The sequence below is a fragment of the Mangifera indica genome, chromosome 9, assembly GCF_011075055.1.
Source record: "Mangifera indica cultivar Alphonso chromosome 9, CATAS_Mindica_2.1, whole genome shotgun sequence".
NCBI classification, from domain to species: Eukaryota; Viridiplantae; Streptophyta; class Magnoliopsida; order Sapindales; family Anacardiaceae; genus Mangifera; species Mangifera indica.
This window is the reverse complement of record NC_058145.1, coordinates 9,335,692-9,445,173: the sequence shown is the minus strand read 5'-3', so window position 1 is coordinate 9,445,173 and position 109,482 is coordinate 9,335,692. Positions and strand designations below refer to the sequence as shown.

General features: G+C 32.3%; 8 protein-coding genes, 2 long non-coding RNA genes and 2 pseudogenes across 11 annotated transcripts in view; 6 read left to right on the top strand and 6 right to left on the bottom strand.

Moving 5' to 3' along the window:
- Positions 1-2,131, top strand: part of LOC123225199 (G-type lectin S-receptor-like serine/threonine-protein kinase SD3-1) — a 2,864-nt gene extending 733 nt beyond the window's left edge. The window contains exon 1 of the mRNA XM_044649101.1: positions 1-2,131. This exon is cut by the window's left edge and continues 733 nt beyond it. Coding sequence (XP_044505036.1) covers positions 1-1,902 — 1,902 coding nt within the window. The 3' untranslated portion in view covers positions 1,903-2,131.
- Positions 2,132-4,628: 2,497 nt separating this feature from the next.
- On the top strand, positions 4,629-13,972 carry LOC123225756 (annotated as a pseudogene).
- Positions 13,973-14,329: 357 nt separating this feature from the next.
- LOC123225755 (protochlorophyllide-dependent translocon component 52, chloroplastic-like) lies at positions 14,330-17,753 on the top strand. Its single transcript, XM_044649972.1, has 7 exons — positions 14,330-14,914; positions 15,957-16,144; positions 16,235-16,324; positions 16,449-16,653; positions 16,732-16,920; positions 17,086-17,276; positions 17,358-17,753. Exons 1-7 carry the CDS (start codon positions 14,420-14,422, stop codon positions 17,608-17,610), a joined length of 1,611 nt encoding a protein of 536 aa, XP_044505907.1. The 5' UTR covers positions 14,330-14,419; the 3' UTR covers positions 17,611-17,753.
- Positions 17,754-18,985: 1,232 nt separating this feature from the next.
- LOC123224911 lies at positions 18,986-21,393 on the top strand. The gene has a single exon (XM_044648679.1). It carries the CDS (start codon positions 19,503-19,505, stop codon positions 21,162-21,164), a length of 1,662 nt encoding a protein of 553 aa, XP_044504614.1. The 5' UTR covers positions 18,986-19,502; the 3' UTR covers positions 21,165-21,393.
- Positions 21,394-31,145: 9,752 nt separating this feature from the next.
- Positions 31,146-31,951, bottom strand: LOC123225104. The gene is made up of 2 exons (XM_044648969.1): positions 31,601-31,951; positions 31,146-31,424 (listed from the first exon to the last, which is right to left on the bottom strand). Exons 1-2 carry the CDS (start codon positions 31,790-31,792, stop codon positions 31,299-31,301), a joined length of 318 nt encoding a protein of 105 aa, XP_044504904.1. The 5' UTR covers positions 31,793-31,951; the 3' UTR covers positions 31,146-31,298.
- Positions 31,952-32,252: 301 nt separating this feature from the next.
- On the bottom strand, positions 32,253-33,420 carry LOC123226230 (B3 domain-containing protein At3g25182-like). Its single transcript, XM_044650764.1, has 2 exons — positions 33,417-33,420; positions 32,253-33,289 (listed from the first exon to the last, which is right to left on the bottom strand). The coding sequence occupies exons 1-2, from the start codon at positions 33,418-33,420 to the stop codon at positions 32,427-32,429; spliced, it is 867 nt and encodes a 288-aa protein (XP_044506699.1). The 3' UTR covers positions 32,253-32,426.
- A 330-nt stretch (positions 33,421-33,750) lies between these two features.
- On the bottom strand, positions 33,751-34,574 carry LOC123225105. The gene is made up of 2 exons (XR_006504102.1): positions 34,425-34,574; positions 33,751-34,297 (listed from the first exon to the last, which is right to left on the bottom strand). It is a non-coding gene; the product is annotated as an uncharacterized LOC123225105 (long non-coding RNA).
- A 7,299-nt stretch (positions 34,575-41,873) lies between these two features.
- Positions 41,874-43,543, bottom strand: LOC123226548 (alcohol acyl transferase 1 allele RGb-like). Its single transcript, XM_044651079.1, is given in 3 exon segments — positions 41,874-42,719; positions 42,722-42,974; positions 43,063-43,543. Coding segments are annotated over 3 exon segments (1,332 nt in total). The 5' UTR covers positions 43,513-43,543; the 3' UTR covers positions 41,874-42,090.
- An 8,881-nt stretch (positions 43,544-52,424) lies between these two features.
- On the top strand, positions 52,425-58,329 carry LOC123225526. Of its 2 annotated transcripts, none has more exons than XR_006504148.1 (4): positions 52,425-52,732; positions 54,796-54,937; positions 55,329-55,473; positions 58,042-58,329. It is a non-coding gene; the product is annotated as an uncharacterized LOC123225526 (long non-coding RNA). The 2 variants fall into 2 exon arrangements; XR_006504147.1 differs by lacking the exon at positions 58,042-58,329 and adding an exon at positions 57,422-57,666.
- On the bottom strand, positions 57,781-59,345 carry LOC123225525 (transcription repressor MYB5-like). Its single transcript, XM_044649522.1, has 2 exons — positions 58,856-59,345; positions 57,781-58,752 (listed from the first exon to the last, which is right to left on the bottom strand). Exons 1-2 carry the CDS (start codon positions 59,161-59,163, stop codon positions 58,068-58,070), a joined length of 993 nt encoding a protein of 330 aa, XP_044505457.1. The 5' UTR covers positions 59,164-59,345; the 3' UTR covers positions 57,781-58,067.
- A 23,926-nt stretch (positions 59,346-83,271) lies between these two features.
- On the top strand, positions 83,272-93,430 carry LOC123225583 (importin-5-like). The gene is made up of 20 exons (XM_044649671.1): positions 83,272-84,649; positions 85,489-85,692; positions 87,644-87,748; positions 87,856-87,921; positions 87,997-88,161; positions 88,466-88,540; positions 88,626-88,780; positions 89,142-89,277; positions 89,361-89,430; positions 89,548-89,675; positions 89,798-89,854; positions 89,956-90,141; positions 90,303-90,395; positions 91,227-91,312; positions 91,398-91,464; positions 91,544-91,610; positions 91,689-91,825; positions 92,097-92,188; positions 92,307-92,373; positions 92,745-93,430. The coding sequence occupies exons 1-20, from the start codon at positions 83,420-83,422 to the stop codon at positions 92,901-92,903; spliced, it is 3,345 nt and encodes a 1,114-aa protein (XP_044505606.1). The 5' UTR covers positions 83,272-83,419; the 3' UTR covers positions 92,904-93,430.
- Positions 93,431-96,994: 3,564 nt separating this feature from the next.
- LOC123226229 lies at positions 96,995-103,995 on the bottom strand (annotated as a pseudogene).
- Between the last annotated feature and the right edge of the window lie 5,487 nt (positions 103,996-109,482).

The window sequence follows — 109,482 nt, the reverse complement described above, 5'->3', positions numbered from 1 at the left end:
GGTAATGTGGTTTGGGAGAGCTTTAATAGTCCTACAAGCACTCTCCTTCCTGGTCAGTCTTTCCATTTCCCTCAAACCCTTCGAGCTCCTTCAACAAAATCCATAACTAGTTATTATAATTTTGTGATACGCCGCTCTGGTGAGCTCGCCCTTGTGTGGGAAAGCAATGTGACATACTGGAGGGCTCATTTGACATCCTATGGTGGGTTTATCAAGGAAGCAAGATTTGATTCTACTGGTGTTTTGGGACTACTTGATGATAGTAGTAAAATTGTTTGGTCCATATCGAGTAAGGATATTGGAGATCCTTCTGTGGTTTTGAGGCATCTTAGGATTGATTCAGATGGGAATTTGAGGATTTACTCATGGGACAATGCTGCTCTTAAATGGAAGATAGGGTGGCAAGCAGTCGAGAATCAGTGTGATGTGTTTGGTTCCTGTGGTTTGTATAGCCTGTGTGGATACAATTCTAGGGGACCAATTTGTGATTGTCTGTATGAGAATCCTTTCAGTTGGGAAAAGGATTTTCCTGATGTGGATATGCCTAGTTCTGGGTGCCGAAAAATGGTGGACTTGGGGAACTGCAAGACAAATACCAGCATGATGGTTCTGAGGCATACTGTTCTTTATGGTCTTTATCCTCCTCTAGATGTTGATATGATGCTCAGTGAGCAAGCTTGTAAAGAGTACTGCTCCAATGACTCCACTTGCATTGCAGTAACTTTGAGGAATGATGGTTCGGGAGTTTGCACAGTGAAACGAACCAGCTTTATTAGTGGATATAGGAACCCCTCTACCCCTGCAACTTCATTCTTGAAGGTGTGTTTTGTCCCTGAGGCAGTTTCTGCTCAAGGAGTTCATCCGCATCATACAGCCAAGGCGATTCCTCTTTCACCCATAGAATTCACCGAACATGGGGTTGACAGTAAAAGTTTTCTAGGAGCTATTGCATTGATAGTCTTTGTGACAGGTTCGGTTTTTGTTAGCATTGAGATTCTTGTGGTTTTGTTCATTTATCGGAGAAGGCAAATTAAGGCTCAAACAAGAATCCCTTTTGGAAAGGATGCTCAGATGAACCCACATTACAGTGTTCTTATCAGATTGTCCTATGAAGAGGTAGTCGAGCTGACTGCCAACTTCGGGAATCAACTTGGCCCCTCTATTTACGAAGGTATACTACCCAACAAAATGCCAGTCATCGCTAAGGTGCTCAATTATGTAGCAACTGAAAAGGATTTCAAAATGGCAGTTTCTACCTTGGGTGCAATGCACCACCGGAATCTTGTGTCTGTCAAAGGCTTCTGCTTCGAGCTTAAGCACACATTTATACTATATGAGTATGTTCCAAATGGCTCTCTTGATAATTGGTTATTCAAAATGGAGCAGGTTCAGAAAGAGCAGAATTGGCGGCAGAGGCTTGACATAGCTTTTGGAGTTGCACGAGCCCTTGCCTATCTGCACTTAGAGTGTCAGCAATGTATTGCACATGGCAACCTGAAGCTTGAAAATGTCTTGCTAGATGAAAGTTTAGTTCCTAAATTGACAGATTTCGGGCTTAAAAGCTTACTTGGAAAAGAGGCAGCTTCATCTTCAGAGTCTCTATCCGAGAGAGATATCTACATGTTTGGAGAATTGCTCCTACAAATAGTGACAGGCAAGAGAGACATCAAGGACATCAATGTGCAGGATTTAACTAACAATATGAATAAAGAACTGAAACTAGAGGAGTCAGAAGGAGTAGAAAGAGCTGTGAGAATTGCCTTATGGTGTATGCAAAACCAACCATTTTTACGACCTTCCATTGGCGAAGTGGTTAAGGTATTAGAAGGTACATTTTCAGTAGACAGGCCCCCGTCAACATTTACTTTTACACAAGATCAGGTTGAAGAGTCTCAATCTTAATGGAGATTTGGAATTAGATTGTTAGATTAAAGTGACTTTGATCTTCTAATGGCAACAATGATTTGCTAACCATGTAATTTTCTTTACACCTTGAGTTTGCCTTGTAGGAGTCTAGAAATCTTCCAAGGTTCAATGTTTTTGCAGGATTGAGCCCTGGAATGGAATGCAAGAAACTTTGACATTGTAGGAACTCTTAAAATCTGAATCCAAAGCTTGTTTTTCATATCAATTGACTTCTTGTGTCTATAAAATGTTTTGAATACCACACAAAATAGCCATCCTTTTTTACTCTATTCTTTAACTGCTTGTGCATTGGGATGCTGCTTTACTATGAAACATGAATATGCAAGTGAAGCTTAAGATTGGCCTATAGGAATGCAAGTGGCCTAGGCGGATATTACGTTTTTTGATTGCTTTATTTCTGTGCTTCATTTATGAACTTTTTGAATATAGTTAATAATGACATAGTTAGGACAGATTCATTATATTTTTCTTCAAGTTATTGTCGGTAAAAACTGACAAAATATGATAAAAATTGACCATATTAAGAATCATCAGAAAATATTTTTCAATGCAAGTGTATGTGAAATTTATGGGTACAAAATTTGTGATAAATTTGACGGTACTCACCCTTAATCGGGTTCAATTCACTCTTAAGTATAACCGGCTTAGGAGAAACATGCAAAACGAGGAGAAATATTAATCAGCTGATCTTTCTCATCATTTTAATGCTAATTTGGTTATGAAATCATTTCGGCCACATAAAACAACCAAGAACCCGAAGCAAACTTGTGTCTCTTTCATCGTTTCATGCCATGTTGGCCAATTCACAACCTCAACCTAATTTAACTCTTTTCATCTCTTTTTAATTCATCACTTCAAATTATTCACAGTGCATGGGATCAAACTCAACCCATGGAAGCTCTCAAAGTACTTTCATTTTCTTCCTTTTACACACCCAAAGCAAAAACCTTTCACAAGCCCCGCAACATTTTCCTCCCCACTTCACATTTTTTGTCATCCAACAAAACCAACTCACCAAAAACCAGCAAACTCTTCACCAAATTATCAGAAACTGTGCAGCACCATGAGCCACAGCTGGAGGTTGGAGCTGCAGCTGAAGGAGAAGAGAAGTTTGCGTGGTTTGAAGAGTGGTACCCTGTGATGCCAGTGTGTGACTTGGACAATGGGGTGCCACATGCAAAGAAGATTTGGGGCTTGAGTGCACAAGCGTACACACCTGAACATGCATTGCTTTCTCATATACAAGTTCCTTTGGCTGTGCCTATATGTAAAAGCGTGCATAGGACATGCACGGGCATACACCTTTTGTTATGAACGATCATCAATTGCACCATCATGGTTGCACTTGAACTCTAAGAGTGTAATAATCTTTTTACATTGTGAAAGATCGTACACCTATTCTGTACGATCATCCATTGTGACAATGTATCATAGACGGTTGTGTGTGTCCTTCACACGAGCATCTGTTAGTCATTAGAAAAATTTAGGCTAACGGGCATATGAATCAGTCATCACTGTTCTACACTTATATATAATCATATTTTTGGATTAATAATTAACAGCCAAAGAGAATGACTCAAATGCATATGCCAAACATACATTGCAGAATGGTCAACTGAGACCATAGGGCAAATTAGTAGTAAGGTAGGATAATCAATTGCAAGAGCAGCCTATTGCCTTGTTCCCTGACTCATTCTTTAGGGGACATTTAGGCCATTGCAAAGAAATTAACTGTTGTAGTATATTGGAGAGGTATGGGGAGAAGTAAGGAATTACATAATAGGCTACTCAATCTGCCAAACAAATAAACCAAAGTGCCTGTCTACCTCTTCAGGAATTTTTTCAGACCTTACTATGAATTTTATATAAGTTCTACAAAAATCCCAAGGGAAATCAGTGATTTTTGTAGAGGTTGACATGTTAACTAATATGCTCATAATGGGCCTTACTCACCCTTTTTCAGTTTAAACAATAGCTCAGAGATTGCTTGACAATATGTGCTAACTTCATGGGCTGCCAAACACCATAAATAAAGGTAGAGGAATTGTATTGTTAGCAGATTTTGGCAGGAATTATTCCAATTGCAAGGAGTTTGGTTGCAATACTCCACTGTTTGCCATCCACAAACGGATGCTCAGACTAAAGTTGCTAACAAATGTTTGGAGAGGTACTTGAGGTGTATGGCAGGTGATCTTACCTACTCTTGATTTCACTGGCTTTCTTTAACCGAATTATAGTATAATACCAACTATCATACTAGTATAGCTATGTCCCCTTTTGAAGCCATGTATGGCTACCCCCACCATTAACATACCCTACTTTCCTAATGATTCTAAAGTGAAGGTTGTGGACACAATGTTATGACGGAGAGAAGCAGCAATGCAAATACTCAAGCATAATCTGCAGAGAGCATAGAACAGGATGAAAACCATGGCTGATAGAAACAAAATTGATAGGCTATTCCAGGTGAGGGACTGGACTAATGTAAAGTTGCAACCCTACAGACAAGTCACAATGCATCAGGGTAACACAAAAAATTGCAGTAAAGATATTTTGGACCTTTTCAAACTCAGGATGTAATTGGGAAAGCGACCTACAGACTCAGACTGCTGGAGGAAGCTTAAATTCATGATGTGTTCCCTGTATCCCTTCTTAAACCTGTCCATGCCCGTATTTTAGCTTCACCCTCACAACATCAATAGTATCACACTCCCCAACTCATGCTATATGCCATCTTGGACAAAAAACTGGTGAAAAGAGGAAATGCTCTAGCCTGTAAACTCCTTATACAGTGGCAAGGAGAACCAATAGAGACGACTATATGGGAATTTGCATATGAGATTCACTAGAAATTTTTGCTATTCTCCCTTGAAGACAAGGAAGCTGGGGAGGGGAGAAATTGATACAGACTTGAGCGAATAAGAGTGTAGAGGATGACGAAGAGATTCATAGAAAATTCGAATTCAAAGAAATAGGAAAAACGCAACTTTTCATTTATAGTGCAAAATGTAAACACCTACTGTAGCGGATTGTATAACAAAATCTCAAAAATGCAATGTGAAAAGTTAGTTTACACATTTCATCATTTTTGTGTGAATAGTTTCTCTCTCTCACAACTCTCAAATTCTTTCCATCTGTCTTCTTACTTAGCCTCTCACTTCACCAAATTATTCCTAAATCGATTTCCGATTGCATAGGAAGTGAGAATTTCGGCTTCAGTCATTTAACCATTGGTACCTCGAAAACTCAAAGGGTTTTTTCTGCGAGTTTAGTCTGTTAATAGTGATTCAGAATCTAAGATAAAGTCTAAAGGTCTAGTTGATGAAAACTAGGTGAATCTTTCTGTATTACAGGCTAGGTTAATCAAAAGATGATTATTTCCCTTGATTGGTTAAGTAAGCATACAAAGCAAGAAGAAACGTTTACTTGAGTAATTTATCAGCTGATCTTTCTCATCATGTTGACCTTAATTTAGTATGCAATTATTTCAGCCACATAAAAACACCTACCAAGAACCCAAAGCAAACTTGTGTCTCTCTCATGCCATGCTGGCCAATTCATAGCCTCTGCTTGATTTAACTCTTTTCGTCTTTTTTTTATTTAGTACTTAAAATTGTTTACAGTGCATGAGCTCAAGCTCATCCCATGGAAGCTTTCAAACTACTTTCATTTTCTTCCTTTTACACCCCCAAAGCCAATACCTTTCACAAACCCCCCAACATTTTCCTCCCCACTTCACATTTTTCGTCATCCAACAAAACCAACTCCCCCAAAACATGCAAACTCTTCACAACCTTATCAAAAGCTGCGCAACCCCATGAGACACAGCTGGAGGCTGAAGCTCTAGCAGAAGGGGAAGAGAAGAAGTTTGAGTGGTTTGCAGAATGGTACCCTGTGATGCCAGTGTGTGACTTGGACAAGAGAGTGCCACATGCTAAGAGGGTTTTGGGGCTTGATGTGGTGGTGTGGTGGGATAAAAATGAGAATGCATGGAGAGTTTTTGATGACTCTTGTCCCCACAGATTGGCTCCTTTGTCTGAAGGGAGAATTGACTAGTGGGGGAGGCTGCAGTGTGTGTACCATGGTTGGTGTTTCAACGGCTCTGGTGATTGTAAGTTTATCCCTCAAGCTCCTCCTGATGGACCTCTTGTAAGTTATCTTGATTTTAAAGATATATTCAATTTTAAGTGGAAGATTAACAGCTTAATTATTATATGTGATATCTATTTGCTTTAGTGTTGGTTTGTTTGATTCATTTTTTAGGCATATCTAGTTTTCTTGCGAATGCGTATCATGTTTATCTATATGCTTGTCCAATAACATCTAATCTAATGAATGACTAAAATGATTTGCGATTTTAGAAATGAACAACTATGCATCAAGATTCAACTTTTGGAGTAAATTTCCTTAATTTTAAGTGGAAGAATTCTTGTGTGCTATTTCAATGCTTTAGTTTTAGTTTTGTTTTGTTGGAATCTATGTTTAGGCTTAACTAAGTTTGATTTGGATTGTGTATCATGTTATCTATATGTCTAATTAATAATATCTATGTATTTTCCTTTTCTTTCACCTTATGAACTACCATTATGATTGATATGTTTTCAATCAAATGAATTTCTGTCAAGAATTTGTTAAATAGGTGCTCTGATGTCATATAAATGAATTCAAACCGTCAGTTTCTCCAATTAATTAATAGATTTTCTAACACTTAAAAGGTTTCTTTCCATTTAAAGCCACTTATATTCCATTTCTCAGCCACACTACTGCTTTTTTGCATTAGAAGGAAAATGAATGGCAATGTTCTATTCTCATATATCTATTCAACAGACCAGGAAGAATTTGGCTGTAAAATGTAATGGTGCAGTTGTTGAACTTAAAAGATCTCTATAACCAATAAATAATAAAGAAAAAAAAGAGTAAATCTGAAAAGCAAGCTTAAAGAAACGCTTGGCTAGAGTGAATTTTTGAGATTTTGTGTCATATGAAATAGATATTGCTACTTTATTAATCACTTAACATAATTTGATTTATAAATGGCTTGAATATCTTATATGATTATATATATCGTGTCCCAAATTGTGAGAGCTTTAGGGCAATGTAATTAGGTTGGAATAACCTTCCATTATAAAATTCTGGAAAAAAGACGACTTTAACTGATGTTTTCATCAGTCAAATTATGCAGGTCAACACATTCAAGAAAGCATGTGCAGCAGTCTATCCAAGTACTGTGCACCATGACACTGTGTGGTTTTGGCCTAACATTGATCCTCAGTACAAAGACATTGTTTGACTGATTAAGAAATCACCTTACATCCCAGAACTTGATGACCCTTCACATATAAAGCTGATGGGAAATCGAGAAATTCCTTATGGGTATGCCAAAACCTGGTCTTTCATTTTTCACTTGCATAAACTTGTACTTGAAATTTATGAAGTGCTTTGTTTTAGACTGTGGCACCCTTATTGTTGTTGCTCATTCTTCTTTCTTTAAAAAGAATAGCTTTACCGTGAACTTATGTATGACTAGTTAAATGTAAGTTAACGAACTTATTTTTAAGATCAAAGTAAATTGCATTTTCAGGTATGAGGTCTTAATTGAAAATCTTATGGACCCATCTCATGTTCCATATGCACATTATGGAATAATGCAAACTCGGCAACCCAAAGGTAGATAAGAATTTTTAAATAAGACTTGTTTGAACTCATTTCTGTTCTGTGTACATGAAAGTCTAATGCTAAATGTGCTTTGCAGAGGAGGACAGAGAAGGGGGCAGACTGATAGTTTTTTGAGAAGAAAATCAGAGAAAACGAAGGATAGAAATTTGAATTGAATGAAAGAATAAAAGCAAGAAATGAGAAAAGCTGATATGATGCAGCAAAAAGTAATATTATTTTATTCATTCTGGTGCACTACATTTATATTAAAAATATCTGAACTGAAAAGATAATGCTTAAAAAAAAAATTACAGTAACAACCAAGATTTCTGATAACATTAACAATATCCTAAAGAATAGGACTTATTGACTGGAAAAACAAATTTGACTGAAACTAATCAAAGAAAAGTTCAACGTGGCAGTCCTGAAGCAAATTATTAACACTCCTCCTTGCTTTAGGCACTGCAAATTCCAATCATCTTCCTTAGTAACTCGAACTTGCCAACTGGAAGTGGCTTTGTGAACAAATCTGCCAGCTGATCTTCAGACTTGCAGTAAGCAAGTTTCACTTTTCCAGTTTGTTGCACTTCCCTCAAGAAGTAGAGCTTGATGTTGAAGTGTTTTGTTTTTCCGTGAAATACTGGATTTCGTGAAATTGCAATTGCTGCTTGATTATCAACAAAAATCTCAGTACCTTCATTTTGCACCATGTGTAAATCAGATAGGACTTTCCTTAGCCATAGAGTTTGGTTTGCTGCTGCAGTTGCTGCAATAAACTCTGCTTCTGCAGTGGATTGTGCTACAATCTTTTGTTTCTTTGAACACCATGAAAAAATACCTGAGCCTAGGTTGAAACAGTATCCTGAGGTACTTTTCATGTCATCAATAGAACCACCCCAATCACTATCTGAAAAACCACTCAACTTGAAGTTCTGACTCTTCTCAAACTTGACACCACAATCAAGACTGCCCTTAATAAACCTTAAGATTCTTTTTGCTGCTCTTAAATGCACTTCACTAGCACAATGCATAAAACGAGATAAGAGACTTACAACAAATAGAATATCAGGTCTTGTTGCTGTAAGATACATCAAGCAACCAATCAAACTTCTGTAATGGCCTTCATCAACTTTACTAGCACCATCTTCTTTGCTCAGCTTCTCTTTTTGACCCATTGGTGTGTTTATTGCTTTGCACTCTTCCATCTGAAATTTCTTCAAAATTTCCTTTGCATACTTCTTCTGACAGATGAAAACTTCATTTTGGCTTTGCTGGACCTCCAAGCCAAGAAAGTAAGTCATAAGACCAAGATCTGTCATCTCAAAGACCTGCATCATCTCTTGTTTAAACTCCTCAATCATCTGTGCATTATCTCCTGTTACCAAAAGGTCATCAACATAAAGAGATACAATAAGAACATAACTACCCTTTTGTTTAACATAAAGAGTAGCTTCAGATAAGCTTTTTGTGAAGCCTAAGCTTAGCAAATATTCATCAATCCTGCTGTACCAAGCTTTTGGAGCTTGCTTTAGGCCGTAAAGAGCCTTTTTGAGCAAATAGACCTTATCCTCTTCACCTTGCACAACAAATCCTTCTGGTTGTTCCACATAAATTTCTTCTTGTAGAACACCATTTAGAAAAGCTGATTTGACATCTAACTGAAACACTTTCCAGCCTTTTTGTGCTGATATGGCTAACAACAACCTGATTGTATCTAGTCTAGCAACAGGAGCAAACGTTTCAGAATAATCAACACCAAAAATTTGAGCATACCCCTTGACGACGAGCCTAGCTTTGTACTTGTTGATGGAGTTATCAGCATTTAGCTTCGTTCAGTACACCCATTTTACTCCAATGATTTTTCTGCCTTCTGGTTTGTTGACTAATTCCCAAGTTTTGTTCTTGTGAATCATTGACATCTCCTCCTCCATTGCTTTCTTCCACTTAGGGTCTTTAAGAGCTTCTTCATGATCAGCAGGTTCACATAATGCTACATTACATCTTTGATAGATGTTTGAAAGTGATCTTGTTCCTCTAATTGGTGGATCATCTATCAATTCATTTTCCCATTGGTCTGTTGTCTCCTCCTCAAAAAAATCGCTTCTAAATTCTTCTGAAGGTCTGTTAGTTCCTTGTGAATTTTCCCAGTCCCATTGCTCATCCTCATTGAAGTGAACATCTCTAGTTATCGCCATTTTTCTTGTTTGAGGATGATATACTTTGTAGGCTTTAGAAATTGTGCTATAGCCAACAAAGATACCTGGAATTGCTTTTTTATCAAGCTTGTCTCTCTTTACCTGTGGAACATGGACAAAACACAAACAACCAAATACTTTAAGAAAACTTAGTGAAGGTATATACCCATACCAAGCTTCAAATGGAGTTTTGTCTTCAACGGCTACACTTGGAAGCCGATTTTGCAGAAATATTGCTGTATTGGCTGCCTCTGCCCAGAAACTTTTTGGCAACCCCTTCTCATGCAACATGCATCTAGCCATCTCCATGACATATCTGTTCTTCCTTTCACTCACTCCATTTTGCTGTGGAGTGTAAGGGGCAGTGAGCTGATGTTCTATGCCAGCTTCATCACAAAACAAGTTAAATTCTGCAGAAGTGTACTCTTTTCCATTATCAGATCTTAAGATTTGAATTTTGCAGCCGCTTAAATTTTCCACCATCTTTTTAAACTTTCAGAATACTCCAGCAACTTCAGACTTGAACTTTAGGAAATAAATCCAACACATTCTTGTAAAATCATCAATGAAAAGAATGTAATACCGACTACCTTGAAATGATGGTGTTCTTTGAGGTCCACCCACATCTGTATGAACTAGTTGCAGTTTCTGTGTTGCTCTCCAGGATGATTTAGGAAATGGTTTCCTACTTTGTTTACCAAATTGACAAGCATGACAGTTTGGCAGGTGATCAACCAGAACTGGTAAACCTTTTGTCACTTCATCTTTCTTCATCTTGAGCATTCGTTGAAGATGACAATGCCCAAGCCTTTTATGCCAGACTTCTGTGATGTTGACATTGGTGGAATAAGCTGTGTGTTCCTCCTCCGTAGGATCAAATAAGAAGCTTTTCCCTTTCATTTTGACACGTAAAATCTCCTTTCCAGCGGCGTCGTAGATGTGACAATACAAGTCTTCAAAGGACACCTTAAATCCTTTTTCAATTAACTGGCCAACACTCAGCAGATTTTGATCAATATCAGGTACATAAAGAACATCTGAAATAGTTTTTGTACCTGAACTAGTTGTCATTGCAATGGTTCCTTTTCCTTTTGCAGTAATATAACCACCATTCCCTATCCTGACTTTAGTCATTGCAGTAGCCTTTAACTCCTTAAAAAGAGTTTTGTCAAAGGTCATATGGTTTGTACAACCACTGTCAATGAGCCAACTTTCTGAGGAGACCTTTGTAGAGAAACACGCTGCCACAAACATCTGATCTTCTTCATCTTGATCAGCTACATGGACTTCTTCCTCTGGTTTCTGAGATTTGCTTTTGCAAATCACAGCTTCATGTCCAAGCTGATTGCACTTGCTGCACTTTGCATCAGGCCTCTTCCAACACTTGAATGGAGAATGACCCATTTTGCCACAGTGTTCACAAGGCGGGAAATTTCTCCTTGAGCTTCCACCTTTGTTTTGAGTGCGACTGCTTGAACTACTCCCAAAACTTTCCTGTTGGTGTTTGACTGACAAGGCTCCTTCTACGGTACACTCTTGTCTCATAAGTCTCCTTTGTTCTTGAGCCTGCAAAGCATTCAACAGTTCTGCCAAGGTGATCTTGGACAGATCTTTAGTATTTTCCAAGGTGGTTATTGAGGCTTCATATTTTTCAGGCACCGTAACAAGAATTTTTTCAACAATTCTTGTATCATCAAATTTAGTGCCAAGAAGCCTTACCTTGTTGGCAATGCCAAGCAATCTGTCTGAATATTCTTTGATTGTCTCAGCATTTTTCATCTTTTGCAGCTCAAATTCCCTTGTTAGATTGAGCACTTGCATTCCTCGTATTCTTTCATCTCCTGCGTATTCCGTCTTCAGATGCTCCCAGATTTCTTTTGCTGATTTGAGATTCATGATCTTTGTGAAAATCGTTGTTGAAACACCAGCAAACAACACTGCTTTGGCCTTTGATTTTCTGGTCTTCTTCTCTTTGTGGCTTTTCATCTGAGCTACCGTCGGATTGTTTGGCAGCGGAGCAACTTCATAATCTTCTTCGACGGCTTCCCATAGATCCAAAGCCTCAAGATAAGTTTCCATTCTAATAGCCCAAAGTTGGTAGTTTTCTCCATCAAAAACATGTGGAGCAGCTTGAGAAAATTTGGGGAAATCAGTTTCTGCTTCCATGGATACTCACAGGTTCCGTAAGAATGAAGCTCTGATACCAATTGATAGTTTTTTGAGAAGAAAATCAGAGAAAACGAAGGATAGAAATTTGAATTGAATGAAAGAATAAAAGCAAGAAATGAGAAAAGCTGATATGATGCAGCAAAAAGTAATATTATTTTATTCATTCTGGTGCACTACATTTATATTAAAAATATCTGAACTGAAAAGATAATGCTTAAAAAAAAAAATTACAGTAACAACCAAGATTTCTGATAACATTAACAATATCCTAAAGAATAGGACTTATTGACTGGAAAAACAAATTTGACTGAAACTAATCAAAGAAAAGTTCAACGTGGCAGTCCTGAAGCAAATTATTAACACAGACCTATTGAATTGAGTGTTAAGCATTATGACAAAAATGGTTTTATTGGCAAGCAGGAATGGGGCAGTAGCAAATTTATTGCACCTTGTATCTTCTATGCTTATTCTGATACTGTTGTGGATCAAGTTAATGGATCTGCACAATCATCAGGAGACAAAAAGGTGAAGTCAATAGCTTTCAATATATTGAGCTGATAAATGCTGATTTTCTACTCTTTTTACTTTCTTTTTTTCTAAAATTTTTTAAACCAGTTACATCTTACTTGCTGCAGCAGTCAGCACGGCGAATGGCTTTGATTTTTATTTGTGTTCCAGTTAGTCCAGGTGAAAGCAGATTGATATGGACTTTCCCAAGAAACTATGGAGTTTGGATTGATAAAATCGTACCCTGATGGGTGTTTCATATTGGACAGAACTTGATTCTGGATTCAGATTTATATCTTCTCCATGTTGAGGTAATTCCTATGTTTATTTTTCTGGAAAAATGATTTTCTATTCTTGTAGTGCCACCTATGTTGAAATTGGATTTTTTTTGGAACCTTGTTTTGCAAGAATTATGCACATATCTTTTCCATCTTGATCTATATTCATGTTTAATACCAACTGGACTGCTGCTAAGGCATATTGTTATAAAATTTTGAGACTTCTAAAAAATCTTAGCAGCATTCAAGTGTATGTTTGAAGCTTTTCTCTCCAACTATAAGAGAAAACTGAACTACTTTCCATTGTTTCTTCTAGTTACAATTAACTGTATGGCAGTAGCATCAGCCTCTGGTATCATTGGTATTACCTGACTATTGGATTTGTCATTGCAGGAGTGTAAGATAATGGATATCGGCACTGCCCGTTGGCAAAAGGCATGTTTTGTGCCGACCAAGGCAGATGCCTTTGTCGTCGGTTTCGGGAGATGGTTAAACAAGTATGCAGGTGGTCAAATTGATTGGAAAGGAAAATTCAACGGCACTCTTCCACCAACTCCACCAAGAGAACAGCTGCTGGACAGGTAACAAAAGCACAGATAATAAATGAGGTTTCAGGCATGCTTCAATATTTGAACCTTTTGGTCTCCCAGAATGTACGAAAGCATTTTCCATTGTTCTTCAGTTGGCTTTCTCCTGGCACATTATGAAACTATAGTCCTACCATTAGGACTTCGATTGTATGCTTGTCCTAGGAACAAGTGAAGAGCAACAAAAAAAAGTTTCATTGTTGTGTAGTTTGTCACCTACAGGAACTTTGAGTTGGGGGTAGTTATTCTGATCATAATTGCAGGTACTGGTCCCATGTTGTCAACTGCAGCAGTTGCAATGCTGCGTACAAGGGACTCAATGAACTTGAGGTAATACTGCAAGTCATCTCCGTTGTAACTTGTATCAGTTGGGATTGTTGCTGCCACCAAACAAAATATGATGTCAGCTGCCACAAGAACAACCGTGGTCTCACTGGCAGTAGTTTGCTTTGCAGCTTCAAAATGGTTGGCTCATTTCATCTACAAAAACTTTCGTTATCATGACTATTATCATGCGCTACTCTAAGATTAATGTTTTAGTGTTTAACCATGATGATTAAAGAATGTAAATAACATTTATATCCTGTGTTTAATTGTACTTCTCCAGGTCCATGTAACTCACATATGGTTATATAAAAATATTTGTGTACTTTTATATGAAGTGTCTTACATTTTATCATAACTTTTTATATGACAAATGCGCAAGATTTATATGAGAGATTAATGGATTTTATGACCTTAATGGAAGAGTTGCATTAGTTTGACTATTGGGATTGGTCACATTTTTTTTTAAAATAAAATGATATTTATAATTTTTTTTTGATAACGAGAAAAATCTTATTAAAGTTAGACAATTTGTTTAGAGGTTAATCCAACTGTATTAAATAAATAAAATTTTGATAAAATTTTTAATCTAAGTATCTGAGCCTACGGTGACAGTGACTCTGCAACTAGCAGAGCCAGCCACTCATTTTCATTCACAAAAAGTATATAGACTTCTTCCACATATTTTCCATCCAACTACTAACAAAATATTCATGATAAATAAAGTCTCTCAGACTTCTTCGTTCAACCCTCTTAACGCTTTTCAAGGCAAGCAAAAATGGAAGCTGTAACAGCTTCCTTTTTCCCTGCACTTCACAAGTTGACTACTTCACTCAACAAACTTCAACGACTCACGATACCGCTGTTGCCTACTTCATTTTCAGTAAGTCACAAAAACTTGTCATCAAAGTCAAAACTTTACACGGCCCTTTCATCGCAAGCAGCAGCAACAGTTTCAGCTGAAGATGATGAGGTTGACACTGGAGAGAAGTTTGACTGGTTTGCACAGTGGTATCCAGTGATGCCAGTGTGTGACTTGGATAAGAGAGTACCGCATGCTAAGAGGGTTTTGGGGCTTGATGTGGTGGTGTGGTGGGATAAGAATGAGAGTGCATGGAGAGTTTTTGATGACACGTGTCCTCATAGATTGGCTCCTTTGTCGGAAGGGAGGATTGATCAGTGGGGCAGTCTGCAATGTCTGTACCATGGTTGGTGTTTCAATGGCTCTGGTGACTGTAAATTCATTCCTCAGGCTCCCCCTGATGGCCCTCCGGTAAAAATTGCTTGTGCTTAACTTCTTTCTTGTTCTTGTTCTAGATGTTGGCATGTTGCTTGTGCTCTTATATTGCCAGTGAACTTGTGTTGCATATGTTAGCTTAAGCTTTTGGTTTAGTGGTGTTTTAATGTAGTATAAAGCGATTTAATGTTACAGTTGTTTCTGATTCTGAGGTTAATATTAAATTTGTGTTAGATATTTTTAGTTAGGTTTTTGGTTTAATGGTTTCTTAATGTTGGTTTTTGTTAGGAGATAGCACAATAGGAAAACATCTCGATTGATATGTAGGAATATAAAATCACACCTCAAATTGACACCATAATTAATGTAGTTTGGCATAAATCTCCGATATACTCGGATTTTGATATTTCAGTTTATGCTTTGTTGCTGTTCTATTTCTCAGATCAGATTAACAGTGAACTTGAGTTGATTATTGTCTTTTTATGCTTTTCATTCAGTTATTACTTAACCTGATAGCAGGCCAATTTGATCAAAGAGGTTTTTTGAAGTTATTAGTCTGTGCTTTGTAGTTGTTGCTGTGGTTCTGTACATTCTAAGCTATCAGTGATTTAATGTTGCATATCAGTCAGATAAAGCCAGGTTCTTCTTTCAGAGATTTTACAGGCTCTGTTTGGTCCACAGCCTTAGGCATCAAATACTATAGGACCATATATATTAGCTTATCATTTCGAAATTAGAAGTTGCTCAACATTTTATCAGGCCAATCTGATCCTTAAGTTTTGTGATGTTTTAATTTTTCCTCGTATCTTTATTCATATCTGTGTGTGTCTGCTGCATCACCTACATTTTTGTCAGGTCCAGGAGAGGATGTTTTAAGGCCTAAATGCATTAGCTGGGTGCAAAATAGCTCTAACACATTGCATAAAACTTTATCTCATTGACGATCTTTGCTCATTTTTGGTTACTTGGTTGGGAAAAAATTGAGCTAATTGTATAGATGTTCCTTTCATTTTCAAGATTTATAGTGATGAATATTTTGCAAAATGTGAGTTCAATTGACATTTTCGTCCATTTTCAGGTTCACACATTCAAGAAAGCATGTGCAAATGCTTATCCATGCACTGTGCAGAATGGCATTGTTTGGTTTTGGCCAAAGTCTGAGCCACAATACAGAGATATTCTGCTGAAGAAAAAACCTCCCTACATCCCAGAAATGGATGACCCTTCCTACACCAAATCAATTGGAAATAGAGACATGCCTTATGGGTAAGTGAACATTTATATCCTTTCCAACATATTCAATGTTTCTATTTCGTCTGCCGAAGAAAAGGGATTGAATTCAATGAAATTTTCCAGGTACGAGGTCTTAATTGAAAATCTAATGGACCCAGCTCATGTACCATATGCTCATTATAAGATAATGAGAATTCCGCAAGCCAGAGACAGATAAGAACCACTAATTCAACTTTACTTTGCTATTGTTAAAAGACAAAAATTTAGTCAAATGTGGACATCCACACTTGAGAGTTCTTGTTCAAATGATTGATGCTAAGCTCTTGACTTGTTTCACAGTTAAGGCTGATAGAGAAGGAGGTGCACCTATTGAAATGAGTGCACAAGGCTTAGGAATAAATGGTTTCACTTCAAAGCGTGAATGGGGCGGTAGCAAATTCATCGCTCCTTGTGTTTATTACGCTTTTCCTGAAGTTGTTGCAGATGAAAGTAGTGTACCTGAAGGAAATAATGGCTCAGTGTCACCAGCACTTAACAAAACGGTAAAAGAGCAGCAGGCTTGAATTTGTTCTTCTGCAATGAGGATCTCTTTCTATGCTTATATATTTTGGTTGAACCAGGTGCCTCCATCACAACGAAGGGTTGTTTTAATCTTTATTTGTGTTCCAGTTAGTCCAGGTAAAAGCAGAGTAATATGGTGCTTTCCAAGAAATTTTGCAGTTTGGATCGACCGAATTTTTCCCAGATGGATATTTCATTTGAACCAAAATCTTGTTCTTGATTCAGATTTGTACTTTCTTCATTTGGAGGTAATTTCTACCCTGTTTCATTTTCACCAATTAGAAATCACATATATCTACTGTCTGCTTGATTAGATTTATCTACTAGTTAAAAAGGTAGTTAATTCCTTTTGCAAGAATTTTTGTTCTGTGATGGTTCTGGTTATGGTTCTTGATCTTCTGGCAACCATTCAGGAGCGGAAGATAATGGCCGTAGGTCCTTCAAATTGGCAAAAGGTCTGTTTTGTGCCAACAAAATCAGATGCCAATGTGGTTGCTTTCAGAAAATGGTTGAACAAGTACTCAGGTGGTCAAATTAATTGGGGAGACAAGTTCAAATTCGATCTCGCCCTTCCTCCGATTCCTAAAGAGCAGCTAATGGATAGGTAAGTAACCTCCAAGTTGGCAATTAATTATCCTGGGAATTAGGCTCTAATGTAAGTTGTTCATGTTTTGTTCCATTGCAGGTACTGGTCTCATGTGGTGAATTGCAGCAGCTGTAGCATGGCACATAAAGGTCTCGCTGCACTTGAGGTCGCACTGCAGTTCATGTCTATAATTTCCATAGGGGTTGTCGCTGCAACTAAGCACAAGATGCCAGTAACTGCTAGGATCGCATTGGTTTCCATGGCTATACTTTGCTTTGCTGCTTCTAAATGGTTGTCCCATTTCATTTACAAAAATTTCCATTTCCATGATTACAATCATGCCCTTATTTGAGTGAAGTTAGCCACCCATTAGTAGAACAAACGTATATGTATCCATCCAATCATATTGTAGCTGAGATGATGTGCTCATGTACCCAGAAAAAAGTACTTATATTTAAAGAAATAACAAGTAATATTCAGCAGCCATTACGAAAATTGAAGTTTAAAGATTAGTCCAAGGGCATCTAGCCTTCGATGCCTCTTGCTCGTAAAGACCAACCAGTGGGACATGGGCTTGTGCTAGAAATTATGTTGACATTTGGTTTCATGTACACATTCTGTATATGCAACTGCAATTGATCCCAAGAGGGGAAGCTTAGGGATTTTTGGACCTCTGGCCGGAGTCGGTTCACACTCTTATTCATCCCACGCTTGAGTTGTCTTTCCACATTAATAATCAATTTAATTACGTCATTAAAAAACATGAAAGGTTGTAGTTTTATCGTATAGGCAATTTATCTATTAAACCCTCTTAGCAATCTTACAATCGTTTGTTCTTGAGGTTTTTGCAATTCACATATTATTATTAAAATCTTCATTACTTAACAAAATCTTCATTACACATACCCTTTGTTAAGACTTTGTAATTTAGTATAGAGTAATTAACATTTTTCACCCAAGGTAGGTTTAGTCTAAAAACACTTTTTGACTTTTAATTTATATAAATAATATTTTTTCACCTAACCTTCAATTTTATTAAAAATAAATAATGTAAAGATAAAATAGTAATTTTAGTATTTATTAATTATAAAAATAAAAAATAACAACTGTCTATCATTTCTAAATATGTTAGATATGACAATTTGACTTTTAAAAAATACTGTTACATTTTATTTAATTCTTTGAGGGTTTAATTGTCATTTTTAAAACTATTAGGGGCAAATAGATATTTTTAGGATTTTCAAATGACCCTCAAACTCTTTTTGAATTTTAAATAACCCTTAAAATTTTTTTGAAAACCCTTGATATTTTTAAAAACTATATTTTATCTCTTAATATACAATTATATACCAAAAATACCCTTAATAATAAGAAGAGAGGGAGAAAATGTGAGAATGAAAGAAAAAGAAATTAAGTGATTGTTTATATAATTTAGATATTTAAAAAATTATTTTAATTTTTGTTAATTTAGGTTATATGATAATTTAAAAAATAGTAGTGATAAAATGATAATTATACTCTTTGATACTATTGTTTCATTAATCAAGTTTAATTTTTAATAAAAAATTGTTATTTATGCTTGATTCTTAGACGGAGGAATGTTATTTGTGATAACTAGGGGTGGAAAAGTACTGAGACTAAACCTTGGGTGGGAAAATGTTATTCACTCTAAAAAAATTACTGTCTTTTTAAATTTGTAGTTTAGATGTCAAATCTCTTTTGTCACCTCCGTTGCAGGCTAAAGCGAACTGTCGGCAAGAACTGTACTTCAGCTTCCAAAATTTCTCGGACGAAACCGATCCTATCCCTCCTCCTGCTCTTGTCTGTGATTTTCTCCTCTTTTTCCTACATTTTCTCGCTTGCCAAACACCTCGCCTCGTTCAAGTTCATGTGTTGATTAGTTTTAGCTTATGGGTTTTCTGCAGTGAGCAAAACCCATCAAGGAATTGAAGTGAATGTGAGTTAAACCGACTAGTTTCACTTCAATTTTCCTCCATTTCCCTGCACTTTCTCTCTTCCCAAACACAAGCTTCGTGATTTGGTTTCGAGATCTGATTGCATCTGAAACAGGGGTATTGAAGAGTGAGCGAGGCCCATCAAGATATTCGTGTAAGTAAACTTCAAGCAAAGCCTTTTCACTTGAGATTACATTTTCTCTGTTGCAGAAAAGTGATTTTTCTTTAGTGCGAAATTGGAAGATCTGATTAGTTTAGGGAATCGAGAATTTGAGATTAGGCAAATCCCATGAAGGAATCGAATACAAGTACGCAGCCAATAGGCCAGAATCTGATAAAACTTATAAGTAACCTATGTTTCGCAGTCTTTGTATTCTCAGTTCTCATTTTTACAGTAATTGCTATCACATATCAACCTCCAGATCCGTGGGTTGAATCTGCACCAGCTTTAACAAAGCTATTCACTCTAGCTGAAAATGCTACTTTTAAAGATGACAAATCTATTCTCAAAACTGGTGAAGATTTGCCATTTGTATTGAGCCCTTCTGCTTCACCTGTTAGTTCCATCACTGAAGCAGCGATTGAGAAATCTGAGCAAGAAATAAAGAATTTGTCCGTGATGACTGAACCGGAGTGTGATGACCGGAAGGTAGTAAATTGTTCTGACCCACGATTATTGATTGCGGTTGAGCGGTTTAACTTGAAGTATTTTAAGTCAGTTGTGTTTTTGGAGTACAAAACTCCAGTTAATGGGTCGAAATCAAATGAGTGTGATGTGGCTTGGAGGTTTAGGAACAAGAAAGAGAAGTCTTGGAGGAGGTATAGGGATTTTAGGCGATTTAGATTTGGAATTGGGGAGAATTGTACTTACAAAGTTGTGTATGTAAGTGGTTGGCATTCTGGTGTTAATGCCAGGAGGATGTTTAGAAGTAGATCCAGGAGTTCTGTGAATACCAAAGTTGCACCAAAAATTCGTGATGATGAGATCAATGACACAATCCCGACTTTGGGATCAGAGATGAATTTTCATAAAGGGAGATACTTGTATTATTCGCGCGGAGGGGATTATTGTAAAGGAATGAATCAGTACCTGTGGAGTTTCTTGTGTGGTTTGGGAGAGGCTATGTATTTGAATAGAACATTTGTCATGGATTTGAGTGTTTGCTTGTCAGCAACTTATAACCCAAGCAATAAGGATGAGGAGGGGAAGGATTTTCGATATTATTTTGATTTCGAGCATCTTAAGGAGGTGGCATCGATTGTAGAGGAAGGTGAGTTTTTAAGGGATTGGAAGATATGGGATCAGAGTCATAAGAGGAAAGTGCCTACTAAGAAAGTTGTTACACATAAGGTCACACCAATGCAACTTAGGAAAGTTAAAAGCACAATTATTTGGAGGCAGTTCGATGCTCCAGAGCCACAGAATTATTGGTATAGAGTGTGTGAAGGGGAAGCTGCAAAATACATTCAGAGGCCATGGCATGCTTTGTGGAAATCTAAGAGATTGATGAATATAGTCACAGGGATCAGTGGGAAAATGGATTGGGATTTTGATGCGGTTCATGTGGTTCGAGGCGAAAAAGCACAAAATAAGGAGCTCTGGCCCCATTTGGACTCTGATACATCACCTGACGCCCTTCTTGCAAAGCTACAAGGAATGGTTCAACCTTGGAGACATTTGTATATTGCAACCAATGAACCATTTTATAATTACTTTGACAAATTAAGGTCTCAGTACAAGGTCCATTTGCTTGATGACTACAAGGAACTTTGGAGTAATACAAGTGAGTGGTACAATGAGACTACATCTTTGAACAATGGACGACCTGTTGAGTTTGATGGATACATGAGAGTTGCTGTGGATACTGAAGTCTTTTACAGGGCAAAGACACATGTGGAGACCTTTTGTAATTTGACTAAAGACTGCAAGGATGGAGTTAATACCTGCTGACCAGGTCGGCATCCGCTCCTGTTGCTGTTATCTTAAAGTGATTCACATCTCAGTAGTAAGTTTTATTGTATGTTGATTCGGTCACAGAATGACAGTTTTGAGTTTACTTCAGGCTTCTTATTTCATTTGCAGTTCTTTCATTATATTGATTATTGGTAATTCTTGTCGATCTGAAAAGCCTGTATCTATGACATAAAGTCAACTCAAATTAATTTACATTTTTTTCTTATTTCGATTCCTTCTGAAGTGGTTGAATGATTGATTCTGTTCTTATTTCAATTCTTCTTGTGATATTTACTTGTTAGCAATGATGCAGACAGACAAAATGGCTGATCCAAAGTATAAAAGGAATCTGTTTCAGTGTCCGTGAATGACTAGAAAATTGAATTTTGTGAACTACTTTGGGTAGGTAGTCATGAAACCAGTCCTGGGACCCTTAATTACTGAATCAGAAGTTGATATAGACATTATTGAGTTGTATCAATTATAAATTTATTTAGTAAAATTTCCTAGTTTTGCATGTAAAATATTTATAACCAGGCTGCTTCTGTAACAGCATAAACAAACTTGGTGATGACTTCAAAGCTGCCAAAATCTCATGAATCATGGATTTGATAGCGAAACTTTATGACTATATTTTTACAGATGGAGGAAGCAAATTAAGCATTTTATGATATTATAATGGCAGAATACAATGTTATATTTGTCCCTGATATGTAATTACGACCACAAACACCACTAGTCTTCAGGATGTCTTCTTAACAATGAATAAAAAGAATTCTTCAGAAGCATTTTCTGAAATTCCATGAAGAGGTCAAATTATTCACAGGGTCATCAAGAGAATTCTTGGTGGATTTTAAGCACTCTGTATCAATCGAATTGGCTCGGCTTATACAACAACTAACCAAAATCACTAACCCAATCAAAACCCTCCTAAAAAAAGCCATGTGAATGCTAAAAATATTCCTCAGAATCAACCCCCAAAGACCCAAAACAAGAAAGATGGAGATTTTTACACACAATTGGAGCATAACACACCACAGAAGTTCAGAGCCTTCAAAAATTACAAACAAAAACTCACTTCTCATTTCTACAATCAATAGAAAACTAAATTGAGACATACCTGGCTGAGAAAAAGATTATAAGAAGTCTTGACAAGTATACGGAGGCCCAACTATACCTTAAGGATTTATTTTATCATGATATGAAAACATAAATTTCCCAGGAAATATCTAAAGAAAGAGTGCTTTCTTGTTCATGTCATGTGTTATTCTTTTCTGATTCTTTGTTCACACTTGCATCTACCAACATTCACTCGTTATTTATTAATAAGAGACCACTATAGGAACAGAGAAAAAAAGAAATAAGGAAAATCATTGGAGACTATTCTTGACATTACGGGCTGCTTCCGTAACTGCATAAACAAACTTGGTGATGACTTCAAAGCTGCCAAAATCTCATGAATCTTGGATTTGATAGCAGACTTTACGACTATTTTTACAGATGGAGGAAGCAAATTGAGCATAATTGATATTATAATGGCAGAACACAATATTATATTTGTCCCCGATATGTAATTACAACCACAAACACCAATAATCTTCAGAATGCCTTCTTTTGAGGCCAAAAAAAATATATATCACTTACTATGTATTAAAGAAAAGACCTCTCCAATGTACAACTGCTTTGCATCTGGAGCCACAATAAGCTCATCCTGAAATTCAGCATAATCAGTATTAGACAGCAGTATAATCATATATTTGGGTTCAAACTCGCCATCCAGCAGATTGCAATTAGAGCTTATGTTTCTGGTCAGAATCCGGGCCGCGGCTACGAAGAAACCATGCCAGGCCTCTTGCAGCTGCAATGGCAACAGGCTGCAAATTTTTCATTCCAAGCTTTTGACCGCTGGTTCCACAGGATACAAATTTTTCAGAGAGTCCCATTTTCCAAGTACTAGTACACCTAGAAGGGGAACCAAGTTTCAATCCTGCCAAGTATACTCATCTCAGACGCATTCTTTCTAAAGGTGCCTAGAGAGTACTGCTCCACGCAACAAGTAATACAGAAGGATCCCCACAATAAAAGCTATAAAAGTTACCCCATCAATGGCAGCCTTAACTATACGAGACTTTCTTGGGAGCACCAAGGCAGGGACTCAAAAGTTTTCCACAAAGTCCCTGACTGTTGGCATAGTTGGGAAGGTTATTAATTAATTAATTTTTTTTTCACTTCACTTATACAAACCGTTAATTTTTCACTGAACAATTATAGTTAAATTTCTGCATCATTAACATAGTACTCAACCAATTACTTACAAATATAGAAAATAATGGATTGGCTAGTATAATAAATCAATAAATCAAAATTATCAATCATTCTATTAATTGAGTCAAAGACAAGTTAACACAATCAATCATTCTATCAATTAACTCAAAGGCTCTTTGTGATAAGTGGATATTATCAGTTATTTCATTAATCAAACCAAAAACTCCTTATTGATTTTTATGATAATTCAATACTATCAATCACTCAAATCAAATCATAATTATTTTTTTAATTCATGGTTAAAAACTTATAAATATTGTATAATATTTTTCATTAAATTATGTATATTTAATTTATCCTAAGAGATTAATTTCTATTTCTAGCTTAGCAATACGTTAGTATAAAATATTTGTATTATTAAAATATAAAATGAAGAATCGATTACACTCATTTTACGTAGTTTTTTTATATCTACCCAATCATTTAGAATTGTAAAAACTTGATTATAATTGTATAGTAAAAAAAATAATGTTTTGATTTGTGTAATGGGTAAAATGATCAATTTCCCCACTAAATTTCTTGATAGAATAAAGCAACCCAAATCCCAATGGAATTTTGCCAGTGAACCTATTTTTGTTGAGCTTAAGCACATTCAAGAAAGTACAATTCGCTAAACTGATACGAATTTTATTAGAAAAGTTGTTCGACAGCAGATCAAGGGATGTCACAAATTTGAATATGTTCGAGATTTTGGAAGGAATAGCCCCACTAGATTGTTGGAAATGTCTTAGCCAATCAAGCTTGAACAATTAATGATGCCGCAAGGGAACTGGCCTCTGAGACCAGCCCATATGAGAGAGCCTGAGATTGAGAACCTTGTTCTTATCAGGGTGCCAACACTCAACACCAACAAACATACATATGAAACTTATTATTATTATTATTATTTTTTGTTAATTATACAATACAACCTTCAGAAGCATTGTAAAACTCCATGAAGAGGTCAAATAATTCAAAGGGTCATCGACAGAATTCTTAATGGATTTTAAGCACCCTGTATCAGTCAAATCGGCTTGGCTTACACTACAACTAACCAAAATCACTATCCCAATCAAAACCCTTTTTCAAAAAGCCATGTGAATGCTAAAAATATTCCTCAGAATTAACCCCTAAATACCTAAAACAAGAAAAATGGAGATTTTTACACAGAATTGGAGCATAATACACAATAGAAATTCAGAGTCTTCAAAAATTACAAACAAAAACTCACTCTATCTCATTTCTACAATCAATAGAAAACTGAATTGAGACATACCCAGTTGAGAAAATTGCAAGAAACACACATGATAAAAACATTATAAGAAGTCTTGACGAATATAAGGAGACCCAACTATACCTTATGGATTTAATTTATTATGATATGAAAACATAAATTTTCCAGGAAACATCTAAAGAAAGACTGCTTTCTCGTTCATGTCATGTGTTATTCTTTTCTGATTCTTTGTTCACACTTGCATCCACTAACATTCACTCGTTATTTATTAATAAGAGACCATTATTGAAACAGAGATATAAGAAAAAAAAGAAATAAGAAAAATCATTAGAGACTATTATTGAAGTGATAAAGAAAACCCAAAAACAAACCATCATTGAATTTCATATGATTACAAAATAACATCCAAAAAAATCTCAAAATGATGATCAAAGAGATATGATCCAAAGAAACCCCAAATTTCAAACATTTTCAAAATCAGTAACTCAACAAAGGTCCAACAAAGATGCATATGATTCACATTTTCCTATAATAATTAAAATAATTCTTATTCAAATTTAATTGCGAATTTATATGTAATTTAGTTGATAGAATTTGATAATTGGGTTTTATAAATGGGGTCCCAGTAAAAAATAAAAAAATTATAAAATTAAAATGCATATAATAAATAAAGCATGTTCATTATAAAAGAAATATAGTTATAAGAAATAAAATGACAACAAAAATTTATCAAAATTTTATAATTATATAAGAATTAAAAATATTTTATTGGATAAAATTACATATGCAAACATTTATTATGAGTTATTCAAATAAAATGACATGAGAACATATAATTAAATGGTATAAATATCACATTAATATAATTATAATTTTTATTTTATCATTATTTATTTTGTAAAAATTTACAAAATGTGATATTGAAAAATCATGCATATCTGCAACTCATATGAAATGTTTCACTTATTGGATATAAATAATTGGCATCATAGTTTTCTTCCTTTATTTATTTGTAATTACATACTAATAAATATGTTTAAATTTACCATAAATATTTCTTCTTTGGGATATTGGGGCCAATTAATGGAGTTTCAGAGGGATAAGGTGTCGCTCGATGGTATTAGTACATTATTAAGCTTTCTTCAACAACCATTTAGAAAGAAGGTTATCATTTTTTGTGTCTCGCTTTCAAGCCTTTGAATAGAATTAAATCAAAACTAAGTTAGCTTAATTAAAAAAATTGACTCGACTTGATTCATATTTTTTAATTTTAAATTTGAACCAAGTTTAAATCGAGAAGATATGTTCTTTTTCTTTTTAAATTGAGTTGTACTTTAATTAAAAAGAGTTCGATTCAGTTTGATTCACAAATTGAAAAATAGTTCAATTCAGATCAAAATTGATCATGACTCAATTTGAATTATATCTAGCAAATGTCAAAATAATGACATTTTACCCATTATTAACTAAAATGATATTGTTTTATAAATACTTCGTGAATTCGAATTACAAATTTAAACCATAAACTTAAACTAAATTCAAACCAAACTTTATCCATTTGAATAGATCTTGAACTATGAAAAATATAATTGCAATAATAATGAAAGAAAATTGTTTTTAATTTAACTTTATCAAATTTTATATATATTTTTTAAAATAGGCAAAATGCACCTAAAAAATGTTGTAAATGTATACAATGTTGTCTTCGAATATCATAAAACGAGGTCAAGAGAAAAGAAAAAAAAAAAAAAATCCATTCCTCTATATTTTGGCCTCTTATTTATTATTAAAGGAAATTTTTCAGCCAAAGATGTTTCTAATTTCTTCTCATCCACTACTACAAATAGTGCTAGATTCGATCTCAAATGAGCTCGAACAAATTTTAACTTAAAATTGGTTTAAAATTGACAAATAGAGATTTAAACTCGAATTAAAAATATAATTTTAAATTTAATCTAAATCAACTTAAATTCGATATTCAAATCCTGTTAATTTGATTAAATTATTCAAACAAGCTCAACTAATGATATTATCAAGTCTCACATTAGAACAACTTTAACAATTGAACCTTCGTGGAAGAACAATCGGGTAAGGCATGAAAACTCAAGTGCGATGCCGAAGTATCCAGGTGCACACACTAATATCTTGTATATCTATATAATGAGACATATTTGCCTTAAGTTGCAAACCTTCTGATCTCCTTTATCAAAATTAAAAAGAAAAAATTCTAACCATTGAACATTATATCAATTTTACTGTAATTGAAATTAACTCAACATTTTAATCATAATTCAAAGGTTAAAAAGAAATTAATTAACATTATTCCAATATTATAGCAATATTCATGCCAATTTTCCAAGATTATTTACAACTCATTGTGATAGCTATATAGATGTACGGCAACAAAATAACAATAAAATTATGTGTATTCGATATTGAATGTTTAATTAGATACCTAAATGACATGTGATTAAGAGATTTTTATTAAAGATAAAATAATATCAAATTACATAATAATATATTATTTAAGTATCTAGTTAAATACTTAAAACTGGGTACATATAATATTACTGAAAAATAAAGTTGCAATTGTACAACTCAAAAAGAATAATATATATGGAAGATGACCAAAAGGTTCCTTTCAACTAGTTGATGTAGACAAATTCATGAATCTCTGCTTAAAGATGACAACAAGATCGGGTAAGAATGAATACCCTAACCCTAGTCCCCATTCCTACAAATAAAACATTTTCTCATTCCCACCCCGTCCCCAGTATAAGGATAACGGGGAATTTTTGTCCCCTCCCCACAAAGAAAGTTCTCCTCTCATTCATTTTCCCATTCTCCCTAGAAAAATGTTGAAATATCTATCAAGTTTCAAGGTATATTTGTAATAATTCAAAAATTTAAAGGTAATTTAATTTATAAAGATTTAAGAGATATGTAAAGGAGGGGGTGAATCAAGTAGGGTAGGGGTTAGAAATATATTTATTCATGCTTTTGTTTCATTCCTGATTGTGGGGATTTTGGTCATCCATGTCCTTGTCCTCATCCTTGTTTCTATCAGAAAATCCCCTCTCTATTCGAAAAGAGGTTGGCCGAAGACTTGGTTCAAAGGCCCAAATTTCCATCTTTATCTCCCCTTCACACAAATCTCCTCTAAAATATTCTATTTCATAAATTTTTTTCCAAAAATGATTCATCAAACTTCTATTAGAATAAAAACTATATATAAATTCTTTTGTTGTGAATAGAAATTGTTTGATTTAGGTTAAAACTTCAATAAGTCAAGTGAAAGCTCGAGATGAAACTTCGTTGAATAACTAATTGATCCCCTTTACTTATGTTATCCATCACCCCTTTCCTAGTCTATTAATAACAAAATGGATTCTTCATAATGTTTATAAAATGAAAATTCCAAGAGTGAGGCTATGTGTACAGCACACTTATGATAAGCACTGATTTGGATAATAACCATATAATGTATCAGTTGACCTAACTCCAGAAATGTGAATTTTGCTTTGTGAACCTGAGTGTTAAAAAAGTCATCCAAACATTGAAGTTTATAATTCACGAAAATCATTTGCTCTTTTTTTCGTATTAACAAAACACGCATAATATAAAAAAAATTTAAAAAATAAAACAGATCAAGAAATTGCGAGAGAGAAGAAATATTGACTCAGATCTGGAGCTTCAAACGAGAAAGAGAAAGAAGCTTAACCTGAGAAAACAGACGAGAAGGAGTAAAAGAGTTTTTCGACTGACTGTTTTTCCCAGAGAACGGTCGGCGGAAGAGAGGAGACGAAGGAGGCAAACGGTTATAAGAGAGAGAAGAAGTGGAAGAAGGGAGGAGACGAAGAGGCAAACAGTAACATAAATAAAGTTTAAAATAAAAATCAAATTTATCTAACTAAATACCCCTTGCATGAAATCTTGGGTGGGAGTGTCTTTTGGCCAAAGTATAAAAGATGAAGCTGTCTGTCCTCATTTGACAGCATGTTTCTGGGAAATTATAAAAAGAGCAATATTATGTGTATCCACTTTAGGTACATAAATATATACATATTTATATGTGTCATCATATAATTGGTTATTGTTTTATTCTTAATTCAAAATCATCCAATCACATAATGACACATATAAATGTGTATATATTTATATATTTAAAGTGGATACACATAGTTTTATTGTTATAAAAAATAGACAAAAGTAAGGGGGTTTAAATGAAATTGTCCAAAAAATTCAAATTAAAGCAAAAATGCCCAACTTTTGTAAAATGTTGAAATAAACCCAGCAAATTTCCCCCGTTCCCACTGTGAAATCACTGTTCAAAAATAGGGGAAAATTCGAAATTTTCCCCTGTCCCACTGTCATCGCATTGTCGGCCGGATTTTCGATGATTTTCGTGGTTTCCGGCAACCGAAAATGGCACAACACGTTAGAATATTTTCCGTCATCTTGTTTGAATCAAGTTATTGTTCATATTATTGAGATTTGAGTGAGATTTTGCGGTTTAGGATTTAGGGTTTAGGGTTTCGATTTTGAACAATGCTTGAAATGTTTTGATTTTTGGTTGTTTTCGTTGAATTAGTTGAGGGATTTTGTGTTATAGCCTATGTAGATTTGATTTGTGTTGAAATTTGAGGCAGAAAAAATGAATTTTTGGCCGAAAATTCGTTCCGAAGTGATCGATAGTCGACAGTGGGAATAGTGTTTCCCATTGTCGACAGTGGGTTATGGGGCTTAATAGTATTTTCAAAATATTAGGGAGCTGTTTGAGAGTCCTCAGTCCACTGTAGGCTTTTTTGAAATTTGCCACGTGACAGTGGGCTGTCGCTGTGTATACGGTGGGTTGGGGGGAAATTAACTTTTTTAAAACTATAGGGTTTATATACGGTAAACTTTGAACGACCATAACTTTTGATCCGGGAGGAGTTACGGGCCCTGTAATATATCAACGCGAAGCTCGTTTCGAGCTCTATAACAATAAATAGCTTTTCTGGTTGCATCGAATCTGGAGGCCAAAATAAAACTGTTTCAATGTGTATTATGTAATTTTTTTATTTTGTCAAATTTAGGATTTTCGGTTTTTATGATTTTGAGTTTGTTTGTGATCGGGCTAGACTTTTTTGATATGTAATTTTCAAATTTGATATTTGTAATTATAATGTGCTTTTTTAGACACGTTTTACAATGTAATTATGAAATTTTTGATCGATTTTTTGGTTTTCTTGTTCATAAGCTATTTGAACGTGTGGTTTTCAAAATTTAGATATGTTTTTTTTAGATTTTTGAGTAATTTTTTTATTATTGACATTCTAGGGTATTTCAATATATCTATTTATTTATAACATGTTATTTTTAATATAGTTTTCACGAATTGATTTTTTCGATTCGAATTTAGAAATATGAATTTCTTCTTTCTGAACGAATCCGTAATAATTGATATTAAATAAAAATGAGAATAAAAGTAAGTATTTAAGTGATATAAGAAATATATGTAATGAGAGTGAGAGTGAGAGTGAGAAAGTTTATATAAATGAGATGAAGGAAGAGGTAATTTTGGTATTTTAGAAAAAGCTATAAGCATTTTTACTTATAAATAGTGAATTTAGATATTTTTACTTAATGTAGGGGTATTTTGACCACTTTTTATAATTTCCCTTTTCTTTAGCCAAATCACGCACTGTTGAGTTTACAAATGACAAGTTGGAGTCCCAATGCAAACCCCCGTTCCCAGTGAATTGAAATTTAAAGCACATGTTAGTGCTACGGAAGATCAGATCTGGCTTTTAAAACTACACTTCCTCCCACATGGAAATCATCAATTGATTTTCTAGGAAAAGTTTCAAGATTTTCCAGCACGTAAGTCAGACCATTAAATTCATGTTTTTTTGTTGTATGCTACACAACAAAAATTATACAGCTTATAAGTTTGAAGATTGAAGGCAATAATTCTTCTACAAGAGCTATGCAAGCGTATTTGCAGCTGCATTTCCAGCCCAACCCAGCAAGATTTTGCTATTATATAGAGGCCCTAACACTAGTTTGGACATAATTTTCAATCTACCAAGGTGAAAAAGTTAGTCAGCACACTAGGTTGTCCTCAACAAGGGTTATAGAACAGCTTGACTCACTTGACACCTCTTCAAAGGTAGTCAGCACACTAGTTTGGACATAATTTTCAATCTACCAAGGGGTTAAAATCATCAGTATACAATGTCAATATTCAATCAAGAAAATACTTAAAAGCTATAAACAAATGCAGACATCTTCAAAACCTCCATATTCTTTCTATTACCTATTTGAGTGTGACACATTTATGCAATGACACATGCTTAAATCATTCCAAAACAGTTTATCCAGTGAAAATTTCAAATTTCAGAAAAATAATGTACTGCCTATCAATTGGATCTACCAAAAAATAGAGCTGCTTTCTCTAATCCAACAAAATGCTGAAGAAATAAATGTTAGGTCCAGTTGAACATGTTAAATTTTTAGTTCCATCTAATATCTGGGCATGTTTCTGTGTTTACAGTGACAATGACTTTCAGAAATCTACAAAATACTCGAAAAAAATGAGTTTGTTTTCTTCATTTTCTAGGCTTGACAGCAATTCTGATATTTCCTTTATAATATTTAAGGATATCTGCATTTTCGATTGTTCCACTGCTCATGATGTTCAACAAATCCTTCTCAACACGCTGTGCAAGCTCAGGCTGCAAAAGGAAACCACAGTGATATAAGCTAAAATAATTGGATAGAATAGAACCAAAAGAGAAAAAAAAAAAGAACTTGGACAATATTCAAGCTGAACAAAACATAGCAAGCCTGACAGAAGAGATCAAGTTGAACAAAACACAAAGCAGCTTAATCAGAGACAAAGCTAAGCTACCATTACACCAAGAGACAAAACTGGGAAGCGAATGGAGGGAGAACACAACCAACAAGAGGCTACAGAATTCCAGACTCCAGGCTGGCAGAAAGCACTGCCACAGCAGGAAGAAGAGGACATACACAAGATACTTGGCACATCTCCAAAAGCTGCCAGCCTCACCAGAAAGATCCAGCAGGAAGGGGGAAGCATAAACTACTGGAGGGGAGGCAGCAGATAAACACAGAATGGCTGAAGAAGCAAATAAATACCAACCCAACAGAATGGCTGGCGAAGCAAATAAACTGCAACTGCACAACTGCACAACCGCACTACCACAAACAGCAAATAAACAAAGAATGGCTGAAGAAGCATGTCGCATATTCTGTTGATTACAAGAACATCATATGATCTTTTAACATGGAATAACCATATGATTTATTAACAAATGACATTATTTACTAAATTAAAGAAGGATTGATGGATGCATGCATGCATATATATACATATATAGCAAGGCAGTGTTGTACTGTGGATCCTACAAGAGTCAATAAAAACAAAGGACATGAGGGCAGTTGGCCATTAACACAAAAATAAATAAATGATCTCCTTTCAATATTAACAATATATATGAAAAATAATTGAGAACCACATTCTTACTATAAAAGAATTAGAAAATCTATTAATTTATTAATGAGTGAGATCCCCAAAACTTGACTAGATTTACAACAAGTTAACAACATATCTCAAACTAGTTCTTAAAACAACTACATTGTCGCAAATTAATAAGATATTAAATGACAACAATCACTATGTAAGATTAAGACAACAAAATAATCAAACTAGTTCAACATCCTTCATTATCCAATACGAAGCACAACTTTGAATCTTGTCTAAAAGACCAAAGTCGCACCAATCTTCCGGGTTGCAGTTGATTGGCTTCTTTATCCACCACTTTCTTAATCCAACCCCCAACCAAATTATAAGTGTAGGTTGAACCCATGACCCACTTCTTCAATTCCAACTCCACGATTTCCATAGATGGTGTAACTATATTAACCTTTATTCCTTTCTTCTTATCTAGAATCTTCATCTCCTCTTTGTCAACGAAGTTACAATTCCTCGTTTGCTTCCTCGGTATCGATAAACGATTGTTTACCTTGGCTACATCTGTTCCTGTCAAAATTTTGTTCATGACAAACATAGTTTTCATACCATTCATCTCGTTGATTATCCTTTTGAACTTTTCAGGCATCGTTGGTTCCAAATCTTGTTCTGGCCTTTCAACAATCTTTCTCTTCTTTTTCCTTCTATTTTCCACCTCTTCCTCTTCTTCAGGCTTTCTTTCAGTTAAGCTTCGCCCTAATTGAATTAAAGATTCAGGAACCTTCCCTGCCCGTTTGCGAATCGATCTTTTCTTCTTATGAATACATGCAGCGTTGAAGAACTTAACTCCACCATCATTAACCTTTGACACTTTCTTGCACTCGGCACAACGCTTTATAAAATCTGTAAGAACTCTTTCCGTGAGCAATCTTTCAAATACTGATTCATCATTGGAAATTTTTCGAATTTCATCCAAGATTTTATTGAAAGAATCATCAGCATTGGAAATCTGTTCAGTTAGACTACACAAGTCTGATAAATTGTCTATATAATTTCTGAAACTTAGAAATACGTTAACACAAGAACCCAGATGTGAACTGTTAGCTCACCCAAAGAAAAGTGAAGATGGAACGTTACAATTAGAGAAGAAGAGGAGAGAGAGAAATAGAATTTGCTGAATTCTATAACCAGAAGAAATTAGAAGATCAGAGCACTGTTCACACGCATATACCCATATAATGAAAGTAGGGTTTCAGAGGTGGAAAGAGAGAATTGTCTTCCTAACTCACCTACCTCCCTCCCTCCACCTCAGAAACTAATGCTGAAATAAAAGAAAATCAAAATACAAGATATAAAATCAATGTGTTGATAAGAATAATTAGTTAATAATAAGTAATTATGATAACTGGTGTGTAATAAAGGTTTATTAAATAAAAATGTAAATTGACGTTATACGCGAAATTAATTAGATGGTTATTTTAATGAATTATAGTGTGTATATATGCTACAAAGAAAATATATATTAAAATTAAACAAATTTCTTTCGAGATTCTCTAATGAAACTGGAAAGGGGTTAAATTATTTCTTTGTCATTAGATTATAGTTCTAAATTTTGGTGTTTATGTGTCATTTCTTCAAAAAAAACAATCGGAATTAGAATTACATAGATCAGAGAATTGGAAAACTTAACTTCATATGCCAAGTTTGCTGCAGTTGTCTATGCTGCATCTTCATGATTTTCTCCTGAACCTGCCTCTGGATGATCCCCTTTGGTTGGCGCTTAAAGTTTCTTCCTCACCTTGATGCTGCCTTTGCCAAGTCTCTAGTCTTCTGGACTCTTCAGGCGACAGTCTCTAGTTTTCCCTTTTGCACGTGTGCTTCTGCAGGGTGCTGCATAATTGCCGCAGTTTCCCACTGGAGATTGTCCTTGCGTCTTGTTGTAGTTCTTAGATGGCCCTCAGCCTGGATTATTCCTGTGCAGGATGACTCTCCATCTGTTTGCTTCTGTCTCCAGTCCTCCCTTTTTACTGCAAAATTCTGCGGGTTGATGCAGATTCCTTTCCTGCAGATTGCTCCTGGCTCCAGTTCTCCCATCCAACTATGGATGGATGCCTTCAAATGAAAGATTTCAATGACCAAACAAACTCATGAACAATTGCAGAAACATTTTTTTACCATTTCCAAAACAAGCACGAAATGAAAGAAAGGAGCAAGGCTTTGCAAGGAGTTAACATTATACCTTGCTATGAGGAGTGAATTGGATGATAATGTCAAGAGAATTCCGGTGGAGAGTTTCGCTGATTCTGGTTGATCTTTTTTTTACTATGTGAAGCTAGAATAGAAACTACGAAGAATTTGATAAACATTTTCCAAGGTCATTTATAAACACTTTGTCTTGCCCCTTAAGTCAATAAGATGAAGCCATTTTCCAAGTTCAACTAATGCACGCCGCACAAAGTCAACATTGTCGGCTCTTATTTTCCACAACCCATCCCTTGTTTGGTGGGAAATGTAGGCCAAAAATCCAAGCTGTAATGAAATTCTAAATTCTTGTAGTTAAATTTTAAAAATTTAAAAATTTATTTATAGATAAATTTTTATTAAAAGTCTTAGTTTTAAAAGTAAAATTATTATTTAATATAAAATTTAAGTTTTATTATATTTTTCTCCTCAGATTTAAAAATTTTATAATTTTTTCTCAACCTAAAATTTAAAAAGTGACAAATACCTCCTTAGGGTTTATTTCTCTTCTCTTTAGTGTCAATTGATGGTCTCTGATTGTCAACTATCTTTCACCCCTCCCGCCTTCTCTCTCCCTCTAATCTCTTTTCAAACTATAGGTTAGAGAAAAATTATGAAATTTTTAAATATGAGAAAAAAAATATAATAAAAATCAATTTTTTATATTAAATAACAGTTTTATTTTCAATTTTAATTAATTTTTTAAATATATTTTTATTTATAAACAAATATTTAGATTTTTAAAAATTTAAAAATAAAAATTTGAGATTTTACCACATCTGAAGTGGAAATAAGTCTTTTGGTCGGATATCTATCATCACCTGTGGAAAACCCCCTTGTATCATAATAATTTCAAGCATTTATTGGACTACACTGAGCCTGTTACTGGTGATAGCCCTTTTTTTTTCAAACCAAATACAGGCCAAATGACTATTTCCCACTATTAATGAAACTACAAATTTTTATTCTTTTAAATAAAAAAAAATAATTTTTCATATTACAAGTTAACTTTTACAATCAAACATTATATTTGTCATTTTATCAAAATATTATGTAAGGTTAATACTACTTGTATCTTTAATCGCACAAACAAATTACAATTTAATCTTAAATAATTTATTTTTTGCTTTTTTCTCTAAATTTTTATTTTACTTAGAATTAATTTAAAAATTAATAATCATTGACAAAGTGAAAAATCACTCTGTTTGGTGTGATTTTTATTGAAAGCACACCAAATCAGTGCGATAATCAATGTTGCTAATGGTGCAAATAATTTTAAATTGATTTATTTAATTAATTTTAATTAAAATTAATATAAATTATAGATTAAAAATACATATAATAAAATTTTGAGAATAAAATATTATTTAGCTTGATTATTTTTTGTCTTTTTAAGAATTTTATAAAAAAATTAACAGATTTTTTTTACAAATTTGGCCAAAAAAATATATAGGATACCTCAATAATAAAATAAAATTTAAGAAAATCACGTCAAAAGAAAAGAAAAATACAAGATATAAAATTAAAAATGTGGATAAGATTAATTAGTTAATAAAAATGTAATTATGAATCATAACTGGTCCATAATTAAGCTTTATTAAATAAAAATGTAAAGTCACATTATACACGTAATTAATTAGATGGTTATATTAATTAATTAAAGTATAAATATTCTGATATGAAGAAATTGTATATTAAAATTAAACAATTTTTTGAGATTATCTAATCACTCTTGAGTTAGAAAGGTGTTATTTGATCAGGTGGTCAGGGTATCGTGAAATTATAATAAAACCTAGGCCAAATGATTATTTCCCACCCAAGGGTTTATGTAAACCCAATTTTCTATTTGTTAATTATAAAAAATTTAAATATTTATCTATTTGTTAAATTTTATTGTTATTGTTAGAGGTAAAATTATTATTTAATAAAAATATTTGAAAAAAATATAAATTTATCAAATTTTTTTCCCAGATTTAAAAACTAATAATCCCCCCACCATTCCCTCCCTAGAGTTTAAAAAATTAACATTTCTCTCTAGAGCTTTTTTCTCTTCTCTCTAGCGATGATTGACCGTCGGTCGTTCTCTCCCTCACTATAGGTCGTCCTCTCCTTTACCGGGTGGCATACTATGAAGAGATTGAGATTTCTTTGTTGTATGACACTAAACATTTATATTACAAAGATAGCATAATATCTTAACTATCATTGTCTTCTACCTTATAAACACAAGGGAGAATTGATCTTTGAACACTAAAAAACATATATTTTTTAAAGTTATTGCAGAAAAATCATCATAATCTAGGTCAATGTTGATCCATACTAATTATGTTATGTATTTTTTTTTGTTTAATAATTAAAAACCAAAGAATGTATACTAGATAAAGTAGGTGATTTATGAAAAATTTATTTTAATCTATTGTTCAATATTGTTACATGTAAGTTAAACTCATTGGAATATTGATAGTTCAACTGGGAAAATATACATAACAAAATTTGGTAAAATTTGGTCAAAATCCAATTGAAGAACTAGTTGGCGACCTCGCAAACTATAGGCGAGATCGTTAAGCATAGGCGATCTTGCCAATTTGTTCTTTAAGAGTCGTAAATTCTCAATTAGTTATCTGAGTTTATTTGCTTTGTGTTGCAAGTTTAGTTTAAACAAAATATTAAAAAAACCACATTTAAAATTCATTTTGGAAGGCAATGAATTAAAGGTGATGACATTGTAATGTGATATATCGATGGGGATGAGAGACCAATTTGTATTGATACAAATGTTGATTTCAAAGGATTTGTGACAAAAATATACTATTATCTCATAATCGATTAAAGTCAGTCAGATACCATAAATTTATCCCTAGAGATGTATAGTGGGTGGAAGACCATATGAGATTCGAGATGATAATGATCTTGAGTATATCATGGTGGTAACCAAAAGTTTATGAAGATCCACAAAACTTTATCTTATCGAGAGTCGTATTGAAGGAAAAGACAACCTACAAGAAGAAAAAGTTTATGAGAAAGAAAGGAAGAAATATTTGGCATATGATTGGACATAATCACAAAGTTTCTAGAAGTATGGTGTGAATTATGGGGGTGATGATGATAATGATGACAAAGTAAGGATTACTATGATGATGTTGAGGGTAATGATGATGATGAATCTATGAGGTTTGATGATGGTGATGACATGTACAATGTATCAATCCAAGATGTTAGGAGAAATCAAATCAATGCTTGTAATGAGAGGGTCGATTGTAGTACGAGACATCATGACTTTATATTTAATAAAACATTAACAAGCCATATTCCTAATCCTAATCCATTTCAATGGGTTTTTGAGCTAATTGTGGACACTGAGAGCGCAAGTATTAGTAATTGAGAAACACAGAGAGACAATAGTCTAAAAGTAATGAGCTTTTATAATTCAAAGACAGAATTGAAAACATTATTTCAAAGATATGCTTTAGAGATAGGTAATCAATGGAAAGTTGATTAGTCTGATAGGAAACAATATGAGATTTAGTGTGCACATGAGCAATGCCAATGGTGGGCTCGTATAAGAAAGGAAGGGGATGAAGACTAATAGGTGTTACAAAATATGGATGACATCCACATTTGTCCACGACGTTAAATATTGCCACATCATAGATAGATTGGTGTCAAGTCAATGGAGACCATCCTTAAATCAATGTTTATGATTAATCACATCTATCGACTAAAGAAAATTATTTTCGATATGACAGATAGATACATGATCGACATTTTAGACTCATAAGCGTGGTGTATGAAGACATATATAATAAATGCATTACGAGGATTTTTCAAAGAATCTTTCATGCTCTTACCTAAGTATTGTCATATTTTGGAACTAAAGAACCCAAGAACTGTCACACATATCGATATCGATGCAAAAAATAAGTTTTAATTTTTTTTTTCATGACATTGGGTTGTTCGATAAGGGGGGAGGGGTTCCAACAGTTTTGTGACCTGGTGATTTGCATTAATGTTTCACATTTAAATGGGAAATACATTGGGACTTTTTTCGTTACTATTACGAAAGACGACAATAATTAAATCTATCCATTGGCCTTCAGTGTTGGGCACAAAGAAGGAATTGAGACATGGACATCGTTCTTGAGGTATCTCTGTATGTGCATTGGTAGCATTCTAGACTTGACCATTATTTTTTATCAGTTGCGTCAATGGCAAACGTAATGCCTCATGCCCTGCATGGTTTTTGTAACTACCATATAAAAGGTAACATGTATAGTAGTTAAAAAAAAACATATAGAAGATTATTTTGAAGACTTGCTAAGTCATATCGCATATGTGATTCCTAACATAATGACAAAAGCAATAATTATAAAAGCACCAACCTTAAATCCAAGATCCAATAAAGGTATAAACACAATTATAAGAAGGGTTAATGAGTTGCCTGTTAGGGTAGGTGCCTTAGAGCCAATCGAATTTGATATTTATGGATGTAATTTTATATTAATAATTAATAAAAGGATTGATTGTTATTCAATTTATATATTGACTATTTATATAATTGTATGAATAACATGCCCTTAGAATGGTAGAACTTTGATAAAAGGGATTAGACAACTAATAGTGAAAATCTTATATATGCATTGGGTGACCATTTTAGAAATGTCTGTAATCCCAATATTACAATGAACGAGGCTACATATAATGATAATGAGATTATCATAATGTTGAGTGATCCTACCAAAAGTGGTGACAATTCTTACGTACTGAAGCTATTGTGAACAAGTTGGTGTAACATGAGTGTATGTTGTAAACATGTTCATCAGACTAACCTAACCAAAGGATATCCATATGGATGGTGTTCTAGTGTCTATGAAATAAATCCTCTGAACACTGTATGTATGTGTGATCTTTTAACTTAAGGTTATTAGACTGTTTTGTGTAAGGATTGGTATGGTTTGACGTTATTTAACGTGCCTCCATAATTAGGATAACTGTAAGGGGACGTTTGGTTTGGGTAATGTTTGATTACTAAAATATAAAGATTACCTTGAAGATAGATTACTTAGAAGATTACTAGGTATAAATGATTACTATGTTTGATAAAATTTGGTAGGTATAAATAATTATTGTGTTTGGTTAAAGGTAATAAAAGATTACTAGTAAATTATTTTACTTAAATGTCCTTGAATATAATTATTTTTAAATATTTTTTTATATTATTTGTCATATTAATTAAAAATAAATTTATTTTTATCTCAAAAAAATAATAAATAATAATATAATTATAATAAACTCAAGATTACCTCAGTACTCTTTAAATACCTAAGGTGAAGGTGGTAATCAGATTATCACCTATATTACCTGTCACGTCAGCATTAGTAATAGAAGATTACTGTAATATTTTATTACTGACAAAGCAAACAAGGGAATAAAAGATAGATTACCAAGGTAATCTTAAAATCCCTCAACCAAACGTACCCTAAAGGTAGTAATTGACTATATCATGAGCTATATGGAGATTATGATTGACTGATAAAGGATTCGTCACTTCTGAACATAAGAGAATATATCTCACATGAAAATACTAAAAGAAATCTACTACTACTTGAATCTATGGCCATAATGAGATGAGGTTGTAACCTGATCCATGTTAGTCATTGATATATGTCAGTTCATATCAAGGAATCACTGAGATAAACACATTTCTATGTCTCAACCTTGAGAGATATTGGCTGACGAAATGATTGAATTACATATAACTATGATGTTGTAAAAGCTTAAGAGATGTATGTTGATATTCTGTTGTTCAAATGGCCATGATGCTTTGCTAGAAGCTAATCTTGGTTAATCTTGGTTTGTGTCTAAATTCACTTTGAATTCAAACACTATCGGTTAGATAAAGAGCTTATGAGTCACACGTATCAATGAGTTGAATCGAACTTGGAGGAATAGATTGCTTGACAATAATCTTAGTGTTCAAGACTAATAAAGATAGATCGCGAATGGACTAAGTTTGCCCAATGGGTTGAGAGGACTCATGTTTGATTATGCCTTAACCAAGTGCCACCTGTACAGTTGGTATAATAGTGCTGGCCATGCAAATGCATGATGCCAATCAACACCATAAAATAAAACATGTTGGCTGGCACACTTAAGTATGCTGGTTATGCAAATGTTGAAGCTTGTCAGTTAACACACTTAAGTGTGCCAACTATGCAAGCAATTAAGCTTAACGGTGAGCACACATAAGTGTGCCAACCGTGTAAGCGAAACATGTCGTCTGGGCATTTTACATGTCAACCGTGCATGTGTGTTGAGGTTGTTGTGCACATTTGAAATTCTAACTGTACTTGGACACCTACACATATAAAATAAAAGACATAAGTTTTTTGCTAAATAAACAATATACACAAAGTGAAACCTAGCTACTGTTCCTCTATTTTCTTTCATTCCCATGAACATGAGAGTCCAATTAAGAGCTCTAACAACCTTTTCGTCTGGATTTTCTCTACTTGTGTTTATGCTTTATGTGAATACCAAGACGTCACCTCCCGAGGGTTGGTTAGCATTCGGTCTAAAGCCATGTGAAGATTTAGAGGAGCCATCAATGCAGGTATAAATCTAAAATACCCTATGAGTGTTTTACATATTCATGAATATGTGTTTTAAAATGGGTATCCTAGTACGGCCAAACGAGTGTTGAGATATCTAAAAGGAACTTGTTCCTATGGTCTTTGGTACTTTAATACTAATAATTTTTAGTTACAAATCTAGGGTGTGTATACTAAGCTCATGTTTTTTGGTTGAAACTCTTGGATTCAACTATATTTCAAGTTTAGAGAACACAAGAAATAATATATTTTTTTATTTATAGTTTGCAACATTGTTCTATTCCTAATTAGCTTTATTGAATATGGATTATTGTGTTTGCTATTATTGATTGAGCAATGTAAGGACAATGGCTTTATCTATACAAATTTTTAGATTAGATTTAAATATATGGTTTATATACTCAGTCAATATTTTCTGATAGAAACTCATAGATTCAATTAAATTGTATATTTTGGCCCAAAAAACGCAGGAAATAAGAAGGAAGAAAGTTAGCTGAAAGGTGGTATCGGTCTAATTAGTAGCTTTCAACCATATTCAATCAAATTGACATAATATTATGTTGGTCAAAACTTATTGATTTTGGTTCAACACCTTCTTTTATTTTAACCAAATTTTCAAATTTGTACATAGTTGTATTTTGGTAAAATCTATTCTAAACATAGGGTTTTGGCCACCTGTGTTTAAATAAGTTGGTCAGTAACACATTCGACTATTTATTATTTCAAAAGGAATTAATATGTATGATAGTGTTTGATCCAAAACTTCTTGATTGTTCTATTTTCATATTCGTTGACCAATTATGATTATCAGATAAATTGAATAATGTTTAGGGCATTTTTGTATTTAAGAAAATGTGCATCTCATAGCAATCGCACAATAGAAAATACCATTTATGCAGATTACTTGACGCTCCATCTGCAATGAGACATCAATGTTCCAATCTCTCCAAACTTGATCCCATTTGCACGTTTTTATAACCATGAGTTATTGAGTGAGTGAGACTAGTAACAATAAAAAGACACGCCTATGGGATCAACATGGTTTGGTCATCATTTTCACATAGGTGCTTTGGTCATCTTCTTCATTTCTTCTTGAAACTTCAACATGGTTAACAATGGAAAGCATATTGGTACCATAATTCCAATCTCTTCATCTCTCTTTTGGTACTTCAAATAGAAACTGATGAGTAATAAAGCCCCAGCGATTCCACCAAACACCGGCTTCCCCCACCCTAAATCAACCTCATCGAACCCAGCTCGAGAATTATCAGAGACAATGAAGAGTCCCTCGCTCGTATATTTAGGCCTTCCCCTGATGACCATAAGATCTGCCACAGATCTTATATACTCTTCATTCATATCAGTCTTCATCTTCTTCACTAATTCCACTGCATATTCCAATGGTTTCCTGCACAAATCATCAGCCTTTGAACATATAGCTGGATATGCAAAAGCATTTCCGTAGTATCCTGGAGGTATGAGCTTGTTATAATGCTTGCCGCGAACGGTAGCTGCGAATGAAAGTCGAACAATCTCATCAGGATTTGTTTCAAGTGCAATCGTACGACATCTCCATAAACAAGCTGTTATCAAATCAAACGTCGAACATTTTTCAAGGTGAGAGGGAAGTTGGTGACGAAGTGATGCTATCTCTTCGGGGCCAAAGTAGAATGATTGTGGGCTATTTCATCTGGATTAAAGTTCAGGAAGATATCTCTGGAGTTCTTTACAGGCTGGAATTCATGGTGGCTACATGTTATTCGTGGTGGATTTCTTGCATTTAGAATTTCCCTTTGCCAAACAGGTGTTAATGATGGCGAATTTGCACCTTTTGTCATCTCCTCCACGGCTTTCAGGAATTGTACGAAGCCAAATCCGTCAAAAATTGTGTGGATAAAACGTAGCCTGAGAATGAATACTCCACACAGAAGACGAGTCACCTTTATTTCCAGAAAGAAAACAAATTAACTTTGATGGTAACATGGTCTGAATTACTCAAATATGTAATTGATTCTGAAGATAACTTACTTGAATCAACGAAAGTGGGCAACCAAGAGTGGCATCAGAGCCTGGAACATTATACAGCAGCTGGTCCACATATGGACATGGAACCTGAATTTCATCGCCAAAATGCTCAAGTTTGACATTAGCGTCAGCTTCTGTAAACAAAATTCCTTCGCCATTGCAATCCACCAGAAGCTTGCGATTGTCGCCTTCCACCAGCCTTCCGGTTAAAGGATAATAAAAGACAAGTGCTTTACTTAGAGCTTCCCTGATGACCTTAACTGGATCTTTCCCTTCCATTTCAGGTGAAGGACTGTTCTTGTAAAAGAATAATGATGGAACGTTAAACTTCAGGCTTTCTTGATCGTCTATATCTGAAAGTTTCTTGATTTCTTGTGGCGTTGGTGCTGCCGGAGTGATCAATTCAGGAGCTTTTCGGATCACTGAAATTGCTTGGCGTAATTCTGATGCCATTATTGGATTTAAATTGTTAGAACAACTTAGATGTGAAGACTGAGCAAATTGAGTGGGCTTGCTACTGCATACTAATGGCATACAGAAGATATCTATTTATAAAGGCAGATGATAACTGTAACAGGATTATCTCAAAGACACCTAAAAGAGTTAGAAAATTTAATCACATTATAAAATGTCAATTTAAATACTTGATTAAGTATACAAAATATACGTAACAACAGTTAGAAAAATATATGAAATTTGTCGGTGACACTTTAATGTGCCTATTATGTTTCCAAACAAAATGTTTTCCAGGCAAATGTTTACCAGGCAAAAATGTTAAATGCAACGACAATTTATGTCGTATTGATACTTTGAAATTAATGCTCATTGATGATGGCACATGGCTTCGGATTCCACTCTTTGAAGAAATTTTTAATTCGGGCATTCGTTGCTGCCACTCATCTAACACATTAAGCCTTAAGGTATGTGTTACAAGACATTGGATATCTTGGTATCCTTCTTACTCAAATTTTTTTGAAAAATAAACAATACGGCTATCAGTGATATCCTAAATAGAAAAGTTGTTACATTACCTATTACATCACTATGAGTAATAGAAGATTATCGTAATTTTTTATTACTGACAAACCAAATAAGGTAATGTTAGTAATAAAAGATACATTATTAAAGTAATCTTTGTGTATTGAGAACTAAATTGAAAATTTTAGGTGAAGAAGAAAGATGCAAAGAATGTTATGTATGCAGATAGAACAAGAATCAAAACATGATTAAAACATATAAGAGAATGAGGAAACTTTTACCTACTCTTTTGCCTCCTATAGGGATATAAAATGATGAATTAAGCTCCTCACTTGAAGAACCTCCAAAGGAGTGCAACTTCCACGCCAAATCTTAGAGAGATGGGAGAGTTTTTAGTTTGTTTTGTGAGAGAAAGTAAAGTGCAAGAATACTTATTTTATTTCACAATGAACTAAAATGCACTTTATATGATAGTGACCAATTTTGCAATTTCAAAATTCTTATTTGGCCGAATAAATTCATAATTTGAAGTCTTACCATGCATGTATATGAAATATATACCTTGGCCACCTTAATTTTATCTCACTAAAATCTTAATTTTTAAAATATTATTTTTGCACTCATATAACATTTTATATGATTTTCATTATCCTTCAGAAGGTACTAGCCATCCTTATATAATTAATCCTCCCTTTAGAAAGCTTAGTTTATTGGTTTGACTCTTTAGGTTTATTGTGGTGTAGCCATGAATCTTTTTTCGAACGATCCGAAAGTGTACAAGAAACTCAATGACTATGGTAAATATCTAGCAATGTGTCATAGCCCCTGAACCATGATAAAGAAACACTTCATTGAATCTAATATCTTTTATCGAACATTCTATGTAGGTAATATCCTTCTATTGTCCAGTCTAGATCGATTTTGGACTCATGGATTGTTAACATCTCAATTTCAATTCTTTATGAATTATCGATTTAAATATTTGAAACATGTCATAACGAATATCCTTTATATAACTTACATTATACTTTTACCAGAGATTCGATTTTCAATATTTATCGATGTTTGATTCAGAATTCGAATCTGAGTCGAATTAGCGGATATTCAGAACCCAATACTTTTGAGTCAACAGATCCCGTTTTGACCATCATTCTTCTCCGTATATAAATAACACATAACCAGTATGGTTTGTCTTATGAGATATGGTTAACCCTATATATATACACCACATAAATCACATGTATTTGTATCAGATCTAACCATGACGTGTCAGGCCAAAGAATTACTTCGTATACTAGTATAATCTTACGATAAGTTATTGATTATAATTTAATGACCATGTGACTTATCATTATTTCGTCATGTTCGAAAAATAGTTTTTTAACTGCTAATCCATGCCAATACTATAATGACACGACCATCATCGTCACCCATACTAATGTCATCTTACAACATTTAACAGAGGTATTTGAGACACCTATTATGTGATATAATTGCCCAAGTTATATCACATTTATAGAGAACAATTCGACGACTCAGTTTGTATATTAAGTGAGTCATCTAGATAATTAACATAAATACTTTATATCATCACAAATAAAGAAAACAGTTTATGCGTATAAACAAAAAGACTACTTTTTTTTATTAATATTTCACATAAATATACATACAAGATTAAAATCTCCCCAAAACCGACAACATGAATGGTTTCTAGCGCATACACTAACACAAACACCCTAAATCTTTTTGTCCTTTTGAGCAACTAGGGTATAACAGGGGTCACAATTTGGCACAGTACAGATTCAACCATTCTGGTATCCTTGGAATCTAACTTGAATGGATCGAATTCAAGGCCAAAAACAAATCAAAATTATTAGTAATTAGTAACAATTTTGAGAGAGAAACTCTTTATAATCAAATAATTTTGACTTAAAAAAAGATTCTAAGTTTAAGTCAGTCATATCGATCTGAGGAAATTGAATCAAGAAAAAAGTAAAGCAAAATTTTCTCAACTGCTGATCCAATTGTTAGAAGAATATTTATTTATACATGACCCTCTCTTAGGTTTTTCCTTAATTTTTCGTGAGAGCATAGAAGAATTCAATGAATTTAGAAAGATTACAAAAATCTACAAGTGACATATATAACTATTGGAAATTTACAAACTAATGGCCCCATTGCGTCTAAGGCAACCCTTTCCTTCTCAAAAATTTTATAATTAATTATATTATTTCTTCTCAAAAATATTTTATTATAATAAAGTTTCTCTTCAATATATAAAATTGTTGTAAAAACTGTATTTCAATAAAAGTCACATATTCATGCCCAATATATGCCAATAAGATTATGTTAAAAGAAAATCACATTATACACTATTTCTTTCCAAAGAATTATATAAAACAAAACTATTTTCACTTTAAATCGAAAAATTGCACTTTTGATCACCTCTAAGCTAATATAACTTTTCCAATCTCAACTATTTTGTCCAACAAAAAAGACATTGACTATACCCCATGTTCAATAATCCTTCTCCCATCTTCATTGGATCTCTCCATCATCATTCTATTCCTCCGTCTTCACTCAATCTCTCCAGCCACTTGATCTTTTCATCTGCACTAAGTCTCTCCACATTGATGTGTTTCACAATTTAAAGTTTTTAACATTATTTTACTCCTAATTTGTTTGCCCATCTTTTATAAACTAGGTCTGTATTCACACTAGTGCCTGCTGAAACCACATCAATGTTAAAAACAACCAAATGGGAGTACCCAACCCAATTCCAACAGTTAGGTCAATTTCATTCAAGCAGCCAAAAGCCTAACTTATGTACCAGATTAGCCCATTATGCCAGACCACTTTGTAGGGGACAATAACTTGTACCTACCACCAGCTAGTAGGGCAACCACACAACCTTGTGCACAAAGGACATTTTAGCTAGGCAAACATGTAAATAGTATGTAGGAGAGTTAGAAGTTGGGCAGACATGTAGGCAGTATGCAGGAACACATGCAGGCAGTGTGTAGAACCGATGCAATAGTGGTTTAGAAAAGGCAGGCCATATAGAGCCTTGTGCAGGAAAAGCTGAGCATGTAGCCAGAAGGCAACAATGTTTAGAGAAAGGCAGAAAAGTTGAGTCATATAGGGGTTGCATGGCCACTATGTAGCTGAGTTGTAATTAATGTATATTTGAACTCAAAATATCATTGTATGCCTGTATAAAGACAGCCCATTGTATAAAATTTCTTTTAGAAAGAAAGCAATTGAAGCAATACAAAGAATTCTCCAGCATATTGAACTCTCTCTACTTCTACCTTTCTGTGTTCTTTACTTTGCACAAATTCACTAATTTTGTGCTTCCACTTATTTTCAATAGAGTAGCAACATTGGGAGCATTTAGGCTGACTTAGTGTACATTACTGCTAAGTGTCACATGGGTCAACGATGGGACTACTTCGCCTGTGACAATAGGTGTTACAATGCATTGATGATGAGACACGTTAACATAAGAGGAAGGCATATGTGGCGTGTAGAATTTCTACTATCAACCATACTTGCAAAATCTTTTTATGGAGTATTAGTTAAAAAGTGCGTTTAGTTTATAAATTTCTTATTAAAAAAATAAAAGAGTATCATAAAAATATATTGTCAAAAAAGATTACTAAGTATAATCATTCATATATTCAATAAAATTATTATATATAAATAATGATTAAAAAAAACTGAAATGTTATTTTATTGAAATATTTTTTTTATGTTAAACTAAATTAGAGATAAATTAAAAAAGGAAAAAAATGACGAGGGGAAATAATAGTAAATCAAAATATATAAGTTGATTGAACTATCTAATGCACGCACAACAGTGACAAAAGTTGTTCTCTCACCATAGATTGACATTATGAGAGAATCATTCTAACATAGTGTTAGTTGATCTTTATCCATCTTATGTCAATAAAAAATGTTTAGAGTGATATGGTTTAGTTGTTATTTTAATTAAACATGAGATTTTTCTTCTAAAAATTTAATAAATAAGTTAAAATTATAATAAAATTAAGATGATCTCTTTAATATTTTAATGCATATAATAAAGCCAAAGGACTTGTTCTCACACCAAGTTTTGATATATTTCCAAAGGTATACTTATAGGATTTAAAAAATCCAAAATCTCACTCATGAACTAACTGTTATTAAAATTTTCTATTAAGACTAAAAATAAAATCGTTATTTCATCAATAATTTTAAAAAATATATAATTTTGTTTCATTTTCTTCTCTAAATTTTAAAAACTCGTAATTCACCCCCAACCTCAACTTTAAAAAGTAAATTCCCTTCCCCCCCCCCCCCCCTAAAAAAAATCCGTTGCAAACTTCAGCAATGACAATGGTGGTTGTCACTATCTCCACCTTTAACCTAATAAAGGAGAGAGATGATTGACGATGTCAACGTCGACAAATCTATCTTGTCTCTCTGTCTTTTTATTGATGAAGACAGAAGACAACAGAGATCCGTCCTCTTTTGTCTCCGTCGATGAAAAAACAAAGATGAATCCTTGATGGAAAGACTAGACAAATTCATCTTCATCACTTTTTCATTGACGGAGACGAAATTCTTCGTCTCTATTGATGTCGTTGGTTGTCTCTCTCCTTTGCCAACCTAAAGGTAGAGACGATGATGGCTACCATTGTCGTCATCAAATTTTGCAATAAACCTTATGGATTCTTTTTTGGGGGCAGAAGTCATTTTTCAAAGTTGAGACTGAGGGTAAAATGTAAATTTTTAAAATCTGGGGTGAAAAATGAAATAAAATTATATATTTTTTAATATTATTAATAAAATTACGATTTTACTCTTTGTCATAATAAAAAAATTTAACAGCAGCTAGTCTATAGGTGAGACTTCAAAATTTTCAAACCCTAAAGATATGTATTTATCTTTGTATTAAAACATGGGTTAAAAATAACTTTGACCTATATAATAAATATAGCAATTATATTACTCTTGATATTATTCACAGCTTGAATATTTTTTTGATATTATCCATTATATTAGCTCGAATATTTTATTATAAGATGAACTAAATTAGAAAAACACATTTTAAGTGTTGTTGATGGGAGACAAATTAGAGTTTGAGAGGAGATGATAGGAGATCAAACAAAGCAACAGGCCTTCAGTATAACCAAGAATCTGTATGTTAGCATCTGGCACAGGGTGTCTAGTGAACTTTAGGTGGTTCATGTAACGTAGCTGCTTCAACATTTGGGAAAGTTATTGTAAAGGCTAAAGGACTATTTCTCACCCAAATTTAGGTGCGATTCCAAAGTCACACATATGGGGTTTGAAAAACTTAAAGTCACACTCGTTGACCAACTAGGATTAAAATTTTCTATTAGATGCAGAGGTAAAACCGTTATTTTACTAATAATATTTAAAAAATATAACTTTATTACATTTTTCTCTCCTAAGTTTTAAAAACTAACATTTCACCCCTCCTAAAATTTTTTAACTTTGAAAATTCACATTTTTTCCCCAAAACCTTAGAATTTTTTTCCTTTCAGCCACTTTCTTCAATGAATTGGAAAGGGTGATGACAAAGCCTCTTCGTCAATAAAGGGATCTAGGTGAAGAGATTCCAAATCTCTTCGTCGATAAAGAAATCTGGATCTCTTTGTCAACAAAATCCAGATCTCTTCCCCCAAATCTCGTCGGATCTCTTCGTCTCCAACAAAGAGATCCATTCCAGATATGTCTATATGTGTTGACTAATGGTTTAAGGTGGAGAGTAAAGGTCGTTGACATCAGAGATGATGGTAGAAAAGGTGAAGAAAAAATTTGGGGGAAATGTGACTTTACAAAGTTAGAAAACTTTAGATAGAGATAAAGTTGTTAGTTTTTAAAACTTAAGAAAAAAAATGTAATGAATTTTATATTTTTTTAATATTATTGATAAAATAACAATTTTACTCTTGCTTTTAACTAAGAATTTTAATGTCAATTACGTCATAAGTGAGATTTTAAGTTTTTCAAATTCTATGAGTGTGACTTTGAAAATGCACTTAAACTTGGGTGGGAAATAGTCGTTTGACCATTACTTAAAGGTTCACATTTGCTTTATGTGCATAAAATGTGCCAAACATGATCCAATTTACTTGATGTATAGGATTGTCAATAACACAAAGCAAATTGGGTTGTCAAGAACAAATGCAAGTCTTCGCAAGCGATGCGAATGATTGATGGACCTAATTATGTGTCACTTTGTCCTGCATGTGTTCAGCCAATTTGCTTGAAGTCATCCAAGTGGGTGTACAAACTATTTTTAGACACACTTGGCAAACTTTGATGATTGTTGCTTTCTGTAGGATGTGACCAAAAAGTTTTTATGGCAATAGGGTTTTTCATCTAAATTCTAATCACAAATATATTGTTGTGTTGCTAATTTTTAATTATGATTTAGTATATATTCTTAACTTCTCTTTTTTGTATTTTGCAAGTAATCACACACACACACACACACACACACACACACACACATATATATATATATAAATGGATGGTCTATCAATATTTTTAAAATTGAATTAGACTAATTGATTTAATCAAAAAAACAATTTATAATCTAATTTAATTCTCATAAATATATGGATTTATCTAAAATTCAATCACACCCTAATCAAAATTAATAAACCAGATAAATAAATCAAAACTAATAACATTGAGTTTGACCAAACTTTTATCTAATTTTTTGTTTTTCCCGGAAAAGATAATAAAAACCCATCACCTGATATACGTGTCATCTTTCTCTTTAATTTTGACCCTTTTGGTTTTTAATTTTTTTATAAAATTTTGTCCTTTTTATAATTTTTGTCTTTTCTAATCTTTTGTCTCATATATATATATATATATATATATATATATATATATATATATATATATATATATAAACATTATTGTACCTTAAATGAAAGTTTGAAAAATCAAAATTTACCCTTAAAAATGATGATTTGAATCTAAAACTTAATGTTGTAATCACCTTCACTCCAATTCTATTTCAAAGGGAATCATGAAAGCCAGAACTAAGTATAAATTGTTTAGTTAATATATTTATTTTTTTTTGAGTTATTTTTATTTTCATAAATTGAAATTTATATTTCAAAAAAGCAAGTATATTTAGTTTTTATTGATAATTGTACAAAATTACTACTTTATATAGTTTATGTTTATAAAATATGTTAAATAACTAATATTATTTAAGAAATTTATAATATTTTGATAATAAATTAAATTGAATTGTTAAGCCAGTCAAACTATAAACCAATTTAATCATTAATATAATTTTAAAAACATTATAGAATATATTTCATTATACTATAAGTTATAAAACAAAACATTAGATAATGTCATAGAATGGGCCAAAATTGATCAGCATTCTAATGATAATATATTATTATGTGATTAGATAGTTAAAAATTAAAGATAAAACAACATTCAATCATATAATGACATATCATTATTTGTATATAAAGTTGTGCACAAAAATTTTGCACATAGTATTATTGATTATAATAATTCTTGGAGTTGCTAAAGTTTAATATAGGTGTCCTTTGATCCAATAAAATAAAAAAATAATACCTTGATCCATCCTGTTAGGAAAGGGTTTTGTCCCCTAAAAATGGAAGAATTAAACAAAATGAGGGACCAAATTCTTGGCCTGAACTTTAGGGGTTTCAATTTATCCATTTCTTCCACCCAACTGGGCGCTAGTCCTTGCAACCCAACTATGTTACTTTCTTCGCACCCAAATTTAGGTACAACCAACAATTAGCCCTGTTCCTATCATTTAGTTTGTCTGTGTGTAGGATTGTAGTAGTCAATTCTTCAATCTTCCAGCTTTAGGGGGTAAAATGGGACTTACATAGGCGCATCTTACTATTCTGTTAACTTTGCCTTGAAGGGTATAAGTGTCTACTTGTGCATCTATTGAACTTTGACAAACCTCAAAGACGGGGGGTAGAGCGGTTGGAGGGCGATGTGGGGCAAAGGTAATAAACCCCATTTAGGACCATCAAACTGGAACTCAACTAGAAGAGTCCCAAATGAGGGGACCCTTATAGCTAACAACATAACATTTGACAGTTTGACCCAGCAGTTGCTGATTGGCAGTTGAAGCTGCGTTTTAACAAGCGAAAATTGGATTGCACTGAATTTTGAGGACCTCAAAAGCCTAGAAAGGTTGGTCTGTCTAACATTATTTTCTGACCCTTTTCCTTCCCTTAAGAACGTTTGGTTGCCATTTACCTCCTTACTCGGTTTCCCACTCTCACATTCTCACAAATCCACAAGTCAATCCAATGCAAAATCTCCTCCTTTGTTTTACTATTTATATACCCTTAACCCACACCTGTCCTTCACCTCTTCTTCAACAATTCTAAACTTGTGTGCGAGGTATTAATTTTTTTTTCACTTCTCCATTCTTAGAATTCTTTCTTCTCATCTTTTCATTTCTTTACTCTCTTCTCCCTCTTCTCTTTCTATTTAAAGCCGTTTTTCTCTTTATATAAAGATTACAATGGTTGATTTCCATGACCCCATTTTATTATCGTGTCAAGATACCTCATTACATTTTGTGGAAAGGCTTCCAATAATAATCAAATGATTATGTTTTTCCAAGAACAAGTTTTGCTGCCAAATAGGATACCAAAAGGTTAGTCTTATTCTTGTTTTATATTTTCGAAAGCATTGAAAAAATAATTTGTTTTCTTGATTTCTTTGTTGCCATTTGTTAGAGTAGCGACCGTTGAATTTCGTTTTGTGAAATATTATACCTTATAATAAGATGATTATATTTATAAAACATAAACTTCGTGTTCACTTTAAAGGCAAAAGAAACCAAAAACAAACTGAAAGCCGGCAGGCGAACAAAACTCAGGGAAATTTCAAATTCATCTTCAAAAATCATTTTCTGTGTAAAACTTAATTTGCATTAGGATTTGATAGAAAAAATGAACAGAAAAAGAAAGTTAGGTTTGAAGAGTAAAAGATACGTAACCAAATATTTTTTGCACGTTATTATGCATAGTGCATTAGAATACAAGTATATCCTTTTGTATGCCATAATATAATATATATAGTTTTATCAAATAATAATGGTTAATAAATATATGGTTTAATTCCTTTGTCACTAGTATGCGTATACTCCGTGGGTGACATATTTTTTCATATTTAGTCAAAATAAAGTTTATCGATTTTTTAATGAAGAAAAAATGTAGTCCCTCTTCGATAAACAGAAAATTCTAACTTTCTTTATTAATACTAAAAGAAAAAAGAGAAAATTGATATAAAGGTCAAGTATCCTTTAGTATCAATAATTTGGTTTCCTTTTTTTTTGTTCTGTTTTGGTGTTCTGATATGATGTACTAGAAAGTTGAAAGCAAGAAATCAAAGGTTGCTCTTAATTCACCACAATTCCTTAAAATTCAAACATACCCAAAAAAAATCCAACTACAAAATTATAAAATTTTTTCATAATTACGAAACTAAATGCAATATTATTTTTATTAAATAAATGCGCACACACATATATATATATAAACACACGCACACATCTACCCTGCAAGGTTAGTAGTTTTGATATATAATGTCTATACATAAATGATAAATTATTATATGATCGAATAATTTTAAATTAAAGATAAAATAATTTTTAATTATATAATAATACGTTATCTGAATATTTAAATTATATATCAAAAATATATGTGTATAGCATTACTCAGATACATGAGGTATGGCAACTTGCAATTTTGTTTTATTGTTTTCGTAAAATCTGAGCTCTTGATTTTAAGGTACATGGATTATTATAGAGCTTCATGTGTAATAAGTTACAAAGGAATTGACCGTTAGGATTTGTTTCGATATAATTGAATTAATGGGGCTTGATGGAAATTACTTTACAACAAGTCAACCGTCTACCGATCACAAAGTCAACTGGTTGACTGGTAGTTTAAGATTGAACTGACGGTCAGATATGAGTCTCTGAATGTTTAGGTCAAAGATGATCTACTCATCCTTTATTCTTTCTGAAGTTCAGACCTGATTTGATATTTTTTTGGCTAATAGTATTATATGTTTTGTTTTGAATGTTAGTTTTGAAAGATTAGATGTATTTTACAATTTTTTTTGGATTTATTATTTTTTTAATTTATCGATAAAACTTTTTGCTGAGTTCGAGCATACCATAATATTTGTGATTGCTCAAGAAAATCCCACCTAATTATTGATCAATTTTAAAGGTAGGGTTAAATTTGAAATGAATTGAGTTCGAATTTAAGTTTATCTGAATTTAAATTCAATTTAATTTGTATAAAATTGAGTTTGAATTCAAATTTGAATTTGTTTTAAATAAACTCTTTTCAAAAAAGTCAAGTTTGAGTTTGATTGGAACTTGAGTTTAAATCAAGCTTTTAGTTTAAGTCGTTATTGAAATGACGTTATTTTAATGCATATTAGTTAAAATGACGTTATTTTGTATCAAAATTTTTAGACTTAAATTTGAGTTTGTTTTGAATTTGTTTGAACCGAACTTAAATTTAAACTCAAATAAACTTGATCTGAATCCAGCTCTATCGTCAGGTAACTATTTTTTTTTTAAAGTAAGTAATATTTTTATGGTTTTATAAGTGCAGTAACGATTTGAATCTAGATATTTTCTCTAAAAAATATAACTTTTTATTAATTTTGTTAGCCCTCCCATTTTTTTACTGTTAGGTAACATTGCTATCACTGCATACGCACCATTGAATAAGCCGAAAGACAGACGAGTGGCTAATGAATCTAGTGGTAACAAGAGGCAAGCCGTTGGATCAATGATGAGGCCCACACAAATGGCTAAAGTTATGACAAATGTTAGGTAATGGGTATTTTGAGTAGTGTTAGACATATAATTTTTATATATAATTTTATATATAAATAATAATATATTATTATATAATTAGATAATTAAAAATTAAAAATAAATAATATTTAATCATATTATGATATATTATTATTTATGTAAATAATTTTATTATATTATTTTAGATGTGAGGGTTTCATTTGGGCCAAATCCATGTTACCCAACAAGTGGGCTGGATTAAGGTCCACTTGTTAAAGTTCAAGTCATGTGGATCCGAGCGTTTGGTCAAGATTATTTGAGGATCCATGGGTCTATCTGATTTGCCGACACCCATGTGTGGCATTAATGTCAGTTAAGCTTCTAAGTAATTTGACCAAGCTAGTAATGCTTTATTATGAATGTTCAGGAGATCGATTTAGCTGCCTTATGCAACAACATGATGCTTTTTAAGAAAGTCTTGATACATTAGCGAAGCTTGCTTCCCGAAAAACATCAATGGCAATGCTGTGTTCTGTGGAATAACAGAGTCAGTCTGCTGTTTCACTTATACTGTGAGTTGTTCTATTCTCATCTAAGTTATTAATTTCTCATATGTAAACCATGATGCATGTGAATATAAGTTCATTTCTCTTTATATGCTAGATAGCTACTTACTCAAAACTATTAAATATGCATTGCTACAATCAGGAAGTATTGCATCTCAAATATTGCTTGTGTAAATACGAAAAGAATAGTCTATTTGATAGCGATAACTTTAAACATAGTTGAAAAAAGCAGATTTCATGCATGCAAATGTGTTCTTTGACATCAAATATGCCAATAAATAAGTGCTGATATATGAGTTGAAAAGCCTGTAGTAGAGGACTTGATATTTTAGAAATTTAATTTCCAAGTTAAATAATTAGACCCTTTTGGTAGCCTTTATTTTCTGCTGCAAAATCACAAAGAAGTTAAATTAGAGAAATCAACCACAAAGCAAATTCCCATAAGATATAAACTAAAAGCAAAACAAAATTTAAACCAAAAAGATAATGGCCTCAAACATACATATATGTTTGCTACTCCCAACTCTAAAATCTTAACTATAGCATAGACTTAACATTATTACCATGATATTATTACTCCAAAATAACTTAGGCATAGCGACATCAACCTTATCTTTCTCTTATAGTTTTTAAATCAATTTATTGATGAGTTAGATTGCATTTGTATAATGAATATTACTGCAAATATGAAGAATTTATACAAACCCTTTTTACACAATGTGACAATGACAAAATTTGATGCGTAGTATTATATGTATAAACAATGTATACAACTTTATACACAAATAATGATATGTCACTATGTAATTGGATAATTTTGAATGAGAGTTAAAACAATATCCAATTATATACTGATATTTTATATTTTATTAAAATATGATTTGATGAATTAATATACAAAATTAAGTTTATAAATATGATAATAAATGACAAGTTGATACAAAAATAATACTACATCACTTCATATGCAAATGGTTTAGAATATAGTGTGAAATTCAATTTTTGTCTTTCCTACTAATAATCTTCATCTAATAAATTAACTTAACAATGCTATAGCTGTATGCACGTATAATTAAAACAGCTCATACTAAAATGGATCCAGTTGTTAGATTTTACACTGAACATAGATCAAATGTTATTCATAGAGTCTTTTTTTTTTTTTTTTGGTTATAATAAAACAAGAACAACATTATACGTACAAAGAGCTTATACAAAGTTTAGACTACAAAGTGACATATGTAAACGTCAAAGGACTTTTAGAACTTTACAAAGTTTTGATTTACTTGAGAATCTTAGGCTGTTCAGATTATCAACCTCTGGGAATCTTAGGTGGCTCGGTGCTGCAAATGATCCTATTGTTTGTATTAAGGTGCTAGTGTAACTTTTAAGTTAAGCCCTGCAGAAATTTTGTAGCCCCATCTCTAATATTGCGATATTAGAGCATGTGTTGATTTGTTCTTACAGACTATAAGAAAGTGATAAGATGATAGGGGTGATGTTATCGCCCATAAGTATCATTAGGTTTCTTCAATGGTGAAAAAATCAAAGATCATTTAAGGAATCTATTGGTTCGTAAGAGATGATGATGTTAACCCTAGCATGTATCATAAGTCATAATTAGGCTATAATGTTTGCATGCAAATAGATACCCTCATTCATAGAGCTTTATATCGAATTCCATAAATGTAACTCAAGAACTTATAATCACTAGAGAATGTGTTATAAATAATTAAGCACTTGATTCAACTCAACTCACACATGAAAAACTTACAAAACGTAACAGCAAAACTCACAAGAAATACACTACTCCATTTTTAGGATTCATGGGGTTCAAATTCATGCCATTCGCTTAAACACCTGAAGAGCAATCTTTCTAATAAAATTTATAAGTAATTGCTTCATCTTTTTGTTCATAAACTTATGAGTTATACGAGTTCATTTGTTGTATATTTAGGTGACAATCATTTAGCATGCTCCAAAGATCTGAACAAATGAGTTATTGGCACACCTTCAATCATTCTCTGTTCGAAATTTGCTTTAGATAGATTAAGAACGAGACCTTTTGAAATACTTACTGTCACTGTCAACATGCAATGTAATCTTTATATACATGTATATTATGTCCTTTCATGGAGTTCTGAATAATCTTAAACACGTCAGACTTTCACATATGGAATAATATCTTGTTCTTGTTCTAAATTTTGTCACAATTACAGTCGAACTTCTTCTAGAAACTTTCCATTTTTATATGGTTTATACTGAAATGCAAAAACAAAACATGCGCAAAATTGAAATTGTTGTTGAACTGAGAAATGGAAATGAAACCGATATATATATATTTAGGCTTACAAACATGACAATGTTGGATTGATTATATAATGAAATTACATTCACACACCTCTAGATTGATAAAACATATTGTTCCACTTCTGATTTTTCTACAACACACTTGCACTGCAAATTATGTAATGAATAAGTGGAACAAGAACACAAAATAAACACATACATAATGAACAAAAAAAATTCAAACCCTATCATTCTCATAATCAATCTAAGTGGCGACTCCAATCTCAGTAGATTCAGTGGAAGCAGCGACTCAGCTATTCGACGCTATCATTCATGACACTCTTGTGCTCATTCTGGCTAAATGAAGGCGCCATTATAGGAGATTCCCGGCTGGCTCCCAGCCCAAACGCGGATGCCGAATTCAAAACTAAAGAATCAGGAAGCTGTGCAGTGTTTCCTGTTGACTGATTGTGTTGATGTTGTTGTTGTAATTGTAATGCTTGGTGTTGAGCAGCAAATGCATCTTCATTGATCAATGAATTGAGAAACGAAGACAAAATGTCGTCGCTACAGTAATTGATGTCTTCATCTTCTTCATTGTGATGATGGCCACTGTTTTCATCTTCACCATTAAGCAAACTTATGAAGCCGTGACCGCTCTCGTGATCGAGCTGCAGATGTTGCTGAGAAGTGTTCATCATCATCAGTGTAGTATCATCATGATGATCTTCCAAATGAGAAGAAACAACGGGATTAGGATTAGTATTAGGATTAGTATTAGGGTTTGTTCTGCGCTTCGCTTTGGATGAAGAAGATGCTTTATTAGGGTTTGCCTCAGCCGAAGAGGATTGATTTTGATGATCACTGTTATTTTTCAATGGCTTGTGGGTTCTTGGATCTATCCCTAGACTTATCAGCTTCTTACTCAGGTGAGTGTTCCAATAATTCTTTATCTCATTATCCGTTCTTCCCGGTATTCTCCCCGCTATCAGTGACCACCTTCAAAACAAAACCAAAAATAGTCAATTTGACATCTTAAAAAAAAAAAAAACCCTAAAAATTACCAAGTAAATATTTTAATGGCTTTTATAAGTCTAATTACCGGTTGCCGAGAAGGCGATGGAGGCGAAGGATGAGATCTTCTTCATCGGGAGCGATCTGGCCACGTTTAACAGAGGGGCGGAGGTAATTCATCCAGCGGAGGCGGCAACTCTTGCCACATCGTAGGAGGCCAGCCCGTTTAGGGAGTGTTCGCCAGCGGCCTTCGCCTTCTTTTTTGATGTAGTTGGAAAGAAGTTCGTCTTCTGCAGGCGTCCAGGGGCCTCTCTTTAACCCCACCTTGCTGCAACACGGAGTTTTAGTGGGGGTGGGCGCAGTGGCCGTTGATGCTGACGTGGATGGGTTTCTCATGTTGAGCCTCTTCGAAGATTTTGGATCGGATCGATGGATGGATCCTGAAGGTGTGAATGGCACTGAGTGGTGCCGATTTGAGCCTGTGGGTAAAGGAATTTGATCGGTGGCTTTTTCTTTTTGATAATTTATTTTCTATTTTGTTTTCGGCTCCATGTCTCTTCCTGTACTGAAGTTCATTTGCAGCAGGGTCGATGTGTTTTAAGATGAATAATCTTTTCACGCTATTCAATGAGCGTGGTTTAGACGCGCTCATGACGTGAAAATTACAGTACAAAAAAGACTTAAACAATCTTAAAAAAGATCATTATTCAAATAAATTGCAAGAATTAAAAATAAATAATATTATTATTTTATTAATTTTTATGAATGAGTTTCTTCAATCTTGCAGTAAATTTTTATAATTAGGAGATAGTTTTTTTTTTACGTCAACTCAAATTTTCTTAAATGTTTAAATTATATTTTAACGTTAAGGTATTGAAATAAATTTTGAAAACAGTTTCAGCATGAAATTAGTGTAACATCTTACTAAAATCCAAATTCATGGGCCAATCAATTTCATTTCCTTAATCCAATTGATGAAGGGAAGTGAGCCCACTGGCGTTGAGTGCGAATGGGAGTGTTTTCAACAAAGGAGAACGTAACATGGGTGTCTGAAGTGGGCACCCACAGACACCTGGTAAGAAATAGGAGTAGAATAGCCACGCCAAGAGGATAAAAAACTTATGCGTTAAGGCACGACACCTTGAGATGCTCATTGGTTTGTTTGTAGCGTGGAAAAATGTTTTTACTCGTATGTTTTTTTATTATTTATATTATTTTAATAATTTTGTTGTCCATTATCTATATTATTTTGTATAATTTATTAATAATAAAAAATTAAAATAATTTTATTATTAATGATAATATAATATTTAATATAGATAATAATTTGATTATTATTTTTATATTAAATATTTAAATATTATTAATATAACTTTTATTTTATTATAATTATATTTTTATTTATTAATTTTTTTAACAAAAATAACTTCATCTTTAATTAATATAATAAGTAATATAAAAATATTTTAAATTAATTATACATAAAGGTATTTAAGTAAAAATATTTATTAATATTTTTTATTATCTCTAACTATACATAATAATTATTTATATCTATTAATTTTATTAAATATAGTAATAATTTATACTCAGTAATCTTTTAAGTAATATATCTTTAAGATAATTTTTTAATTTTATAATAAAATATCATCCGAACTAAACATATTATAAGGAAAGTTTATGGCAAAAAATGAAACTTTATGTATAAAAGCATATAATTTAAATCTTTCATTATATATATATAGAGAGAGAGATAGATAAGGTAATGTATCACTCAATATCACTTTCTCGATAAAATTATAATAATGTTTAAAAAAAGTTAATAAAAGTGGTTTGATGTTATTTTAATTTGAATTAAATTTTGTTTAGAAATTAATTGGGTTTAAATTGAATAAAAAATATCATTAAACTAAATTAAATTTTTGATTAACTAAGTTTGAATTGAATCATAAAGCCTTACCCTATTTTACTAGTGTTTTTTTTTTCCTTCAAAACTTTTTTTGTATTTAATTTTTCTTTTTCATATTTTTAAAACTAATCTAATTCGGTTAATCGATTTTAAAAAATAGTCAAACCAATAATCGAACTAAAAATTGATTTTGTTATATTTTTGAACTAGGTATCAAATTAATTTTCTATATAACTTATTTTTTATTTAAATATCGATTCAATTTAATTACCAGATAATTTTGAACACTCATGTGTTTTACGTTTCCAAAAAACTTAGTTTCTTTTTAGAATGGGTTTTACTATACATCTTTTTGCATGCATTTAACTTAAAAATATCATGTTGTATGATAAATTTGTTTTGTTGAGAAAATGTTAAGTCAAAGTTTTTACATCAACAAACCAATTTTGCAAGTCAATGACCTCAAGTACAATTTTTTATATAATATAGTAGATATTACACACTCCTAGGGCTGGATCCAAGCCAAGCTAAGCTCGGCTCGGTCGAGCCTGAAACGAGTTGGCTCGGTCGATTTTTTTTAAAATTTTTTATACAAAACGACGTCGTTTTGATTAATATATATTAAAAACGACGTCATTTTGATAAGAAAAAACGAGCCGAACCGAATCAAACGCGAGCCCGAAACGAGCCAAGCCGAACTCGAGCCGCTCATATATGAACCGAGCCGAGCTCGGCTCGAGCTGGCTGCAAGCCGAGCTCGGCTCGAGCTGGCTGCAAGCCGAGCTCGGCTCGAGCTGGCTGCAAGCCGAGCTCGGCTCGGCTCGACTCGAATCCAGCCCTACACACTCCTACATATATTCTATACCATGCCTCTAATACACCACACATTTTCAAATAAGTAATTAAACCTGCATGGATACAAAAACATAAAATAAATGTGTTGCTACATGATGAAACTAAAATTAAGTCCTTTAAACTCAAAGGAGTTGATCAATCAACTTAGGGATTTTACTATTCAAAATCTTGAGACTTAAAAAATGTTTGGACTTCCTTCACTTCGTTTTCAAGTACATTACAATCTTTAGTTATAATTTTATTACAACAATAATAAAATGTCTATTCTAACTTAATAATAATAAAATGAAAAAACTTTGAGTTACGTTAAAAAGAATAAGGCGAAAAGAAAATATGCATCAAGAAAGGAGAGGAAGGTTGGACATATTGGTCCTATATTAAATTTGACAATATATAGTCCCAAATATATTGAAAAACAAATAAATATCTATAACTCTAAGGCTCATGTACTGAGCAAAATGTATAATAACTAAGAAACATATTGCATATAAACAATTAAAATTTATATTTATTTACAAACTTTTTAAAATTATATTTTGTAATTTTGCATAATTGCAATAAAGCTCAAATAATATGTCAATCAACATATTATTAATCAACAAATCTATATTTGAAATTAGATAACACAATATATACATATTATCAATCAAATCATTCCAAACAACCAATAATATATATATTTATTATACCCAACAAACGGACTATATTATTACTATAAATGATTATGAGATGTAAATATTAATGAACACAATGGAAAGTGAAAAATGTTGGTATTCACCTTGAAAAATCATACCAAGGTAATAATTTTGAGTTTAATATGTATTTCAAAACAAAATAAAGGATGTTTGGATTCACTTACTCATGTGCACAACTCCCTCACTAAAATATATCTATACGTGGCCTTTATCTATCCTTTCAAGCTTTGACCAATGTCTATTGTATCCACACAAGGTAGTAGATATAGCCTAAAAAGCCCTTGGATGTCTGTTAGGATGTCTTAGTGGAGATATATTCATGATTGAAGTGGAAGGTTTGAATATATGCACAAAAACTTATACAACTAGGCAAAATATGTTGTTTATATAAACATGATAGAATGACCATTCCAAAGGGTTGAAATGATGGAATGACCAAATATACATAACCTTTGGTTAAATCAAGTTCAACTCTTAAGAAATGTCACTCAAGTCCCTTTAAAATTAAGTTGTATCAACTTTGCCCCCAAAGTAAGATCAAATCTCATTTAGCTCAAAAATCTCATAGAGCTCAACACCACTATCTTGAAATTGAATGTGGTTCTCACTCTATACAATTCATAACTTCTAAATCCTACATTCAACCGTTATTATATATGACACATAGGTTATTCATCGTGTTGGTAGTGAACATATTTATTAGCGATATATCAATTAATCACTTACTCGAAGACCAAGATTGACCTGTAGCAAGACATCATGGTTATCAATATGACAAAAAGTTAGTGGAAGATAAGAACTGTCGATAATCTAATTACTATGCAATCAAATCATTTCTTAACTTATATTTTATTAAGGAAGAGATATAAAAATAGTGTCTACCTTAGAATATCCTTGATTTACTCTATCCGACTTCTGTAATAATGATCAAATAACATTATATTAAATGACAACTTAATTCTATTATGGTTACAAATTTAAATGATCATTATCATACATTAAATTGTATCGAGATATTTTCTCTTGTATACAATAGTGATGAATCTTATATCAATCAACTATAGTCTTTATAAATTTCTCAACACAACCAATTATCATGTTTTGATAGCCTTAGCTTAAGGACTACATTAATCTAGTATTAAAATCTACACCAATTGATGCACAAGATGTTTAAGTGATCTTAAATTGAATGATCACATACACCACCATCTGTTAAATGATATATATTCCATAGACTTTGGTGTTACCATATATTTGAAATCCTTTGATGGGTTTGTCTAGTGGCTTTATAGTCAATAAGTACTTATGTGTTTTATTAGGTTATCACTAAACAACCTTGATATATGAGACTGATCTTTATCTTTTGGTGGGATTATTTCACACAATGATATCCTTACATATTGTATGTTCTCTTGGTCAAGATAACATTGAAATTACAAATGTTTCTAGAATGATCAAATAATGTAATCATAGGGTTCTTATAATCAAGATATGCATTAATACACTTATAACGATATCACTATTCTAAGGGATTTCATCTTATCTATGGAGCATATGTAAAGGAAATATGAAGAAATGTTATGTATATTGATCCATATATATGATATTAGTTATAATAATGTATACAATGATTATATCAACACATACCCAAAATGATTAGCTTTAAAGCTCTAAAGAACCAACTCTAATCAAGACAACCTTGTTGTTCTTGCTAGCAAGAATGGGTAGTAATCATTTGAGAAGCTTGTGTTTCCATTGTGACTAACTATTTAGGGGGGATCATGGTCTTTGGTAGTGTTACCAAGGTAATATTGTCCATTTGTTGGTCGATATTAATCGAATCACCAATGGTCTCGTTCAATTGATTTGTGATGTTAAATTCTATTGGTTGCATTCCAACCGTTGGATCTAGTTAGTTTTTAGTGACAAAAGCAAGTGGTCTAATGGGAGTGACACTACAATTGGAGTTGGATTGGTCATTTATGGCTCTTCTATTCCATTTTGCACAAGCCATCTAGGAAGGAATGTGTTTGTTGAATAACCGAAAGGAACTTCTCTCAAACCTTTTTTCTAGTACCAAATTATTGATGTGAAAATTTGTACACCAACTAGAAGTACACAAGATTAGGCCTTGCACAAGAAGATAATAGAGATGATTAGAATTAGTAGAATAATTTTGTGTCCACTATACGAGATGATGATTGGAATTAAAGAATTATTGTGACTTTTAAATGTTCTTAATTCTTTTCCTAATTGTTTGCTTTCTTTTTGTCTTTGGTAAGCTAATTTTTCATTTATGCATATTTTCATTCCAACTTTTTGCATAAAACTATGTAATTATCCATAAGTTAAATCATCATAAGGTATAACTTCATTGTATTGTTTTCTAATATTTTTTCTAATCTTTTCTCCTAAGATGTTTGGCAATCCTGCAAAAAATTTGATTACTTGACATCTGCATTACTCTAACAAAAAAGGTTTTTTTTATACCACTTATAATCATGGAGAGTTTTACATTTTAAATTTATTAATGTTGCTTGATTTTTATTTTTAATATTTGCAGAATCTCCTACAAAATGATAAGTGATTATAAATATCAAAGTATTTACTGCATTTTGGATAGTTTTTCCTTCATCATATAAAATTTGATTTCCATTGTCATAAACTTTTATGACATTTAATATCAAATTTTATTGTTCTTCTTTGAGATGACTATCCCACCAAGCTTTTAAGACACCGGTGAAGTCAGCAATTAACAAATAAGCTATTGTTTCATCTAATGAATTAAATTTTGTTCTATAAGTATTGTTTATCAATGTCATTTGTTATAATATTGTAATCAAATATTTCATCTATATTTCACTAGTAAATTGAATTAGCATTGTATTTTTTTTTTATTAATAGTGATTTTTCTAAAACAAGATCTGAGGTTGAAGCTCTTAGGTAATACATTTTTTGAGTTTTTTTTTCAATTCATTTTATTTATTTGTAATGAATTATCTTTAGATGAAGTTGATTGATTATTTGAAATTTCTTCTGACAAATTTGCTTATTCTATAAAGCCAACTATTTTGGATGTGACAGATTGAGGTGTATTAGGGGCAATTAAATTTGACCTTGAAATTCCTAATCCTATTTGGTTAATGTAATACCCTTAGGTATGTTTCAGGGGTATTTATGTCTTTTGACCCTATTTCGAGATATTTTCAGTTTTAAATATATATGTTCACATGCATGTTTGTGTGTGTCTTTATATATATATATACAAAAAAAAGACAAAGAGATAAAAAGAAAAAAAAAAAGAGATAAAGATTTATATAAAGAGAAAAAGAAGACAAAACAAGGAAACTTCAAGATTTTTCATCTTCTCCCGTAAAAACTCCAACAGCCAGCCCTTAAATGCTTGTTTTCTTCATTTTTAGAAGGAAAGTGGATGATTTGAAGAGTTTGAAAGAAGAGTAAGGAAAGAAAAGAAGAAGAAACACTTTTAGAGCTTGGTAACCAAAAGATCTCTTTCTTTTTCCCTCTTCCTATGTTTATATATATTGAATGCATGTTATGTGAATATGTTAGTATGTTTTGGTGTTGATTTAAGGTGATTTTGGTGATAAAGGAAACAAGACAAGAAAGAGGAAGCCAACTTGCAAAGATTGGCTTGAAAAAAGGTAAAGGATATCATTCTTGATATGTTGTATGTTTTAGGATTTTGGTTCATTGGATCTATGTTATAAATGATGATTTTGAAGTTGAGAAAAATTGTTTTGCCATTTGGGATGTCTATGTGTGTGATTTTGTTTATGGCAAAAAGTTACAGAATATTGATAGTTTTGCCATTGATCTCGTCCCTCGTTTTGGCTGTCTTACCTGATGAATTATGAGTGCTATTATATTTTGTTGGAAAGCTCTTTGAATTCTCCTTCCAATGATATATAGCTTGTATGAAGTAGAGATCATTTAGACTGTTAAATATTGTATGAACTAAAAGGGTTGTTTTACCAAATAAACAGAAGAGGCAGTTTTGCCACTGATTTCATCTCACGTTTTGACTGTCTTATCTAAGGATTTATGAGTGCTATTATATCATGTTGGAAGGCTCTTTGAATTCTCTTTTTAGTGATATATATCTTGTATGAATTGGGGGTCCAATTGTATGAATTGGGGATCATTTGGACTATTAAAGATTGTATAAATCATAAGGACTGTTTTACCAAATAAGTAGAGGAGACAATTTTTGTCACTAATTTCATCTCACGTTTTGACTGTCTTATCTAAGGATTTATGAGTGCTATTATATCTTGTTGGAAAGCTCTTTGAATTCTCTTTTCAGTGATATATATCTTGTATGAATTAGGGATCATTTGGACTGTTAAAGATTATATGAACCACAAGGACTACTTTACTAATAAGCAGAAGAGGCAGTTTTTGTCACTGATTTCATCTCACGTTTTGACTGTCTTATCTAATGAATTATGAGTACTATTATAGTTTGTTGGAAAGATCTTTGAATATATTTTTCAATGATATATATCTTGTATGAATTAGAAACCGTTTGGACTGTGAAATTATATGAAAAAGAAGGTTGCCCTGTCAAATGAACATGGTTATGAACAGTATTTCACAGTTTTGGAAAGGAAAAGAAAGGAAAGGAAAGGAAAGGAAAAAAAGGAGAGAAAAAAGAAAAGAAGAAAAAAAAAAGAAGAAAAGAAAGAAAAGCAAGAAAAAGAATTTGAGGCTCAAGATTCAAGGGTTATCCCAAGAGTAATGTTTGGTGAGTTATGAATAAATTTAGATGGAAGCAAAATTAGTAAGATATAAGACCTGCATACATGTTATAAACTATGAGGGGGCACTTTACACTACACCACTTGTAGTAGGGCACGTCTGCAGTAGGGCACGTCTGCAGTAGGACACGTCCGTAGTAGGACATAGACCCCCAGTAGGGTCTGCTCGCAGTAGAGCATACTCTCAGTAGAGTTCAATTCAGATTCAAAAATGGTGTAGTGAAAGAAAGAAAGAGAGCTTGAGCTTAGAAAAGTGTCAAATCCTTATAGTTAGCTTCTAGAAAGTATCAAATAGACACCAGATAGGATAAAATATGACCCAAATAGTAAAAAATGAACTAGATTACCCCCTCAATCTCTTATAGAAGTTATGATGTGAGGTTGAGTCCCGATAGTGAGTTAGAACATGAAAGGAGATAGTTTATTTGATTCTTTCTCCTTACTGAGTGTTCTTATCTCTCATTTCCTTTTCTTTCATGATTGCAGGTACAGGTGATCGAGGTAGCTGCGAGGTAGGGCCAGGTCAGCGTAGGTAGATCCGACTGGAGGTAGCTCTGGTTTATATTACATGCATATAGTCGCATGTTCTTGTTGATTTTTGACTTTTTGAGATGATGATATAGTTGTATATGATTACTCTACGTTTTCAGATGCTTTCAAATGAGTTTTCACATGAGTATATACATCTTTTGGTTTGCTTCCAGATTTTTAGTTTTTGAAAATAATTTTTAAACACTTTTAGTGATGCGTTCATGTTAGAGTATTTTAAAAGAAAAAAAATATATGCTCTGGATATTAATTTGTAACATTTCTCTTTTGGTGGGTAGTACTTCTAGAGGGGGATGTTATAGTTAAGTTTTTTGTTTATTTACTGGACAAATTTATCTTTGTTTGAAAGTTCTTTTGAGAGATTTTTTGAAATCTCATGTGGCTTAAAAAAAGGTTTATGGGTCTTGATTTTTAAAGGTTTTGATTTTTCATTTATAATTTTAGTAACTGGCTGATTGACAACATCTTCAATTCTATTTAATTGGTGTCTTATTGTTTCTAAATATTGGTTTGTATAATTATTTTGTTATATAATATTTTTTATGTCATATCTAGTAATTTTGTCTAAGTCCTCTTTTATTTTGAATGAGGTTGCAGTTAAAATTACTCTTTTATAAGGTATAGAACCATTAGAAAAAAAGTATATGTATACAATTTTCTCCTAAATAATTGTAATAATTTTGTTGAATTTGGTCTCTTTCTTCCTTGGTATATGTTTTGAAAAATTGTTTTGGATTTATTAGTTTCAAAATAAAATTCTTTTCTTAATAATTCTTTATTTATTTCAAATTTCTTTATTACATTTAATTCTAGTATATTTTCAAAAGAGTTAGTAATTTGAGAATGAGTGGAAGACATTCTTTGTGAAACCTCACAATCATCTCTTTATAAAGGTGTTTGGACAAAATAGTAAGGTCTTAGAACATTTGAAAAATTATTTACTCCTTTGATATCTATTTTTATTGAACTAGATCTTGGGATTAAAGAATATGAAATCGTTGTGGTTCATAAGTTTGTTTTATTTTTAATCTTGAGAATAAAGTTTAAGCATCATCAATACTTATTCTTGATAGTCTATTAAACTTAATTGTTACACTTCCAACTAGTTTCTCAGTAATATTATTTATTTCTTTATTTTGGATTGGTTTAGGAGCTTTTTTTATAGTTCTTTGGTTGAATGGTGTAACTACTCTATCTAATCCCTAATCTTCGGGCAAAGTAATTTGATTCCAACTAATGGTTTTTGGTACTTTAATATTTGATCTATTTAGATCTGCTTGAAATAAAATTGTCTTTTTGGATCATGTCGAACGACTCTAGATTCAAAAGTAGATCGCATTACTTTGTATTGAAGTCCATAAACACAAGCTATTGTTATTGATCCTAGTTTAATGTCATACTTGAATGTTTTGATACTTAGGGTTAAAACATGTAATATATTTTGGTCCTCTAAACAAATTGTATAATTTGGATAATAATTAAAATATATTGGTCCATTGGACAGAATAGATTCAATAGTTCATTGTAGTGAATCCTTGAAGTTATTAAATCTAACATCTCTTAAACAAGTTAACATTGTAGTATTTATTTCTTCCATTTGTCTATGCTAAGTTGGAGATTTTCTAGTTTGAGTATTTGCTTATTTTTGTGCAAACTAATGTTTTGATTTGATTGACTATTGAATTCATTTCTATTTATACTTAATTCTTCTTGCTAAATGACTTGTTCATTATTGGTATTAAAATTTGAAATAGACGCTGACCTATCTAGGTGTCTCATATTGATTAATTGATTGTTTTTTCCTTATAGTTGTTGTTTCTTAAGGGACTGACTACAGTTTCCTACCTACTGCCCTAAACAACCCAAATAAATTCAGTACTAAAACAATTAACCAACAATAAAAAAAAAAACACACACACACATACATATATATATATATATATATATATATATATATATATATATATATATATATATATATATAGCTCAAGCTCAAGTTTAAGGGGTGTTTGACTCGCTAAACTCACAAGAAAAGTTTGATAGGAATAAATTAAAACAACATCATTTTTATTAGTACGAATCAAAACAACGTAATTTTTATCATTTTTTGCTTGGTTACAGTCAAGTTGAGCTCAAGCCTTAACTTGGTTCAATTTGAACTTTTTTCCTTTCAAGTGAACTGAACTTGAACAACTTTGAGGGGAGCTCGAACTGAAGTTCAGCTCTCTTTAAATTGAGTCAAACTCAAGTTTAGCTTAACTTGAATTCAACTCCATAAACAAGTAGCAAAGACAGACTATGTGAGAGAGAGTCATTCGTGCTTATTACCTGCTTACTGCTTTCTCCACAAACTATCAACCCTCTTCCACATTCATTTCATATTGTTGTTAGGTTATTCCTTTAGGTATCAAAACATTGTTGACCCTTTCTCTACAACATTTTTTACTTGATGTTTACATTTTGGATATACATTCTAATATCAAATTTAAAGGATTGAATAAGATTGGGTTTTTCTTAGTTTATTTGTTGATAAAATTAGTATTGATTTTACCAATTGTCGCTGCTAGTGTAGATAAAACATTTTTAATACTGAATTTTGTGAAAGATCATTAGTGAAATAGAATGAGTGATCAATAATTGAATGATAATTTAGTTGTGTATATAAAGAAAGATGTATTTGATAGTTTTGAGAATGTAATCATTATACAATATTTTCAAAAGATGAAATCACATTAAAAACAATTATAAATGTATTAGTTAATGAATGTATATTAATATAAATATTTGTGTTTATTTTAATTTAAAATATTTTTGTTATTGTAACTTTGACCCTTTTAAATATCATTTCTAGGTCTGCCACTGACTATGAAGATAAGTTATCTTCCATGAGTGAGCAACACTAATGACTGTTGATTGAGAAACTACAAAACACATAAATAATTATAAAACATAAATAGTCACGATTACTCATGTGATTCAACTTGGCCATTGTTATGTTTTGGGGTAACTCCAAAATCAACTAAAAGAGCCTCAAGCTCTACAAGTTTCTCTTTCTTCCTTCCCTTTTTTGGATGTTGCTTCTCTACCTCTTTATTAGATATCACTGAAGCTTTAGAAGTTAACAACAGTATCAAATGCAAAATTGTATAGGCAAATTTGCATGGTTTAAGAGTGCAAGGCCAGTGTCAACAATGTGATGATGCATTCTCTTAATATAACCATTTTGTTCTAGTGTGTGTGGGCACAAGCATCGTTGGGAAATGCTATGGTTAACAAGATAACATTGCATGGCCTAAAATTCACTACCCCAGTCAAACTGAAAACTTTTAATAGGGGCAACCAAAATGTTTTTTCAACAATGCAACCAAATTTAATGAAACAATTGAGGACCTCATATTTGTATTTAATAAAAAATAATCATGAATATTTGTTGAAATGTAATAAAAAAGAACATAATAATAGGCACCATTTATTGAGGAAATAGGGGCAAGGCCCTAAAATTAATATTATAGCATTGCAAGGCGTGCTTAACACTGGGGATGGAAACATGTCCAAGATATGTGTGCCAAATAGACAAGGCAAAAGAAGGCATTGTAACCACTATAAGAGATTGAGATGGTTCAAAAAAAAAAAAGAATACAACCCCTTGGTACTCGGGCCTTTATATAGGATTGATTGAGATGTCAAATCCTTAATAAAAAAATGGTCAGGAAAAAATTCTAATTGACACAAGTAAATGCATTAACATAAAGTAAATTTTGACAGGTAGTTGAAACTTAGAGAATATTTTGAAAAGAATGGTTAGGTTTCCCATGTCATTGGTCAAGTGATAAGTGGCATCAGAATCAACAACCTATGATTTGGAAGTATCTAAGGATATGGAAAGAATGTTGCAAGGTCGAGCTATCGGTTGATTTGAAGCACAAGTATCTTGAATTTGTGGGGAAGGGCATTACTTTGGCACATGTCCCAAACCATGACAATTATAGCATATGAGCAGGGAATCATGAGAGATATTGCCATGCAAAAATTGATTTGAAAACTAGTTGGGTGAACCACCCAAAGGATAAGTAAAAGGAATAAAATTTGGAAGAAGGCTAGATGAAAGACGACCCCTATAATTTTGTCCAACCAAGGTTTGCCTACCACGACCACAACCTTCGCCTTTATTGTTGGATTGACTAGAAGTGTATTGTACTAAAGAAACAATGATATCTAATTGCATAAAGTCCTTTGTCAATTGTGATTCTTCACTTATTAATAGTCTATAAAGATCATCAAAGGACACAAAAATAAGATGTGATTTAATATTACAAACAAATGAATGATATGCTGATCCAACACCAGAGAGTATAACATTAACAAAGTCTTTTTCATCTACTGGATGATTAAGAGCATACAGTTGATCAAAAATAGTTTAGGCCTACTACATGTATTTCGGAATGAAATCATTGTCTCAATGGAGATTGTTCAATTAGGCCTTCAATTGTTGCATTTGTGTTATGGAGCCAGACACATATTCCTATGCAAGTTTTTGCCAAACTTCTCTTGTGGAAATGACCCCAACAACCTAAGGTAAGACTGTTTTAGAAAGAGAATAATTATCCAACTCAAAACAAGTTGATCTTGGCTAAACTAGGTAATGTAAGCAAGATTAATTTCTATCTTGTTAATAAATTTTGGTGGTAAAGCTTGAGTGCCTTCAATATGGTGTGCTAAGTTATAACCATGTAATAGGGGTAGGATTTGAGTCTGCAATAACAAGTAATTAGAGGGTGTGAGTTTCAAGGGTAAGAGGTGTACTACATTTAGAAGAGGAGCAACATAATTTGGGTGGATGAATTGGTTATATTCATGACTACTTTGTCGTTAGCCATGAAGATTAAAAAAAGGAAGAGGAGTTGTGAAGCCTAGGAAGGCTTTGATACCATGTAAAACTTTGTTGGCACTTCAAGACTTATCATTTACATTAATCTCACAATATATATATTACACATATGGGTTATATAGGGTTGGATGAGATACACCATAAACTATATATGGTTGGATGAGATACAATATAATATATGACCAAGATATGACCTATACAATATTCAATAGAATATATGATGTTAAATATGTCTATGTGAGTTGACATGAGGTGTTCCTATCAGTCTTCACCACTGATTTATGGTGTATTAGAACCTTATCTTCAAGGTCATACTTTTCCTCAAAATCATCATCACCTTCATCTAGAATATCTTCTTCACTCTTACTATCTTGAAATCCTAGATTGTAAATTATCAAGTGATTGAGATAATTTATTGGTCAAAAAGCATCATTTAATAATTTCTTAAACAATTGAAACCGTTGTAACATGTTATCACGTTAAAATCTTTGAAAAACTTAAAGGAATGTAACCTCAAAGACACATTTTTTAGACTCATCCCATCTTGCCCCATGCCAAATAGCTTGAAAAATGTAATAATAATAAAAGCACAAAATCCACATCCACATATATGTTTAGCATTAACCAAAAACTCTAACATTACAAGTCCATGTTACTTTGAATAATCAAAACCCACTTTATGCTAAAGTGATAGAAAGAGCTCACAAACCTCAGTTAAGCGATTTAGCGGTCATTGAACATGATAGCTAACAATGGTAGTAGAAGATAGCAAGGCTGGTGGGTGAGAGACAGGTTGTTAGAGTTAGTGGTAGAAGACAACTGACAGTAGTAATGAAAGATGAAGGGCAAACCATTAAGATTTTCTTTAAAAAATGCGGTGGAAGAGGAAGACATAAAAGTCTTACAATTTCAATTGATTAAATACAATTTTATGGAAAAAAAAAACAAATTAACACATGGAGGTGGCAAATGAGATGGCATCAGCCATGTCATCTGCTATGTCAATCTATGTAAAAAAATTGGTACATTCGTTCAATGCATATAACATAACTAATTACATTATTGTTATTTGGTAGAAAGTTGTAGTCTTACTACGTAGAGCATACCAAGGAATTCTATTGTGAAAGTTGTATAATTATAATTAATAAACTATGTGCATAGACTTTTATGGGAAAGACCAGGCCTTTTATATGTTAGGCAAAATCCAGGTGAACCTAATAAGATTTGAAGTTTCTTACAAGTATGAAATCCATAATATAGTAATCAAACGATGTAAAGAACAAATATTTAGATTGCAATACATGAGGGTAAAAAAAATTTGTCTTCATTCCAAGTAAAATATATCAATAGAATAGTAAACTTATACTTGACAATTGAGGGAGAGTTTTGTAATTTTACCTTAATGTTAAATGAGTAAAATGTAATAAGTTTGTGTTAAATTATTTCTGGAATTATTATGACTATTCTGAACAAAATAATTAATAAATCAGAGGCGAATAATTATTTAATTAATTTAAGTAAAAGTATATAATCTTAATTACAACCAACATTTCAGCAGCAACCAACTTTCAGTGTTGAAAATCCTCCTATGGCGGTTTCACATTCTCAACGCCCACCAACTTTCCATGTTCAAGCCCCTCCAACATTCGATGGACCACCAAGTGCCTGCAATAAATGGTGTGTGTGTGTATATATATATATATATATATATATATATATATATATATATATATATATATATACATATATACAGAGATGTCAATGGGCCGGGCCGACTCCAGCTCGGCCCGTTGGGCTAATGGGCCGGGTCGGGCCCAAATAGTAATGGGCCTTCAGGGCAGATCGACCCTTTAAAATATAAAAGCCCAAAGCCCGGCCTAGCCACTAACGGGCTTTAAATGGGCCGGGTCGGGTTTTATTAAATGGGTCGGGCCGAGCTTTATTAAATGGGCCGGGCTGGGCCTTATTAAATGGGCTGTAATTTTTCTTAAGCACAGTGATTAAATGGGCCAAGTTCTGCCTGGGCTTCTGCCATTTGGTAGAAGATTCTTCTGCCAATTGGCTGAAGCTGTTTCTGCCAAATGGCATAAGCCAGAACGGCGTCTGCCTTGTGGCAAAATGGTAGAAGCCGTTGCTTAATTTTTTTAAAAAATTTTTTAATTAATTTATTTTTTCTCTATAAAAACCTATTCAATTTTTCATTTTCACTTTTAATTACAATTACAAATTTTTTAATCTCTCAAACTCTCAATCTCAATTATTTTATTATATTTTTAAAATTATAATAAAATTGACCATTATAATTATATCAATTTAATAATAAAAAGTACAAATTATAATCAATTTTATAATTATATCAATATTAACCATTATCCTGAACAATAAAACTATGTGTACCCATTTTTGGTACACAATTTGTATACAAAGATGCGGTGTTATCATATGATTGAATATTTCTTTATCATATGATGACACATGTTTTAAAATCACCTAATTACATGATGATACATGTTTTAAAATTGTCTAATTACATGATGGTACATTATTGTGTACATGAATTGTGTACAAAAAATGGGTACACATAGCATTGCTCTATCCTGAAATTGTTCAAAGATATAATGCTGAAAAACTAGATGTTTTGGCATAGTGGAAAGACAAGGCAGAAACTTTTCCTATGCTTGCAGCCATGGCCTGAGATCTACTAACACCTCCGGTGTCAACTATAGCATTAGAATCCGCTTTTAGTGCAGGTGGATGCGTGCTGGATGATAGACAATCCAATTTACATACAAATATGGTCGAAGCGATAATATGCATGAAGGATTGGGTTAAAACTGATTTCAAATTATAGAATCGTGTGGCAGAAGATGTCTTTGAAGAACTCAAAGATTTGAATGTAGAAGATGAGTAGATAAATGTTATATAGTATATATATTTTATTTATGTTTTGTAATTTATACAACATGTAAATTAATTTATTTGTACTATATTATCAATTTATAATATTTTTCATTATGTAACCACGGTATTCATTCACCACAAGTGAGAAATTATAAATAAAATATTCGGGATACTGTCATCGATTTTAATAATTGAAAAATAATTTGTTTTTTAAAAATTTTAATTAAAATTTTTTTAAAATATTAATTAAATGGGCCAGGCCGACCCGGCCCAATTAAGAGTCGTTACTATATGGGTCGGGCCTTGAGCCTTTATATTTCAATGGGCCAGCCCAGCCCGAAGGCCTATTACTGTTTGGATATCGGGCTCAACCCGACCCATTAACCCAATCGGCCCGGCCCATTGAGATCTCTAGCCAAAGTCAAGGAAGGTCAAGTAACCCTCTTTTCGCTTAAAAAATAAAGTCATAAATTTAAAAAATTTTACAATTCTACCACTATCTATTTATATTAGCATTAACAATTTTAGACGAAAATGACCATTTCAGTGTCTAATTTCTTTGAATAGTGATGGACATTTTTTCCACATCGGCAGCCATGCTTCTCACCAATTCATCATTTTTTCCACAACTTCGTGAATTTTTCTCCATCTCTGTTTCATATTGCTATTCATCTATTTATTCAAGTCTTAATATTATTCATTGTTTTTTAATTTTGACACTTTGATTGGATCGAATTAGAGTTTGGGTTGTATTGAGTTGCTAACTTTTGTTTGAATTTGATTTCTGGACTAATTATGAATCTTGTTTGGTTATTTGGTTTGTTTTGAGAGTGATTGTTTGGAAAAAAAATTGTTTAGTTTTGAGTTATTTCCACATTGTTTGTAATATGTTTGAATAAAGTACTATACGAAGTTAGTTTTGGATTATTTCCTGATAGTTTGCAAGTTCAAGAGTTGAATAATCATTTTAATGAGGTAAAAATGAAATTACTTATTTGTTTGACATATCTATGTTCAAATAAAAATTTTGTTGTTTTTAATAAATAAAAATGGATACGTTTTACTGAACTTTATGCACAAAATTTTTCTAACGTAAATTTCATGGCATTTGATTCTCAACTTTATGTTTATATTTTAGATGTATATTCTAATATGAAATTTATGAGATTGAATGGGATTGAAAATCTTACAAAAATAATGGTTAAAAACTAAGAAGAATAAAGTGTTTTCATTAGTTTTTTTTTTGGTGAAGTTAACATTGATTTTACCGGTTTTCACTACTAATAAAGAGAGAGTATTTTTAACAATGAATTTTCTGAAGAATCGTTTACGAAATAAAATGAGTGATCAATGGTTGAATGATAACTTGATTGTGTATATAGAGAAAAATATATATAACAGTATTGATAATAAAGTTATGATATAATACTTTCAAAAGATTTTTGAAATCACGTTATGATCAATTATAAATGTATTAATTAATAAATATTTTATTAATATATATAAATATTTATGTTTATTTTAATTTAAAATTTATTTATGTGATTCAAACTTTGACCCTTTAAGTTTCATTTTCTGGGTTTGCCACTGTATATGCACTCGGTCTATGCTTCTGTATTACTGAATTCTGTTTTTGTTCTATTTTGTAGGTTTTCTTCTGTTTGTCTGTCTTTATAACAAAATATTCATTACCAATGTCCTGTTTTCGGTCTGACAAACGCAATTGCAGCGTTCAACTTTGGATGTGCTGCATCTCTGGCGAATGTTTTTACTTAATAACATGGAGGTATACTCTACTTTATTGTGTGAAAATGGATCATACAAGTCTATATATAAGACGACTGCTTAAGCCTTTACCTTTGTTTTTGTCCTGTATGTATGCAGAAATAATCAGAATTCCTAAAACTTTTCTCTTTTACTTCATCAAAGGGTAAAACATTTTACGAATTTTGATAACGTGTTTTATCCTATTATCTAGGTTAAGGTGTTTTATATTTTATATTTTTTAACCTTTTAAGTTAAATCAGTTTTGCATTGCTGATATTTACCCTAGGTAATTTAAAATTAAATCGGAACTATATGAAACAACCTATCTAATGATCAAACCGATTAAATTATGAATGCAATTTTGTTATTTTATAGACAGGATTAGATTAAAATACCTGAGTAAACTATATAATGTGAATCTTGGCTTGGTATGTGACCCAAGAACATAATTGGTTATTTATTAATGAGTTGATGATTTGGATTCATCATAGATATGATAATTTCAGCCCGACTTTAGGGGTCCTGATCCTTCCTCTCTCCGACCCTAACGAGGAAGGAATTTCTCGATAGAAACAGCAAAGGGGATTAGGATTGAGATGAAAAAAATTCTCGCAATCGGGAACAGAGATACATGTCCCCTCTCAACCCCGCCCCTTCCCCTCCCCTCCCTACTCTCGTCTCCTTCCCTTTATATTAATATATTTATTTAAAATATTAACATATTTTTATAGTTTTAGATTATTTATGTTTTTCAAAATTATTTAGATTTTTGTTGTACATATTAAAGTAATTAATATATTATATTTACGATATTTGAAATAGTGAGTTAGTTTTAATTTTAATTAATTTTATTATTTAATATATTTATATTGTATTTAGAAGATATAAAAAGAAGATTTTTCCTTGTGAGTATGAAGAAAAGATATTTCCTAGTAAGAATGAGAAAGGGATAGGAGACTTTTCTTCATGGGAAGAGGATGAAGAATAATTTTCATCCTTGTAATGGATATATGACAGAGATGGAGATTGATATCCATTAAAGGGATGGGGACGGGGATTGAGATCCTTTTCTCATCTCTCCCTGTTGTCATCCCTAATTCATCACACATAGAAGAATCCTTTTCTGGCTTACTTGCCTAGGTTACCTCTACTTTCGAAACATTTCTGGTTCTTTTGATTATTTTGATCACAAAATCCCCTTCACATCAGCTTGATAACTTTTGCAAAATCAACATCTTTATCACATATATTATAAAACATTGAATCAAAATTAAGGTTCATAGAAATATCTGATTGTCATACTTCATAAATCTATGTATTTCCTTAAATTTGTTTGAATGTGGTGGCTAATTTTTCTCTCTATAAACTTTACTTAATGACAACTTTTGACGAGCAAAATTATCATATTTCAAAGCAAATTACTATGTTAGGTTTTGGAAGGAAGATTTAATCAATATATATTAGGGTATTAAATCTCATTAAGGGTCTAATAAAACATAAAATTCACATTAATATCGTCCACTTATATCATAACCTATAAAGTGTATTAGGATAACTTATTAATCATATTAAACTCATTTATAAATTTTTATTAGACTAATCAATTACTTAGTTCTATTAAATTAAATTATAATTAATAATAATCTAAATTAGAAAAATTTATAACATCCTTCCACTTGAATAATATTAATTTTTTTATTTTAATTTTTAATAAGATTTAAAAAAATGATTCCAAGTTAACCATCATTTTAACTGTAAGTTAATAATATTTTAAGGAAACAAAATAGTTCAAATATGACACTTTAATGATTAATTTAGTTAATATGATTGTCAATTATGAACAAAGGTAAACTTAAAATCTTTAATCGACATAAAACCATTTATGATCATAATTATTAGCTAGATTAACACAGTTCATGATTTGAGAGTGTAATAGGAGAAACACCCAAACAAGTGAGATCTCTATGTCAAACATCTTTATAATTTGTTTTTACTCTTTATATTTCAAAAAGAAATAAGAGAAATCTCATAACTTCTAATGAAATATTGACTTCCAATAAAGATTCTATGTTTCACCCCTTCTCAAGATATTACAAAACATACACATAAAACTTGTCACGCTTTAGAGAATCCTTACTTTTGAAACACAATGATGTATTATGTGTGCACACATATATATAAATAAGTATATCAAAAGGATCATGATGAAGAAACATGTCAACTTAATCATTAAAGAAAAGTTACTAGGTCTGCAAGTTATATGTATAGCCCTTTCAAGCTTAAGTTATTTGGATGGAGGATCCCATTAATCTTAAATATCAAATTACCCAAAACATAGCCTTAGTGAAGAGTACAATGTTGGGATTTTGTGATCCATATTCTAATTTATTCAACATTGGAAATAGGTTAAAAACAAATATTTTGCACTACACAACCTTAACCCGAAGATCTAAGGGCTATACATATAAAATGAGGGTTTCATATTGCAAACTTAAGTTTGGTGGCACCTTCAAATTGGAATCCACTCCGAATTCATCCTAAACATTTCCACTACTCTCTACAACATAATAGGGTCTCTACTTATAATACCTCTCTTCAGATACATACTTGTACATACATTGGCAAAGCCAGTTAGGGTTAAGTGACCCTCCTTGACTTTTGAAAACAAATCATTAGTTAATTCAATGTTGCTTCAAGTAGCTACATGTTCCCAATGAGCCTCCCTAATATCAATGTTGCTTGAAGCTCTATCATCTCGGTTCCACCATTCCAAATGCACTTGCGACACATTACTACAACGTAGGGCTTCTTTCAACGGAAGCTGACCTTAATGGCTAGTTACTATTGACAAGAATAGATTGATTGTATGTATAACTACACACTTATGAAATGGCATACCAACCAGTGTTTGTATGATCCAAAATGAGTAAAAAGACTAATATTATGGCTGGATTTGAGTCAAGTCTGGTGTTTAGCTTAATTTGAGTTGAATTTGAATTAGAGTTTTAGTTTGATAAATCGATTTGAATTCAGTTTGAATTCTCTTTCAATGACATTATTTATTTCATTGATAATATTATTTATACAATTAGTGGTATTGTTAGTTTAAAATTTATTTGTATTATTTTAACTTTGATCCCCTAAGATTTATTTATGGATCTCCCATTGCCTACACGAAATATGACTTGAAGAGACGTGCATTACTTGCTTTCTTAACTCATACAACGAACATAAAACATGACATTAAATACTTAAATACGTGCAAAAATATGCAACTAAAAAAAACTAAAACACCTCAATTTATTAAATCATATATCGAGTGTCTGAAAACTCAATCTTTATAAATTCAATGCATAAAACATCCATACAGTTTTAACTATAATAACAAAATACATGAATAATAAAATAAATTGGAAATGTTTGAATTGCCCCTCGCCCTTATACAACTATTCGGCTAGACTGTTGGCTTCTCCACATATCTTACTACTCACTTGTACCTAAAAACTATATAAGAGGAACGCATAAGTGAAAAAACACTTGGTAAATAGGTGACCTCTTGACACCTTGGAATCTCATACCTTAAACATAGGTCATTCACAAAAACTACTAAGGCCTAAGCTGATCTCGACATATCTAATGCCCTAATGAAAACATTGTGACATAATTGATGGCTACTAACTATTATGCCTTACATAAATATCGGCCCGACGATAGGGTTAACTAACTATGATACCTTGGTCACATGAGAAAATTGGTTGCAGTCCCTCCCTTATTGCATACACATAGCTATTGGATTACTATTGTAAAAATATCCTTGGGTGAACGTTGCCATGGACATGTATGTGATGCATTTCATTGACTACATAAGGAACTAACTAAAGTGTCACTATCCCTTACTATGCACACCTGAATTGAACTAAACTATGTGGTTAATACACCTTGACAACGAGTAAATGATGCTTCTCATGGGTATATATATCTCGTATAGCCCTATTGTTTTCATATATCTTACCACTTATGCACATAACTAGTGGTTATTTAGGTGTAAACTATTTTTCTCAACTTTTCCTATTTTCAACCTAAATTCGATTCGGTTGCGATCTGTGTTGTCCTCCATATAGTTGGACACTTTTTTATGTCTAACTATCTTCTCTTGCCTTGCTAAAGTCCTTTTATTCTCTTTCTTTTTTCTTCCCCTCCTTGCATGTGCAAGGGCAAAATTGTCCTTTTCTCATCTTAATGTATACATTGGTGTGTTCCTACCATGGATCCCTGTGTCCCTCTAGTTACATCACCTACACCCTTGTGTTCCTAATAATACTACTACATAGGTGTATTTATTTCTCAATATAGACGCCCATTTTTAAGGAAGCCACACATAAACATGTGTCTTATATCACATAGTCGTGTGTGCTTCTCCTCAAGACCAACATGTTGTTGGCTTAATATCTTTTTTTATGCAAAGGATACATGGGAATGTGGGTTACCTTACACGACATGTTTCACGATCTAGAAATCACATCCTATTAGTTTCTACATATTTTGATCTAATTCTAGCAATCCAATCATGTACCAATATTCAAAGTGTGTCTCTACACATCCTAGACATCTTTTTGTCAATAAAAAACACATACACATTACTCAAAATCTTGGAACATAACTATAATCATCACAAACCTTTACTTGCCACTCAATAACATGTTCATGGCATTTGTAAATTGATTTAGCATTATATAAACACATACAAACATCCAAAGATTCTCATGCCATCATGAATTATTCAGGAATCATGGTTCTTAATCATAAGTCATAAACTCATTAGGAATCATACTTGAATAACCAAGGAAAACACTTAAAAAATTGACTATTTTAATGAATTAAAAAAATAACTTCTCGAGAAGCATTTGGTTGGAGCATATGATATTATTTTGTTTGTTTTGTCAATTAATAAAATATTTCAATAATATCATATTATCAATTATGATATAACATATAATATAAGAGATAATCTGATTACTATTACTATTTAGATATTTAAAAATTATCAAGATAATTTTAATTTTATTATAATTTTATCTTTACTTATTATCCCATTAGGACAAAAATACTTTTATTTTTATTTAATATAACTAGTAATATGAAAAATGTTTTGAAATAATTATATCTAAGAACATTTAAGTAAAATAATATCTTAATATTTTTTTATTATCTTTAATTAAACATAATAATTTTTTATATTTACTTATACCTACCAATTTAATTTATACATAGGCAATGTTCAAGCTAATATATGTTTGTGATTAATAAAATATTATCTAAATCAAACGTATCATCAATGTATTATTTTTGTGTAGTCAAATGTGTGAATTTATCAAATTGTCCTTTATGTTAAAATTTTTTTAAATATTAAAGGAAAAATATATGATTTATTAAATTTTAAAGAAAATAAATTCAGTTTACTAACTAAATCATGGAAGTTTGGTTATTATATCTTTCCCACTTAATAATATTATGTGAATTTATCTGATTCTAATGTACATTGATTAATCATAATTATTGACTAAATAATATTCTGAATAATTACAGAGAATGAGATGTGTCAGTCCAAAGTGAAAAAGGATATTTTTGGTGGCAGAAAGAAATAATACAACTACGATTATGCAAATTGTCTAACCATGACAACTTGATATTTGTATAAAGTATGCCAAACTAAAGTTGCTTATTTTTCAATTCAATGCTATTAGGGGATTTTATTATTAAAAAAATTATAATAAAATTATATGTATTTATTGTTATTATATAAATATATATATTTAAAATATATTATTATAAAATTAAATAATAAAATAATATTTAATTATGTGATAATATATCGATGTATTAATTTATATATTTAAAATAAATATATATATATATATATATATATATATATATATATATATATATATATATATATATATATTACTTAAAAAAATTTCTATGCATGAAACTAGATAAATTATTCATGAAATAGATAATTCTACCCTTCTCAATTATTATTTAAAATTTTAATTTTATAATTTAATTTATAAAAAGATGATAAGAAATATAATATACTATTTTTAGGAGCTCTAATTGAGATTAAATTATATTAAACGAATAAATTTTATTTTTATCCCCACTATGAATTTTTCACTCCTAAAAGTTCCCCCAAACCCTTTGTCTTTCTTACGCATTTCCTCAAACACATTCCAGGGAGAGACAAGCCAACTAGCCCCAACTCCACCCTCAGCCTTATCCCCCCCTCAAAACCCTCACTCTCGCCGCCATGGCCGCCGAGTCCTCCCAACTCCAGCAACAACAGCTTGCCGCCATAATCGGCCCCGACCCCGCCGCCTTCGAAACTCTCATCTCCCACCTCATGTCTGCCTCCAACGACCAACGATCCCAGGCCGAACTTATCTTTAACCTCTGTAAACAACACGATCCCGATTCCCTCACCCTCAAGCTCGCCCAACTCCTCCAGCTCTCCCCCCACCCGGAGGCCCGCGCCATGGCTGCCGTCCTCCTCCGTAAGCTACTCACTCGCGACGATGCGTTTCTCTGGCCCCGCCTCTCACTCTCCACTCAGTCGAATCTAAAATCGATTCTATTAGCTTCTATCCAATCGGAGAATGCGAAATCCATCTCTAAGAAATTATGCGACACCGTTTCGGAGCTCGCTTCTAATATTCTCCCAGATAATGGATGGCCCGAACTGTTGCCGTTTATGTTCACGTGCGTGTCGAGCGACAATTTTAAGTTGCAAGAATCGGCGTTTTTGATCTTCGCGCAGTTGAGTCAATACATCGGCAACACGTTGATTCCTCATATTAAACACCTCCACGCCATGTTTTTAAATTGTTTAACCAACTCCGCAAACTTTGACGTTAAGATCGCAGCGTTGAACGCCGTCATCAATTTCATCCAGTGCTTGACGAGCTCCTCGGATCGGGACCGGTTCCAGGACCTCCTGCCGTCGATGATGAGGACTTTGACGGAGGCTTTGAATAATGGAAACGAAGCAACGGCGCAGGAGGCTTTGGAGTTGCTGATTGAATTAGCGGGTACGGAGCCCAGGTTTTTGCGGAGACAGTTGGTGGACGTTGTCGGGTCCATGTTGCAAATAGCTGAGGCGGAAAGTTTAGAGGAAGGGACACGTCATCTGGCGATTGAGTTCGTGATAACACTTGCTGAGGCACGTGAGCGGGCCCCGGGGATGATGAGGAAGTTGCCTCAATTTATTAGTAGGTTGTTTGCGATTTTGATGACTATGTTGTTGGATATTGACAATGATCCGGCTTGGCACACGGCTGAGATGGAGGATGAGGATGCTGGTGAGACGAGTAACTACAGTGTGGGACAGGAGTGTTTGGATAGGTTGGCAATTGCTTTGGGAGGGAACACCATTGTTCCAGTGGCCTCTGAGCAGTTGCCTGCTTATTTAGCTGCACCAGAATGGCAGAAACACCACGCTGCATTGATTGCTCTTGCGCAGATTGCTGAGGGTTGCGCGAAGGTATAATGATTTTAGTTTTATGTCATTCGCATATAGGGTTCTTATTTTAACTGTGTTGATGTGATGGAAGTATGGAAACTTGAAGTAACTGATGCCTTGTGGCCACGATGATTTTATTTAATTGTCTGAATGTATGTTTTCCATCTCATTTTGTAAAGAAATGATTTTAATTTTAGAAAATTATTTTGTGTATTATGAGATAGTGATTTTATCAATATTTGATGGAATTTACAATTCATTCATGTTAATATCATAGAATTTTATTTAGTGTAAGTAATGTGCACTTGTAGTGACAACAATGTTACTTTTTATATGGATATTATTTATAATTTTATATTGGTGATATTTGTTTTGGAAGTACTAATGATAGATATTAAGCAATTTGTGGAATATGCCAAGGTTTATCTCTGGTGGTAATTACTTGCATTCAGTGTTAGTCTTGTTATTATGTTTGAATGTTTTTGTCTGAAGTTGAATTAGGGCAAATGGAGTGTTTAGTTGAAACGATTAGGTGTTTGCATTATTTGTTTGATTCCTTTTTTTATGAGAGTTAGGATATACTGATTCAATGATGGTGTATTTGTCTTGGCCTTTCTGAATAATTTTTTCTTAAATATGTTTGCAAGGGTGCTTTTAAGAAGTTTTTATGTCCTTCAACTTCATGGGGTTTACTATTTTTAGGGTAGACTTGATTAATTATCTATAAAATTTTTTGAATTTGGATAATGGTGCTGAAGATGTTTTTCTAAGTTCTGATTGATAGTTTCTTATTGATGGATGGGACAATAACATTTTCTGTATGGTAATTGTTGATTTATAATTTGATCCTTTTCTTGTAGGTAATGGTAAAAAACTTAGAGCAAGTGTTGTCGATGGTTCTGAACTCATTTCATGATCCCCATCCCCGTGTGAGGTGGGCGGCTATTAATGCAATTGGGCAATTGTCAACAGATTTGGGTCCAGATTTGCAAAATCAGTTCCATCAAAGGGTTATCCCAGCTCTAGCTGGTTCTATGGATGATTTCCAGAATCCCAGAGTACAGGTTAGTCAAAGATATGAGCTTTATGTGCTTTTGTGCATTATTGATTTTATTGAATCCCAGAGTACTGTCATTGTCTTTGTTATTTTTTAATATTTGGCTAGACCTCCTATTAATGCACTATGCAGCGATGTTGTGATTTTTTAATATTGATGTATTCTCATTTGTTTAGCTGTACAGATAACACAGTAATTACTGGACAGTGCTTCTGTAGTTTTAATTAAATGTGGTAACTTCTACAATAGTTTATTATGAACCTTTGAGCCAGCAGATTTTTTTTTTTTAATAAATAATTGGAGTTAGGGGATAGCCAGAGAAAATTTCAGATGTGCTTAACTCTAGTAATTACTGGAAATTGCTTCCTGGGGTATTAAATGATTTCTAAGTTGCAAACTGTCTGTCATAAATTATTTTTAATCCTATCGATTGGTGAAATAAGGTGGTTGCCATGGAAGCTCCCAAATCTGTTAATAAAATATTGTACCTACCATAATAGGTTATTTTGGACCTTTGATCATTGGTTTTTTTCTTGGAAAAATATTTTGAGTTTGGGAATTGCCTTGAGAGTTTTCAGATGTGCTTAACTCAAGCCATTAATTAGAAATTGCTTACTCGGGTGTCAAATGAAGTATGTTGTTTAGTCAAGTAAAATGGGTTTTTCTACGCTTGCAAACTGTCTGTTATAAATTTTTTTTATTTTATCAATTTGTTCAATGAGGTGGTTGCTGTGGAAGTTCCTAAATCTATCAAGAAATAAGTCAAGATGTCAACACATTTCACTTCAGTTTTGATAAATTAGATGAGAATTATGGGTGATAAGTAAGAAATTAAATTGGAGTAAGATGGAAGTAGTAAATTTGTGTCCTTGATGTTTTATATTAACTTGAAATAACATATCGTTGTTAGATTTTGTCAGTAAAGAAATGTTATACTGGGCTTTTCTATTTATTGTTCATCATCACCTTAAAGCTTTAGCGATGGGGAAGGATGCAGTAGATATTGAACTCAAATAAGTTGGACAAGGGTTTGGAGATTTTTATTTGTAGCTTTTGCTTGGCAGCGTATACATGATTTTGAATATTCAGTTTCTGCTTTCCAAATCTAGAATTTATCATGGTCTGAAATTGGTGTAGCTACTTTCTAACTTAGCAGATCTTGATACAGTAGGTAGCCTTTTTTGTTATAAGGGTGTCTCTCTCTTTTTAAAATAAATAAGTAATGTTTGGTAATTGCCCTTGCTACTAATTGAATGGAATGTATCTACTTGTAACCATTGAAAGTACAGCAAAAATACTCCTCAAATTTATGCTAAACTCTCATATATTTCAGCAATTCATTCTAGTAGAAAGAGGAAAGGGTAGATAACAAATCTTGTGTTAAATTAGGAAAAGACTAAATCTAGTTTAGAAACACTCTATGGAAAGGTTTTCAAGATATTTTTGGAACAGAACTCCTGATGGTTTGTGATTGAAGCTGAGTTGATTTGATATCTATCTAGTGGAATAATAGATTTTGAGGTCAGTGGATTGGAATATAATGCCCTAGCAGTGTTTTATGATTAATATCAAAATTATATTTGCTTTTTTCAAAGAATATTTCTTCTTAACTCATGAGAAAAAACCTGATTTATCCTTAATACAAGATATATGATTTGGAAATTATATCAACTTTGTAAGTGATTTAGTCAAAAGTCTTCAATTATCGGAAACCACAATTCTAATAGATTTTGTTCTTACTATGAAAACTAACTGGGTTGTGGCTGGTGTGTTGTATATCTTCATCAGGCACTCTGTTCTGTATTTTTGTTCTCTCTGACTCAGGAGAACCACTGGTGCATTTATCATATACTTATTGTTTTACTTCGTCAAAACATGCAGTTTTGTTTCACCAGAGTATCAGGATGATGTTAGATATTTCCATAAACGCTTAACCTGTATGATTTGTGTATTGACAGGCACATGCTGCTTCAGCAATCCTCAACTTCAGTGAGAACTGCACTTCGGAAATCTTAACACCCTACATGGATGCCATCGTGAGCAAATTGCTCATTCTTCTGCAGGTATACTGAATTAACAACAATTTACTATGCAAAGATTCATAACTAATTTGAATGAGCAGACATTTTTTTACTGGAAATTGCTAAATATCACATATGTAATATGGCAGAATGGAAAACAAATGGTGCAAGAGGGAGCCTTAACTGCTTTAGCATCTGTTGCAGACTCATCTCAGGTATTCTATAATTCTTCTCTGGTTAGTGGTTAATTGTTATGGATGCCCCTCTCTGACAGCATGGATTTTTTGTAGGAGCACTTTCAAAAATACTATGATGCTGTTATGCCTTACCTGAAAGCTATTTTGATCAATGCAACTGACAAGTCTAATCGCATGCTTCGTGCCAAATCCATGGAGTGCATTAGTCTGGTGGGAATGGCTGTTGGGAAGGAGAAGTTTAGAGATGATGCTAAGCAGGTAGATATAACATTATGCATAAAATTCTTCAATATCAATTACTGCCACCCAATCTCTATTCTTATGAGGAGATTATGAATCATTAAACCCATTGATGACTTAAAAGACTTTTTAAGAATTTTCGATTTAACCTTGAACTTGAATCTATACCCATCCATTGAAGAAGCTAAATATCAGAAAGTGTCACATTTTTGGGTGGTGGTTTGATGAAATTTAAAATGACCTTATTTAGGTTTCTTTTCCCTCGGAATGTTTGTTTCATATTAACATTTGCTGATATCACCAAATGCCTACTTTATGCTAGGTTATGGAAGTGCTTATGTCATTGCAAGGATCTCAAATGGAGACAGATGACCCAACAACAAGTTACATGCTACAAGTATGTTCTACCACTGTAAATGCTCAGAAAGTGTCACAATATCTTGTCATTTTGTCATATGATAACTAGTGAATATTTGTTACAGGCTTGGGCCAGACTCTGCAAATGTTTAGGACAAGACTTCCTTCCTTATATGAATGTCGTTATGCCACCTTTGCTTCAGTCTGCTCAGCTTAAGCCAGATGTAACCATTACATCTGCAGATTCAGACAATGAAATTGAGGATTCTGATGATGAAAGGTATTTCCTTCCAGAAGTTAATCCAATACCAATTGTCACTTCAAGGATACCATGCATATGATTTGCATGAGCTTTTACTAATTAATTGCTTTTGCTTAAACCTAAATATTTAAATGGTTGCAGTTTTTTTTTTTTTCATTTTGTTGCATTAAGCCTTTTGGCAGTAGTTCCCTTCTTGTGTTCCCTTTTCTTCCTATCTCCTCCCTCTCTTCTGTATGACTAGACAAATGGAAATGAGTGCAAGAGCATTAATGTTCTTATTTTGTTACTTGTCTGCAACCACATATTGATATGTAGTGTTACTGTGGCTGTTCTGCATCGGTTTATGGCTCCTTGCTAATATTTTCTTAATCTATTACAGTATGGAGACCATTACTCTTGGGGACAAAAGAATAGGAATTAAAACAAGCGTGTTGGAGGAGAAAGCTACAGCTTGTAACATGCTATGTTGCTATGCTGATGAGCTAAAGGAAGGATTTTTTCCATGGATTGATCAGGTTTGTCCAGTTGCATTGTTATGGAAATTCCTTATAAACCCTTCAATAATTTTCTTTTGAGATAACGAAGCAAATGTGGTCAGGTTGCTCCAACGTTAGTCCCTCTTCTTAAATTTTATTTCCATGAAGAAGTTAGAAAAGCAGCTGTATCAGGTACTAATTAGCTTTAAATGCTGACGCATTAGGTGCATATTCTTTCATGTTTTTCATCTCCGCGTTAGGGGTTCCTTGCTATTCTCCTGACTAGTAACTTCTAATTTTTCTTTCAAGCAATGCCGGAGCTACTGCACTCTGCAAAATTAGCTGTAGAGAAAGGCCTAGCACAAGGACGTAATGAGTCCTATGTAAAGCAGTTGTCTGACTATATCATTCCAGCTCTTGTGGATGCATTACATAAGGTCTTTCATGTTCATTTTTGTTTGAAATTACTTTTTAATACCTTAAATCTAGTTTTTTCACTGTCGATATAATGTTTATTTAGGGTGATGAAAAAAGTGCTTGAATTGCAATTTTTGTGCAGGAACCAGATACGGAGATCTGTGCAAGCATGTTAGACTCATTGAATGAATGCATACAGGTTTGTCATGTTTGTAACAGTCTACCAAGTGGTTGTTCTGGTTGCCTCATGCTATATTAAGTATTGGATTTCTGAATTTTTTCAAATCCTCTCTCTTTCAGATTTCTGGACCACTTCTGGATGAAGGCCAGGTCAGATCCATTGTGGATGAGATTAAGCAGGTTATTACAGCCAGCTCAAGTAGAAAAAGAGAAAGGGCTGAGAGGGCCAAAGCTGAAGACTTTGATGCTGAGGAGTCAGAGTTGATCAAACAGGAAGATGAACAAGAGGAAGAAGTTTTTGACCAAGTTAGTACCATCTATGAATACCATCTATTATCATAAAAAAAGTTCATGGGCAGTAGAACTAATGTTTGGTTATCCGTTATTTATTTCCCTTTTTTCTCCCCTTTTATCTGTTGATTCATAAAATCTTGTGTCTTTTGTCAAAATGATTATTCTTTTGTCAGGTTGGCGAAATTTTGGGAACTTTGATCAAAACATTTAAAGCCAATTTCTTGCCTTTCTTTGATGAGCTATCTACATATCTGACACCTATGTGGGTAAGTTGTCCCATAATGACAGCTTTGTCTTGTATTTGGTTCCTTTACCTGAAATGTTTTCTTTACTTTCTATTCTTCCTCGTACTTACTTTTTGAGGTACAACCAAAGTGCATATATTGTTTGTGTTTCACTTGTTTTGAACAGTTGATTGTTGCTAGAATGTATGTAGTGTTCCTGTTTTGAAATTTAGGTTTATGAAATCAAGAAATTCATTTGATAATTTTTAGAACCAAAAAAAAGAAAAATCATTGAAGAATTTTGGAGAAACTGTATAAAGAGAGAAGTCATAAGGAGTGGAAAAGATAAATCTGAATGGAAGCTCGCTTTAGAAACAGAGGAAAGGCAGTAAAATGAGATTAACTCTCTTCAACAATGTAAATCCAATTAAAATTGCTCACACTTCTAAGAATTCTTATTGGAGACTTACTTTTTCCTATGAAATGACTCTTCAATAATTTAATTCCCATCAAACCATTCTTCAACTGGTATTTGATTGATCAGAAGTGGTAAAGGAGAGGAAATGATTCACTGGTTCTGCAGGACATTTTTGGCATTTTATCAAATGATTTAGTACTTTTTTATGTCTGTCTCAATCATTTCACTGTTTGTTTGTGCTATTTTATTCACACTTTCTGAAGAGCAGATATTATTTATAAATGCTTTATGATGAAATATGGAATTGTTTGTGTTTTTATTGCATTGCTTGGTATAATTTTATGGAGGAGCCTTTTTAGTGTTCAATGCAAAATGTATAAAATGATTATCAGAATCTGTCTGAGGTTCTTTGATTTATTGAATATATTTTACTGCTAATATATTTCTTAAAACAGGGTAAAGACAAGACACCTGAAGAACGAAGGATTGCAATTTGCATTTTTGATGATGTTGCAGAGCAGTGTCGCGAGGCAGCTCTTAAGTAATGCTTTTTTCCATCTACTTTTCTTGGATTATTATCCTTGGGATCACTGATTGAATATGATTATGATCCTATGGTGGGACAGATATTATGATACATTTCTTCCTTTCTTGTTGGAGGCATGCAATGATGTGAACCCAGATGTTAGACAGGTATTCATGCATAAACAATTTTGTAGTTTATGTGGTTTAGGTTATTGCTCTTCTTATCCTTTTTTTTTTGGTTTCTTAGGCAGCTGTGTACGGACTCGGTGTTTGTGCAGAGTTTGGTGCATCTGCTTTTAAACCTCTTGTTGGAGGTATTTACTGCTTGCTTAACTTAAAAAAGTTGATCTATTCACATGTTTATCTTATTAACATTTATGACTTTTTTTCAGAGGCTTTATCAAGGCTAAATGTTGTTATAAGACACCCTAATGCTTTACAAGCTGAGAATGTGATGGCATATGATAATGCTGTTTCTGCATTGGGAAAAATATGCCAGTTTCACCGAGACAGGATTGATGCAGCTCAGGTACTCCTCATAAATTCCATTGTTTTTATTGATTAATTAGTAGATGGCATGTTTGTGTAAGAAGTTCCAACTATCAGTAAATGTACTGCAATAACAACATTAGTGACTTTTTGCTTGTACTACATATATTCTGTTGTGTTTATTGATAGTAGATGGCATGATTGTGTAAGTTACAACTATCAGTAAATGTACTTCCGATAACAACCTTAGTGACTTTTTGCTAGTAATTTTATATATTCTGGCAGAATTTAATTGTTGCTATATGTGATAGGTTATTCCTGCATGGTTAAACTGTTTGCCAATAAAAGGTGACTTAATAGAAGCGAAAGTTGTTCATGACCAACTCTGTTCAATGGTAGAGAGGTAAGGACTACATTGATACTCTTTTTGCACCCTGTCTTCTTATTTATTCGCTTACATTTTTTTTATGCTTTTTGTCAAGCATCATTAATAAGGACTATGTCTTCTCTTGTCTACACAGGTCAGATGGGGATCTTTTAGGTCCCAATCATCAATATCTTCCTAAAATAGTTGCAGTATTTGCTGAGGTTAGTTTTTGCTTTATGACATAGTACTTTTAATAGTTCAATTGAATTTTAATATATTATTACAATGAAGCTGTGTAAGAGTAGTGTTTGAGTCGGTCTAAGCCCTGTCATATTCAATTGTTTGGTTTCTCGATCTATCCTTCAATTGATTAATTGTTTATCTTTTGGATATACCTTAGCGAACTTTCTTATTTGTACCCTGACCTGCTGTGGGACAAATGACTGGCCTGGTCTTTGTTGCACAACATTTGTGATTTTGTTGCATTTTTGGTATTGTTTTCTGTGGCTTGCACAAAAGAATAATAGCTATCCTAAAAGTTGTTTTCTGAAAGAAACATAAAAGTCATAAACTGCCCCCAATGCTTTTGTAGGTTCTATGCGGTAAGGATCTAGCAACAGAACAAACTGCAAGCCGAATGGTGAATCTGCTTAGGCAGCTTCAGCAGACTTTGCCTCCGGCTACCTTGGCCTCAACTTGGTCATCCTTGCAGCCGCAACAACAGCTCGCTTTGCAATCAATCCTCTCATGACAGAACCATTGAAAGCACTTAGCAAGTGGCTGGTTTTGGGAAAAATGCATCATCCGACTTGGTCTATGTGTGTTTAAAATATATTTATTACCCATTCTTTTTCCATGAGGTGGATATCGCAAAAAAATTTCTTTGCATGATGTTTTGGTAGCAACAGAGCATCGGTTTGATTGAGCTTGAAAATCAAGTCCAACATCACCATTGAATGAATTGAGTTTTGAGTCTGATTGTAGAATGTGTATATTTACAAGTGTTAAATCAATGATCCAAGATGAGTTTGGAAGAAAAGGAGGGTTGTGTTGTGGTTTTGTTGAGAATTTTATTGGAGGGGTTATCATGTGTGCGAAGCAAAATTCTTATAGCAGTTTTGGTCCCATCCCATTGTGATTGTTCTTTGGAATTTTCTATGCATACATACAAATTTGTGATTGTGATTATATTTAGACTGAATTTTGGATGGTGATTCTTTGGTTTATAACCTATGGATTTGATTTCATTTCCATGATATAAAAAAGTAGTGTTGCACATTTGTAAGTATTATTTTGAATATCTTATCAGGTTTTAATGTAACAAATCTTTGACCATCCTCAGCAAATTAATACAGGAATATTTCTCTTGTAAGGACATTTGACTGATATGATATTGTTCCCCTTATATGTTTTTAACAGGAGTAAAAAAGTGATGAATATGATTGGTTTGTATCCTTTCCAGTTTCATGGGTAATCATCGTTCTCATTTCAACTATTACCAGTTTTTTTAAAATATTCTATCAATCCAAACACCATTTACGTTTATACGATGAAAACTTGATTCTTAATAAAATAAATAGCATTTGATACCATACTCCAAGATAGACAAAGAAATTTGCTCAGATAATTTCATTACTCATAGAGTGAGAGGCATTGGTGGGTCGGGTTGGGTTGGCTCTAGTGTGGTTTACTGTTTCTACGGGTTGGGTCGAACTAAGTCGGCTTTGATGTAGCCCACCGTGCCTAAGGGTTAGGTTGGGCTTGAGGCTTATAAAGTTGCAAACCTTTAGGTCGGATTAACCCACCAAATATGTATGGCCCAAGTTTCACACTGTATATATAAGGTCGGGCTGACTCTTAGTAATTAGCACACGGGTTGGTCTATTTACACAATTTTTCGAAAAAATTTTTAATACTTAATTTAAAACACAAATCATTTTTCAATTATTAAAACTGAAAATAGTATCTCAAACATTTTATTGATAATCTCGTATAGTAGAGAAATATCGTGATTATCTTATGAAAAATATTATAACATACAAATAAATTAATCTTCATATTGTATAATTATAAATAAATAAATAAATATACATATATATATACACACACACCATCCATTTACTCATTTTCAACATCCAGAGTTTTTAATTCTTCGAAAATATCTTCTGTGACCAAATTTTATAATTTGAAATCAGTTTTAACCCAATCTTTCATACATATGATCATCTCGATTATGTTTGGGTGTAAATTGGATCGTCTATCATCTAACATGCATTTATCTGCACTAAAAACAAATTTTAATGCTACAATCTACACTGAAGGGGTTAGTAGATCTCGAGTCATAGCGGCAAGCACAAAAAAAGTTTTTGCCTTCTTTTTCCACTATGCCGAAAAATCTAGTTTTTTAGCGCTACATTGCTGAACAATTTCTAGATAATGGTTAATATTTATATAGTTATAAAATTCACCATAATTTATTCTTTGACTTGTAGTCTGCTTATCTTTACATAGGAGAGCCCATATGCGTGACATTTTTCCATCTAAACAACCAGAACTTACCTCTAGTTTTAAACTTTGTTCAACCATTTCATATTTTTGTTCATAAATAATATATATTTCCAATAAAAATGGTTGAACATTGTCTATGTAATTAATAACACTAATAATTAACAAATTTTCATTAATAACATCAAATAAATTTTTTACTTCTAATATTTTTACTCAATACTAATGATATAAAGTACATTTTTGATATAAAGTAAAAGAATTTCGTTTTGATATTTTAAAATTTTTTGTTTTATTTGTTTAGATATATTTTGAAAAGTATTATGATACTTATATTTTTTAAAAATATTACTGATTTTTACCATATAATACAAAATTGAACAAGTAGTTAGATAAATACACACTAAATATTGGTCTGTAGCTGTTTTCAATGGCTCTAATATGTTCATTAGAAGCATAATAATCCCTCAATTATGATTTGTAAAAAAAAAAAAGATATTCTGAATCTTTTGGTTGGATATTGAAAAACCGTATTATAAGTACTTTATACCTATCACATGCTCTTCACGTAAGGTACATTGAATTCTCCCTAGTTTTAACATCTATTTTTAATTTTTTTCATCTTAACCCCAATGATTTATATAATTCATGATATGTTTGTATTTATGATGAGGATGATTAAAAGTATACAATGCCATGTCTAATTGTTGATATTTCAATTTTAGTAATGTTCAAACTATCTTGAGATATTAAATTAATAGTATGACATGCACATTTAATATGAAATAATTTTTCATTAAATGAAATAAGTATATGATTAAACATTAATTCCATAATTGTGCTATTATTTTTTGCACTATCAAAAGTCATTATAAAAATAAAATTATTAATTTTATATTCATAAAAAATATTTGTTAACACTCGATAAATTGTAAGACTATTATATAGATATTTAAAATTTTTAAATATAATAACTTGTTTTATGGAATTATCAATCACAATTAATGTAATAAATAGTGATGCATAGGTATTTATAATTACTCATAAATTTGAAATAATAAAAATTATACCATTAAAATTATTAAATTCTTCGGTAGCCTTTAATTTTATTAATTTATAATTTCTAGCCATGAACTGCTCAGCATAGATAGAGCAGTAGAAAGGGATAAAACCCCAAAAATAATATTATAAATTCTGCAAACTGCTCTTATTTGGTAATTTCAATTTGGTACACACATAACAAAATCCAATGAACAAGAAAAGCCCAATGAATCATCAAAATAAGCACACTTTTGATGTGGCTTGGACAGTATAGACCCATGAGCTCATGAGGCCCTTAATAAATAAATAAACAATAAAATTATATATATATATATATATATATATATTTTAAATATATATTAAATATATAATAATATATTTAAATAATTTTAAATTAAAAATAAAATAATACTTAATTATATAATAATAATATACATAAATATATATTTATTTGTATATTTAAAACAAATATACATAATATTACTTATAAATAAAAGGTTTAAATGACAGCAACATTAATTTAAAAAATATAATAAACTAAATAAGGCCGAAAGACTTGTTCTCACCCAATGTTTATTTCATTCTCAAATTTTCAATTGTTAAAATTAATAAAATCTGTTAAATTTAAAGATAAAAATATCGTTTAACTAATAATATTAAAATAAATAAAACTTTACTTCATTTCCTCACTTTTGTTTTAAAAATTTATAATTTTTTTCTATATAAATTTTCAAAAGTTATATTTTTTTCTAAATTTTAATTCTTTTTATTCCTTTCTCTGATGACTCTCGTTCAACCAACCTTCCGTTTTGGTGCTTCCTCCTATCTCCTGAACAAAGATGAACTATCAAACATTCAAAGGTCAACCAACAATTTGTCAACCTAGATCTGTACGTCTAATGAAGCACAAAGCTGCCATGAAGAAACATCATCTCTTCCACCTTGTTTCTTTCCCCACTGTAAACTTTCTCCACTTTAATGACAAGTTAATTGATATTTTGGTTAATTAAAGTTAATTAGGAACTGCCCGCATAGCATAGATTTACCATATTCATAAACTTCAATTCTCAGAGAGGTATGACACATCTATAATAAAAATGATGCACGATTTATAATTCAATACAGTACTTCATTGATACCATGACAAGCACAATGAATCACAGCATAAACACAATTTTGACACAATTAAGTGCGAAAAATAATAGTGCCATAGAAGAGAAACAACACAACAATATAAAACTAAGGGCCATAGGTTGTGGACAGACCAACTTCCCCAGAAATGCCTTCAAAAGTTCATCAATAGTCTTCACCTTCACCTTCCTCTTCATCATCAACACCTTCTGCACCTACTTCTTCATAATCTTTCTCAAGTGCCGCCAAATCTTCCCGAGCTTCTGAGAATTCCCCTTCTTCCATACCTTCACCGACATACCAGTGCACAAATGCCCTCTTGGCGTAAATGAGATCGAATTTGTGATCAATACGAGAGAGCACTTCAGCCACGGCTGTGTTGTTGCTGATCATGCAAACAGCTCGCTGCACCTTGGCCAAGTCACCCCTAGGTGCAACAGTTGGAGGCTCATAGTTAATACCACATTTGAAGCCCGTTGGACACCTGTGGAGTTCAAACACAACAGCATTTTAATCAAAAGTAAAAATTTCAGGCACAAGCACAGTGCTAAAGAGGTAACAGCATCGCACAAAAGATGCTACAAACTAAAGAAGTTGCATTAAAATTCTTTCTCAGAAGTATTCAAACACTATTATTCTGCAGACTCTTCTTATATAGACTATATTGCAAGAAATTACAAAAAAAAAACTGCTAAAGGCCTCTTTATTAAGTTAAAAAAAAAACTTTATAATCCAGTCATATTCTTCAACAAAATAAGTAGTATAAATCTTATATCAGCAATTACTAACATTTCTTATAAAAGAAAACGTCCAAAATCTTTTCACTTTCAACAAAAGGTATTCTTTAAAGACTTGAAAACATACATACAGGAGAAAGTACTAGGATAGTACTCTTTTATCTATCGCAATAAGACATTGATTTTACATAGTAATGAGGCATTTGCTTACCAGTCAACAAATTGTACAGTTCTTTTGGTTTTGATGGTGGCTACAGCAGCATTTACATCTTTGGGAACAACATCTCCCCGGTACATCAAGCAGCAGGCCATGTACTTCCCATACCTGGGATCACACCTGGCCATCATACTAGCAGGCTAAAGCACTGCATTGGTAATCTCAGGAACTGATAGTTGCTCATGGTATGCTTTTTCAGCTGAGATGACAGGGGCATATGATGAGAGCATGAAATGGATACGGGGATATGGTACAAGGTTGGTCTGGAACTCTGTAATATCAACATTGATTGCTCCATCAAACCTCAATGAAGTTGTCAAAGATGATATGATTTGAGAAATCAATCGATTCAAATTAGTGTATGTTGGCCTCTCAATATCGAGGGATCTGCAGAATATGTCGTAAATAGCTTCATTGTTCAAGAGCACAACAATGATATTCAAAACTTCAGGTCTAGACTTATGATTTTGCGAACTTCGGATTGTAAATGAGATACAATTATAATTAGTATTTACAAATATGAAACAACAGAAATTTTAACATAACTATAGTTTGTTTTGCTTGAACAGAAAAATAAACATGGCGAAAAAATTAAACAAAATAATAATTGAAACATTCATGTTTGTATATTGCAAACAGGACAATATCATAATTAAGATATTTATATTTGCATTATACAAACAAGATAACAACATAATTGAAAAAAAACTAGTACTAATATATACCTGAGTGATTGGTGCTAATAACATATTATAAATTTTAATAACAAAAAAGGAGAAATGAAAGAAAGATGAAATTTTTCAAGATGGTACACAAAGCAAATAAAAAGGTGTGTACAATTTCCTTGAAGGATAAAGATATATGTGTACATTGCAGTGAAGGGGGGAGCTTCTTTATATAAGAAAATTTTCTTGTCAAGCAGTAAATGTTGCCTACCAAAGTCAATTGCCTAAGGTTCTTCACCCACTTTGTTTAAATGTATTCATATTCAAGTATCCATGCATAATTTATTGCTTTCACATTTGGGGGAAAACCATTACATATGTAAAAATTATTAGCATAATAGAAAAGTTTAGAGTAATGTTATGTGTACACAATTTTGGTCTACAGATGATATATTATTATACGATTAGATATTATTTTATCTTTAATTTAAAATTATTTAATCACATATTAACGTATCATCAACGTACAAAAAATGTGTACATAATCATCATTGAAATGTGCTTATTTTGTTTTCATGTATAATATTTACCCTAAATTTATAAATTCTAACTATAATAATCCATAAAAGAGTAAATAGCATTTTAGGTCTAAAAACATCTTTCCACCCGTAATTAGTACAAATAAGATTTTCTTATAAAAAATCAAACCATGGTTTAAAAAACTAATGCAAGGGTAAATAGTAATTTTTTTAATTCATTAAATTTGAAAAAAGTAAAAAAACAACTAATTTTTACCAATGCAAATGTTTTAAATGTGATAACTTAACTCTTAAAAAAGTTTAAAATTCATAAATCAATCTTTATCATTTTTGAAGTGTAATTGTCATTTTTGAAATTATTGAGGACAAACTAATGTTTGAAAATTTTCCATAAGCCCTAGTTTTTTTTTTTTTAAGTTTCTAATAACCCTCTAAAAATTTCAAAAAGACCTCTAATATTTTCAAAATTGTAATTTACCTCATGATGTATGATTATACATAAAAAAAACCTCTAACTATAGTAATAAAGGAAGAAGGGTTGAAAGTGAAAGGAAAGGAAAGGAAAATAAAAGACTTCTTATATAATTTGAATATTTAAATTACTGTTTTTATTTTTTGTAAATTTATGGTTATATGATAATTTTAAAAAATAAAATAGTAGGGATAAAATAGTAATTTCACTTTCTAATATTATTGTTTTCATTAACAAAGTTTAATTTTGAGTGAAAAAGTATTATTTATGCTCAATTTTTGTTTAAAAAATGTTATTTATGTCAATAAAGGGGGGGTGTGGAAAAGTGTTTAAGGTGAAACTTTAGGTGGGAAAATGTCATTCACTCTCTAGGAAATGATTAATTTTGATAATATTGTTAAATTATCTTTTTTTTTTAATGGTATTGATGTGATTTTTCATTACCAATTGTCATATATAATATAAAGTCTTATGCAAAATAAGTTATAGTAGCAATTATGAGAATCTAAGGAAATTCATGTAGCTCTATTATGTAGGGCTTTTGTGATCCTTATTCTAATGGATATAGTAATAGAAACAATGTAAAACAATAATTTTTAGTCATAGAAATCCTAACCCCAAGATTTGAGATGTTTTACATATAATAGAAAGGTAAACTGAACCAAACATACGTTTGAAGACTCCTTCAAACCAAGATCCATCTTGAATTTGTCCGAAATTCTTCTACACCTCTCTAAAAGGCAGTATGGTCTCTACTCGTTCACATAAAGGCAACAATGAACACAATTGCTTCTGAAGGAGTTTTTAAGGCACTTTTTATTGTTAGATTACAAAGAATTGGTAGATATGTATGAGACAGAAGATGTCTTTCTTTACATGTAAAAGAGGGATGGCTAGCGAGAGGAATATTCCAAGGATTTATGAAAAGAGTGAGACTTCTTATAAACCTAATGAACCCTTTTATACCACTCATAGACATTAATGTTTGCACTTTTGGTCTAAACCTTAATATTATTCTTCAATATTAAGATACATTTTGAAGGAGATGATTCACTCTTTGTGCATTTAGACCTTAACCAACTTTAATAGTTACATTCCAACCTTTAAATTATTGGATTATTATTGTTTGACCCCTAATGTATTAATCATATATTTAGGTCCAACAATGAGTAAGGAATTCATCATGATATGACTGGATTCATATTTACTCATTAATAGAGCTATAAATCACAATGTTCAAGTGTCACACCCTTAAGTATGTTTTTGGTGCATTATTGTCTTTTCTTTAAACTTAAAAATGAATTCAAATCAAATTAAACTGAAATAAAAAATGGGATATTCATTTTGGCCTAATGTACGATCATGCATATTGGGCACACACTTGTACATCATCTACATATATAGATGACCATACATCATAAGATATATGTTTATACATCATGTAATATATAGACTCCTGAATTAGGTAGGAGTCTAGATCGAAGAAGGAGACATGTGTTATATATAAGTTGACTCTGCCAAAGAGCCTTAATTTCTCTTATCATTCTTTCACTCAAATAGCAACAGAGGGATTGTTTGAGCTAGGAGAAGCATCTGACAACCATGTGAGGGAGCTTCTAGCAAAAGAATAAGGACAGAAAAGAAAAGACTCATGGTAGAGCCCGTTTGCCAAAAAAACTAGGTAAACAAGACTAATCCTCCATTTCCTTGGATTGAATTCTTGACAATCTTGAATTTTGAACAAATTCTTGGGTTGACTGAGACTGAAATTCTTTATAAATAGTTCTTCTTTTAGAACCCTTAAAAATTATATGTTTAGGTTATAATATGACGATGATGTTATTTATCGTGATTGTTGAATTCTAATATTGTTGTTTGACTATGAATATGATGAGAAATCCGACCAAGAATTAGCTAAAATTGATTTCCAAAACATCATGTATGTTTAAGACTCGAAGAATCATAGGCGTAAATGGGCTAAAGTAGTAAAACTATACAAGGACATATGCCCATACAAGTTGGCATGCATGCTTGTATGTCCTTTCTATGAAATTTGTTTTCATTGACATACAAACATGCAATGAAGTATACACAATCATTCATGGCTTAGAAAGAAGAACTTTCCAATGTCATGTACGTCTATATGCCAAGCAAGGTAATCATGCATGTTCGAGAAATTGATAAAATATAGGGCTTCTAGGTTGAAGATTATGAATACTATTTAGAAGACATACGCTTGTGTACTCGATACGTGTATGCCCATGCGTCCCCCTTATATGTATGTAAGCCTATGAAAATAAGGCGTGACTATACATGTTGAATAACAAAGAGGTATGCCCATACACATGAGATTGTTACGCCTATGCCTTAATGGAACTAAAAGATGTATGCTTGAGATAACCATGAGAATGATCGTACATTTATAGAACATTATGTATGGTTGTGTATGGCCAAACATACATCCGTACATAGCAAAAAAGCGTTATGTGCAAATCATACACATAAGTAATATTGATGAATTTTGATGATAGGTTAAGGCTTATTGAGATGTCGAGATGTGTTCAAGGGATAGATACTCAAATGGATACTTAGATATGATCAAGAAAATCTAGGCAGAGTTAGATTAGACTAGAGAGAAATCTAAGAGAGTTATAAGTAATTACGTATTGACAGAGATTCAAATATCCTCATGAGATATGAGATAAGATGATACTTACAAGACATTAATTATGAGACTATAGGCTAAAAAATGGAGTACTCGTGGCCTAGGTACACCTATAGATAGGTTATAGTCTGTCAATTGGTGTCTTTAGATTAAGTGATAACCATCAGGACTGTATGTATACCAATTGACTAGGATTTATGAAGACATAAAGAGTAACGATTATGATCTATAGATTAATTAACTAAGATCGATTGACAAAAAGATAACAACTAGGACTAAAGAACTTAAAGATTGGTCAATAAAATGGGTACATTGATTCCCTTTGATTCCTACTTAGTGCTTTTCACTCAGCTATACCTTTTATTTTGCATGTGACAACGTTAAAGGTGACATCAATGAGACGACTAGTAAGTGATAGAGGGACATACGGTGGATGGACTCATAAGATAAAGAGATGACCATTTATATACATTATTATAAGTTGTCTTTTGATTATTAGACTTGAGTTTGTTAGTCTAGTAAAACTGAATTATGATTATTGATCATATTTTTATGCTTGGGGATTATTTGGACGTTGTTTTAATTTTCATTAATAAAGACATTGAGGTATTACAAATGTGATATTGACTTGTGCATTTAGACTTAGATTAATTCATTGTTGATTGAGAATAATGTACATGCATGCTTAGATTTAGTAGCACTTTGCCTTGAAGTATACAGCTTATGTGGTAGGGTGTTACATCAAGTGTGATTCATGTAACATCTCAAAGTGGTACCCTACTTAACTATTTGAGCATGCAAAATTACTTAAAACTTCATTTTATCATTTATATTGAAATACCAAAAATGTCATTCTTTAAATAATTTGCAAAAACAAGCAAATGATGTATAAAAATATAACATACAATCCAAGCTTATGCAATGTGTAGCACTAACATAAATAAAATCAAGTTCCAAACCTGCAACTCGTAACAAAATTAACTATAAAGACTAAAATGCCCCCATAATAGCTCTATGCATGCTAACCCTATCACACTGCATCTATCATGATCACCTATTACTAGTAAAACATTAAACTAAATGAGTGAGTGATAATCACTCAATGTGTAAGAGTCTCTACTTATGTTATACTTAATCCTTATTTTATCCTTTATTTAATTTACCCTAACCTAATGATTGGAAGTACACTTTCAGACTTCATACTTTGATGACTTGGATTTACATAACTTGTTTGCTAACTCAAGATCAACTTTGGCCCCTAACAGTCATCTAAGATTCACTAAGGATCTTTGGGATAACTCACTCATTTGATGACCATTCGACTGAAAACACTTAACTTTAACTTAAAACTTAAGACTTTATGTTGATCAGATTATGTGGAGACGGGGATTTGACACCTTGGTCATGTGAGCTAAAACTATATAGTCTATTTTCTCTACACACACTATTAGACTATAAAATCATAACTTGACCCTATTGCAACCTGCTATACCCTATTAAGAAAGGTTATGTCGTACTGTAGATTATTATGCCTTATTACAAGACAATAACCTATTAGAATCCTGTATAGAGAGTATCTCATAGGTGCCCCCTCATTATGACCTTCATAACACATACCATGCATGACTGAAACCGGTCTCATGGTCAAACTAACTAGGGTTTGCTCATAAGTAGCTTTCATCCTATTTAAGCCTACTCACATGCCCTCACATGGATTACACTTCTTAAGCATGTTTTGGTACTATTGTATACCTCATACATTCTTACTATCCTTCGTGACTATCTTATGAACACGTAAGTTCAACGTGATCATGCATTATTGAGTGCACAGTTATACATCCTTTCCTTCCATGCATAACTTGACTTTTCATGAGTGATCTTGATAATGACCTACTACACTAGCATGCACACTGTGGTGCATAAGCATGCCCTTTTCTCCTTATACATGGATTAACCCCTAATGAGTATCCTTTAGTGTGACACAATGTACAAGCATACACTGTTGGGTGCACGAGCATACATTCCTTGTCCATACATGACTATTAATACCTTTTCATAATCATGACTAAATCTTAGGGGTAATTTCATAATTTTGTCTTATGAATGGCCATGTAACTCTTATTTACCATATGAAGCACCTTATGAAAGAAAATGTTAAACACTATTATATTGGGATGAAAGAGGTGAGATAAATTCTCTAGCATAGGCGTTTAGACTTGAAATGATTCAAAAAATGATTGATGATGGACAATTGATCAAGGAAATGATAAAATAGACCAAAAGATGAAAAAAAGTTATATTAACCTAAAAAGAATACAATTGGAGTTCCTTGTAAATAATGAAATATTCATAAATATAGTTTCATATAGACATGTGATGATGTTTGATAAGAAGAGAAACTTATTCAAAAGTATATTGGTCTTTTTAAGGTCTTAGAGAGGATTAATAAGGTAACATGATCATATCCATAATGTGTTCTATGTTTTGTTGTTATGTAAGTATATTGGCAATTTTTCCAAAGTATTAGAGTAGAGGAGATAGATTTAGAGGAGATTATGGTCTACAAGGAGCAACAAATGTGAATATTAGATAGAAAAGTATAAAAGCTCTACAAAAGGATATTTTATGAGTCAAAGTCCGATAGAGGAATCACAAGGTAAAGGAGACTACCTACGAAGTAAAGCAAAACATGAAGAAACGTCATCTCGAGCTATTTGAGTGAATTTTAAGGATGAAATTCTTATAAGAAGAGAAGATATGAAATACCCATATATATGCTCTTTTCGTATTTTGGTCATTTTATTTAATTATGGAATTATAAATTATGTTAAAGTGTTTCAAGATTAGGGTGGATAGTTATAATTATAATACCCGTAAGTAAAGTATAAGGGGATTAATGTCTTTTTCAAAAATTTCAATTCTGAATCGGGTCGAAATCAAAGATATCATTTTTATTGGGCAAAAATCATAAATGGAAGTTTATTTGGGCCTAATGGCTAGTCCATATAAGTAAATCCCAAAAGATGGATTTTTACTTAGCTCAAATTCATCAAAGACTTCATTAATTAGGAGTCCTAATCACACTAAGAGTCAGTGGCCTATATAAGATATCTTGTACCCAAATTTTAGGGTTTTTCCAACACCTTGCTAGAAAAAAGAAAAGAGAGTATTGAAGGAGTAAAGAAATAAAACAACAGTCCAAAAAAGGTAGTGCCGAGAAGCCAAAGAAAAAAGAAGAAGAAAGGAGAAAAACTTCGTGCCTAAATTTTCAATGCGTGTCTATGGGAGATTTTTGTTTTTTCCCAATTTTGCCTTTAGATCACTCTAATTTTTGGAATTCTAGTAAAAGACTCATTGTTCTTCATTTTGAATGGTGGAGGTCATGTTTTATTTCTCCAATAACTTATTATTTGTGTTAAAATGTGACTGAAAATTTAGGTAAGTATAGTAGACTTCTTCCCTCAAGTTATTGCATCTTGATTGAGTTTTCTTAGATATTTGGCATAAGATTATTGTTAATTTGTTATCCTCGAATCTTGGATGTGTTCTTGAATGGTTTGTAGACTATTTTGATAATTTTTATGGCTAGAAACCTGGAAAATTCTCATGTTGTTCAAGGAGTTGCTTTTTTAAACATAAAATGTTTGCTAGTGCAATAAGAATGGCTTAGGTTGAGATTGGTGGGTATTAAGCTTGTTGTAAGGGTGCATTGCAGGTTGTACTTTCTCAGCTTTCAGTCTAGGAACTGACTAAGAAAGAAATTTTTGAAATTCTTGTGCTAAACCACCAAGATTTCCATGCATGTTATGAAGGTTTAGGATGGCTTACACAGAAAAAGTTATGTGTGCATGTCATGAGTTGTTTTAGGAAAAATTATGCGTAGGCAGCTGAGAGATATGGGACATATTAGATATCAGTCTCTTGGTTGGAAAATTTATGGAACTTAGGCTAAGTTAGGCTATGAAATTCAGTTTCCCGAGGCTGCTAATAAGCTTTTGGATGGTACCTTGCAAGATGACTTTATACACTTAAAGTATGATATTCGTTTTAAAATTTTAGGATGAGCAAACGTTCGATATAGGACAAGCATCCATTCATGGTAGCAATTAGTGAACAAGAAAAAATGCATCTAACATTGTTTAAGGTAGGCAAATTACTCTTTTACCCTTAAGCTAAGTGCATAATAAAGATTTAAACTAGAAAAAATTAGAAAAGTCTAAGAAAAAAAATGGATAGTTAGTCAATTAAAGGTGTGTGATTGTATGAAAGACGACAATAAACCATGCTTAAGTCAGATTCAAGTAAAAAATAATAAAAGTCTAGAAAAAAGAGATATAACTAGATAGTCACTAGTTTTGTGCATAAGTGGCTAATTACGTGAAAGCAATAGGGTTGTATGAGGGATAGACACCTATGAGGTGTATCATGCACTCAACACCAAGACGCATAAGCTATATAGTTTAGTTTAGGGATGTATGGTAAGATAATGGCTTTACACCTAGTTCCTCATATAATTAGTGGGATGTATCATATACGTGCACATGGTAATAGTCGCTTGAAGGTGGTTTTCAATTAGTGGTCCTATAGCTATGCATATGTGGTCAAGGAGGGACTACGCTTAATTCCATGTATGATTAGAATATCATCATAGTTAATTAACCTGACAATCCAACTGGCCTATGCATAAGACACAATAGATAGTTAGTGGACACAAGAGGTGTCAATTGCTTTCACGAAGCATTAGATATGTCGAGTTCAACTTAGGCCTTATTAAACTATGAGAGATGGTCTATGTTGCAACACAAGGGTGCTAAGTTATAACCACATAGATTCTTTTGCAGTGGAACGCTAATTAAGCTTTTGCTATATGTCAAAAGGTCACCTATATACTCAGTGTTTTCACTCACGCGTTCTTTTTTGGTGGTTTTATAGGTAAAAGCGAGTAACCAGACATATATGGAGTCAATGGTCTAACTTGGTTCATTACATGAGGCAGAGGGATAAGATTGCCACTTTTATGTTTTAAGAATTAGATTTTTTATTTTAGATAATTGCTCATGTTATGCACTTATTTTGCATATTTAGATGTTTTTCAAACACAGTCTTTTTAATTGGAGATGAATTTATATTTATTAAATTTTACTATGACTATTTATAAGCTGAAGATTTTCATTTGTTACATCTTTTGCACAAATATGAGTTAAGTGTCTTATTACATGCTCATATTTCGTTGTATCCTTTAAGCAGTTAAGTTGTGCACGTCACTTCAGGTCATATTTTATATATAGGTATGTATTTGGAGAGGATGTTACAATAGTCATTGATAAGAGTGTAATACTCATTTCATAGTCTGGATGTTGTTCCATGAGAGGAACGATTGTTCATTGAGTTAAAAAATTTTTCCTTAAGGAACACCCTATTCTAAAGAAATGATGCTCATTCTATAGTTAAAGAGCATGGCTCCAATAGAGGAGGACACATGTTACAAGTTGAGGATAATCGTCTCAATGGATCACTTGTCTTAAAGGAGGAACACCCAGTTAGACAGTTATTTGATGGAATGCTATATAGAAGAGCCATATTTCTGTACGTATGTTTACCATTTTCTTTATTTTCAATACACTTGAAGATTTCAAAGCACTATTCCAACCAATTGCTTTAGATCAAAGGTTTTAAGGCACAAAGTTAGAAAAGTTTGTTTCTATCTATGAAGGTCAAGTAAGTAGATCTTCCTTTGTCTAAAAATAACGATTTTATAAGTTATCTTTGTTAATATGATTGACGTTTCCAAGATATACTAATGTATTAGTCCGATCAAGATAGCAAATAATAAATATTTTAGAAAATGTTTCATAAATGCTTTCACAGTGCTTTAAAGATTATCTCACATGATGAGGGCTATGTGAAAAGGATATGCAAACCATGACAAAAGGCAAATGAAGTATTACAAGAAATAGTAAAGACACCATGATGGTTGTCTACTTGTTGACTATTTATCATTCATTCTTTCATTTTCAATGTTTTGCAGGTAAGTGATAAGTTGTGGCGGTGAAGACTTACGGTTAGTTGAGTGATTGCATAATAAATACTATTGTGTTGTTATGTTCTATTTATTTAATATTCCTGCAGTATTTTATTGTGAATAATTTATTATGTCGTTACTTTATTAACCCTTTAGCATGTTAGCAGATGATGTTGTATTTTATTCAAGAACGTCGAAGTTTAATATAATGATTTTTTATGATATTTTTGTAAATATTACGCTTGAGCATATGTATGAATTAAGTATGCATAGACTTGTGAAAAAAACCTAACATCTAAACAAACAGACTCACCAAAAAATCTTGGATCAATGCAAGAAATTATAAAGCTAGGGAAGGGACTAATAGACAAATATAGTACAAGCTTAATTAAATTGCTGAATTTTCCACCTGAGAATAATTTTATACCTTAAGGGTGCGTTTGGTTGGAGGAATTCATTATTACCTTGATAATCTATCTTTTATTCCCTTGTTTGGTTTGTCAGTAATAAAAGATTACAGTAATCTTCTATTACCAATGCTGACGTGACAGGTAATATAGGTGGTAATCTGATTACCACCTTCACCTTAGGTATTTAAAGATTACTGGGGTAATCTTGAGTTTATTATAGAAAAATTATTATTTATTAATTTTTTGAGATAAAAATAAATTTATTTTTAATTAATATGACAAATAATATAAAAAATATTTAAAAATAATTATATTTAAGGGCATTTAAGTAAAATAATTTACTAGTAATCTTTTATTACCTTTAACCAAACACAATAATTATTTATACCTATCAAATTTTATCAAACGTAGTAATCATTTATACCCAGTAATCTTTTAAGTAATTTATCTTCAAGGTAATCTTTTTATTTTAGTAATCAAACATTACCCAAATCAAACGTCCCCTAATTGTTAACTTTAATTCATTTCACTAAAGAATTAAAAATGAACTCTCTCGTTTATTTACTAAACTACGTAAGCTTTCAAATGGTTATAGTTCATGACCTCTTGTCGATATGATATCCTCATATGAATTAACTAGTTGACGACATTTTTTTCATTTGAATCATCACAAAATCCAATTAGCAAAGAGCCAAAATTTATAGAAGAGAAACAATTTCTTCAAGCTAGAACAAGGATTGATAGATATGCATAACCATAAAAATTACAAACGTTCCATATTAAAAATACAATTGGCCGATGTTTAACATAGAATTACTAACATAGTTGAATTAGTTTGCAAAAGAAGCATGGATAGTATATGATTGGGTAAGAGATATTAATATTTCATAAGCATCGAAACAAACATAGCAATAGTCTAACGTAGC

Excerpts from the sequence above, each read along its gene's own strand:
- LOC123225583 (XM_044649671.1), top strand. The coding sequence starts at position 83,420 with ATGGCCGCCGAGTCCTCCCAACTCCAGCAACAACAGCTTGCCGCCATA. Across the intron at positions 88,162-88,465 it reads TTAGAGATGATGCTAAGCAG|GTTATGGAAGTGCTTATGTC; the intron begins GTAGATATAACA and ends ACTTTATGCTAG. Across the intron at positions 88,781-89,141 it reads GAGGATTCTGATGATGAAAG|TATGGAGACCATTACTCTTG; the intron begins GTATTTCCTTCC and ends AATCTATTACAG.
- LOC123224911 (XM_044648679.1), top strand. The coding sequence starts at position 19,503 with ATGAAGGAATCGAATACAAGTACGCAGCCAATAGGCCAGAATCTGATA.
- LOC123225104 (XM_044648969.1), bottom strand. The coding sequence starts at position 31,792 with ATGCTTCCCCCTTCCTGCTGGATCTTTCTGGTGAGGCTGGCAGCTTTT. Across the intron at positions 31,425-31,600 it reads TTTTGTCTCTTGGTGTAATG|CCTGAGCTTGCACAGCGTGT; the intron begins GTAGCTTAGCTT and ends TTCCTTTTGCAG.
- LOC123225755 (XM_044649972.1), top strand. The coding sequence starts at position 14,420 with ATGGAAGCTGTAACAGCTTCCTTTTTCCCTGCACTTCACAAGTTGACT. Across the intron at positions 16,145-16,234 it reads AATAGAGACATGCCTTATGG|GTACGAGGTCTTAATTGAAA; the intron begins GTAAGTGAACAT and ends GAAATTTTCCAG. Across the intron at positions 16,325-16,448 it reads ATTCCGCAAGCCAGAGACAG|AGTTAAGGCTGATAGAGAAG; the intron begins ATAAGAACCACT and ends GACTTGTTTCAC.
- LOC123225525 (XM_044649522.1), bottom strand. The coding sequence starts at position 59,163 with ATGAGAAACCCATCCACGTCAGCATCAACGGCCACTGCGCCCACCCCC. Across the intron at positions 58,753-58,855 it reads CATCGCCTTCTCGGCAACCG|GTGGTCACTGATAGCGGGGA; the intron begins GTAATTAGACTT and ends TTTGTTTTGAAG.